Raw genomic sequence first — 144179 nt, 5'->3', positions numbered from 1 at the left:
ACTATAATGATTGACAGCTGTCATTATCACCAAACAATCAGAGACAAGGTGGACCTTTTATGACAATGCCCCACCTCCTAAACTGTCAATCAAATTGACCACATTATATTAGATGTTTGATATATATATAAGGATGATAGATTAATTTATTGCCTTTTACTTTTGATCTACAATTACATAAAGTGATTCTGTAAATTATGTCTGAAAGATAAATGATCAATGGATTAAAAAGATCTTTTATAAAGATGAAATAATTATGAATATATAAAAGCTATTCAAGAAAGGTCTATAATTTACTTGATACATTTCCAATAATCATCTGTAATTAATCTACAATTTAGATTAGTTCACTTATATTTTTTATCATCAGGAATTGGCCTGAAACAGTTTTAAAATTTTAAAACAAACAGTTTTAAAATTTTTAAACTTTTAATTAAAACAAACCATTGTTTATTCATTTATTCCCCATCAATCATTATGTCTATTTTAGTCATTTGAATTTTTATTAGAAGTGAATATATATTTTTTGCAATCAAGAAATAATCCAAATTTTAATAAAATGAGTTTTTTTTTTAATTTGTTTACGTTGAAAAAGAACATTTTCAATGCCATTTTTGAGAAATTGATCAAAAGGAACTCTACAACTTTTAATCTTAAATGTCATATAACCTCTTTTTCAACTGACAAAATGCCCGAAAACAACATATTTAGATTATTTTTGTTGACAGTTTAAAGTTCTTAGCTGTTGGTCTAAATTTATGTCTTACAATGATAGTTGGAAGCATTTAATATAAGAATTTTTGATTTGCAATTGTTTTGTTTTTTTAACATGTTCAGAATAGGCAACATTATTTGGATAAGGCATAAACTGCAGTCTAATAAAATTGTGCAAATTAAGAGACCAACATTATTTGTTTAAATGAACTCATTTTATTCTCATACTTGAAAAGCACTTTTCCTTCTAAAGACCTGCTATTAATGCAATTTTCAGCAATAGTGCTTTATTGATGATCATTTTTCCCCACCATACCTTAATATGAAATTTTTCAAAGTAGGTTTTTAATTTTTCGATGAGTGATTTCCATCATTTTGATTTTATTACTTGTTAATAGGTTTGAATTACAAAAATGCATCTGTTAGTAAGATGACCTATAGTTGTTAATTTCTTTCGCACTTTGTTCTCTTCTGGAGAGTTGTCTCATTGCTAATCATATCATATCTTCTTTTTTATATATGAAGGTAACTATGTTAATCAGAGCTGGCACAAACGCTTATTTTTTTCTATTTTGCCAATGACTGTGTTTATAAATGGTACTGCCTAAAAATATTGAAATTCCATTTTAATATATACCGATGCAAGCAAAACATAACTTGCTACTTGCCTAAGGTATTTTGACCACAGCAGAAACACTATGATATTTTCTGGTTTGCCAGCAACGGCAAAATACCTACTGCTTTATCAAATTTTCACAACATTTTTATTTTTACCATTTGTTAACAATGTATCTTCACCATCAAAAGCAAAGGTCAAAATCTAGAACGTTCAATTAACCTATGACCTTGAGCTCAATTTCAAAGTCATCAACCAAGGACCTTAAATCAAAAGACCCTAGGTCTTAATTATATATTTGGTTCATGAGTTATTTCACAATATGCATATTTTTAAACAAAAGAGGGGAGAAACTAATTTGATGTAAACGTACCATTTAAACAAATACGTATGTGTTTCGATATGTCGCAGCTAACAATTAAGTAAAAATATGTTGTCGATATCTGTTTGAAAAGAGGTGAAAATACGCCAAAATCCAATTTTAGAAATGGCCTTGACCTTTGACCTTGACGCTATTTTCCCTTTTTTGGACCAAGGACCTCAAATCAAAATTTAAATGCAGAAGGGGTAATAAGTCTCATATGGAGTGTCCAGACCGCTTCGGTCAAAATTATTTTTAAGAACCTGAGAATCTAACGAGCAAAGCAAAGGAGATTTGTACACAAAAAAATAGTGTTTGGGGAGATAACTGTTACAATAAAAAATGTTCGGCCTAACAGGGTCAGTTTCAAAATCGTAATAACTATTCGATATCATACGCAAAAAATATAAGCGATATCTTGCGATGACTTTCTTCTTCCGCTACTTCCGGTTTTCTCAAGGTCTCTTCCTGTTGTCATTTTCAAGGTCATATGTCACCCAACCTTTTGTAAAAGTCATATGGCTATATAATGAACCAAATTGAAGTAATAATCAATTAAACTTATAATTAAACTTTTCAGGGACAGTAACTCCAGGGTTATACGGTTAACGGTTTATGAGTTAATAACACATACCGATAAATCTAGTAAAAATGATAGGCAATAGCATAATATTATATCTTTCTCGTTTTATCTGGTATATGTTGAGTTCTTTACATCATCCACACCAAGTAGAATTACTTATTATGGCTATGATGATGAATGTATATGTCTAAGTTTTATAAATGAGAGACGTTTTCACCCTTCCGGAGCACCTGAGATCACCCCTAGTTTTTTGGTGGGGATCGTGTTGTTTATTCTTTAGTTTTCTATGTTGTGTCGTGTGTGCTGTTGTTTGTTTGTCCTTTTCATTTTTAGCCATGGCGTTGTCAGTTTGTTTTAGATTTATGAGTTTGACTGTCCCTTTGGTATTTTTCGTCCCTCTTTCAATGTATCTTTAGAAAAATTACATATTCTCTCGTAATGTTTTAATGATAATCAAAGGAAACAGAAGAACACTTTTAATTGATTTTTGTTCATCTTTATTATGCTCATCACGTTATTAAACAGAGACATTAAAAATAACACAGCTTGAGTGTAACATGTGTATATACATGTAAAATACACTGAATTCTGTAAATGACTAGATAGTAATTATCCATCAATTTTAATGTTGTGAGTCAAGATCATGTTGTTAACATTATAAGACCTTGATTTGAAACCATAATTACCCAGTGGACCATACCTTTTTTAGATAGAGGTATGTTTTTACTTTTATTGTTATTTTCCAAAAAAACGACAATTCTGAGGTTTCTATTCCAAGTGTCACAAAATCATAATTGTGTTGGCAATATATCACATAATTTTTTTTAACAAGATAAGCAAATAAATAAAAATACAGTCCTTGATTATAAAATAATCAAATAATCATTAAACATTTGGTCTGGTAATCATGAAATTAACCGCATAAAAAACAAATCACAGTCAAACACCTTATAAGGAGGCTCGTTTCTGTTTGCATCATGTGCTTTTTATTCACAAATCCGTCTTTTTTTTATGGTAGCACATTATTTTTATCGACTATTATAGTCAAAAATGATAATAGAACAATAACACAATGACGGTATGTATAAGCACAGTGCCACGTCAAATTGATACCACCAAAAGCAGAATAAACAGAAAGACAAATTAAAGAATATTATAACACGTTAGGAAGACGATACACAACGTCAGTACCCAACATCTAAACTTCAAGACCATTGTGTATTATTTGTGAAGTTAGTACGTAATATTTATCAACAAGGTATAGGTACCTTCTGGTGAACTTTTCTTTTTAGAAAAAGAATGAGATGTCATTTGACATCTTTTTGGTTAATAAATTTTCTGCTCAGACACTGGTGACGTTTTACAAAGTCTGAGTAGTTGCTGGTTGCTCGTGAATATCGAATAAATTGGGAAATGTATATCACATACGCAAGTGAAGATGGTATATTTTATCAATTAAAATCGTCTCGTTTTTCATAGATTCTAGTACTGAGATGACCGTGTCTGTCAAATTCGGCGGAGGAAGCCGTGTTTGATGTTTCTTTAATTTTTAGTTCTGTGTAATATATTAATGGAACCCAATAAGAAAAGTTCGGATTGGTAACGGGATGAACATCATCAATATATACAAATGTATCTAAATGTGAAACTAAATGTCCTGGCTCTTTTGATATTGTTGTTTTTGATAAATGGACGCAAAAACTCCGATTCATTTGAACATAAGAAGAGGTCATCAAGAGGAGGCGCACACTTTGTACCTCTGGAAATGTCGATAAAGTGTTGAATAAGTCCTCCTCAAAATTTTACAAATATGTTGTCAATAAGAAACGCCAGCATACGGATCACTTGTTTCTCTATGAAGCATGTTTTACCTTTTTGTTCACTATTAACAAAATATGACGTATGATATCCAAAAGTATTACATTTAAAGCGTATGCTACCATTTTTATGTTGAATTGCATTGTGGACTATTTCTTTTAGACGATTTTTCAATTTCACATGGGAAATAGTGGTATACAGGGTTAAAAAATCAAAAGTTTTGATAGAACTAATTGTAGAAAAAGATTAAAATTATCCAGAAGTATTGTAGAGGTTTTCAGAATCCACATATGGTTCTTACCGCTACGCGAGTAAACAGTTTCACAGTATTTCTGATGACACACTTTAACTGCAAATAGATTTTTTTGTCAATCTAATGGACAATTTTTAGTCGAACTTGCAGATGAGACTACAATGTACTGTTGTTTGTACGGAATTTAGTATAGCTTAGGTATCCAGTACATACAAGGTAAGTCCCCTGATTTGTTGTTCAATGTAATGTTCCATTGAAGCAATGAAGGACTTATGATTCGCCAAAATTTCATCCTCTGTCAAATGATATTGTTTTATAGTTGGATTATCCGGGTATTCGTGTATTCCTAATTTGTTTTTACAAGACACTCATAGTAAAACGATTTACATACAAAGACAATATTTTTTGAAGCATTGTCGAAAGAAACGACAACATACTTAAGGTGTATAGAATCTATCTTGTTTCTTTTTTTGTATGTATCGTTCTATTCATTTGCCCATCTGTTAATCTCAATTACTTTGTAATGAGCAATAATCCTCCTACATCGTATGGTAGATATAAATGAAGTTCAAAATGGTAGTAGTTACCAAAGGTACCAGGCTTATAAATCAAAGTGCACATATATGGAGGATGTACATTGACAGATTATATCCATGATGAACAAACTCAATTATGCATTAAAATAGATAGCACCTTAAATTTACTATACCATTTTCATTTATCTCATTTTTAACGGTTATTCATAACAATTATACATACCCTTCGGCATGAATTGTTTTGATCCACCTACGACAGTAGAGAGTCATTATGTTTTCTGGTCTATGTTTCCGTTCGTGCGTCGTACCGTCCCGCTTAAGGTTAAAGTTTTTTGTCGAGGTAGTTTTTGATGAGGTTGAAGTCCAATGAACATAGAAAATGATAGTGCGATTGGAGTATCCGTGTACTGGGGACACATTCTTGTTTCATGTTAACTTACGTCAGAAACTTAATGCAGTTATGACTATGAGATGTGATCACCACTAGAAAACCAAAAACAAATTTACTATAGCATGCTGGGCATTGGAAATAAACTGCGCTATCTATTTTTTTATAAAGTTTTTATAGAGGTTTCCTTTTGAATTTTATTTTTCGACAGACAATATACTTCAAAACAAAAATAGCCACGGAAGTTGGTTTGAATGACATGAAACTTATTTAAAAACTGAAATTTAACAACAATTTACATAAACCACAACTGTCATTGTGATCAAATATACATAAGTAAACATTTCCCACAACTTTCTATCTAAATGTTTTAGCTTTAGCATATTTCATTGTGATTAAATATACATGAATAAATATTTCCCACAACTTTCTATCTAAATGTTTAAGCTTTAGCATACTTCAATGCTATCAAATGTACATAAAAAAAAATTTCGCACAACTGTCTATCTAAATGTTTAAGCTTAAGCATACTTCATTGTGATCATCAAATATTTATTAATAAACATTTCGCACAACTGTCTATCTGAATGTTTTAACTTAAACATATTTCATTGTGGACAAATATACATAGAAAACATTTCCCACAACTTTATATCTAAGTGTTTTAGCTTTACCATACTTCATTGTGATAAATAATATAGAAAAATACATAGCTAAACATTTCACACAACTGTCTATCTGAATGTTTTAGCTTCAACATACTTCATTGTGATTAAATATACATAAATAAACATTTCCCACAACTTTCTATCTGAATGTTTTAGCTTGAGCATGCTTCATTGCGATCAAAGATACATAAATTAACATTTTCCACAACTTTCTATCTAAATGTTTTAGCTTTAGCATACTTCATTGTGATCAAATGAATTGCAAATACATAAATAAACATTTCGCACAACTGTCCATCTAAATGTTCTTAAAGCTTTAACATATTTCATTATGATCAAATACATTTTGATCTGAGCGCCACTGATGAGTCTTGTGTAGACGGAACGTGTGTCTGACGTAACAAAGTATATTTATAAAAAAATAAGATGTGGTATGATTGCCAATGAGACAACTCCCCACATGAGACCAAAATGACACAGACATTAACAACTATAGGTCACCGTTCAGCCTTCAACAATGAACAAAGCCCATATACATAGTCAGCTATAAAAGGCATCCAAATGACAATGTAAAACAATTCAAGGGAGAAAACTAACGGCCTAAATTATTATTGATGTACCAAAAATGAACAAAAAACAAATATGTTACACATAAGCAAACGACAACCACTGAATTACGGGCTCCTGACTTGGGACAGGCACATGCATACAGAATGTGGCGGGGTTAAACATATTAGCGGGATCCCAACCCTCCCCTAACCTGAGACAGTGGTATAACAGTACAACATAAGAACGCACTATAAAAATCAGTTGAAAAGGGCTTAATTCATTAGATGGACAACTAGATAAGCTTAGTACCTTTAATAACTATATACATATCTTCTATTTCTTGTATCAATTGATTTGTTAGTTTGTTTTGACATAGCTGAATATACCCGAAAGATTATTTTACAAAATTTGTGTTAATTTTTTCCAGTTACTCAGCGATGATGCTTACATTATTAGTTAGAAACAGTTTAGGTAAGTTGGTTAAATCCTTATTTTGAAACAGCTAGAAACGATAAGTTTGAATCAAAAACTAATTCCTTGCAGGTATGTTAATCCAAAAACACAAAATAAATGAAATTTCGCTCAAAATGAAATGTTCACAATATAAAATCTGCAACGGGTCCAACACGGGCTAATTAACCTGAATTTATTATCCCAGTTCATACTTGATGATAAATTATCTCTGTTTGAAATTTACTCCAATAAACAAAAATAGCATACAGAGTGGGGTGCTCATTTTCGCAACATCGTTCCATGTTTTCTACAGTTTCTGTTCAGGGCTAAATGTTTTTTTAAGCATACTGATGTTTCTTTATGAAGATAACTTCAATTGCAAAATACTCTTTAGCTTGAAATCGTGTTTGTTTGAAAATAATCATCTGACATCTTAGATAAAAGGCTGTTTGAAATTTCCTGGTGTTTTGTCAATGGGGGACACATATTCGCCGTTTTTACTCATCAATTTAATACCAAATAACCGCAGCTTTGAATGATATTTATCAACTCAATGTCATTATAGATGAATAGCAAACATTTCTAAAACTGAAATTAAGTGCATTTAGTCAAAGAATTACTAAGAAATGCTTCTTTGAAATCGTGTTTTTCATTCAGGAAATTGGCCGAAAATCATTGTCCGTTTTTCGGTCTTTTTTGGTAGGTGCCGCCATTTTGTCACAGTTTAAAAAATAGTCATATTTGTTATAAAAATATAATTAAACGGCATATTTCTTTCATTTCAGCCATCTTTTGAAGCTTTTACACCTCAAAATCATAAAACGGCGAAATTGAGTCCCTGGCGAATATGTGCGCCCCTCTCTATTAACAATTTTTTTGCATCACAGATGCATTATTTTAATGTCTTAAATTGTTTACCGCACTCCTGGCCACTTTGGGGGATTTTAATCACCATCAATTACTTTCCGTGCTTCAAATGACGTCACATTCTCAAGTTGCACTCAATTTTTCTCCCAAAATCCGACAGAAATGATAAAGGTTTCATCGTTTTTCAACATGCACATTTTCAACATAGATAAAAACGCTTATATAAATATCCCTGTTGCTGCCACTAAAAAATATGGGTTACATAGTTCGTGACTAAGTAAATATGGTAACTGGACATCTGTCAAGATATAATGTCAGTCGATTTATGACGACAAGTAATAGTAACGTCACATTGAAATCTTATACACGTCATATATGTCACTATAGCAACAACCTCTCATTAGCTTCACTTTGCGTTCACATTTAGAACTGAGGTAGTTATCCAAGATTCACCCCATATTAACTGCACATAACAATATATCAAATGACCCCGCCCATCAACCAAGAAGGCCGTCATGGCTAAAATAGGACCTGTGGTGACAGATTTTAGCGTATATCTCTAAATTTAAAGCAAATCTGACCAGGAAAGCATTATGTTCGCTTGTGATGTTTTGGATTTTTTGTCAGATTTCCGGAATCCTCTCGTTTTTATCACTTGAATGTTTTTATAAAAAAATCCACTAACCACTATATTTCTTTTTAAAAACTTTTACATTTATAATTATAAGATATCTTCAAAAGTCTAATAAAATCTTTGTTATTTTTTCATAGTTTTTAAGACCTTTTACCTTGTCAATGACAAAGCTACGAAAAATCAACAGAGAATAATTATCGCCAAAATTTCAATGGCTTAAATCTCGAAAACAAGCACATTGACTGTTTTTTTCTTCACTCTTTTGGTTACGTTATTAATCCCGAATCAATATAAACTAGTATTATGTAAAGCTGATTATTTCGAAACAGAGTAGCTAACTTCCTTAATTAAAGTTGGCCACAATTATCATTAAGGTTTCTAGTTAAAAAAATATGTCAGATAACCCTGCCTACTAACCAACAGGACTGACATCGCTAATAGTAGAACATACGGTACAATGCAAGTGCACGTAATCTATGATATTGTGAACCGTTATACAAAAGAAGATGAGGTATGATAACCAATGAGACAAGTCCCCACAAGAGACTAAAATGACACATAAATTAACTACAATAGGTTACCATACGGCCCTCAACAATGACAAACCCATACCGAATAGTCAGCTATTAAAGACGCCGAAATGACGATGTAAAACAATTCAAAAGAAAAACGTAACGGCTTAATTCTATATGTACAAAAACAAATATGTAACACATTAACAAACAGTCTCCTGACTTAGCACAGGCACATGCATACAGAATATGCAGGATTAAATATATTAGCGGGATCCCAACCCTCCCTCTATCCTGGGACAGTGGTGTAACTGTACAGCATAAGAACGAACTATCAAAATCAGTTGAGTTATTAACAACTTTTACATCACATGTCCATTACTAACTAGTAATTAATTTAGACTTAACCGTTCTTTGGTGGCTAAAGCACAATCATGTGGTTTTACTTTTCGAGAGCTGAAAGAAAGACCAGTATCCTACGATCGACAATTTTACTGTATAGATACAAAACAGTATACGCATACGTATCCTGTATCCTGCTTCTATCTGAAGAGAACGGATCAATTTGACTCATTTGTTTGTGTGGCAGTTTACTTGCGGTCACCGTTAAAAATGCTGTCGATTTAAATTAATGAAAAGTAACGTCAGTAAAATAAAGACACATGTTTTCACGCGTAGATTATAACTTGCCTGCCAAAACATTAGTTTGTCAGTAAAATAAAGACACATGTTTTCACGCGTAAATTATAACTTGCCAGCCAAAACATTAGTTTGTACATTTCAGAAAAATAAAACATGTAGTTGTACTCGCTACAAAAAAGGAGAAAGCTCGGTGAACATTGTCTTTCTCTCGCATTTAAATTAAAGCTTATACAAATAAATATTGCATATTCCAACAATGAACGCATTTTGTATTTGTAATTTTCAATGACGACTGTAAAGGAGGTTGTAACTTTTGTGTGAACGGCAATCTACACTAATGATTCAAATAATCAATAAGCTTCGAATTGTTTAAAATTCTTTTAACAGGAAATATAATATTTTGCGACAAATAAATTAACTTTCAGCAATTATTACGGATCATTACATGGTCTTTCTTCTAAATTTAGAATCAATAAATAACCGGTAAATTATAAAGCCTGTCACATATGATATTGCTTAGCATACTAGTTTTTATAAAAAGAACTACTTGTTTTAACTTCGATGTACTTGACGTTTTAATACACCGAATCTTACACTTTGGTTCCATTGCACTTTAGCGTGACATACCATCGTACTTGCACGTTAGCGTGAGACACCATCGTACTTTAGTGTAGACCATCGCACTTTAGAGTACCATCGCACTTTAGAGTCCTTTATTCTTAATACATAGTAATAATTACAATATCGTAATACTTGCATCATGATGGTACGATGATAAATAGGGTATGGAGAGTTGTCTCATTAGCACTCACAACACATCTTCCTATATCTATGAATTGAGGGGAGGCGTCCTTCGTTTCTTTCATTTTTCTCCTATAATCATTCTTAATCTGTTAACAACATAGCTATTTTGTAAGTATTTGATACCTGTATTCTGGAAACTGAACTTGTCTTTAATCTATCTATTTTTAACCAATACTTTATTTTAGTAGTTGTTATTTATTTTTAATCACCCAATTATACTTTTATTATCAATTTTCTTTTGCCCATTTTTCACATTTCTTTTATGCAGTTGCCAATTTTACGCTATTCAGGAAACCCCATCCACACCCTTGTATATGACCGTGTTAAGTTCTTTAATGGTATTCTTTTTATATTTTCAGACAACAATGTGTGCATAGGTGTTATAACATTTTTATTTGGAACATGGATACTATTTACCTTAGGACCAATCAGCTATTTTGGAGGACCATATTTTAATACTGTAAAGAAACAACTTCAACCTTTAAGGAAAAATGCTTCTGAAAAACAATTTACCATTTTATTTTATGCTGTTCCTAACTGGTTTGATCCTAACACGTTCGTTTTTGATGATTGTAGTTACAAAAACTGCAAATTAATAACAGACAAGAAGCAGCTTTCAATAAGTGAAGCTGTCATTTTTCATCATAGAAAATGCTCAACATTGCCTGATAAGCCAAGTGGTCAAATATGGATATTTTCTTCTCTAGAGAGTCCATATCATACTCAAAACACTAAAAAAGTGCAGATGAAATTTAATTGGACAATGACATACCGAAGAGATTCAGAAGGATTTGCACCGTATGGATTTCTGAGGAAACAACTCCACAAACCTGTGAAAAATTACAACGCTATATACATGAATAAAACAAAAAGTATTGCTTGGGTCGTGAGCAACTGTCGATCTCCTTCAAAGCGACATACCTATGTAAAAGAATTATCGAAATATATTGATGTTGATATTTACGGAGGATGTGGGAAACCTTGTTTATTCAAAAGAGAACACTGTAAAATGCATTTAAGTAAAAGTTACAGGTTCTATCTTTCTTTTGAAAATTCATTATGCAAGGACTATATGAGTGAAAAAATCTTTAGCATGTACAGTGATAGTATAGATTTTATTCCAATCGTTCGAGGTGCTCCTAATGCGAAAGACTATTTGCCACAAAAGACATATATTTCAACGTCTGATTTTCAGTCACCACAAAAACTGGCGGCATTTCTTGAAACTATTAGCAGAGATAAAACACGCTATATTTCATATTTAAAAGAAAAACACAAATATTTGTCAAATAAGAAGAAATCGTACTTTCACATGGGAATATGTGATATATGTTATCATTTAAATGTTAAAAAACAAAAGTCTAAAACCATCGATCTACATAAATGGCTATGGAAAAATCAGTGTCATATGCCAAATGACATACTAGTCCAGTCAATCTAACATAAATTTGACCCTAACCTTAAGGTAATTGCAACAGAGGATTTTTAAGTTTTAATCTTTAGCATTATACCCCAAATATACACAGAAAAAAGTCTCATTAAATCTTACTTGAGGAAGACTAAAAAAATCACGATTTAAAATTCCTATGGAGATTTCTATTGAAAAGGAAGATAACTCTTGCAAAAAAGGCAGAAATATCAATAAAAATTGATACACAATTATAACTTTACCGTTTCTATCCATTAGAATGTATTGATTCTTGATATTTAAGCCGTCTTTAGAGTATGACGAACAACTCTAAAGGTGTTTTTATATCTTTTATCAAACAACAATCTAGGTTTCGTAATTCATTAGTTGACCATTTATTGAATTTTGCAACATGTCAAGGTAAAGCATTTCAAATTTAATAAAAACTATTAAGCATATATTCTTCTTTTTGTGGTTTAAAGTCTCTTTAAACAAGGTAGTTGCTTAACAAATATAATATACAGATATAAACAATACCAAATTTTCACATTATTTTTTCAAAATGGTCACAAAGCCACAAATTTGCAATTTCTTTAATACAAAAGGCAACATTTTTTTACCAATAATAAGGTTTTGTACATTTCATGAACAGACGATTATATAATAAAGTCAAATACGAACTAATAACCCCAACAAAGTATCATACTTTACAAAAATTTTAAGAAAATCAACCAAAAATCGTCAAAAAAGAGTCATTTTGTAGAGTATTCTCCCCTTCCAATGTTAATTTCCATTGGAAATTAGAAATGATAATTTCTAGTTTTTCTGAAGTTAGATTTTATGGGACTTTTTTCTGTGTATATTTAGGGCTTAATGCTATAGATTAGAACTAAAACATTTTCTGTTGCAATTAGTTTGAGGTTAAAACTTTTGACTAGACTATACATGCAGAGATAGGTCTGATTACTTTCAATGTAATTAATTAAATTACAATTACTTTGTCCTTTGTATGATAAAATTAAATTAACGGTTTCATCTTTCCTGAAAGTATCTGATTAAATTGATGATTACATTAACAAAGTAATTATGATTACATTGGTAAAGTAATCATGATTACATCTGATTACAATGAATTTAAATAAAAAAACAAACATTTTAATGATGTGAATAAATAAATGATTTATATAGCTATAGCGTTTTTGAATAGGATTTTATTTGATATATTATAAAATACTAACTTCAAACTTCATCTTTTTAATAAACCACAAAAAATCACAACATATAAACATAACTTAAAACATTGTGTCACTGGCCTGTTACTCTTTATCAGAACTGACTTTTTTTTTTACTTCAATTGAATAAAGGTATATAAAGAGTTTGGTGGGTGTCTTCTGTCCTATTCAACACTAAAATGTCAAAAAATTTCAAGGTGCAGTTTCTGGAATTTAAAATATTAAATTCACAAGGTGAAGTTTCTGGAAAATAAAATATTAATGAATATGAGTTACAATTTTAAAACTAAGTATAATTTTAATAAAACTGTTTAATATAATTTTAAGCCAAATATAAGTTTATTTTTTTCACTAAAGTATACAAATTCAGGGCCGTAACTACATGGAGGCAAATGAGGCAAATGCCTCATGTTGGAAATTTCAAAAAAAAAGTTGTCTTCACATCAAATTGTTTTCTCGGCGAGTGTCTTGCAATAAGCAAGTTCTCTTTACTTTCTGATGTCGCCCCTGCATGTTTTTTTGTGATCCATGTTTCTAATTTACTTTAATTTTCAGTGTTGATGGTCTATTGTTTGTAGTTATAACTGTATAAATGTGTCTTATCTGTATCCGGGTTTGTCTTTTGTTCATTTATTGTCTTACTTTATGACTATAGGCTAAATGTTGATTTTCATTTGTAAATTAAGTAATTTTGTTTTAAACTTGAGTTTTCTTATACCGAAGGACCTTTTGTCTAATTTAAAAACTACATTAAATTGTAAGAATATTTGAAATTAGATCTACGATGACGGGTGAACGGTTGTGTGGTTTGGCAATGTTGCATGTCCACCGATGGCCAGACATTCTGCGAGAAAATATTTTAAGAACATGTTAGAAGATACGATGCTACTGGACACAGAAAAATTCATAGAGAATTGAACTTAATATAAAAGAATACAAAACTCTTCAACTGGCTCTCTTTTTTATAGATACAACTAGTTAGCTGACATGGGTTAAATTTTAGTGAGACCACCAATCTCCCGGTATCAAATCATTTGAAAAAAAAACAACAAATGTATTGCCATATGACCTTTTACATTGAAGGAGTAAACCTTGCATTAAGTCATTTTCAGACCCTTTAATAGAAAATAAAGGAATTATGGATTAAACATGCTCGGGACTAAATCGACCACAAAGTCAATACATAGAAAAAATACAAATTATCAATGGTCAGGGTTTTTATTCCTGTTCTTCATCTTGATAGTCGTTCGAGGGTCTACAACAATGAAAGAATCATTAATACCATAAACACGGTCAAGATGGTCCCTAGTGTCGACTTAAGCAGTACTTAAAGTATAATACTGCATTGTTATTATATTTAAATTCATTCATAAAAAAAATTCACTAAAGTCTAAACACAATACAAGACAAAAACAGACAGCTCCGATATTAATGATTATGAGAATTAAGATTTTTGCTTTATCCTACATATCGGTCTTTTGATGTTGTCACTTAAACCTTCAAAAAGTCTTAAATTACATTGAATCTATATATTTTGCTTTGAGACCAGAATATTGTCGAAAATAATGGTTCAAAATAAATTGCGTTTCAGATTAAGAAAGAGTCCGGGAAACGCTCAGAATGCACGATTTGCGTCATTCTTTTCAGAGCTTCTGGGGGCCCCCCTGACCCCTCGCTGAAATATTTTTGGTGAATATATTTTGCCTCACTTTTAAAAGAGGCTAGTTACGGCCCTGAAATTAATTAACATGCTTAAAGTAAACAAAAATATTTTAACATGCTAGATATTTATTAAATATGAATAACAAAAATGGTCATTTATTGACCATATTTCGGTTAAAAAATACGAACGTAAACATTAATGAAATGGTCAATAATGTCCTTAACTTGTCAATAAGAGTCAAAAACAATGTAAACATATCTAGAGTATTGTGTTTAAGATTAATGGTCTAATAAGACGAAATAAAAGCACAAGAGACACTATGGAGAGAAAAAATTATATCATTTAGATTATCTCTTTCTATGCTTAAAGAAAGAAAAAGAAAGAAAGAAATACATTAGTTAAAGGTACGACGAAATGCAAAAATGAAAAAATGGTGTCATCTTGTGTCTTAGAAATTAAAATTGACGTTATGTTAAGTTAATATTATACGGTGAAACATGGCTAAACCGAATCCTGCATAAACCAAAAACCTGTAAAAAAAAACCCAACATGTTCTTAAGCACCGTCATATCAAATTGTATGCTATGTGAACCTGATAAAACCGAACATCGGCCAAAACCGAACAAAATCTTAAGTGCCGAAGAGGTTCGGTTTAGCCAGGTTTCACTGTATATACCAACCGCCCAAAGACGTTATTTGTATCGTTGCATTTATCAAATTACATTATTTCTTCTGAATTGAACATAATCAAGTGGCAAGTTAAGATACTTCAACTTTACAATGGAAAAATAAATTAAAAGAAGTAAATAATTGGGCAAAAACTAAACAATAAAATAAAAAATAAACAAGAATGAGAAAGGTGAATGGTGTGTAACCACGGGTATGTATATGTGTGTATTTATCATAGCTTTATTGTGTGATGGAAGCAACGGATTTATATAGATCATAAGTCTGCTAACAAATAATCATGCTCACTTTTTAGAATTAAGGAAATTTCGTTTTTGTATCTTTCTGCATTGATTTGGCTCATATACTTAGTAAGAATATACAGTTAACCCTGGCTAACCCGAATCCTGCATAAACCGAAAACATGTATAAACCAAACATGTTCTTAAGCACAGTCATATCAAATTGTATGCGTTGTGAACCTGATAAAGCCGAACAAAATCTTAAGTCCCTAAAAGGTTCGGTTTAGCCAGGTTTCATTGTATTTGAAATTTGATAAATTTCTTGATTTTAGAAGTTTACCTTTAGAATGTTTTTACAAGCTTTCTGTATTTCTAATGAAATTTTTCTTAGAAATTTATTATTGAATATATGTAGTAGACCATCAAACTTCATATGTTTAATATTTTCACCTGACATCTAGAATCTGTATATTACGGAAGCGTATTAGGGACATAGAAAAATAAAATTAGCAATGAACTTTTTTTGTCAAGGTCGAAATTTTGACATTTCAAATCTTAAAATTTCGACTTTATCTCGAAATTTTAACTTTTCTTGTCTTGAAATTTTGACTTTCTAAAATCTTGAAATTTCGACTTTTCAAAAAGTCGAAATTTTGACTTTTTTAGAATTCGAAATTTTGCCTTTATAAAATGTCAAAATTTCGACTTTAAACTGAAAATTTCGACTTTTTTAAAACTCGAAATTTCGGCTTTTTCTAAACTCGAAATTTCGACTTCTTTTGAACACAAAATTTCGACTTTTTTTAAACTCAAAATTTCGACTTGTTAACTCCAAATTTCGACTTTTCCTAAGTATTTATACGTTTGCGATTACCACATTCACAGTCATTTATATCAGCAAGCGGAGAGCCATATACATCATAAACTTAATAAGCATATTTAAATAAACTAAACCATTTTAAAGAGGTTATTTTAGATAGAAAATCTAATTCTTGCCGAAGAATAAATAAAATATGTTTCACGTTCAAATACATATTTCAAGTCTGGAATTCAGATATGTGTATCAAGACAACCCCGTTATTCAGACACACCTATATTACGACATACTTTTATTCAACAGTCTAAGATATAAAGACAAGGGTTAATAGTTGTGTCATAAGAATGTCAACTTGTAGAGTTTAATCAATGTTCCAGAAAAAAGAACTATTATTTCAAAATTCCAAAACTAGAAACCCGAGCAGCTCATTTGTCGTCCTGAATATGCATGGCACTTTTGGCTACTTGATTTACCATTGTTTAAACAAGGCAAAGTCAATGACTTGCTATTGGGAAACCAAACAGGCATTTATAACTGCGATGCTAAATGTTCTCAGATCTGACAATTCTATGACAGTGTCGTGGGAACTAAAACATGTAATATGGGAAAACATATTTTTTTCTGTCAACATGCATGTCCTTTCCGAATTCAATATTAAATCTTAATTTAAGAACAAAACTAATTTTAATATATTAAATTAATAATATATAATTTTTATAAATAAATAAGATATATAATATATAAATAAAAATATATAAATATAAAAAATATAAAAATTAATATTATAAGTTCAATATATAAAATACATTATGTGTGGATGGCGCTTTAATAATTTGCGTCCAGGTCTACTCCTTCTAAAATTGTAATAACTGTGTTTGAATACTAACATCAAAGTTTTAAAAGTACTTACAAAAAGTCGAAATTTTGAGTTTAAAATAAGTTGAAATTTCGAGTTTGAAATAAGTCGAAATTTCGAGTTTAAAATAAGTTGAAATTTCGAGTTTAAAATAAGTCGAAATTTCGAGTTTTAAAAAAGTCGAAATTTTGAGTTTAAAAATAAGTTGAAATTTCGAGTTTAAAATAAGTCGAAATTTTGAGTTTAAAATAAGTTGAAATTTCGAGTTTTAAATAAGTCGAAATTTCGAGTTTTAAAAAAGTCAAAATTTCGAGTTTAAAGTGGATATTTCGACTTTTTATAAGTCGAAATTTCGAGTTTCAAATAAGTCAAAATTGCGACTTTGCCAATTTTATTTTTTCTATGTCCCTAATACGCTTCCGTAGTATATTGTAACGCCGTAGGGCTATGTTTAGTTCTTGTGTTCCTTTAACTGTGTTAAAATATTCGTATAATAATGGGACTTTGTGGTCAAGGTTACACCAATATACAAGAAAGGACTGTACTATCAAGAGAAGACTACTAAATACTTTTTTTTATTATAGCCACAACATTATGTTATTCATGAGGGATCGTTGAGTCTCTGGCTTTTGGTGAATATGAATGAGAAAGTTGGATATATACAATATATAATTTTTTAATTACGTATATGAAATATTTATAATATGTTACAAATAAAACTGTCTTATTATAGTCAATATATTTCGGGGTAGCTGCTTGATCCTCTTGCTCACTGTTTTTTTCTGCGGAAAAAATATAGGAAACTTTATATAGATACGGAAATAACGAACAGTCTTCTTTCTTTAACTGACGGTTGTTATGACGCGGTAATATTCTCTTTTATCATCTGTAATAATAATGCATCTGCTTTTAATATACTACACGAATAAGCGAAGTATCCTAGATTTCAGTTCTTCTGTGTGCTGTAACTGGCTGGTCAGTACAAGTATTTTATATAACTTGTTTGTTGTTTTTATCCGATAGTAAACTCTATATAATTTATAAGGTATCTAACCCGATACGTTCTTTATTTGTACGATAATTAATTCTAGTCATATTGCCTGTTTGTCAATCAACACTCTCACTAATAATAATATTCGTTTTTTGTAAATACACTACTAAGTCTATTCACTTATTCAAATTCTCCGTTAAAGTGTAGAGAACTTGACAATAATTTATAATATTGTCTTAATTCATACAAGCAAATAAATAGAACTTTTCACAAGGAATAAATGTACATATATTGTTTTGTTAAATATTACGTATTTGATTTAGCTGAATTTATATTTGAATTCAACTTTTGTCCTTAGAACCTTAATTGTTATGTATGAACACCGTTCACTATTAATTACGTAGTTACAAGGTGCAAGTTAAGGACACCCTCTTTGTATTATTAAATTAATTTCTCTTTCAGAAATATTGTGTTTCTAGAAACCTTTCCTTGTTTCTCCTTTAGATAAATAATTAAAATTGCTCTTGCCTTCAGCCTTTCAGTTTGCTTTATTTTTAGCTTCTCTTCAGCCTTGAGCCTTGTAGTTAGACTGCCCAACACAGCCTGTGCAGGATGTTTTATAATCAAATTAACGTGCTCTATTCCCGTGGTTCTCATGAGGTCCCCTATGGTTACCTCAATTACCAATCAGCCAATCAGAAACTGATTTCTACGGGAAACGTCATATTTCCGTTTCCTACCTGGACAGACTTTTGTAAATATATAAAAAAAGAAGATGTGGTATGATTTCCAATGAGAAAACTGTCCACAAGAGACCAATATGACACAGACATTAACAACTATAGGTCACCGTACGGTCTTTAACATGAGCAAAGCCCATACCGCATAGTCAAAGATAAAAGGCCCCGATAAGACAATGTAAAACCATTCAAAAAAGAAATTTTGTAAATATGTCTTTATTCCATATTTACGTCTTCGTAAAACCTGTATAATTATATTCTAGACATGGAGAGGAATTTAAGCATCTCTCGTTTATTATGATACGAGTTTTCTAAGTGATCAGCTATCACGAGATTTTTGTTTGAAGTAACGAATGTCATTCTTAAAAAAATAGTTTTCGCTTTTTATAAGTCGTCCTGATGCAAACGTAAAAGTTAAAATAAAAATTACACTCTGAGATTACACTAAAGATATTTCGCTAGCACACTAGCTAGGACTAGATTTATAAATAGTTCATTTGCAAGTCCAAAAAAAATAATAATGCAAAACAAATGATAAAACTTCCCAATTTAAAATTGAGAAAAATCCGACAGAAAACCAAAGTACAAAGGTAAGACATTTATTTAAAAACAATCTCCATCCAACTTCAAAGTATGAGGTAAATCGATTTCACGCTAGCCAAGCAACCAACAGACACAATAAATCTTGCCTCCCCGATTAAGACCATCTATAGACACGGAATATAAAATAAGAAAATAATAGCATGTTAGATTGGTTACAAACACATTCATGCAAACATGTAGCAGCGGTTTCTTTACTAAACTGGTCAGTGGTAATACAAAACCAGGGTTTCAAAAAGATGAAGAAAAAGAAGAAGACATTTAAAATTTATAAAAAAGCAAATCAGAAATAGTGTTTAACTGAAATTGAAAAACAAGAAATTATAAAAATTATAGTCTACAATATGTAAATATTTATTTCAGAAAGCTAACAATAAAATGAAAGAAAAATATGTGATGCTTAAGATATGCTTAAGAACATTGACCGTAACAGCCTCATGTTGGAATTTTTAAAACAAAGTTGAAACAAAGCTAGGCTTGTCTTCATATCAAATTGTTTTCACGGCGAATGTCTTGCAAGAAGCAAACTCCCATTACTCCTGTGTCGCCCCTGCATGTTTTTGTGTGATCCATGCATGTTTCTGATTTACTTGTCTTTTGTTCATTACTATGGATATAGTCTAAGTGTTTATTGTCATTAGTTAATGTCGGATTTCGCAATGATGCATGTCCACCGATATGCAGACATTGTGCGAAAAAATATTTTAAGAAGATATGATTCTATGCTGAATACAGAAAACATATAGTCGTTGCTTCATGAAGAATTGAACTCTTACATTAAAGAATACCAAACTGGCTCTCTTTTTTGAGTATTCCCATCTGGTGTTTTTATCTAAGGGTTTAACTTGTATAAAGTCGTGTCAACTTACTGTCAAGACAGACGCTTTTATAGAAAAAAAAGGAATATGGAGTAAACGTACACGGGACCTAATCGCACACAAAGTCAATGCTTAGACGTTACGCGCGATGTTCGTACATGAAAGCGTAACACAACGTCGCGAATATTTCGTAACGTTCAAACCAAAAATTGGACTGAAACGTTGTTTTTAAGCAAGTGCGACATTCTTGTAAGACTTCGTTTTTACGTCAAAAAATGGCAGTGCGACAACCTTGTAAGCCTTTGAAAAATCGCTCATAAATTACCATATATCTATATCATTTTTCAGGATATTTGTCCTTAAATTCATAAAATTAAGCAATTAAAATTGATGTAGTAAATACAAATACTAAACTTTTTTTCAATTTAGATAAATGTTTTTTGATTCTCAAATCTGGAATCCCATTTTTTCCACCGTGGGACAGATTTGCCCTTGTAGTATGGAACGCGTTTTTTTCTATGACGTCATCATAACGTCATAAAAAATGCATAAAAGACTGAATGAACCATTCTGTTTAATAATGGAAAAAAACGTTTTTCAAAATATTAACTAGTTTTGACAAAAATCATAGTTAAGTGGTTACAATAAATGAAATATGTTACGCGGGACAACCTAAAGATCGCCGGTTTTTTAAATGAATCTTGTCACATGCAGCATAAAACATAGTTTCCACAATTATTTTTTTCGTTTTCATTTTAAAAATCGTTATTTTTTAAAATACGTACAATAGCAATGAATATGATATCACCAAATTATATATTTTGGGCTTGCATCTTGCCAACTACACCGAATTTCCAATGAGGTACGAACATCGCGCGTAACGTCTTAACAAAAATACAAATTATCAATGGTCAGCGTTTTTATTCCTGTTCATCTTTATAGTCGCTAGAGGGTCTTCAACAATGAAACAATCACTTGTTTACCAGAACAACAAAAAGACACTAGCAAGAAAAGATCTGAGAGTACTTTAAGTTACTGACAGCTAGTCTCCCTGTCCGTCATCCCGCAATCGTTTATTTTTGAAGACCATAAGTCAATGAATAATTTGATTTTCTGTCTCAGGACCTGCGCATATATGAAATACTTGCCACTGAAAATTGAACCAAGTAAAATCAATACATACAGTTTCATATCTAAAAATCAATCTACAGATGATTAAGCATTTCTTAGTTGTTTAGACTCCCTTGTGTGATAGTTGACAGACAGAAAGATTTATTAAAATACAAAATGTTGAAATATTTCAATTGAAATAAAAAAAAATAACATCCTCTTAATCAACGAGTTTATTTCACTTGGAGGTAAAAAAAATCCGAAGCATTTTATGATCTTTTATAGTCTGAATATTTCACAAACAAATTTAAAAAGATGTATTGTATTGTTGGTGACAGTTTAAAAAAAAATTATAAAATGATATTCAAAATTTTGCATTGAAACACATATCCTTAAAATAACTTTAATTGATATGCATCTGAAAAAACAAAAGTAGCTTTGCTTTCGGATTTGAGTGTGGCGTTCAGGTCAAAGAATTAATATAATTTTACAGTATATGTCTTTATCCTGCTATTTGGTCAGATTGTTGTCTCGTCGGCAATTTCCTGTTTTCATTTTATTCGTTTTGGTAAAGTATGCTATTCTTCTTAATTGTTGTGTGCATACCTGTATCAATTTACCCGAATAGCTGCTGTGGCACATAATAAGGTTAACAAATTTTAAGAAATGTAATAATGTTTTGGTTAGAACTTCAAAATATACCTTAGAAGATATCTTTCTTTTTATTTTGTTAATGGTGACGACTCTTTGGAAATAGTCCGGAAGATATTCAGGGAAGTTAAGCTCTACCGTTTTCAGAAGAAGATACTAATATAATATTTTCTTAATATGACCCTATTAAATAAATGGTAATTCATAACATACAATGATATTGCTCATATTTTTAGTCCATATTTTGAAATGAATGCATAAGTGACTAAGCGGGATGTATGAATACGCAGTCATGTCCGGTTACAATAGGGACGAGTCAAAGAGTTTCATGCTTACTGCACGTCAAGAACTTTTGCAACAACTATTGTTAATTTGTGAACATGTGTGGACTGCATGTTGATGCAATGGAGAAAAATTATGTCCTTATTCCTTATACACACATTTTCAGCTGGTGGTTGTTGAAATTCCTCTACTTTCCCCCGATCAATCCCTATTAAAGGACCTACGTATAGCTCTTGGACGCTTTTCGGTACTGATCCATCTTCGGATTTCAAATGTTTGGCTATGAGCTTTCCTAATGAAGGTAAATCCAGGAAGGGGTTCGGATGCAATAAATTATTAAACGTGTTGTTTTCCATTTTTTAAATGTATTGATACCTTGTTCTCATCATGAATGTATTTGAAGTATTTGCCACTGTACATGAAACAAAATGCAATATATCTTCATCTTGACCCAATAATAAAAGTGTTTGTATAATGGAACATGACATCAACGTTACAACAAAAATAAGTTGAAATAAAAATTACAAAAACAAATTCAGGCAATCATCATATTTATGCACATAATTTTGTCATCATATTTACTGCAAATATTAACTTAAAAGCGCCCAAAAGAAAGGCACACAGCTTTGCTTCGAAATCTTGGAGTCATCATGGTCTATACAAAGGGTTCATATGGAAATATAGATTGAAACTAGTTTTCTTTGATTGTAACATTTAAAAAAGATTATAGACAAGGGGGAAGTCATGCAGTCCTTCCGTTCCTCCTTCCCCTTGACCCACAAACCGACCAATGTTAGCCTCACTAAATACTTGATGCACTTCTAAAAGAAGAAACTGGTATGTTTTTAAGTCACTTGGTCAAATACACAGGCAAATTTCACTCACATCAATTTCACGTGAATTTAAATTCATGTGAATCTCACGTGAAATTCACATCAATTTCACCTCAAACGAGCTTATACGTGAAACTCATGTGAAATCAGTTTTTGTGAGTTTCACGTGAATCTCATGTGAAACTCATGTGAATTTCACATGAAAATCACGTAAAAAAACTTCGTGTGAAATTCACATGAATTTCAAAAAAAGAGTATTTCAAATAACATTTAAATTTTCAAATTTAATTAAAATCATGAAAAATATCAATTTTTTTTTGTTGTAAATTTCACGTGACATTCATGTGAAAAATTTCACATCAAATTCATGTGAATCTCAATTCATGTGAAATTCACATGAAAATTTTCAAGTGAGTTTCATGTATAAGCTCGATTGAGGTGAAACTCACGTGAAATTTTTCATGTGAATTTCATGTGAGATTCATGTGAAATTCATGTGAGAAAATTTTGCCTGTGTAGTATATGTAAAAAAATAAAATAGAAAAATAAAAATTCCGTTTTTCATTGTTTCGTGCTAACTACATGTAGTTCAATTTCCCATATTTTCATGTGCGAACTAAGATTTTTATGTACAATGATCATACTCTACTACGGAAGCGTATTAGCGTCACACATTTTTTTTTTCTTCCTATGTTTGCGTTATAACGCAAACATAGGAAGAAAAATAAAAAAAAAATGTGTGGCGCTAATACGCTTCCGTAGTTATAACGCAAACATAGGAAGAAAAATAAAAAAAAAAAAAAAAATGTGTAGCGCTAATACGTTTCCGTAGTACTACTTTTGGGACAAATTATATCAAAATTATAGAAAACGTCATCGGCTCTAACTCAAAATATGGACAATTTTATGTTTGGGGCGTCTTGTAATCTTTTGACAGCTTCCGAAGTGCTAATTTTTAACCTTTTTCAGTTGGACCAAATTACTACTTTCCTTTAAAATTCTGGACCCAATTTGTTTTACAGTGTAATTTCACCCCCCCTTTTTCCCCCTACTTGCAATTTGAGGAATTAAGCATGGAGGAATATATTTGGAAGGAATATAAAAATTAATGGCAAGTAACCCACTGTCAACACTAGGGACTATTATTCGAAAATCAAGGGACGACAGTTGTGGTCTCGGACCAAATGCTTGGGGTCAAAGGTCAAACATATAAATGAAATCTTTGGTCCTATTATATTTTTACTACCTAAATATATTTTAGACAATACATGCTTTTCATGTATTTATTTCAGAGTTCAATAATATAATGTTTATTTTCATTTAATTTGTCAAAACGTATTTAGTTTAGTTTAAAAAAAAACAAAGAACTTGGAATTAAAACACGTTTGAAGAGAAAATACATATTCGTGTTAAATTCATCTCAGTTTGTTAATTCAAGTTTGACATCTAACATCTTAATCCGTAATCCACATTTACCTGACAACCTTGTTTATTGTGTTCTATCAATCGGATATCCTCACTCAGGAGATTGAGACAAATATCACGGGTGTCATTCGGTTTAATGAGAGAAATGATCGTGAAAGAATATCTAACGGCGGTCAAGTATTGAGAGACGATCGTGAAAGTTCTGGTAACGGATCGTGAAAGACATTTAATCGAGAAGACATATGAAAGGTCAATAAATATTCTAATTTAATTAATTACACAGACAAATTAACGACAAAATAAAACTGTCTGTCAAAATGGTTCAACATTATGATCAGTATGTAAGAATATCCAGTTTTAAAAGTACATAGTTATTACAAAACAACAAAAAGCAGATTGCTTCTCAACATTTCAATGACATAATAAATGTAAACAAACCGTGATGATTTTTCCACAAATTCGACTAGAAAAACTACTTTTATCCGAATAAGAGCATTCTGTTTGAATGAATCAAATAGTTCTCATAGTTATTTTGCATAAACATAATCTGAAACTTGGTAAATAAAGAACTATTTACACAAAAATTGATTTTTCGGATCGTGAAAGATCACGTACCGCATTTTTGAAGATCGCGAAAAGGACCGTGAAAGATCTGATGCTACGAAAACGTTCAAATTATTCTTCAATTATATCATAATTAATATTTGTTTTATGGTATTGAGAAAAGCTAGATAGATCAACATCCTCAATAGGTTTAAGCATTTCAAAGTATTAAAATTTTCAGAAAATGAAATGTAAAATAGTTGGATGATTGTAGGATGAAGCTTTTTATTGTCATGAGAAGTACTCACTTATCACGAGTTATAGGATACCCACATTTTGTATATTGGATCCTATAAACTACATATCCGTCAAACAGGATTCACCTGACCCCGAATTTGCCTCATTTCATGAATGAAGATCCATTGTTGTGGTCAAGTCCGTATCGCGGATTCGTTAAGTACTAGGATAACTGTCTGTTTTTATGATTGCAAGGTGTACATTTTCGACTTCTGCAAGGTTTCAACTAACATCGAACTCATTATCATGCATCATTCGGCAATGTTCGTTTTATGTTGTTTAGCCTTTTGGATATATACCTGTATGCTATAGTGGAAGATATTAGCAAGCAAAATCGAGGGAATTGTGCAAATGATGATACAAGCATGAAAATTACCACAAAGCATCATTATTATATACTTTGTAAGAAATAACTGCTGGCCATTAAAAAAAATATTTTTTTCAAGATGGCCACTGCCATTTTCTAAAATGGCTGTTTTCATTAGTTTGAAAACACTGATTTTTCTGGATAAAATTCTTTCAAAAACATTTGAACTATTTACTTTATATTTAGTGTTTTTAGATTTCTAATGATATTATGAATTGGTTTGATAACATTTTTCAAGGTTATGATACACATGTGTCACACTTTTGCGCATGTGCAAACTATTTATAGACATCAAGAGCGATTTGTATGCACTACCAGGCAATTCTCAGGTATTCGATGGTTAAGGCGAAAAAGTGGTTAATCCCGAAGAAACATCAATTGTAACTGCAAATTAGCCATTTTACGAAATGCCTAAGCAAATTCAGTGGGAATGGCCTGATTTGTAAGGAAAATATAAGTGTATCGTCATGTTTGGTGGATTGCACATTGAAATGACTTCTTATAAAACTCTGGGTGATATATTGCGTTATAGGGGATAGACATGTTGTCTTACTGAAGCCAATATTGCAACACCAAGAACGGCAGATTCTACTTATGCATGTTCAAATGTACTTTGGACTAGACAGACGCATCAGATAACTGCATGTATTTTGCTTAAAAATTGTTAATTTCAGATTATGAAAGCTAAACTCAGAATATATAATTATGTCATGACTCTGTGACGTTCAATGATTTCAAAGACTGGTGTAAGGGAATAGAGTCATCTCGACCACAGTTTAATTCCTGGTATTCAATTATAAATTAAGAACTTCTTCTGATATTGGTATTATGCTCATTTCATGAGTGAGATTTCGTACTTTTCTAACAGTCCATATAAATCATGATAGCCTATTGTTTTAGGTCTTGATCGTGTAAATTATGCTCGATCGTTACCGACGCATCTTCGAGATATGACTTCCCTTCCCGAACATCACCCACAGGTGGCAATGGAATTTGAAAATGATAATTTCACTGTACGTAAGACCAGCAAATTTCTCTTTTGTATCACAATATATCAGACACAAGAACAGAATAATGCAATTGTGAAAGGCGATGTTGGTGCCATAGGATTAACCGAAGATCCCTTTTAGACATTCAAATGGATGGTAGCTGGACCAGGAGTCAGTATACTAGAAGACTAAGTCATTGATAAGGTCTTTGCATCGGAACTAAACACATTTATTCTAAAAACAGTTGTTGGCATGACACGGGTTATGTTCTTCTCATATATGTTATGATGGTATGATACTAAACCCCTAACGGGAAGGATTGTGCCTGATGTTCATGTGATGAAATCATAATCTTTCAGTCAGTTTAGTTGAAGTCTGGAGCTGGCATGTCAGTTAACTGCTAGTAGTCTGTTGTTATTTATGTATTATTGTCATTTTGTTTATTTTCTTTGGTTACATCTTCTGACATCAGACTCGGATTTCTCTTGAACTGAATTTTAATGTGCGTATTGTTATGCGTTTACTTTACTACATTGGTTAGAGGTATAGGGGGAGGGTTGAGATCTCACAAACATGTTTAACCCCGCCGCATTTTTGCGCCTGTCCCAAGTCAGGAGCCTCTGGCCTTTGTTAGTCTTGTATTATTTTAATTTTAGTTTCTTGTGTACAATTTGGAAATTAGTATGGCGTTCATTATCACTGGACTAGTATATATTTGTTTAGGGGCCAGCTGAAGGACGCCTCCGGGTGCGGGAATTTCTCGCTACATTGAAGACCTGTTGGTGACCCTCTGCTGTTGTTTTTTATTTGGGCGGGTTGTTGTCTCTTTGACACATTCCCCATTTCCATTCTCAATTTTAATTTGAAAGATCTAGTGGTTTGGGTCATTCTAAAACAGACGAACGACATAATGAAGACTGTACGAAAACACAAAAAATATTTCTTTAAACAGCTTTAAAGGCTTTGCAAAGTGAGGAACGAGATTGGAAATTAATTTCTGGAAAAGTCTTCAGATCTGTAAAAAAAAAAAATACTCTATTTAAGAAATTGTTGATTCGGAAACAGGTAAGATATGTAAATAAACCCCAAGATATTGGTTCAAAGAATGCGAAGATCTTTTGAAGCAAATTCAAAACGAAGGAGAATCTGCTTTTTACAACCAAATAAAAAAGAGCAACTTCCTATTTTGGCCGCAACATGAAACTGGAAACGTCTTTGTCAGAAACAAAGCTTGAGAACCTTAAAAGTGATTGCGATATCTTTTCTAGACTTTTCATTTCTTGTCACAGTAGCCAGTTTTACTTGGAATATTTCTTTATCCATAGAAACCAAACTGCTCCTCCGTCTTTATCTCAGGATGTCACTTAAAATAGTGGTATTAAATCGCTGCAAATGGGTTTACTTGAAACATTCAGCGATTTGCTGATCTAAATTCGGACGCATTTATCGTTGGTGGGGCAGCAATGGTTAATTCCAGGTCACAAAGTTGGGCAAACATATTTGATGATTATGCTAATGATGGATGTCTTACTGCCGTATATAAAATCTTGCATCGATAAGTATTCGGATGTTTACTAAATGAATAATTTAAAGGCTGTGACAAAGGCAAGGTTCTTGTGCCAGGCGGAAAGGTGTTGGTTCTGGTAGAACACCAATGGTATGGAGTACTTTTCTCTGTGCAGATGACAATAAAACGAAATTGTTCAAGTTTCTTGCTGACAAAATTGCTTCTTCAGAGACTAATAAAAATGTGTATGTTACTCATGGTGAAAATATTCTTTGCAATTTCAATAAAGATACTTCCTGTCTATCCCGTGTAATCATGAAGAAGCAGATACACGAAAGTTTGTCCATGTTCGGCATGATTATGAAGAGTGTTGTAAAATATAATTTTAGGTTGTACTGACACAGATGTAATAGTATCAAGAATTGCAGCAATCGCAAAATTAGGGAGAACAAATTGTGGATAGGTTATGGAAGGACTAAAGACTTTTGATGGCTTCATGCACGTGACATATCAAATGCGTTTGGTCCTTGTGTGGCTGCTCTTCCTTTCGTCCATGCATTTAGTGGATGTGGCACTTTGTCGAATTGTCATGAGAATGGCAAAAGGTCAGGTTGGCTAAAAAAGGAAGGTTTTCCAGATGTAAAGGACGTTTTTTAGGCTTAAGTATGAAGCGAGGCACGATGTGAATTGTTTGGCAGGAAGCAGCGGCATTGTGATGCAATTCCGCCCACAAGAGGTTCTTTTCCAGAGCACATCAAAAGAGAAGTATATCAAGGAGGATTTGTTTGGGCTCAGCCTGATTCATGTATTCAACAGGTACGTGTTCCAAGTCATGAACACTAGGATTGGATGAAAGAAAGAATCAATGACAGTTGGAAACCAAAATGGACTTATTTGACTGCCAATGCATCCTCGTGTCAGAAAATTTTGAAATGCGGAGGCAAAAATTCAGCTGTGTTGGTAACTGAAGATGCTACCGTTCTGGCCTTCCTTGTACGGGTTATTGTATAGGCAACTATCAGATAATTATAAAATAAGCAACCTGTCTTTCTAACCAAACTAGGCATTTAAACTTAACAAAGAGTGAAAACACTTGTTAAGTTGAAGAAAATTATAAAAATATTTTCTACGTTTTTGTCGCCATTTTGGAACCGGAAGTCACTATTTTTCTTCATCTATGTGTTGTTTTGTCGTATTTAGGAACTTGTTTTAACGTTTGATTATAACTTACATTGGATTATACCTATAACACATCTTTCTAGGATTTACATCCCTTGTGAAGTTGTTGAAAGTATAAAAAATGAGATTTTTGACTTTTTTGCCGGCATTTTGAAACCGGAAGTCACTTTTAGTTTCATTAATGTATTGTCTAGTCGTAATTTAGGAACTGACATTTACTTTTTATCAAATCTAACATTGGATTTTACATTAAACACCTTTTAAAGGATTAACGAATTATTATCAATTTGTAATGACGCCATTTCCGAAATGTGTGATGGCCATCTTGAAATAATGATTTTTTTTTTCTGGCCAGCAGCGGATTTTTTTTAAGTATCATTTAGTCAACCTTTATACCAAATTTCATGCTTGTATCACGATTTGCACAATTATATCCATAATATCTCCCAGTGGAAGATATTAGCAAGCAAAATCGAGAGAATTGTGCAAATGATGATACAAGCATGAAAATTAGCACGAAGCATCATTTTTATATACTTTTTAAGAAACAACTGCTGGCCATTAAAAAAAATCTTTTTTTCAAGATGGCCACCACCTTTTCTAAAATAGCTGTTTTTTCCAGGTTTAAAATACCAAATTTTCTAAAAAAACGTTTTCTTTGGCCTTCTTTTAGAATAAAATGTTATCAGATTTGGTGGCTACCTTCTTTAAATGTGACATATATACTAAAAATGAATATTTGACATATTCAGGGTTTGAGCATGCGTGAGAATGTTACAAAAATAGCACAAAAACATTTAAACTTTGCATTATATACTTAGCGCTTTTGGATTTTTAATGACGTTATAAATTTGTTTAATACCATTTTTAAGGTTATGATACACATGTGTTTAACAATTTCACACATGCGCAGACTATTTATAGACACGAAGAGCGACTTGCACGCACTACAAGGGCGCAATGATGTAAATCGTTGTTCATCTTACAAATGAAGATTTGGATTTTGTAAACATATCTTTGTCATCATTTCATTCCTCTAAACATCTAGGCTCTTCTGTCCAAGTTCGTGTAACTTCTATGATGCCACTGTTTGAAAACACGTCCTTTCATGTGCAATGATCAAGCATTCATTTGACAAGGCGAAAAAGGTGGTTACCTTTCTAAATCCCGGGCAACCATAAATTATAGCTTCAAATCCACCACTTTGGTATTAGCTAAGCAATTTCAGTGAGGATGGCCAGATTTGTACAGAGAAGATAAGTTCATCGTCATGTTTGGTGGATTGTTCATTGCAATGCCTTGTTTTAAAAGTCTGAGTGAAATATTGCGCAATAGAGGATGGACATGCGCTCTCACTGAAGCCGATATTGCAACACCTAGAATGGCAGATTCTTTTCCTGTATGTTCAAATGTATTTAGGAATTAAACACGCAGATCGATGACAGCAAGTTTTTTGCTTGAATTGATAATGTCAGCTTATGAAAGCGTAAATACTCATGAATCTGTAACGTTTAAGTATTTGATCAACTGGTGTAAGGAAAGAGAGACAACTCGACCACAGTTTAATTTCTGACGTTCAATTATGAATTAAGAGATTTGTGTGCTTTTGGTAGTACGCCCACTTCACAAGTCATGCAGATAATGTACTTTACAAATAGTCCATACCAAGCATGATACCGTATTTTGTTTGTCTTGGTCATGTACCGGTATATTATCCTCGATGGTTACCGATCAATTTCCGAGATATGACATCCCTTCACGAACATCACCCAAAGGTAGCAATGGAATTTGCAAGTGGTAATTTTACTATGCGTAAGACTAGATAGTTGTTTTCTGAAATCACAATTGATCAGTCACAAAAACAAAATAATCCAATTGTGAAGGGCGATGTTGGTGCCTTACGTTTACCCGAAGATACTTTTGAGACGATGCATGGTAGCTGGATCAGAATTTAGTAGACTGGTAGATGAATTTTAAAGATCTAGTGGTTTGAGTCATTCTAAAATTAAAATTTACTTCATATATTTGACCACACAGTAAAACCAATTTTAACTTATGGAAGTGAAATTTGGGGGTGCTTTAGATTAAAAAAAGTTAACTGAAAAAGCAGATTGTTATTTTGAAAAATTATGTAAAGAACTGCAAACAGAATCAGTTCATTCAAAAATCTGTAAATTTTCACTGGGAGTAGGAAAGAGAAGCACAAATACGGTAGTGATAGGTGGGCTAGGGAGATATCCTTTATTTTTTGAAGTTTTCATGCTTATCACATTTAACAAGTATAGAGGACAAATTATTGTCTGAAGCTCTCCTTGTATCAAAATCCTTATCAAACCATAGTAAGAAAAGTTGGTTTAATTCTATGAGTTCATTAGCAAAGTACTTAGACATAGATTTATCGCAAGCTTTTAATATGAAATCAAACTTGGAAAGATTTATTTTTCAAACAAACTAAAATTAAAGTATAATAAGTTGTGGTATTCATCTTTAAACGATGACAGAAAAAATATGTCATTTGGAAATAAACTTAGAACTTACAGACTTTTTAAGAAAAATATATATTTTGAACCTTATTTGGCTATATGTAATAGGAATCTGAGAATTCAGATGACAACATTCAGAATTAGTAACCATGATCTAGAAATAGAGAGAGGTACATACAGGGGACTTCAGGCAATGGATAGAATTTGTAATCTTTGTAAAAAAAGAAGTGGAAGATGAACTCCATTTTTTACTTAAATGTTCATCTTTGGAAAGTGAGAGAGTTTCCATTATTTCCAACATTGTTAAAAGTTTCACAATTTAGATTATCAATCACAATTTATTTGGCTAATGGCCAATGAAGATAGTCACATTTTTAATCAAGTGAGCAATTTAATTAATAATTTAAATGTTGCTCGAAAAAAACTATTAGAAGCTAAGTAAATTTATATATTTTACTGTCAAAAAGACAGAGGCATAATTTAGATATTTGTAATTTTAGCTTCTTAATGTATGATCATAAAAGCACCTGGGGAAAACCAGAATATTTAAATTCAGTTTCCTATATATTTTAGGATCACTGTACTTGTCAGAGTTGAAACATGGTACATTGTTTTATAAATATACATTAGTGTGTCTTTCTTTTCTCTTCGTCATTTGTTCATTGTAATCATTGATTTAATTGTATTCAAATAACTGTAATCATTTTGTAATCATTTGTACCTTATTTAACTTGTGATTAGTCTGCCTGTAATGGGCGTCTTTAATTGACAATAAAATATGTTTGATTTGATTTTGATTTGATTTTCTACAACAGATGAACGACATATTGATGACTCTACGATACACAAATGTATTTCTTCAAAAAACTGCAAAGGCTTTCCAAAGTGATGAACGAGTTTGGAAATTGATTTCTAGAAGAGTCGTCAAATTTGTACACAATTGACTTCTTGAAGGAAGTTGTTGATTCGGAAGCAGGTAAAATATGTATATAAACTCCAAGATATTGGGTCTAAACAATAAGAAGATATTTTGAAGCAAATGCAAAACGAAAGAGAATCTGCTTTTTATTAACCAGATAAAAAAGGACAATTTCCTATAAAAGGCGTAAATTGAAACTCGAAACTTCTTTGTCAAAAACAAAGCTGGAGAACCTGGAAAGTGATTGCGATCTCTTTTCTTTACTTTAATTTCTTTTCCGAGTAGACAGTTTGACTTTAAAGGTGTCTTTAGCCATGAACACCAAAACGTCTTTGTCTCAGAATGACACTTTAACCAGTGGTATTAAATCACAGCAAGTGGGTATACTTGAAACATTTTGCGATTTCCCATCAACTGTTCCAAATTCTGACGCATTTGTCGTTTGTGGAGCACCCTGTGGGGCAAAATATTTGATTTGATTATGATATGATTATGCAGATGTTGTCATACTGCCTTATAGCCTAAAATCTTGCAGCGATAAGTATCCAAGAGTATAGACATTGTATTTGATGTTTATTAAATGAATGATTTAAAGGCTGGGACGACAACAAAAGCAAGTGACTAGTGCTAGACGGAAAGTTGTTGGTTCTGGTAACACGCCAAGGGTTTGGAGTAGTTTTCTCTGTAAAGATAACAACAAAACGGATTTGTTCAAATTTCTTGCCGACATAATTGCTTCTTTAGTGATTTATAATCTATCCCATCGAACTAGAGATAAAGGATACTACAGATACAGTTAAGTTGGCCTCATATCTTGACTTACATCTAGAAATTGACAATGAAGGTCGGTTCAAAAGAAAAACTTTACGACAAAAGAGATGATTTCAGCTTTCCAATTTTAACTTTCCATTTCTAAGTAGCAGCATTCCAGCAGCACCTGCATACGGGGTATTTATCTACAAATTGATACGATATTCTAGTGCTTGCATTTCCTATCATGATTTTCTTGATATATGGTTGCTGCTCACAAGGAAGCTATTAAACCAAGAGTTTCAAATGGTGAAGTTGAAATCATCCCTTCGTAAATTTCACGGACACCATCACGCGTTGGTTGACCGTTATGGAATAACCGTTTCAAAAATGATATCGGATATTTTCCTTTTGTCGTACCTACAATCCACCTCCCTTTCATGAATATGACCTACTGAATTATACTATATACCGGATTTGTTATCACATAAGCAACACGACGAGTGCCACATGTGGAGCAAGATCTGCTTACCCTTCCGGAGAACCTGAGATCACCCCTAGTTTTTGGTGGGGTTAGTGTTTCTTATTCTTTAGTTTTCTATGTTGTGTCATGTGTACTGTTGTTTGTCTGTTTGTCTTTTTCATTTTTTAGTCATGGCGTTGTCAGTTTATTTTCGATTTATGAGTTTGACTGTCCCTTTGGTATCTTTCGTCCCTCTTTTATAGCATGTTGCAGCATGTGCGGCTGTTAGAATATTACAGATGGCATATTTCGTGGACAGGTACATTGTATATAGCGGCGTAAATTTTCTTTGAAAGTTATAGTGCCTGTTTGAAACGATAGCTCATGCGTATGGTGCATAGAGTAATGAACGCATAAGATCGGAACAGTTGTATATTGTGACTTAATTATTATCCTACCCTTGATTCCTTTCACACTGAACACTTTGTCTACCGCATGAATACATGTAAAATCATGTGCGTATCTACTTCATCGGGCGTACAAAATAATTCTTAAAACCTCAATACCCCTTCTGAGCAGATTTAGGGTCCTTGATAGAATATAACTTCCTCATGTATCATAGTTACTGTTGATCTACCATATGTATGATGCTGAACAATCGATTCGCAAAGGAATCTGATTAAGGCCTGTTGGTTTTCACTGACTCAAAGAAACTTTTTCCAGTCAGGAATTTGACGACCTTTTATATATGAACTAAACACTTTAACAGACAACAACAAACTTGATTCAGCTTTAAAATAACTGCAGTTGTGTCTGCTAGTGTATAAGACTAATAGCAAGAATGATGGTACACCATTTTGTAATCATGCAGTACGGAGATGGTCTAGGTCTGAAGCATCATGCAATAAACTAAAATCTTTCCGTGATCTCATAACCTCGTTAAAGCTTTTGTTTGTGCTAATTCCTCGTATATTACTAAGCAATTTAGTCGAAGAATCCTGACATATAACACATTTATTTCATTGCATTTCGTTCTTACTTCGTTTCGGGCTTGATGGGCATAGTTTAACAGGACTGTGAATGTGTGCCATATTCCGGATCTGAAACGTGACCGAAGGATTTGCTTGTATATTACAATTATAACAAAACTATCAATTAAAAAAACAATTAAAGTTATAAAAACCAACAAAAAAATGTTTCCAAATACAAAACAACGATCTTCAAACTAACTGGATTATTCCAAATACACAAATCGACCATATAAAAAGAAAACAAAAAAGAAAAGAAGTTAGTGACAATTGTCCTATATAATGACCTATAGTGTAAACTACAAAACGATTAACGTCACGAGAAAAAGGCGTGTTTGAAACAAGGCAGAATTATTACTAAATTTGTGTTTTAAATTGCCATTTTCTTCTCACCGATTAACATTACACGAAAGATATTTGGCACAAAAAAGAACCATGTCTTATTGATGCAATCAGAGTAACACGCAATAAATTTTCTTTCGTTCAAAATGTGTTAAATTTCAGCTTAAAAATAGTCTTACTAAAATCATCATGAAATAATTATACTTAAATTATATAAATGTTTTCGGCTTTCGTTATATGATAAATTTAACTTTTAAGCTAAATGATAAGTATCATTTAAACAAATAACACAGAAAGCAATAATTTTATTTTTCGTGTTGAAGATGGCCTGTGTGATGAGGTAGTTTTGGGTACCCTGAGAAACCACAAAATTTTGAAAATCGTGACCAGGGGAGATTACGACGACATTCATGATTGGAAAATGTAATGATTTTGCAATAGTTTGCATACAAATATAGCCGTGTGTTATCCGTTAACTTAAACTCGTTAGATTTCAAAATTTGCACGAAATCTTTAGAAATTGCCTGTTTTATTTTTGAAAATTCGGAAATACAATTTCGCCGATCAATCAGCTTCCTATAAATTTCATTACAGCTAATGAAATCTGTAGTTTCTGAATTCCAAATGTCCTGGATAGTTGTGATACCGCTTTTTAAAAAAGAAGAGTAAAACAATGGTTTATTTTTGAAACGAATAGAAGAGTTTCCAAATATCCTCGTATTTAAAATGGCACTTTTCTATGGAGGTGAATCAACCTTTTGAATGAATCCTGACCACGTATCTATAATTTTCTGATAAAATTGTGGTAGTTGGTTCATATCTAAACCATTTAAACTTGAACATTTACATACAAAAAAGGCATCATTATATTTTTCGTCAAATTTCCGAAGCCATTGCCCAATACTTACCGATCGCATTCCAGCTTTCCAATGGCTCCTGAATTAAACGATATACAAGTTTTGTTTGTTTACTTTTTATAAACGTATCTATACTTACCATTCCCATCCCCCTTTTATTTCATCCAAACAGCAGACATTTCTATCTACCTGGTTCACTTTTCCGTCCCATATAAAGTTCCAAATCATATTATTTAGCTCTTTAGTGTATTTATCCGGAATTCCTCGTATTTCGATCTCGTAAGAACAAAGAGAAAGTATCATATTTTTTACTATAAGTGTTTTACCTTTAAATGTAAGCTTCCTACTTTTCCATACATGTATACAATTTTTAACTTTTTCTATAATTTTTCTCCAAATATCATCGTCATCTATTTCATAACCATGGCACACCCCTAATGTTTTAACATTGCCTGTGATCCATTTGATTTTATCAAATTTAAATCGTTTTCTTTTAGAAGCCCCTAAAAGTAAGCCTTTTGTTTTGTCATAGTTTATTTTAGAGCCCGAAGCTTTTTCGTATAAGGACAAAATTTTAAAAGTATTTTCTACAGATTTTTCATTTTTATTAAATACCTGGGTGTCATCTGCAAACATGCATAATTTGGTTTCTATAAAGTTCCCTCCCCTTCCTGGTAATTTTAATCCTTCTATTTTAATGTCACCCCTAATCGCACATGCCATGGGTTCAGCTTGTATGATATACAAGAGAGGCGCTAATGTACACCCTTGCCTAGCGGAGCGAGTAATCGAAAAGTATCTTGATACAAACCCATTAGTTTTGATACACGTAGTAGCATTGTATAATAGCATCTTTATCCATGCTCTAAATTTCCCACCAAATTCAAATTTCTCCAATACAAAATCTATCCATTCCCATTCAACCCTATCAAACGCTTTTTGTTGATCCAAAAATAATATAATTCCTTCTTCATCTTCGTTGTCAATATATTCTATAATGTCCTGAATCATTCGGTTAGCCTCGCTTATATTCCTACCTTTAACAAACCCCTTCTGATCGGTATGAATAATTTTAGGCAATACTATTTTAAGTCTTTCAGATAAAATCTTTGCAATAATTTTATAATCACAATTAAGTAAAGTTAGTGGTCTCCAATTTTTTATATTTTCCCTTTCCCCTCCTTTATGTAATAAGGTTAAGACCCCCTTATGTTGAGAGTTACTCAATATAGTAACATTAAATATTTCTCGTAGTAAACTAAAGAAATCGTCTTTAATTATATCCCAGTATAAAAAATAAAATTCTGATATTATACCATCTTCGCCAGGTGATTTGTTTGTTTAAGTATTTTAGTACCTTTTCTACTTCAGAGATATTTATATCTCTATCTAACATTTCTTGATCTTCCTTACTTACCTTGTCTACCATAAATTGACAAAGTTGTTCGCCCGCTGTTTTGTCCCAACCTTCCGTGGCAAAAAGTTTAGTATAAAATTTTACTTGTTCATTTAAGATTGAATCAATGTCACATTTATACTCACCGTTTTCTGTTTTTACACGTTGCCATAGTTTATTCTGCCCATTTTTCTTTTCTAAATTAAAAAAGTATTTTGTCGATTTCTCCCCGTCTTCGGCCCATTTAGTTCGTGATCTAATTTTTGCGGAGACTGTTTTTTTAGTTCAATATTCCTTAATTTTATTTTCTAATTCTAAAATTTTGTCACATGATTCATTTGATTCGTTTAATTGAAGTTTCAATTTTTCAAGCTGTTTTTCTAAAGCAATGATATTATTTTGTTTTGATAAACGGTTTAGTTTTTGACTAATTTCCATGGTCAAAAATTTAACTTTTGATTTTGTAACATCCCACCACTCTTGAATGCTATTGAATCGGTTTTTACTTTTAACCCAATTTTCCCAAAACGTTTTAAATGCATTCGAAAATTCATCAGTCTTAATTGTATTTAGATTCATGATCCACATTCCCGGTCCTCTTTCAATATCATCTAATTTTATTTTTGAAGTAACTATGTCATGATCACTAAATGGAAATGTGATTATACGTGTGTTTAAAATTTTGCAGCTTAGGGATTTCGTACAAAAAATATAATCTATTCGTGATTTTGAATTGCCTCTTTGAAAACTATACCGTCTATTTGTTGGAAATTTAGATCGCCATATATCATCTAAATCAAAATTCAATAGAAGACTTTTCAACTCGTTTAAGCCTGTATCATCCTTTCGGTGTGAAGGGGACCTATCTAGTTTTCTATCTATCGCACAATTAAAATCTCCTAAAAAAATATTATAATGATCTGTGCCATCATCTGAATACAATTCATTTTTAAAGTTTTTCAGGTTTTCAAAAAAACGTTTCCTTTCAGAACCCTTATTTGGGGTATACAAATTAAATATATGGTAAACCGCAGTGTTAGTTTTAAATTCACCGATTTGCATTCTACCTTTATCATCTATCATTGAGACATCAAAGCTAAGCGTAAAATCTTTATTTAATAAAATTTCCACACCTCTTGACTCGTTTGTACCACAATTCCAGAAACTTTCACCACCCCCGTATTCTTTCCATTCTTTGCTCCAAAGCCAAGTTTGGTCCTGTGTTTCTTGTAAACAGACAAGATCTATGTTTTGTGAAACAATCCAATTAAAAACTAATGTACGTTTATTAACATTTCTTAATCCATTTACGTTTATTGATGCTATTTTTATACTCATTGTAGAAATTTGAAAAGGCAATTTTGTTTACTTCTGATGTAACGTTTAATGACACGTGATGATCTTTAATTTTGTTTCCAAACAATAGACTTTTAACTTCATAAAGAGTAATTACCTTTACGTAAACTTTAACACATACATGTACAACTATATACATTACATATCACATATAATGCGTTTACACAACCGTATTTGGTTAAACATAACAATCTATCATAAATATTAAATAATTTGACTTTATACAGCCTACCTTTCCTGAAACAGTTATTTTTATGCATATGATATATGAAATAAAAACTACAGTCTACAATCAATAGAAACAATATACAAATATGATGTTTGAAAGTAGTGGACATATATACAAAATTTAAAAACTCAGGCATGCATTTTTTTTTCAGTTTTAGGTTTTTGATTTCTTATTAAAATAATACAGTTTGATTTGACAAATTTTGAGTTAAGCTTTTTTAGGTTCAGTATTGGACCGCTTGCTCATTCTATCCGCGGAGGTAGGTGTCGTTGTTCCGTCGCTTCTCTTACGTTTTGGGTCCATTGGTGTGTGTAGTTCCTGTACGCACGGTTTCGGAGAATGAAAGAAATCGTCAAGTTTTCGGTTTATATTTTGTGCACCTTCAGTGTTTATATGCACACCGCTGTTGTCGGCTTTGTCAAACATAGATCTGATGATTGTTCCATTTTTATAGAACAATTTCTCTAAATCAACATAATCTACATTGTCTTCGCGAGCGCACAATTTTCTTATAAATTTGTTAACGCTTGTTGCCGATAGGTTTAATCTGTTTATTTGCGCACTGTTACCTTTACGTGGTATGATGCTACAAAGACCGACATGCGACTCTGGATAGGCGGATTTCACTTGAGCCACTGCTTTTGTCACAAGTAAATTTATTTGGTCACTGTCATCCTTATGTTTACTTATATCATTTGTACCGAGACAAATAGCAACCTTATCCACTTTGAAACTACTTATCTGTTTTCTGAACAGCAATGTCCAAAATTTGTGTGAAATTTTCAAAATTTGCACCTGATTTTGAAGCATTCAATAAATTTTCATCGGTTTCGCCGAGTCTTGTACAATTGGACGCGCCTATAAGGACATTTAGCGTATCTGTAGTGTCATTTTCCCCACTTTCGGAAAAGGTGCATGTCGTTATCACAAACTGAATGTGTATCTGAGTGTGCATCTAATTTGGTTTCTTGTCTACCCTCAATTATTTCCGGACCATGCTTACTATAACCTTGATTTTCCTGGTCTTGCTTAAAACTTTCACAGTCTCGTCTAGAATGCCCATTTATGTTGCAGTAAGAGCAATACGCTTCATTCGGACAAGCATTAGCTAAATGACCAATAGCAGCACAGATATAGCACCTTCGCTCATTCATAATTTTTGGACGATCTTTACATTGATATGAGGAACAACCGATCAACTTACAATGAAAGCATGGTGTACGGTTATTGTCAGCAAATATGCGAACTTCAAAGCGGCCTAGGCTAGTTCTGAGAGGAAGAACAGGGTCGCAGTTCAATATATCAATATACCGTGCCCCATTTTCTATTTCGGTCCCTTTTATATAACCTCTTTTGACAGAGCCGGGAACAATTTGACCAAATCGAATCATTTGTGCAACAATATAACGATCGTCAAGCTCGTACGGAGCATCTTTTATGGTAACATGTGTTATTGACTTTTCTACATCTAAAAAGTTAACTGACCTGTTCCTTAATGTTATACCATTTACTACCAACGTATCTTTTGACTCTACGTCTTTAAGAGACACAATACATTTTTTTTCTGTAATTTGTATAGATCCAACATTGTTTATATGTATTTGTTTACTTATTTCCGTTAAAATTTCATCGTGTTTTATCCCTTTGAAACCTTTGGTGTAAAAATGTATGGATAATTGTCTGCTTACCCTCGACATTTTTCAGTGAGTTGAAATCAGGATGTCACAACAGGACACTTAAACAAAGTCAAATTATGCATATACTGTGCAAAATGTCATTATCTTTGTTTTCTAAATCCTTTTGAAGAACAAATATATGAAAATCTTGAAAAAATTGGCACCAGAAATATCCAATATAAGGAGTTTAAATTAATTTTCCGCTGCACAAAAACTCACACGTCCATTTACAGAAAACTTGCAGAAACCAGAATTTGCATTATAAAAGTAAATTAAAGATATCAAATGACCTTGAGATCATTAACTTAAACAACCAAAAAATCAAACCATCAAAGTTAAAACTCAATTATATTCGAACGGTTTTGAATAAAGATGTATCTCCAAAATGTCAAATTAAGTGGGAGGAAATATTTGGAACAAATATACCTTGGGAAAATATGTGGTTGGGATTGAAATATTTGAAAATTGAAAATAAAGTAAAAGAATTCCAATGGAGATCCTTGCACAATATTTTATATACTGAAGAAAGATTAAAAAGAATGAAGATATCAAATGGAAAATGCCACATTTGTCAAAATGACAATAATATAGAAACCCTGCAACACTTATTTTTTAGTTGTTGTACATCACAGTTAATTTTAAAAAACCTCCAAGAAATACTGATCAAATCAAACATAGGAATAAACAATACGTTTGGTGAAAAGGACGTGTTATTGGGTAAAAACACGGGAGAACTAAAATATGATAATTTTTTAAACATAATTATCTTATATTTTAAATGGACACTATGGAAAATTAGGAATTCAATAAAATTTAACAAAACGCCTAAAACACCACAAGATATTTATAAAATCTGGAAACAAAACTTGAAAATTAATCTTAAATTTGTTCTTCTTTTGAAAGGCGTTGATATCATTGATAAGACAAAATTGGAGTCTGTAATAAAGAAAATTTAGACATTTAATATAGTATAATATAGCTTGATTCAAAGTACATTTTTCATGGTTTATAGTATTAAAATATCGATTGTATCAATTTATATAAACATAAAAAAAAAGTGATAAAAAAAGTATTAGCTTATTATGTTTATTGTAGTAAATGCAAATCTTTTATGTGGGTATCTTATACTTATTTATTACTATTTTGTATTAAAATATAGAACTGTTAGATGCTTCTAACATTATATGGTTATATTTTTTACACTAAATGTAAATCCAAGGTTAAAAGTGGACTACTTTTTTTATTGCCTTCTATTTCCCCTGGATAGATGGTTTCAATTTGTAAACAGGGACCCTTAGCCTGATCCTGGACGACTAAGGTAATTGTACACAGGAAATATTTAGGAATAAAACGTTTATATGTCTTTAACAAAAAAAAACTTAAACTCGTTAACTAGACGTCTTTTTCGATACTGGGCACCCTACTATAAAACAGCTTTAAAAGGATTTACGAAATGTAGCCAATTGGATATGACGCCATATCCAAATAAGCGGTGGCCATTTTGGAAAAAATGAAAAAATTGTATGGCCGGCGGCTGAATTTTTCAATTATCATTTAGTGAACCTACATTCCAAATTTCATGCTGGTATCACGATTTGCACTATTATGTCCATAATATCTCTCACTAATTGTTGTATACAACATTGTGTACTACACTATTTTTTATGACTAAAACTTTTGAATACTCTTCCTGAACAACTGCGACCACCGCTAGTTAAAGGTTAACAAATACGTGTTGGTAGATTTCGACGTTGTGTTTCGAGTAATAAAGGCAACAGTAGTATACCACTGTTCAAAATTCATAAATCGATAGTGAAAAAACAGATCCTGGTTACAAACTAAAACTGAGAGAAACGTATCAAACATAAGAGAACTACGACACAACAGAGACACAACAGCGAAATGTAACACACACAGAAACGAATTATAATGTAACAATGCCCATTTTCTGACTTGGTACAGGGCATTTTATGAAAAAATGGTGGGTTGAACCTGGTTTTGTCGTATGCCAAACCTCTCACTGTAATGGCAGTGTTAACTATGACATTAACATGACAACATTACACGACAGGGTTACAATAAATAAACAGATAAATGGGAGAAAATATAGGACAGAGAAACAAACGAATGATAGCCGTCAAAAAGTAGCAGGTTAAATATGTTTATACCCCAGACGCGCGCTACGTCCACACAAAACCATGCTAAGATGTAAAAAGTTTGAAAGCCACAACAACTACAAAGTTGAAGATCGAGGACGGTTGTTTGTTTGTGCTACTTTTTCGCTTTGGTCATGGTGTTATCTGTGTTATTTCGGCTATTATATATTTTGTTATAACCATTGAATGAGAAACTGTTTTGTTATAATAAAATAAGCAATTAAAAGTAAATACTCAACTGTTGTAACGCTTAATATATGCTTATGAAAAATACTCTTCCAAGTACAGATAATTGAAATCAGATTTATTAATTAGTAAAAGTAATTTCTTTCTTCTGATGTTAATTAACAAATAAATGAGGAAATCACAACAATAAATAATACTGAACATGTTATCGGTCTTGACCAATGGAAGTTTAAGGAACGTCTGCAACTGAGGCCCATGGTCTTGGTATGAAGAACCTATCCACTTCCAATTCGTGAATCGGTTCCCTACGACAAAGCCTAATTTAACACCGGAAACAAATGTGAGACTTTGGATAAAGGCCTTTGAATTAATCCCCAAATGATGCCAACTGAGGTTCATTGTCTGGGTATGGAGTACCTATCCACTTCCAATTCGTGAATCGGTTCTCTACTACAAAGCCTAATTTAACACCGGAAACAAATGTGAGACTTTGGATTAAAAGGCCCATGTGTGTTAATTACGGAACGCTGCCAACCGAAGTTCAACGTCTGGGTATGGAGTCCTTATCCACTTCCAATTCGTTAATCGGTTCCCTACGACAAAGTCAAACTCAAGAGTGGAAAAATATGTGAGACTGGATGAAAAGACCCATGTATGTTAATCACGGAACGCTGCCAACCGAAGTTCAAAGTGGGGAATGTCGATCCTATCCAATCTAAACTTTTTGAAAGCTTTTGTCCACACTATTAAACATGATAGGCAATATCATTAAGTTATATCTTTCTCGTTTTATCTGCTATAGGTTGAGTTCTTTACATCTACCAAATCAAGAAGAATTACTTATTATGGCTATTATTATGAATGTATATTTTTAAGCTTTGAAAATGAGAGACATTTTCCATGTATTTTTAAGAAAAAATACATGGAAAATGTCTCTCATTTTCAAAACAAAATACATATTCTTTCTTAATCTGTAAATAAGAATCAAAGGAAACAGAAGAAAAACTTGTTATTGATTTTTGTTAATTGACTTTATGTTTATCAAGTCATAAAACAGAAACATTAAAAATAAAACAGCTTGAGTGAAACATATGTTAACACATATAAAATACATATAAAATACACTGAATTTTGTTAATGACTAATGTTGTGAGTCAAGATCATGTTTCACTTGATTTGAAACCAAAGTTACATGAGTTGACCAATAACGTTTTATTTAGAGGTGTGTATTTACTTTGATTGTTGAACACATCTACTCTGTTTTTATGATTCATTAGATAGGTATATCACATGACCCATATATTTCATCTTTTAGTACTGTGATGTTTTTATGTTATAAAGTCAACCTGTAGCTTTGATATATAAAAATGATAGAATCTGAAGCGAGATGATGTGTCAAATATTCTTTCAAGACAAAATATTCAACTCAAACACGCCCTAACATAAAAAAAAGTGCACTCAATTTTCTCTTTTCGTTACAATTGTTACCGATTTTTTTGAATTTTTTCTTGAGTCACATAATGGAAGGGCAGACACGAAAATTACTGAACTAATAGATTGATATGTTCTCCGTCCGTGGTAATTTTTTCCAAAAATCGGAGGTTATGCATTTTCTACATTCAACTTGATAGATACCCATGTCGTCGACTTGATATCTAATTATTCTGCTTAACTATGTAATAGATAAATTGAAACCTTATGCAAATGGTGTTTTTAAAATAGAACACTTCGTAATTGAGAAGAAAATTGTAATTTTATTTGTTTCTATTAACTTTTAAAGTTTTTGTTACTATAGTAAACATTACAGTAAGCATTTATCGCCTTCTCTAACAAAGAGCTTCGATTCTTTTGTTCTATTTCAACCGGGTTTCCGCCTGCATTGAAATATATATAAATAAACATTTCGCACAACTGTCTATCGAAATGTTTTAAGCTTTAATATATTTCATTGTGATCAAATACATTGAAATATATATAAATAACATTTCGCACAACTGCCTATTTAGATGTTTTTAGCTTTAGCATATATCATTTTGATCAACTATACATATAAATAAACATTTCCCACAACTATCTGTCTGAAAGTTGCAGCTTTAGAATATTTCATTGTAATCAAATATACCCTAATTTTAAATGTATTCGATGAAGCTTTAAATATGTCAATTTCTACCCATTGCTTGACAATACATCTTTTTAAATAATTTTTTTTCTGAATGGAATGTGAATGGAAATTGGGAATATGTGAAAGAGACAACAACCCGAACAATGAGCAGAAAGTGCCGAAGGCCACTAATGGGTCTTCAACGCAGCGAGAAAATTCCGCATCCAGAATCAGGGCTTAGCTGACCTGTAAATAAAAATGTGTACTAGTTCAGTAAAAATTAACGTCATATAAAATTCAAAACATATAAATGAACTACAATAAAAAAAAAGTACAAAACTAACAAAAAGGTCAGAGGCTCTCTTTAATGAGAATATAAGGTGGGACATTCACCATAAAATGTTAAAGCAAAATCATGACAAAACACATATGTTCCAAATTTGTCCAACTTTGAATTTGTGTTCCATCAAGCTAGTATGTAGTATTGACAACATACATGGATTAAAGTGAAACAGACGAAAAACATTTTATTTTTGGCAGATTGTGGTATTTTTGGAAAATATGTTTCTGATTGACTTAATGATTCGCAAGAAACGTGATTGCAATAATTTCAGAAGTTAGCAATTATTTTTTTTATCTTTCAGACACCCTTACTTTAGATATTTTAATATTTATGCTTACTTGCTTGGAAATATTTGTGTTACATGATAAATTAAGACGGTGTGTGTGAATGAATAAATATTCAAATTTATAATATATAACAGATATACAACTTTTTGGATTTTGGTGTCCTCAATGCTCTTTAACTTTATACTGTTTGGCTTGCTAACTATTTTGATCTGAGCGTCACTGATGAGTCTTGTGTAGACGAAACGTGCGTCTGACGTATCAAAGTATAAATATAGAAAAAGAAGATGTGATATGATTGCCAATGAGACAACTCTCCACATGAGACCAAATGACACAGACATTAACAACTATAGGTCACAGTACGGCCTTCAACAATGAGCTAAGCCCATACCGCATGTAAAACAATTCAAGCGATGAAAAAATGACGGCCTTATTTATGTACAAAAAAGGAACGAAAAACAAACTGAATTACAGGCACATGTATACAGAATGTGGCGGTGTTAAACATGTTAGCGGGATCCTAACCCCCCCCTAACCTGGGACAGTGGTATAACAGTAAAACATAAGAATGAAGTATAAAAATTAGTTGAAAAAGGCTTAACTCATCAGATGGACAAAAAGATAAGCCTAGTACCTTTAATAACTATATACATATATTCTATTTCTTGAGTCAATTGATTTGTTTGTTTGTTGTGACAAAGCGGAATATACCCGAAAGATAATTTTACAAAATTTGTCTTTTTTTTTTTAGTTAGTCAGCGATGATGCTTACATTAGTAATTAGAAACAGTTTAGGTAAGTTTGTAAAATCCTTATTTTGCATATCGCTATTTTGTGCATATTTCCTTCGATCTTTTTTTTTTGTGATAATTTTTCATATCATGCTACTCGCTTGAAATGGTAATTATCACAAGAAACTAAGGAGCCACGTGGCGTTGCTAATGAAATTGACATGAAATTGACAACGTCGTCATAGGTAAAATAGCGATAAACAGATTATCCTTGGTCATCTCAACTCGATTGCATTTCTCGCTTTCGTCCTGGCCGGCTCAAGCGAGAAAATCAATCTCGTTGAGATAACCAACGATAATCTATAAATAGCTACAAACGATTTTTTTTAATAAAAAAAACTAATTCCTTGTCGGTATGTTTAATCCAAAAAACAAAATAAATGAAATCTCGCTCAAAATGAAAAAAAAAATCAAAGTATTTTTTGGATGTCCAATTTGTATAATTTTGTATGTAAAATTACGTAAAATAGATATATGTTTTAACTGCAACTAACCTAGTTACACTTACTCTGTGTTCACACTATAAAATCTGCACCGAGTCCAACCCGGGTTGATTAACCTGAATTTATTATCCCAGTTCACACTTGATAATAAATTAATTTTGGGATTTTCCCTCACAACAAAAATAGAAATGTTAGCGCCAAAATTGAAAGTCACATTTGTCTACTGTACATATTTACATATTTTTTGCATCACAGATGCATTATTTTAAAGTCTTAAATTGTTTACCGTACTCCGGGCCGCTTTTGACGATTTTGATCACCATCAAATAACGTCACAGTCACAAATTGCACCCTTTAGGACGTTTGATCCTTCATAGTATTTTTTTTATAGTAAAAACTAACCAACAGGGCTGAAATCGCTAAAAGTAGAACATAGGGGTACAAAGCAAGTTGTGTCTATGATATTTTGAACCGTTATAAAAAAGAAGATGTGGTATGATTACCAATGAGATAACTCTCCACAACAGACTAAAATGACACAGAAATTCACAACTTTAGGTCAATATACAGCCTTTAACAATGAGCAAAGCTCAAACCGAATAGTAAGCTATTAAAGGCCCCGAAATGACGATGTAAAACAATTCAAACGAAAAAAGTAACGGCTTAATGTATGTACAAAAAATCAACGAAAAGCAAATATATAACACATAAACAAACGACTTGGGACAGGCACATGCATAAAGAATATGGCGGGGTTAAACATATTAGCGGGATCCCAACCCTCTCTCTAACCTGGAAGGTGGTGTTACAGTACAACATAAGAACGAACTATAAAAATCAGTTGAAAAAGGCTTTACTCATCAGAAGTCTTGTTTATTGCTTATTGAATTTAGAGTAATATACTTTAAATTCAAACGAACAGGGCGAGGGATAGTTTAACTTTACAGTTGTTCTTAACGAGTTTTAATATATTATATAGTAATTATTACGATATCGTAATACTTGCATCATGATGGTACGATGATAAATAGGGTATGGAGAGTTGTCTCATTTTCACTCACACCACATCTTCCTATATCTATGGATTGAGGGGAGGCGTCTTTCAATTCTTTAATTTTCTCTCATTATTATTTTTAATCTGTAAAGAAAACAGCTATTTTGTAAGTATTTGATACCTGTATTTTGGAAACTAAGTCTTGTCTTTAATCTGTCTATGTTTAACCAATACTTTAGCAGTTGTTATTTATATTTAAGCACCCAAATATTCTCTATTCTTTATTTTATTTTGCCCATTTTTCTCTTTTCTCTTATGTCGTTGCCCATTTTACTCTATTCAGTAAACCCCATCCACACCCTTTTATATGACCGTGTTAAGTTCTTTAATGGTATCCTTTTTTATATTTTCAGCCAAGAATGTGTGCATAGTTGTTATAGCATTTTTATTTGGGACATGGATACTATTGACCTTAGGACCAATCAGCTATTTTGGAGGACCAGATCTCAATAATATAAAGATACAACCACAACCTTTAAGGACAAATGCATCTGAAAAATATTTTACTATTCTATTTTATGCTATTCCTAACTGGTTTGGTCCTAAAACGTTCGATTTTGATGATTGTAGTTACAAAAATTGCCAATTAATAACAGACAAGAAGCTACTTTCAACAAGTGAAGCTGTCATCTTTCATCATAATTCATTCTCAACATTGCCTGATAAGCCAAATGGTAAAATATGGATATTTGCTACTCTCGAGAGTCCATATCATACTCGTAACACTGAAAAATTGCAGATGAAATTTAATTGGACAATGACATACCGAAGAGATTCAGAAGGATTTTCACCGTATGGATTTCTGAGGAAACAACTCCACAAACCTGTAAAAAATTACAACGCTATATACATGAATAAAACAAAAAGTATTGCTTGGGTCGTGAGCAACTGTCGATCTCCTTCAAAGCGACAAGCTTATGTGAAAGAATTATCGAAATATATTGATGTTGATATTTACGGAAGATGTGGGAAACCTTGCTTATTCGGAGGAGAACATTGTATAATGCATTTGAGTAAAAATTACAGGTTCTATCTTTCTTTTGAAAATTCATTATGCAAGGACTATATGAGTGAAAAAATCTTTAGCATGTACAGTGATAGTATAGACTTTATTCCAATTGTTCGAGGTGCTCCTAATGCGAAAGACTATTTGCCACAAAAGACATATATTTCAACGTCCGATTTTCAGTCACCACAAAAACTGGCGGCATTTCTTAAAATTATTAGCAGAGATAAAACACGCTATATTTCATATATAAAAGAAAAACACAAATATTTGGCAGATAAGAAATCGTACTTTCACTTGGGAATATGTGATATATGTTATCATTTAAATGTTAAAAAACAAAAGTCTAAAATCATCGATCTACATAAATGGCTATGGAAAAATCAGTGCCTTATGCCAAATGACATATATGCAGAGATGGGTCTGATTACTTTCAATGTAATTGATTAAATTATAATTACTTTGTCCTTTGTACGATTAAATTAAATCAATGATTACATCATTCCTGAAAGTATCACATGGCAAAGTAATCATGATTACGTCTAATAACAATGAATTTAAAAAAAAAACCAGCAACATTTGAATGATATGAATAAATAAATGTTTAATATAACTATATCACTTTTGAAATAGGATTTTATTTGATATATTATAAAATATCTAACTTCAAACTTCATCTTTTTAATAAACCACAAAAATTCACAACATATAAACATGAACATTGTGTCACTGTCACTCTTTATCAGAATTGAATTATTTTTACTTCAATTGAATAAAGGTATATAAAAGAGTTTGGTGGGTGTCTTCTGTCCTATTCAACACTAAAAATGTATTTAAAGGTGCAGTTTCTGAAAGTTAAAATATTAATGAATATAAGTTACCATTTTAAAACTAAGTATAATTTTGATAGAATTGTTTGATATAATTTGTAAGCAGAAAAATGAGTTTATTTTTTCACTGAAGTATACAAATCAATTAACATGCTTAAAGTAAACAAAAATATTTTAACATGCTAAATATTCATCAAATATGAATAACAAAAAGGTTCATTTATTGACCATAAACACAGTTTGGGATATTTCTTATTGTAATCAGAATGTAATCAAAAAGTACTGAGGATTACAGTCAGGGTATATTGAAAAGTAATTAATTAAATTAAATTACATGTAATCAGATTGATGGATGATTACTGATTACAATGATTACTTGAAAAATTGTACTCAATTTGTAATTCGATTTACAGCTGATTAACGATTACAATTACAAGTCTGCATACATGTACCCACTTAAATCGATATGGTCCAATCCATTCAAGAAGGTATATAAAGTGCTTTTTGATAAAATATGTTAAAGTTTGTTTGAATATTTTTGAAAAACGAATTTTTCGGTTAAAAAATACGAACGTAAACATTAATGAAATGATCAATAATTTCCTTAGTTTGTCAATAAGAGTCTAAAACAATGTAAACATATCTGGAGTATTGTGTTTAAGATTAATGGTATAATAAGACGAAATATAAACACAAGCGACACTATGGAGAGAGAAAAATTATATCGTTTTAATTATCATTTTCTATACATAAAGAAAGAAAAAGAAAGAAAGAAAGAAATACATTAGTTAAAGGTACTACAAAATGAAAAAATGAAAAAATGCTTTCATTATGTGCCTTGGAAATTGAAATTGACGTTATGTTAAGTTAATATTATACAGTGAATTATGACTAAACCGAATCCTGCATATACCAAAAACCTGTAAAAAAACCAAACATGTTCTTATGCACCGTCATATCAAATTGTATGCATTGTGAACCTGATAAAACATAACATCGGCCAAAAACCAAACAAAATCTTAAATCCCGAAGGCTTTAGCCAGGTTTCACTGTATATACCAACTTTATCAAATTACATTGTTTTCTACTGAATTGAACACAATCAAGTGGCAAGTTAAGACACTTCAACTTTACAATGGAAAAATAAATTAAAAGAAGTAAATAATTGGGCAAAAACTAAACAATAAAATAAGAAATAAAGAAGGATGAGAAAGGTGGATGGTGTGTAACCACGGGTATGTGTATGTGTGTATTTATCATAGCTTAATTGTGTGAGGGTAAAAAAGGTTGAGAAAGGTGGGTGGTGTGTAACAACGGGTATGCATATGTGTGTTTTTGTCATAGCTTAATTGTGGGAGGGAAGCAACGGATTTATATAGATCATAAGTCTGCTAACAATAATCATGCTCACTTTATAGAATTTAGGTAATTTGGTTTTTGTACCTTTCTGCATGGATTGGCTCATATACTTTTGTAAGAATAGTTATCAAAGGTACCAGGATTATAATTTAGTACGCCAGACGCGCGTTTCGTCTACATAAGACCCATCAGTGACGCTCTACAGTTAAACATGGCTAACCCGAATCCTGCATAAACCGAAAACCTGTATAAACCAAATATGTTCTTAAGCACCGTCATATCAAATTGTATGCGTTGTGAACCTGACAAAACCGAACAAAATCTTAAGTCCCCAAAAGGTTCGGTTTAGCCAGGTTTCATTGTATTTGAAATTTGTTAAATTTCATGATTTTAGAAGTTTACCTTTAAAATGTTTATAAATCTTTCTGTATTGGTAATGATAAATTATTTTTAGAAAGTAATTATTGAATATATAGTAGAACATCAAACTTCATATGTTTGATATTTTCATCTGAAATCTAGGATCTGTATATGATCCATAAATGCACCAGACTGATCATGTCTGAAAACTGAATACTTGCAATAACAAAATATGACGTTTTGAAATCTAATGACAATCATTTCATGTTAAAAGAGAAAATACAAAGCATGTTGATAAAATCTATTAGTTATTTGTGTATTTAATACAACATAATCTTTTTTGATAACGGCATTTTTCATAGGATTAATAGTCACTTTTCTCTCTTTTTTTATAACCCTTGAATTAGTAAATGTTTTGTAATACTGTAATAAGTATATAAAAAAGTGCAAACTTAACTTTTGTAAAGATATCATCAAATTAACAAGCTTAATATACACACGCTGAAATGTATCGCCTTGTTTACTTATCATTGATATTATGTTGATAGTCCTAAATAAAAAGCTTTATTACAACTGTCACATAAACTTAACATTAACCAATAAAACTGAACATTGACCAATGAACCATGAAAATGAGGTTAAGGTCAGATGAACCTTGCAATTCTTCCATACAACAAATATAGCTGACCAATTGCTTATAGTTAATGCCCGCGTCACACTGTCCCGATTTTTATATACGATGGACACCCGAATGCGAAAATTGTAATTTCGTACGAAGTTGGTCCCGATCTCGTTAAAATACCAAAAAGTGACCGAAGCAAGTACGATGAATAACAAAGTCTGTACGATGGTGCCGAAATTATATACGATAGCAAAAGATGGACATACGAAAGTTAACCGAAGACGGGTATTTAAGCTTCATATCTCAGCCGAAGCCTACACGATGGATCACGAAGGCTACACGATGGATTACGAAGGCTACACGATGGATTACGATGATGGCGCGATGGCCATACGATGTCTAAAAGACGTAGTGTACAGCTTAGTTTATGTATCAAATATGCATATTCAATTTACCATTTTATGCATGTGTCATATACAAATATAGTGTCCATATTTGTCCCCAATATGTTACATACGAGGGGATGCCACGCTCGGCATTGCCTTGTTTGAACTGTAAAATGTGTGCACTAGTCTGAATAATCACCCATAATTATGCCCATGTTTACTGATCTATCTTAAAGGTAAGGTAATGGGTTCGTTGATCCCTTTTATTCAAAAAGAGCTCTTTCCAGGAGAATATCATAATAAGATAGACAAAAGGAAGGATGTGGGAAAAGCAACAAATGCGGCAAAATATGACATATAGAAAACAAAATGGTTATGGAGTAAACATTCGTATGACAACAACTCAGACGATACATAAAAAATCAGAATAATGAAGAAAAAGTTGGTTTCCCTATATACGTGTACCTGCAGTGTTAGTGTATGAGGTGCGTTTATGATTTTCATTATGTTACTTGATATGAAAAATTGACGAAAAATAATATTTTACTTGTAAAAGTAAATCCTGACCTGAGCCTGTAATTGCTGCTCTTCTTGTTCCATTTGAAGTAATAGAAACAACACTGTCGCCTTTCTTGTTCTTAAAGAATCATATGATATGACCTCTGTGTTTTGAGAAGTCTTTCTTAACTGTCGTATTAGACTGACCAGTGCATATCGCGCATGGCACTTTAAATGTATTTTAGCGCGAAGATTAACTTACATTTAGTTGGATTTATTGCCGTCGTAGTTCCATCTTGTCGCCTTCGTACTTTTATTCGACGACAACACGACGGGATTACGAGGTCTTCACGAAGTCGTGTTGCCATCGTAAGACCTTCGGGTAGCTTCGTGATTCATTCGTGTAGACATCGTAATGTCAAAACTGCCCGATGGAAACGATGGAAACATGAATGCAATACGCAGTTCAAAGATGCATTCCCGGTGACATTACGATGGTGAGGATGGTGATACGAACCCAATACGAACCCTCAACATCGGACGCACCTTCGGGGATTTTTTAACATGTTAAAAAATTTAGAACCCTTCCCGGAGTTGTCTACGAAGGCTAGAAAAAGTGGCCGATGGTTAAAGATGGTTAAAGATGGCACTACGAATAGCCCGATCTGGATACGATCAGTCCCGATTTTGAAAATTTCCATAATCGTGTTGCCATCGGCGTAAAAATCGGGACAGTGTGACGCGGGCATTAAGAAAAACAGACAAAAAACACAAAAACTAAACATTGAGCAATGAACCGTGAAAGTAAGGTAATGTCAAGGTCAAATGAAAACCGGCGCGACTGACAAATAGATTATAAAATATTTCCATACACCAAGTATAGTTGACCTATTGCATATAGTATTAGAAAAAGACCAAAAACTCAAAACTGACCACTGAACCATGAAAATGAGGTCAAGGTCAGATTACACCTGCAGCTAGACATGTAAACCTTACAATCATTCCATACACAAAATATAGTAGAACTATTGCATACAGTACAAGAAAAAAAGACCAAACCACAAAACCTTAACTATAGCTATAACTACTGAACCATGAAAATGAGGCCAGGTCAGATGACACCTGCCAGCTGGACATGTACACCTTATAGTCTTTCCATACACCGAGTATACTAGACTTATTGCTTATAGTATTTGAGATATGGACCTGACCACTAAAATTTAGCCTTGTTCGCTGATCCATGAAATGAGATCGAGGTAAATTGAAAACTGTCTGACGAGCGTGAAGACCTTGCAAGGTACGCACATCCCAAATATAATTATCCTATTACTTGAATTTAACATTACAAAGAATCTTAACTTTTTTTTTCAAGTAGTCACTGAACCATGAAAATAAGTCAAAGATATTGGATATGTGACTGACAGAAACTTCGTAACATGAGGCATCCATGAAAAGCATCCAGGTCTTCCACCTTCTAAAATATAAAGCTTTTAAGTAGTTAGCTAACACCGCCGCCGCTGCCGGATCACTATCCCTATATCGAGTTTTCTGCGACAAAAGTTGCAGGCTCGAAAAAAAAAATGTTACAGATAATTGTCATCATATTTATTAAGTTGATTAAAAGCTCAATATTGTCTACAGGTTTCCTTTATAAAGAAGTATTTTTAGATAAAGAGTATTTTCTTTCTCCTGATTTCAATAAAAAGATAAAGGGTGAAATCACAACAATTGAAATATGATCCCCTTAGGAATGCCGGTTTTCTGTTGAAAAACATATCCTGTAAACGTTAAAAAATATGTTAAAAAACTATTGTTGTCGACTTTTTTTTACAAGGTATGAGTTATCCTTTCTTTTAAATTATTTGCAATTGGAGATACAGACTTGACCACCTTACCTTACCCTTAATTTCTCATCCATAAAAACCTCGATCACTCATCCACGAAATGAGGACAAGGTCAGGTAAATCCTGTTTGGTTGACATATAGAACTTGAAAAGATCTTATATACCAGATATAGTTACAGTGAAACCTGACTTAAACGAATCCTGCATAAACCGAAAACCTGTACAAACAAAACCAAACATTTTTCTTTAGCACTGTCCTATCAAATTGTATGCGTTGTGAGCCTGATAAAACCGAACATCGATCAAAAACGAACAAAATCTTAAGTCCCAAAGAGGTTCGGTTTAGCCAGGTTTCGCTTTATTCTATTACAAGTACTCATAATAAATGAGTACTGTGGATTCATTATTATTCGTTGGATACCAATGTTCGTGGATTTCGTGGGCACAGTCAAACCACGAAATTAAATATTCAACGAATGATAATTTTTCTATAGGTTTGTATGCAGACTTCAGCAAAACAACGAAATTAAATATCCACGAATATGCAAGTTTTTCTTAATCCACGAAAATTGGTACCCACGAAAATAAATGAATCCATAGTATTTCACAGGACCAAAAAAACATCTTTTTTTTTCAAACAGACATTAACTCATGGAAATGAGGTCTAAGAAAATGGACCAAAAAAAAAACCAAACAGAACTTCGTTACATAGGGCATCTGCATACAAGATATGAAACATCATGGTTTTCAACCTTTTCAAATTGAAAGCTATTAGTACTGTGAAACCTGGCTAAACCGAATCCTGCATAAACCGAAAACCAGTAAAAAACAAACATGTTCTTGAGCACCGTCATATCAAATTGTATGCGTTGTGAACTCGATAAAACCAAACATTGGCCAAAACCGAATAAAATCTTAAGTTCCAAAGAGGTTCGGTTTAGCCAGGTTTCACTGTATATATAAATAGTAGATTCAGTTGATGCATGATTGTTTTCCCTTTGTGTTGCACTCGTAAACATTCATCACAGAAGAGACAACAAAAACTTCAAGTCATTGTAGCAAAACTTAAGGGTACATGAAACTCAAATGCATGGTTGCTAATGCAAGTTATATCAATGATATAAGGAAATAAAGTCTGATTGATAAACATAACTTATCAGAAAATGAACATTTGAACACTGGATAAAATACGTCAAAGTCGCTGATGCAAGAAGAAAAGGCAAGCTTCGTTTTCTTAAAATGAAAGGATTCAAAAGAATATCAAAAACCCAAAGGTTTGTTTCGGGGTTTTTTTTCCCGTTTTTCTTTTTTTTCTGTTACTTCTTCTTCATTGTTCAACTCCTATCTGTTGACTATTATTATTATCTTTTTACTTATTTTTCATTTTTCATTTTTTTTTTAACTTTTTTCTCTTGACCTATCTAATAGAAAATGTGAAATATTCTTAATTATGATGTATTAATAACAAGAACTATCTTTAAAAAAGATATGCGACGTATTTAAATTTGAGTATATGTTTAAAACTATCATTTCGATAACCTTCAGTAGCACAAAGATACCGTTAAATAATGTTTTCTCTGTTTGTGTTCAGTATTCTCGGTCCTCGTATCTTTCTGTTTACACTCACCAAAACCCCGCGGAAATCTCACATGCGTAGGTGCGTTCTAAAAGTCATGTACGTTCGTACAACAAAGTTTACATTAAATATTATATAATTGTCCCGAATAAACAGCTGTCACGGATGCAAAGAGCTATTGGAGAAACAATTATTTTAATAAAAATATAAATCTTTGTAAGATCTAGTTCAAATATTTATAGTTTTTCACTTGCTATCCATCACGATATAATTAACGAGACGTTTTTTCAAACACAACCAAATCACCCACCATGACAGCATTTTGTCCAATCACAGAAAGGATTTTCGAGCATGCGTATTCTGTTGCCATTATTATACCGTCAAGGATCATTAAGCTGAACGGCCCCAAACTAAAGGTCTCAGCCGAAACCAAAATTTTGCTAAACATCAGTAAACAAAAACATAGGATATGGGATATTGGCGGTCGAAAAAGAGGCTTAGATGACTCCTTTACACAACTTAAGGAAGCTAAATATAATGCCAGGAAAATGATCCGTAAGGAAAGAGCTATGGAAAGGGAAAATTTTTATAGTCAATTAGAACAGAAACCCTCATCAAAATTTTTTTTCCAACTTATAAAAAGAAATTTAGGCAACAACAAAAATTCTGTAACTCAAGTCATTCGTCATGAAGATAAAGACATCACTTGCCCAGATGAACAAAGATAAGTCCTGGCTAAGTATTATAAAAATCTAGCCACGCCAAAAGATGATACAAATTTTAATGAGGAATATCTCCATATGTGCCAGCTCCGCTGTAATATAATTAAGGAACTCTCAGAAAATAATATCGAAACTAAAATTAATTTTACAGAGGAAGAAATTATTCAATCTATTAAAAATCTTAATTCAGGAAAAGCTGGAAATGAATATGGTCTTTTTGCAGAACATTTAAAATTGGCTGATAAAGTAATCATCCCATATATACAAAATCTTTTCAATCAAATATTAGCTGACAGAAAAACCCCAGAACATTTTAAATCTGGCATAATAACACCAGTTTGTAAAAAAGGAAAAGACGGCAAAATAATGGATAGCTATCGTGGTATAACGGTTTCCTCTGTTCTAGGAAAACTATTTGAACATTTAAAAAATTATAGATCCAATCTCGAATGTATCTTCTCAACAATTTGGTTTTACCTCTGGTCTCTCCCCCAACATGGCTGCTCTGTTGATATCTGAGGCACATATGAATGCAAAAAAGATGAAGGAAATTCTCTTCTTGACAGCATTGGATACCCAAAAAGCTTTCGACGTAGTCAACCACAGCATCCTTCTTGATAAACTCTTTCAAAAAGACATTCCTCCTGAAATTTGGGAAACTATATACGAAATGTACAATGACCTTACTTCAAGGGTTAATTGGAAAGGCCAACATAGCAATAGCTTTCCAGTCCAACAGGGAGTCCGTCAAGGTGGTATCCTGTCCACCCATCTCTATAAAATTTATATTGAAGACCTTTTAAGACAGTTGGAAGATTCAAATATTGGTTTATATCTAGGCACAAATTATGCAGGATGTCCTACGTGCGCAGACGATATCCTACTCTTATCTAACTCGGATGAAGAAATGCAAATCATGCTCAATGTAGTAGACTCATATTCGAAAGAACATCAATATAATATCCACCCTAAAAAGAGCGTTCTTATTAAACAAAATGAAAATTCCACAAACTCTAGGAAATCATCCATATGCTCCTGGTCTCTTGGTGATAAGTCCGTCTCAGAGACAGATAAGGCCTCACATCTAGGTATTATAAGATCATCAAATCAAAGCCTTAAAGGCTGTAAAAGCAATTGCTGCCATGTTAATGTTTGGGGACTTTTATTTTTCATCCACATATATACAAGAATTAAACCTGACATGAGTGTTGTCTAGTTAAAAGTAAGAAGGTTTTAACTTTATATAAATAAAAGACTTTAGCAGAAAGTCATTTTTAATATGTTTTATATTTCACAAGGAGACAACACGTTTACCAGGCTAAAGTTGGGGTCAAATATACATGTGCTGAAACATATAACTCAAAAAGAAATCATCATGGATTATCCCCTGGTAGTGTTTGTAACTTCCTTGGCAATAATTTCCTTTATTGATTTAATTTTAACAATTTTCATTATTAATTTATATTTAACCATTAACACAAATGATTAAGTTAAAACATTTCAACTTTCCAGACGCAAATGTTAAAAAACGGGAAAGAAATAAAATATCTTACAAGACATAAACATGTAAAGAATAAATGTATATTTCAGCTTAATAAAAATATTTTCATAATGTTACTTTGTTATGATTTTTAAAACTAAGTTCCAAACATTATTGCTCAGTTGATATGTGTCCTTCTGATGCGGTACGAGCAGAGGCACTTGTTTCTATCCATAGGAAGGTCGATTATCCATATAAATAGTTTTATATGGATAGTCGACCTTCCTATGGATAGAAACAAGTGCATGTGGGTACGAGATAACTACAATTCTCATGCAATCCCGAAAAGGGGGGTCATCACAAACATGACATTAAATCGTTATCACTGAACTAGTATATATATTGTATAGGGGCCAGCTGAAGGACGCCTCCGGGTGCGGGAATTTTTCGCTGCATTGAAGACCTGTTGGTGACCTTAATTCTGCTGTTGTATGTTTTTCTATGGTCGGGTTGTTGTCTCTTTGACAAATTCCCCATTTCCATTCTCAATTTTATTATACGAACAAGAACAAACAGGTCTACGTTATTTTGATATTTATCAATTTTCAGGAAACATTGCGAAACATGATCTTCAATATTTCGAAAACATGTGAAATAAATTTGCTAACACGGTGACGGTGGACCGTCGAGTGTCAACAAACGTAGTAGACTTGTTCACTGAAAAGACGAGGATAATGGTTTCATCTGACATTTGTTATGCAAACCCAGTTTTGATCATGATATTTAAAAAGACGTACTTTTTTTCAATCTGTGTATTAATAAACTAGAAAATATCTCTTCATCTGGACCGACTTGGCATCTACTACGTTTGGACGGGTCCATTTCATTAGTAAGGTGATCGATAAATATTACGGAGTTTTGACAGAAAAGGAAAACGAACTTATTGTTATGTGTTTTCAACAAGGGTTTCGTTTTGCTAAATTATTTGCGCAAATAAAGTTTGTCTATTTTTAGATTACAGGTAGTAATTTGACACTACGCATTAACCTGTGTAGTGATTTTGATTTTACGATAAATGTATGAATGAACGATAAATTTATGAATGAACAAGAGCACCTGACCTCTTAAAGAAACACAAATTAAACATAAAAAACCGTATTTATTAGGAGATAATTCAGTTAAATTTTCAATACTAAATCAACAACTGAAATGAATCCATATTTTGTTGAAACATCGTACGAACGGCGGAAAACGGAATCGCATTTATAAAAATGTACTTTTTTTCACTCGGACTTCTATGTTATTTGATAGTCAAACGGTTGACCCTTTAAATACAAAAATACATCTACAAGAACATATTCTGAAACTTCTTAAATCCCTCAACTTTTTTTTAAAGTTTCAAGCTATGTATTGCATTAGAAAACATACATAGGTGTTAAAGAATGACTGACCAGGAGCCTGTTTAACAAAATACTATGGCTTGATCTGGGCGGAGTCTCTGATCTGGGTCACAAAGATGGCCATACGCGACGGCATAAAAGCAATTGCTTTAAAAATGAAAATATAATAAATGTGAAAGATCGCATTAGTTTAGCCCGAAGAACATCTTATTCACTTATGTCAACAGGTGTACATGGCACAAATGGCCTGAATCCAAGGATTTCCTATAGTATTTATAGAATCTACATATTACCCCGTCTGCTCTACAGTCTAGAAGTCTTGCCTCTTACGATCAGCCAAATCAACGACTTGGGTGACTTCCATTTATCATTCTTAAAAAATATTCAGGCTCTACCAACAAGAACAGCTTCGGCTTCAGTATTCTCACTACTGGGTGCCCTCCCTATAGAGGCCGAGCTTCACAAAAGACAATTAAGCCTTCTGCATTCAATCCTAGCATCTGAAAATCAAAATCTTAGGGATATCTTGTTGCGTCAGTACCGACTAGAAATTTGCAATGGAACTTTTCTACACAGAACAGAAAATGTCCTGCTTCAATATAGCCTACCAAGCATTGATGAGCTTCTAATATTTCTTCCAACAAAAATTAAATGGAAACAATCCGTTAGACATGCTATTAATACATTTTGGAGTAATAAATTTAGATCTTTAAGTAGAGAAAAATCAACCCTGACTAGGCTATGTACGGACATTATCAATATAGGAGAAATACATCCAGTTTGGAAAACAGCAACAGAAATTCCGGGGGATACAAAGAAAGCCATTACAAAAGCTAGAATACTAACTGGGACCTATCTTTTACAAGCAACCAAAGCTAAATTTAATATAGGAAGTACAGACCCAATTTGTCCGCTTTGCAAACTCGAGGAAGAAAACCTTCTACATTTCCTAACTAGATGTCCATCTCTGGAAGGGGTTCGTAGGACTTTTTATGCCCCATTAAAACAGGCTGTTATAAATAAAATTGGGATTGATCAGTGGAAAACAAATTTTCAAAATAGGGAAACATTAAGCCAATTAATTGTTGACTGCAGAAAACTAGTGGGTTCTTTACTTCCAAACGACAACATTTTTTTTAAATATGGTTGAATCAATTTCTAGGAATCTGTGTGATAAATTACATCAACAGAGGCTGGCTCAGATAAATTCTCTATCATAATATAAACATCCATTAACCATCATATGGAATTGAGCTTTATTTCAATCCTTTTCAGAGCACAAAATAGTGGCGTACATAAATAACAGTTAGAAGTGAGAAGTACATGGAGGACAGTTGTGATATAGATGTACTTAGGAATACGTTGTTGGTTACAATAATAGACGTAATATACAGACGAAATATAGACAATTGCTGTATCAAAGTGGTAGCTGATGTTCTAAATATAGAGACATGCAGATATTTAATAGTGTCAGACCACGGTTTTACTAATTTCATAAAGTGAATCAGTGTCATTTTAGATTTTAGACTATTTTTTAACGAAGTATCAAAGTGAATAACTTTTAATACCGTCTGTGTAATATAAGCCCATCGTCTTTTTAATATATGCAATTGCGTTTTTTTTACTGTGATTTAAAAAAGTGATTTTAGCGTCCGTGTAACATAAGCCCACTGTGATAATCAAAAACATTTGATGTGCTCCTAACCACAGGAGGAAGTTACTGAAAGAAGAAGAAGAAGTTAAGCGTCCTTAAGTTCAAAGAGCACAAACCGAAACTATACCGACTACGTCGGAAAAATGGCATTGTATACATCTTACATGCATTATATTGTATGTATGTATGTCAAGTATATGTTTTAAATGTTGGAAATAAAATAAATCAAAATTAAAAAAAAAAAAAAAACGTAAGTCCAGATTAAGTTCTTCTCTATCAATAAATAATTTAATTGTGGATGTAACAGGTCTTCTAATTGGCTGACAGTGTTTTGTTTATCATCTCATAGACATAATTATGTCATGTGACTGTGAAGTCATTAATGTTTTTCCATGATTTACGCCAGTTTAAAATGGAATTTAGAATTAAATTATAAGAAATGACTAATATTTTTTTGTTAATGAAGAAATTACATAAATAAACTGTTATCACAGAAATATGTCTCGCTTTTTTTGTAATTTCAATAATGCAAATGTTGAAATTAAAATAGCAACACTTTTAACAGGTAAGATTTGCAAACAATCAAAGTCAATGAACCATGACTGAAGGTACAATGCTAAACAATTTCCATGGAAATGAGATGTGCCAATACTAATACAACTGCATACCAAATACCATTGACTTATTATAAGTAGTTCCCTGTAAACAAGCCTTGACACAAACTAATACATGTAAACTTAGCATAATTTCAAAGTCAATAAACCATTACTGAGGGAGTGGGGTCAAACAATCTCCATGATAATAAAATTGTGCCAATGCTAATACAACTGCATACTAAATATCATTAACCTACAACTAATGGTTCCCCATAACCGACCTAATCACAAACTAATACATGAAAACTAAGCGAAAGTTTCAAAGTCAATAGACTATGACTGAGAAGGCGGGGCCAAATAGTCTCCATAGAAATTAAATATCCCAATGCTTATAGAACTGCATACCAATTATCATTAACTTATCACTAGTTTCCCATAAACTCACCTAATCACAAACTAATACATGAAAACTAAGCAAAAGTTTCAAAGTCAATAGACCATAACTAAGGGGGTGGGGCAAAATAATCTCCATGTTAATGAGATGTGCTAATATTAATACAACTGCATACCAAATATCATTGACTTACCACTAGTGGTTCCCCATAAACTAGACCTTATCACATACTAATACATTGTGTATCCCTCCGTCGCCCAACGGCTGGAAACAGCATACCTATATGTCTCGCTTTTGACTCTGTCAAGGATAAAACTTAATGCCCACTCTACAATGGCATAGGCAAAACAAAGCAACATCTAAAGGGACATACATGTAAAGCAGTACATACAATGGCACATGTTTAATAATTATAAATAAATAAGACAATACGCGTTATAAATACTGACTTTATTTTATGTGAAATGTTATGTTTTATACCATGGAGATATGTCAATGTACAAACTAAATATAACTTGGATTCAAATGAAAAAGAGAAAATATAAAATAAAACTTTGAAAAAATCAACAAGTCTACATAATTAAACTGTTAAATCTGTCACATTCATTGACATTTAACCTTTGACATTTAACCTTCATAGTTCCCCTCCTACTTGTAGGGTAGTAGACTACTGTACTGTCTTACAATAGTGTACATGGTATTTGCTATACTGTAAATTCAGAAATTACAGCGAGGTTTTTATTATTGAGAAAAATGTGGCAGAGTTGAAAACATAATAATTTAAACTTGCATTTTGAAATATTTTATATGAATTAAACAGTTTTGTTCTCAAAATTGTAAAAATTAAAATCGCATTTAAATCTAAAATGACAAAATCGCAATTATAAATGCATGCAATAATTTCTGAATTTACTGTATTCAATATCATACCATGATTCTTTTGAGTCTACACTAGTTTGGTTATAAATGATGATAAAATAGAAGACTTATTAAATGAATTTTTCTGTAGATTTCTGATTTCATTCCTACTCTAACTTGTTAAAAAAAAAACTATGAAAGAGTTTGTAGATTCATTTTATATGAGGCTATCTGAAGCTTGTTTGGCTTTGTTTTCAATGGGGAAATCATGAACTTATGTAGTCAAAGGAATGAGAATATCCAATTCACCATTTCAGAATCTAATGCATCCTGGGTAATATTTCCAAAAACATTGTGATTGGTTTAAAACGTTCTCAACAATGGAAATTCAACCAATGATTCATTTTGATATACAAACAATGAAATTACCCATAGTCCTTTAGATTCTGAACCAGCCAATAGCATTGATAGAGGGAAATATAAAACATCAGGTAACTTACACAAGCAAAAATTCCTGAAACCATGAACGTTAGTATCAAAGATAAAAATATCAGCCTTCTGTTACATAAGGGTACCAGTAGTGTTAAGGGTTATTGAATCCCTTCCCTTATCTCAACAAGGTACCAGTATTGTTAAGGGTTACTTCCCTTATCTCAACAAAATATAAATTATCTCAGAACACAAAAAAAATATGAACTCAGAAATTAACAAAATATGGAAATTTTGAATTTTGTTCTTCAAAATTGAGTCTACAACCTTTACTAATTGAAACAACTGCTTGACCATACAAAAACATACTGCATGTATATCTGTCATGATAGTTATATGAAAGTTAATTATAAATTCTTATACATATGCACTCTTCACATGCTTTGTAAATGCTATGCATTGTTTGTTGTCCTTATTTCCATTACACTCCCCCCCTTTTAAGTACAACATATACATATAATACATGTAAAAGCAAATATATATATATATATATGGACACAACCTTTAAAATCTACAACATATAAATAAAACACAACATATGTTCTTACTGTTTACATATAAATTCACATTTATAATAAGTTATAATCTTACATATAGCAAAAACCTGTCTTGAGAGACCAAACCCCTCTTTTCAAAAACCTTTACTTTTCAAAAAAATAAGTTTTGTATATTCATGAAATCAAGATCTCTGAAGGTAGATCTAAAAGTTACTGTTAAGTATTCAGTGACTCTATCAGACAAAAAATCTCACAAAAAAAAGATAATTGTAGGTTACATCAATATGTAATATTTTTTGTGTAAAGAGTTGCCATCACTTATATAAATAAGATCCCAGTTAATTTATTAATAAAGACCAAGTTCAAAAGAAATATAAGTTTCTTTATACTGCAACTATTATATATATATATAATATATATATCCATAAAGGGATGAAAATAAGTTTGAAATTTGTGTTAATTCAAATAGCTATGAATTTATTTATTAAAGCTGCAGTATAAAATCAATATTAGGTCAATGTCAGAAAAATATCAACTTTTGTGTACTCTGCGCAAAATTGAGGAAGGGATCGGTAGAACCTCACCCTTCCCTAGTTTCTCAGCCTCATACAAAAAAGTTGATATTTTCTGACATTGACCTAATATTGTATATTTATTTACATGTGATCTAGTACAAAGACAACAGGCTTATTCAACATGAAACTTGAGCTGCATACACTATCTTAGTTTTGTTACTACAGTTTATCATCTCTTAAAGTTCAGAAATATATTTTTGATATGTTAATGATGTAGTATTTGCCATTTTTTAGAACTGGACATATTAACAGAGGAAATGTTTGTCACAAGATAGCTTCTACAACATCAAAACATCCATACTTTCACAAACATCTGAATTCTGAAATTAGATGGAAACAAATAAAAAATTGAGAAAAAGGGTTGCCATTGGCAAATATTTCACCCATACTTAAGTTTGAAAGTAATAGAGGGAAAGGACTGGATTTTTTTTAACAGGATCAATAAGATGAGGTAAAAAAAGAAATCTTCAATAAAAGCCTCACCATACACAATGTTCATCTTGGTATTTTTTCGGCTAATGATGAATATTTTTATTTTTTATTTTTTTCCTCTGAACCAAACATTTGTCTAGACTTATTTATTTATTTATTTTAAATTTTTGATAAAACAAGTGAAGATCATAAAAAAATTTGATAACTGGAATACATTACTTTTAAGTGGAATATCGATTTAAGAAATCATTTGATGTGAAAGAGGTTGAGTATAGCAGATTAACTTGGTATGAGAGTAAGATTTATATATTAATGAATATTCATGTTTTATTTTGTCAAGAGGTCCAGCTCTGTTTCAATTAAAGTAAAATCAAAAGTATAAATGATATGCAGATATAAAAATAATAAATAAATCAGTAAGCAAGATTATCATCAAAATTATATACTAATCAAAGCAGCTTTATAAAGAAAAAATAAATTAAAAAGTTAACAAATATAATTACAACGATAGTTTGTTTTCATGTCAAATCACATTCATCTTCAACTCTTTTACACAAATTATTGAGAAATATCTTAAATTTGTTTGCCTCTGGTGCTTCATAGGAAAAAGATTAGAAACCAGTATAGAGTTTATTGTTATAAAAGTTTGAATGATATGAGATACGAACACTGGCCATTTGATCAACTGTTGTCTGATATGAACAGAAATATGAATTGAAAGAAAATATACCCATTTGCCACCCCTTACCTTTGGGGGATTTTATCATTTGAATTGAATCTCTTCTAGTAATCATACCTCTTTCAAAGAGGTCAAAATAAATTTTCATGAACAAAATCTTCCCAGTAGTCTAACAAATAATGCTTGAATAGGTCACAGTGCAAAGTCTCCATCAATGAGTTTTTAACATTCTTTATACAAGATTTTAAGATAAATATTTGTTTTCTAATTTCAAACATAATCTAAAATATAAAAAAAATATATTTAACTACCAGTATTCTCAGTTTAGAAATGTACAGACTGAAAACAGTGAATTTAGGAAATCTACATTTCCTTTTCGCTACTTGCTGAAAGAAAAGTTCCTTGTTCATGGACCATTAGATAACGAAAGTAGAAATAAACCAGGAACTAAAATACAAGTTTACAACAAAGGAAAAAATATATGATTTTTTTATAAGCAGAAGTAAAAAGTCTAAAAAATTAAAGAGTATTTAAATAATAAACAAATATCAAAAAGCTGTGATTAGAAGCCAAAAAAAGACAAAAGCATATTTTTGTTTTGGAAAAATTACTTGAAAATAAATGAAAGTGCAGATTTATTTTTATCATAAATGGGTATGGAATTGTTTTTTCTTTATTATGTTACTTGATCAAAAATAAATTATAAGCTTATAAAATGAAAATGAGTTTGAAAATTTAATTTACATTCAGTAAATTTTATGTTTATCTGTAAATTAAGATGTGTGTTATCAAAGTTCTGTATCACACATCATATTTAAGAAAAATATCAACATACTAGTTTTGTTCAAATATAATTTTTTTTCAATAATTGACAAATTTAAGTAAACTATATTAAATTTGTCCATAAACTCTTATTCTGTTGCTGGTGAATTGTGATAGATAAAACAACGAAAAAAACGTCTAATGGTCCTGAAAGGAACTTCTTCCTATAATCACTATCTACATGATATATATATATTTATATATTGATCTATTTTCCCCAATACTAAATCTTAAAATTCCAATTTGGAAAATTCCAAAATGAGGCTTTCCCCTAAAGTGAAGTGACATACACTTTTAATAATTATTCTGCAATTATCATATTTATATAGAATGATAAAGGAATCTCTGTTGATAGTAAATTGTTTCTATAGTTATCCAGAAATAGAGTAAAGTGTTCTAATTTGATAGGAAATTATCCCAACTGATGTGAAAAAAGACTGTTTGCATTTGAATGGACGATATATGCAGTCTGCACTGTAAGCCACTAGTCAGATTTACTATGATAGGTATGTAATATTGCAATTTAACCTTGGAAAATATGACAGTATTGTAGATTAAGAAATTAGTGTGAGAATTTACCCTTTATGCATATTGAAAAATCATAAAATGTCAAGATTAATTATTGCAATTTTCTGGCACAATTTTTTCAATCCAAAATCTAATCTCATATTTGTTATATCTCTGTTCCTGTTTAAAAAGGGAACTGAATGAGTTATCAATAGAAGACAGATAATTGCTTTTTTTTAAACAAACTAAAAAAACAAATACAAACTGACTTGAAAAAAATAGTAACATTTTTTGTTTAATGGGAAAAAATCCATGTAACAAAACAATGCTATAAAGAAAATGAAAGACAAAAAAAATATATTTGTGAAAAAATTATGGTTATGAATATGATAATGACTGATAGGATGTTTGAGTAATATATACATGTAGACAAATACTTATTAACAAAAAGTATACATCTTTACAACACGTGCAATAATATACATATATAATGTGTGACCTCTCTATATCAAAATATCTCCTATTCTATATTAAGCACCAACATTTGCATGAAAGCTTTAAAAATGAGACATTTGTATTTTTTCAACATGATCATTAAAATTGTCAAAAACAATTTGTTCAGTTGACGAAAAGAATTAAATATTTTACCATCTAATAGTATATAACTTTGTTCTCTTTTTTCTCTTCTTAAAAAAACCCCTTGTCATAACATTGATAAATTAACAGTCCTTGCGAACATTTCCATAAAAAGTCTTATAAAAAGAATCATGACAATGCCATGTCTGCGACTTTCAATATCTTTCATTCTGAACCATTAAAATTACTATGGTCAAGTCATTATCCTCAAATGGCAAGTTTTTACACTAGGCACCATAATTTTTGTGTCAACTTGTTTAGCACTTGAAAAAAAAAATATACAGATTCATTTTTATATTTACATACAGTTATAAAATTATACCAACAACCTTTTACAAATCATAATGGTCACATATAAAAGATCATACAATAAATATAAAATTAAAAAAAAACAATATTTAATATTTTATACCATAATATTTCCTTCTTTCGTTTATTTCAATTTTGTGACATATATCATCAATATTTTCTGTTTCAGTATCTATTTACCTAGATACTATCAAAAAAGAATGCACCAAAATATTTTGCATATTGGTTTGGACTATTCCATTTAAAAGGATAGGGGAGGGTAGGAAGTGACTTTTTAAAAAACCCTCTACAACATGTCTTGAGTCACTTAAGCACACATTAAATGGGCATTCAAATCCAATGTAAAAAATAAAACTTTTGGTAAGAATTTTCCCGAAAAAAAGATAAACAGGAAGTTACTAATATTTTCTCAGATTAGAAAAAAAAAGTTTTGTTTGAAAAGGAATGTTTTCTTATTGATTTAAATTCTGATCTTTTATTTGTGACCAAAACCACAATCAATGCTGTCTTGTAAGTAAATCAGAAAATAACAACCTATTTAAAAAATAATGTCAAGAATCCTGCAGAAAAGTTCTGCAAATGCCTTCAATGAACAAATTACAGATTAAGAATTATTCTGTCCATGGAAAGAAAAAAAACCATATCTAATAAAAAGATAGTTTTAATCAATTAGTCTGCAATAAATTTAATATTTTTTAAAGTTAAATTTTAGGAAGAAATATTATGTTTGTTTAGTTTACAAAAACAAGACTTTAACCAATAGTTGAACAAAAATAATTGTTAAACATGATATTGCAATGTGTATTTTTCTTTCCATAGTCAGTAAACTCTTGAACACAACTTAAATTCACAAAATATAGTTCTATAACATTAATCAGCACTTGAATACATCATTTACAATTAAAATGGTGGTCATAAATATTGACATTATCCAATGAAATATGACCTTACATTCTAGCCTAGCCAATTAAAAATGTTCTTACATTTCAAAAAATGCTTTTTATTAATCCATATAATGATGGTGAAATTGGTCCCAATCTAAAAAGCCACAATTAACAACAAAAATGACCAAACTATACAGATACATGATTTTTGTTTAAATGAATATATATAATGACTTATTTATCTGAAATTTCTTTCCCTTCAAGTTTAGCATTATTGACTTTGACAAGTGATTATAATAGTATACCCTTTACAAACTCTGAAAAAATTATTGGACTAGATGACAATTAATTTTTCAGCACTTTTGAATAATTGTTAAGCATATGGAAGTGTATTTTCAAATACGAGATAAAATGAGAATGTTGTAAGAAAAAAAATAATTTCTATATTCTATCTGATTTCTTAAATTGTGTCAACTGGCGTTTTGATTTTCATAATTTTTTGTATAAAACGACAGAAATTTTAATATGTAAAATTACCGATTTCTTCATTTACGTTACATTTGGTGGCAGAAGTCAAAACATGTGAGAATATTCTATTTTTTTCAGTCCTATGCTTTGATTTTATCTTGCTATAAAAACAACTATCACAGTTTAACATATATAATTTATTGCTCCATTTTATAATGAAAACTTATGCATTTGTTATTTTATTATGTAAATTGAAAGTTTAGATTCTTGGAATCAAAGCTGTATAAATTATACAATATATAAAATATTTGCATACATAACTTCTTCATTTAGTAATTTTAAATATAAAATTTCCTTATTCTAATGTCTAGTCAATAACAGTAGTTACAAAGTACTTCAAATGAATTGAACCTATTAAAAAGTGTTTTACATCTGAATATAAAATCTTGATGGCCAGCCAATCATAAATAATGTAACATCACAGCATTGACTGACTTCTAGTGAAATATGACCTCTATTTACAAAATGTTGGTTAAGATCTGTGTTATACTATTAATTATCATTAAACCAGATTGATCTTCACATAGAAATCAATTCTGGAAAAGTCATTCCTATTATTTGTTTTTTTAATCAAATATATAATCTATGTTATGTTTAAAATGCAAAACAATTGTTCTTTCACTAATGTATAATTATCATTATTTCTTCCTTTGTTTCTTTTGTTCTTTTTCTTTTATCTTTCTTTCTTTCTCTAGTTGTTTCTTCTCTCTATCTAATGCTATTTTAAGTTCTTTGATTTTCTTCTTAAACAATTCTCTGTCTTTACTCACTGTGATGCCCATAGTCTAAAAAGAATTAGAAGTGACAAGTTTTAAAAAATGTGATCTAAAACATCTTTATTTTTATTCATAGAAGCACATCTGTTGGTCATTTTTTTTGTATCTTCTCATGATTTCAGGTTTCATATAATCTTTCCTTCCAAAATTTGTAGTTTTTGAGCCTCTTGATAATGAAGGTAAATCCAGATAAGTGCCTTGGATGCTCAAACTAAAACTATAACTTTCATTTCTTTGCCTGCATTTATCATACATTACAAATCTTACAGGTTCAATCCACTATTTTCTACATAGGAAAATGCCTGTAAATTCAAACCAGGTTTAATCCATCATTGTTTATATAAGAAAATGCCTGTACCAAAGCAGAAATTTGACAATTTGTTTGATGTGTTTGAGCTTTTGATTTTGCCATTTTCTTAAGGAATTTTCTTCAGCATTCAGTCTTTTTGCTATTTAATTTTTTAATCAATGTTTATGTTTTATAAATACACCACATAGTTTCTCTTGCATGTCAATAACATTTCAAACCCCACCAACAGAAACCCAAATTATCTCCTGTTGCAGAATTTGTGAAGAAAATGAACATAAGGGTAAAAAATATTTTATACAACTTTATGAACAGAGACTCTACATATCTACATAGAAAAGAAAGCCACAGCTATCATCAGAAAGGCTCTCCAATATAAATTATTCATATCTAATGACCTTCATATCAAATGACCTTCAAATCAAATCATAGTCAATAGATCTACTTAAAATGTTACCTTTAGCTTGGTCCCATCTAATAATACAAGTTGAGGTCCAGTTATATTTTTCTCAGAAAAGAGAGGAATATATTTCTCCTGTTCCAGGGCCACTAACCAGTGCCTGACATGTTCCATCCTCCACTCAGAGATTGGACAAGATTCTATTTGATTGATATTCCGCCGACTTGGGGTTGTAGATTTATCCTGAAAATTAAGTTTAGATAAAGTACTCAGTAATCAACTTACTTTCACATATATTTTTCTCAGTTTTAACCATAGCTGGGGGAGGGGTCCTTATTCCCGAGTTTAACACCCGATCCCAGAGTCCCGATAAAATTTTAATTGGTTTGCATTATTTCTATATCTACCTAATTTGAATATGTAAATTTGTACAGAGAAAATAAAAATGGAAATGTGCCCTTGCTTGCATATAACATTATAAAGGGACATAACTCAAGTTGCTAAAAGTGATGCCACCCAAATTCAAACTTGATCTGAGTTTTGTGTTAATAAGACATTTGGTTCAGGAATCTACATGGAATTTTGCTATTTTGTATTTTAGCCGGAAAAATTGCACGGTTGGGTGACCCTATCTTTTCTTTTGATATTCTCAAAGCATTCTTTAAAAGCTATCTTCTCGTATTTTATTTTACAATTCTATCATTAGTTTAGCTTCTAATCACATAATGATGTTTTTTCCTGTATAATCCGTACAAAATGTGTCATTTTGTCACAACCTGTAGTTTGAGAAAATGCCCAGTGACCTATAAGTTTATTATATTTTTGAATGTATATCAAGTTATACTACATTTTGGCAAAGTATGAACAAATTCTATCATTTTTAATTTAGACTCCCATACCACCTTCATTAATACAACAAATGAAGCTGGAAATACTAAGTGACATATCCTTTATACATTACATTGAGATTTGGGAAGATTTTTCCCTCTAAGTATTCATCCCTGACCTTCAGGGGTTAATAACATATCTAAAGAATGTATCTACCTCTGCAGCAGGAGTTCCTGAGATATTCAAAGAAAATATCGTCTTTTTCCCATCCTCATCGTCAATTTCTTGTACCATGTACGCTGACGATATATCTTCATTATCATCTAAACCTGATGAGAAAAAATGTTTGAAAAGTGAATTCGAAACTTCTCAATCAATTCTTAACTCAGGCCAATGGGTTTTGTTATTTAATACTCCGATAATATATTGAAACATTGTAAACTACAAAATTAACATTCCTTAGGAACTATCTATGTTAAATCAAACTTTTAATACATATATCAAAAACATAATTTTATTAAGTTGCATACAACATACATATATATTTTACAACACAACACATGCTGATCATTAGTACTAAATATTTGACATAACAATATAAATCTTCAAAATGCTTTCAATTTTCAATAGAGAAATATATCTTTCTAAAATCTATTTAAAGAAGTTTCAGACATTCATTCATATCAAATCTAATAGAAATTTCACAGGACTACAAGATGTTTTACCGTTCACAACTATTTGTATTATTAAAGCTTTACACAAAAGTTGCCAGAAAAAAGTCTGACTAGGAAAAATTGGTATCTTTTTATATTTTAATATTAAAATGTTAAGTTGTTTAAGAAATGTTCAGGTAGGGTGAAAATGCATTCATTCTTCCACAATCAATCAACTAGGTAAAATGCAAGAGATTTGTTTTTAATTAATCTCATCAAACCATATTTTTCTTGCTGATCTTTGAATATAAATGCCAACATTATATAGTGTTAAGATACATGTATACATTCAGCTGAAAATATGTTATACAGTAAAACCTGTTCATAAAGGTGAACATGTAAAATCCAAGCTTATGAGACAGAACTCTTTCAAACGATGTTCAAAATGGATAGTTATTACTGCAATGATATCAGAGTTCCTTGTTGGAGGGACTTGACCACCAAAATTTGCAAAGGACTGACACAATTTTGGTATTTTCTTTGTAATAGAAATAGTAGTGAGGACCAGCAGTTTTTCTTCAGGGAACAACAGATATGAAAAGATTTTGAGAACTCTGTGAGACTAAGAAGAGGGTGACCTAACAAGACTCATTTTTTTCCTAATAGAAGTGCCTTTATGGCTGGTTTGACTGTATTCTGGAATAGACTTAAAAGTTTACAGAAAGGTCAAGGTTAAACATGACCCTTTTCTTTATACAATTTCTGTTACCCATATTGAAGGATTCATAAATGCTTGAGAAATGTCTTATCTTACAATCCAGTGTGGGAAGACAGGACTAGTCAGTATCTTTTTCTAGTTACAGCAAGATGATAGTGGATATGTTCCTAATGTTACTGAAATCCTGTCCCCTTTCTACTCACATGACTTACCAAATTAGACTTATTGCAAGGCTTGAACTAACATGAGCAACATGACAGGTGCTACATGTGTAGCAGGATCTGCTTACCCTTCCAAAACACCTGAAATCATCCTTAGTTTTTGATGGGGTTAGTGTTGCTAAGTCTTTAGTTTTTTATGTTATGTTTAATTTGTGTACTATTGATCATCTGCTTGACATTTTCTTTTTCAGTCATGGAGTTGTCAGTTTATTTAGGAGTTAAGAGTTTGAATGACCTTTTGAATGACCTTTTGGTATTCTTAACCTCTTATTTTATAATTTCATAATAATGAGAAATTTTTAATTAGTTATCAAAAGTACCAGGATTCTAATTTAATATGCCAGACGCGTGTTTCGTCTACATAAGACTTGAGTAATTCATAAACGCTTCTTACCATCCAACGAGTCTGATGAGTATGTAGCCTCTAATGGACGTTTGGAAATAAGTTTAATTCCAGAGCCACCGCCATCTCCATTTAGGTTTTTATTTGATAACAAAACAATTCCACCTCCGCTGTTGTCTGATGAGCTGCTTTTGCCAAATTTAAGAAACTTTGGCAATCCAATTCCTATTTAAAACATGCAATTTGAATATGTATGTGTGTTAGTTTCACAATTGTTAGGTTCAATTGTTAGAACAAAAATAATGCACCATGCTGTTTACTCTACTATCTACTCTTATGACATATAATTTCAAAAAGATATTATTATTGTAGGTCTCATTTTTAAGGACAAGAAAGGGATTTCAAATCCCCCTCCCCTTTTGTGACATTTTCACCACATTTTTTGCAATATTTTGTGTCAAATTAATACAGATTCATGTTGTCATGGTTACACCATAAAAGAGATTTTATTTCACCATTATAACTATTGGATATCAGATCTACAGAAGATGCTCTTTCCATAAATATACACATGCATAACACAAATACAATGTGTAAAGCCTTATTAGTTAGAAAGTAAGGGAAAGAGGGTTGTTGTTAAAAATTATGGGTGTCAATTTTAAGTTTTTTTCCTAACTGTGAATTGCTACCTAAAGTAAGGTACAGTGTCTTAAATCTAAATGGTCACAGATGGAAGGCAGACAAGTGAGTTCTCATTAATTAGTAGAATATCAATGGATAACATTATGCATATCTGCAACTCAAGTTATCCTTCAACTTGACTTTGGGGCCCTTTATAGCTTTCTGTTTGGTGTAAGCCAAGGCTCTGTGTTAAAGACCGTACTTTGATCTATAATGTTTTACTTTTACAAAATTGTGACTTGGATTGTACATTGTCTCATTGTTACTCATACCACATCTTCTTATATCTATTTGGTTGAGATAATAAGAGTAGACTAAATATTTGTAAAGATAATATTTCACTATCTGTTTATATATTAAAATGCATATACAAACTATACAGAAATATACACTTAATATACTTTAAAAAATTATTCCCCTGTTTTTTTTAATATTTATAAATGATTATGAATATAGTCTGTTTTTAATAGTAATTTCAACAAGAATGTGTCCCCAGTACATGGATGCCCCATTTGCACTTTAATTTTTTATGTTCAGTGGACCGTAAAAATGGGGGAAAATCTCTGCTTTGGCATTACAATTAGAAAGATCATATCATAGGGAACATGTATACTAAGTTTCAAGTTGATTGGACTTCAACTTCATCAAAAAACAACCTCGACCAAAAACTTTAACCTGAAGAGGGACAGACGGATGCACAGACCAGAAAGCATAATGCCCATAAATGGGGCATAATAAAATTATTCTGAATTTCAATAATAAAATAATACCAAGTGTATCTTTATGCAACTGGACATAATTATTACAAGTTTAATATAACATATACTGTGGATTCATTATTATTCGTTGGGATACCAATTTTTGTGGGTTTTGTGGGTACAGGTTAACCACGAATTCAAATGTTCAACAAATAATATATCTTCATAGGCTTTGTATACAGAGACTGGCAAAACCACGAAATCAAATATCCACGAGTATACAATTTTTCAGCAATCCACAAAAATTGATACCCGCGAAAATAAATAGATCCACAGTAAATACTATTAGCAAATACTACATGTAAAGCATCACAAATTTTTAGGGTTAACTCACAAACAAATATCCAACTTATCACATATATCACTCGTCACATGGCAAGGTATTTTCAAATTGGCAATTTTTACATGTGAGCTAGATCAGACAGAAATTGACCTTATGCAAGTGCACGTATATATGTACATGTATAAGACTGATAAATTTTCGAAATATTCAAATACGATATAAAAGATGAATATTGGTTTGTTTATTAAGGTTTTTATATCAACTCATTTTCCAAACAATTATCAGACATAGTACAGGATTTTTTTTTATAAACTCCTTTAATGTTGAGAAGATCTGAAGACAGTTTCTGTTCTGGAATATCAGATAAACTGAGATTAAAATAGACATTTCAGTTAAAATTCAATTGAAATGTAATTGATTGATTGTTGCATACTTAAGAAAATGAAGAGTTCAGATGAAATGATCAAAATCAGATAACAGTCTTACTGTCTAGAACAAGAATGTGTCCATAGTACACAGATGCCCCCACTGGCACTATCAATTTCTTTGTTCATTTGACCTTGAAATTGGGGTCAAAAACCAATTTTCACTAAGTTTAAAGTAGATTGGACTTCAACTTCATCAAAATCTACCTTGACTAAAAACAATAAAACCTGCAGTGGGACAGAAGGACAAAAAAACGGACGCATAGACCTAAAAACATAATGCCCAAATATAGGGCATAATAAAATAAAATTAGATCAAAATCAGTCTAGAAAAAGTTCTGGTTTGAATTTAGAATATGCTGTTTACCTTTACCCGATGAAGACTTTGATTTAGAACTACTACTAGCGCCATCTGAGGATCCAGTGGTATCTATTGAGACAGTGTCGGGTATTTCTGATTCCATGTTTCTAAAGTTAGGATTTGTGGGATCGTACGAGGTCTGTGATACTGTAGAGGCTGTTTCTGATTGTTCTGATGTGCTGTCCCTCCTAAAATAAACAAGTATATTAACTAATTATTTTAAATATTTTATCCTAGTAGTCGCTTGATTTGTACCCATTCTGTAGGTCGTTTCTTCAAAATATTAGTAATACTTTTAACATTTAGCTTCCCTGCTGATTCATATCAAAATCTGTTCACAATTAAAATTGATGATGATGATGATGATGATGGATGGTTAACATTCAGCCGCAAATTAATTTTTATTCAGGACGAGAACATGTTAATGTAATATAAACATTAACGCTGCATTGTACTAGACCGACATGTTGAGCCAGAATTAAACATGTTAGTTCACAAGGTAACAGTTCGCAGAAAGACAAGTTACCTTACATTGACACATTATTATGACTACAAGCCGACCAGTCTTTGCTCTTATTCCTTAATGTTGTGTGCTTAGCAGAGAAGCAGCAAATACCAATTTCTTTGGTTTGACCCAGCCAATAATTGAAACCACTACCTCCTACACTTGAGGTAGACATACTACCACAAGACTACTGAGGCAGTACAATTAAAATGAACAACTGTACCCAACGCTTAACTAATAACCCTTTTAAAAGGATAACTTTGTCCAGTCCATGGCTGAACTGTACACGTACAGATGCAAGTTAAAAATAGAAATGTACCCTTTTTGGTCCTGTGTGTGTGAGTGAGTATCAATGTTGTATGAATATTCATATAAGATACCTTGCAAACCAAAAAAAGAAACAATGAACAACATACATCTTGCAATGCAAAAAATAGCAAATAGTCCATTATTTATATCAAAAGGATAAAATGTCAACTACTGTGAAAGTACTTTTATTCATGGGGTACCAATTTTCGTGGATGACTAAATCCATGAATTTTAGATCTAGAGAATATATTGAATAACGCCAAATGTGAGAGAATACTTTCATAACAATCACAGAACTACAACCACATGCAGGATAATACTGTAAATTCAGAAATTATTGTGTGCATTTATTATTGGGATTTTGTCATTTTAGACTTAAATGCGATTTTAATTTTTACAATTTTGAGAACGGACCTGTTAAATTCATATAAAATATTTCAAAATGCGAGTTTAAATTATTGCGTTTCATCTCAGTCGCATTTTTCGCAATAATAAAAACCTTGCATTAATTTCTGAATTTACACTACCCATTTAATCTTTAATAACCCAAACTGTACTTTTGATCTTTTAATTCTCACAAAAAGTTTTTTGATCGATATTTTCAGGTATTGGTATGCTATTTTGATAAAGTGTTCATTTTATATTCTGATAGTTCTCGTACATATGGGAAATAATAATTTCATTCTGGGCTTGATTTTAATAAGAATTATTTGACAATTCAAGATACGTTTATAGCATTTGTTTATGTTACTGTTCTCTTTATGTGACATGTGTATGGCCTAATTAACACCTTTGATGGTCTTTAATCTGTTGATCATGGATTAATTACGTAGTGTTATCACTACGATTTACACGGGTAAATGTTTACTTTGCAATTTCCTTCAATCCAGACTATTTGTAACCTTCGTTTCTAAAGGCTTTAGTTTTTCATTTTTTTTTTTTTAAACTAAAAGCCATGAATTTCAAAACCCATGAACATGTAAATATTGCTCAAACCACGAAAGTTGATACCCCAGAATTAAAGTACTTTCACAGATTATAATATCCTACAATCAAACTGACATATTTCAAAATAACTTAGAATGGAAATGGGGAATGTGTCAAAGAGACAACAACCTGACCAAAGGGCAGAAAACAGCCAAGGTCACCAAAGTATATTCAATAGAGTGAGAAAATCTAGCAACTGCAGGCAAGTTTCAGCTGGCCCCTTAATAAAATGGGTACATTTATATCAGGTTTTTGTTTATAAAACATTTACAGTAATGTCTAAAATATTACTGCAGCTTTCCAAACATGCCAAGCTATCAATTTTTCATTTAAAACTTATCAATGCTAATTTACCTGGAACTTGATTGTGAATCTGTGTCTGCCCCGAGGGGTGGGGGAGGTGGTGGAGGGATAGAAGGAGGTCCCTCCACAGGTTCTGTGATCATTCTCTCCTGCAGCTGAGCTTTTCTTTTCTTTGCATCACTTTTCTTAACAGTACTGTCTCTGAAAAAAAAAATTGCATGATTATATTATAGACTCAACTTAAGCTTTAATAGATATATCTGTCATCACTAAATTGAATATTATATATTTTTTTAGTAGCACATCTTATTCATCATCAACAATTAATTTATAATAGATCCAAACAAATTCACAGCATAAAATTAAGCCTACTTTATTTATTTTTCAGAATTATCTCCCTTTGACCAGTAGAGATAACTTGAAAAATAATTTTAGCCAACCTTGCAGTCATTTTGAAATTTTGTGTTAGAGATCTTTTTTACTTGCTTTATTCTTTAACTTTATTTTTTCTTTTATTAAATCTGATGATCCTAATATACTCATCCTTACCCTTCATGTTTCATCCATGATTCCAAACCACTCTGTGTTTCTGACTTTATCTCACCTGCCTTTTCTTCATCTAGTGACTGGAAAAGAAAATAGAAAGTATAATCATGAATAATATTTTAGCAAGTTTCTGAAGGACATTTTTACTTAAAGAAAATGAACCAATAAGAGTCTAGGATGGCATGATTTTATATTAGCAGGTAAAGCATTTTGAGCTTGCTTTCAGTAACTAAATGCATTCTTTGACAGAGCGTTTGATTGTTGATTGCTTAACACCCATTGATATTGGCATGGTATTGTATATTATCTATAATTTGTACTTGTGGGTTTTTTTTTTTATTTTGTTGGAAGGCAGTTTTTGTCAGCACCCCCACCCAGACAATTGTAATTGAGAATTATAGTGCATTATAGTGTGAAAAGTTGCTCTGATACCCATCACCCATGTATTATTAATATAATGTGCCTTTCTACCCCCCTACATTTTTTTCTGGATTAGCCCTAACACTAACTTGATGTATGAAGAACAATAAACAAAATTTTTACATACCTTATTTCTTTTTGAAGGTGGGCGTCGGCTGGCCATGGCACCAGAACTAGCCAGTTGACCTTTAGATTTACTGACTGATGTGTCTAGTAGTCGTGCATCAGAGAGCACCTCATTAAATGATTCTGACAGTTGGTTGTCAATATCAGATATGGTACTGGTGTTCAAACCTGTCAAAATATCAATATATTTGAATGATTTTTTTTATACTATGGATCCATGACTTTCGTGGTACCAATTTTTGTTGAATTGGAGGAACATTGTACTTTTGTGTATTGGAGGAACATTGTACTTTTGTGTATTGGAGGAACATTGTACTTTTGTGTATTGGAAGAACATTGTATTTTTGTGTATTGGAGGAACATTGTACTTTTGTGTATTGGAGGAACATTGTACTTTTGTGTATTGGAGGAACAATGTACTTTTGTGACTTTTGTGTATTGGAGGAACATTGTACTTTTGTGTATTGGAGGAACATTGTACTTTTGTGTATTGGAAGAACATTGTATTTTTGTGTATTGGAGGAACATTGTACTTTTGTGTATTGGAGGAACATTGTACTTTTGTGTATTGGAGGAACAATGTACTTTTGTGACTTTTGTGTATTGGAGGAACATTGTACTTTTGTGTATTGGAGGAACATTGTACTTTTGTGTATTGGAAGAACATTGTATTTTTGTGTATTGGAGGAACATTGTACTTTTGTGTATATTTAATTTCTTTTTTTTTGTATAACTCTGTATACAAGTTATAGAAATTTTCCGTGTTGAATATCTAATTTGGTGGATCGCCTTTGACCTCCCAACCAACAAAAATTGATTTACAATGAATAATTATGAGTTCACAATAGTCAATTTTATTGATAGACAAAAGCAAAAGTTTATTTTCAAACTACGACTTAATCATTTCCATGTAACTGTGGATTCATTTATTTTCGTGGATATCAATTTTTGTTGAATGAGAAAACATTTTCGTGGATATTTGATTTCATGTTTTTTTTAAATTGTTGAACATTTGAATTTGTGGTTTAATACCTGCACCCAAGAATCCTAAGAAAATTAATAATTAAATAATGAATTCACAGCAGTAATTTTGCAATACTGTGGATATGTTTACTTTTGTGGTAACAATTTTTCGTGAATTGCAGGAACATTGTATTGTCAAGGATATCTAATTTCATGGTTTTGTTACTGCAACTAAATTCAGTTCTATGAATACATAAGAAAATCTTCATTTCTTTGTTAGCTTTTTCTTTAACAAAGGCTTAAGGATGTTCGCTACTCAGTTTAAAAATAACAAGAAAGACTGTTATGAATATACTGTATATAAATAAACTAAAAAACAGAAAAAAATGAAGGGTTCGTGTGCTCGTTTTCAACATATATGCCATTGAAAATTTGGCGGGAAATAATTCTTTCTATATTTTCCATAAATTTAACATTGGCACCTTTTTAGTTTCATAAACTATGAAAAAATAACAAGGATTTTAACAGATTTTGAAATATGGCTTTTTTAACTTTATGTAATAAAATTATGAAAAGAAAAGAAGGGGTTAGTGGGCAATTTTTTTTAATGGCAAGACATCGATAAAACCAGAGGATTCCGAACATCTGGCACAAATTCAAAAAATAGAGGAGCAAACTGTGACTTTCAGATGATGAACAGCAATAACAGTGGTGAACCTTTACTTTGGGTATTGTGAAGTTCATGTTGGTATGTTGTGTCAATAATAAATTCAAATATATCTTCTTTTCTTATTTCTATACTCACTCTGACTAACTACAGTATCCCCTGGAGAGTCATCAGAACCAGACGATATGGAAACAGCATCAGATATCTGACTTTGTGTTAGCACTTTGTCTAAAATATTAAAATAAATATAAAATTAAAATGATTTTGTATTTTTGTACATAACATATTAAGCTTTCCAATTCATGCACCAGCTATTATAAATAGCAAATTTATGCCCACAGCAAATACAGGAATTTTTTTTAACAATGTAATTTTTTTTAATATTTGAAACAAAATTTTGCTGTTTTTGCCTTCTGGAACATTACCATTGTCCAAAATAAAGTTAACTTTTTAAAACCAGGTTTAATGCACCATCTTCTATGTAAGGTAATGCTTGTACCAAGTCAGGAATATGACAGTTGTTTTCCATTCGTTAGATGTGTTGGAGCTTTTGATTATAAAAAGGAATTTCTGTTTAAATTATACTTTCCTTTAGAGTACTTTTGTTGTTTCACTTTTTCTTTCAGTTTGATTTCACATTTAACTTTTTTTTATATCAAACCATTATTTGAATTGCTCAAGCACAGATTAAATTTCTTTACTGAAGTTCATAAGAAAGAAAATAATACCAAAGTATCACTGCTACAAAAATATGGAATACAACATGCCAGCTGGGGTTGAAAATTGTATTATGATTTTCAGGAAATGAAAGTCTTAAAGCTCACCTAAGGAAGACTGTACTTTAACACTGGTCTCCTTTGATATGACATCTGGTACCCTTTGTGAGGCATCAGGAATTAAGACAGGTAACCCTGCTGCTTTCTGTGCTTCACCTAATTCACTCTCCAACTGGAAGATCTATCATAAAAAACAAAAGACATTTATTGTTTATCAAACATTTCGTTTTATTAAGTACCAAAAAACAAACATTGAGAATGCAAACAATTTAATGAAATATTGTTCCAATACTAGGATTAAACTTGATGAACAGAGATGTGTGCGAAATCACTTTCAACAGAATATTGTGTAATTCAAATGAATGTATAGGCCTTTGTTAGTTTTCTACGATTTTTAAATTTTTATTTATTTTAGTATATTTATATGTTTTTGAGTTTAGTATGATGTCCATTATCACTGAACTAGTACACATTTTTGTTTAGGGGCCAGCTGAAGCACGCCTCCCAGTGCGCGAGTGATGATGAACCATTAGTGGACTGCAGCTGTTTTCTGAACTTTTGGTCGAGTTTTTGTCTCTTTGACACATTACCTATTTCCATTCTTAATTTTATAGGAATGTAATTCAATGTTTACTGATTTTTATAAATAATTACTATAGCAACTAGCTTTCAGTAGTAGGGAGCACATTTTGATCCTGCTTTCCAAATTCTGTGTGTTTTTTTACTTGCATGGTTGAGTGATCATACTGTTAATAGATGGATTGCGTATGTTTTTTGGTGTGTATTCCTAAAATGACTTGTGATATTGATGTGTTTAGGGCTATTCCATTTAAATGTATGTGGGAGGGTAGGAAGGGATTTTCAAAATATATATTATTGTTGATGATCTGTTTTGTGGTGACCAACACAACTTAATCATATTATTTTTGAATAATTTACCTATCATCTTTATATATATATACTGTGGATTCATTTATTTTTGTGGGTACCAATTTTCATGAATTGAAGAAAATTTGAATTTTCGTGGATATTTAATTTCATGGTTTTTGCAAAATTCTTCATGAAAGTCATTGTAAAATTTGTAATTCTTTAAGAGGCTATTCAAGTAAATATCAGGCAAATCCTATGATATGGGTGGCACAACATAATTTTTTTCTCACTGAATTTTTGGTTCCAATGCAATGTTTATATCATACAAAGGATATATATGTCAAAGATATTTTTGAATCAACAGTGGATGGCTCAGAAAATGATTTGAAAGTTCACTAACAACGCAACAAAATTTTGTACAAAATGAAGAGTTATCTCCCCTTTTCAACGAATTTTCAGTGCTTTCTATGTATTTTTGTCTCTTTATTTGTTGCAGCTAATAAAAAAACAAAATTTAACTTTAAGAAAGAATGAATTTGTGATTTGAAATAGATGAAAAAATTTTGAAAACAAAATATATCATGTGCCATCCACTGCCTGGTTTTTCCATGGACACCCTCTTAAGCATCTAAATTCGTGGATCAACTGTACCCATGAAATCCATGAAAATTTGCATGCAATGAATAATAATGATTCCACACTACCTGGTATTTTAATGACAACCTACCCTATCTTTGAGTGACTTGACTAGAGAATTATATTGCTGATCTTTTTCAGCCTGTTGCTGAAGTAAAGATTCTCTTTCCTGCAGGAAATCTTTCTCTCTGTAAAAAAATATAAGTAAAATATAATTGCGTATGGGAAAGGAGCTCACTTCTCAACTCAATCTAGGTTACAGTCTATGAGGGTGAAATTTTAAAAAATAAACCAAGTTTATTTGTTTTTAATTGTTTTTTTTTATATATATAATTTGTATGCTAAAAAACTCTTTACTATTCAGAACAGATTTGGTGTGAAAACACAACACAATAAGAATTTTACAAAAAATAGCCCAATTGCATGAAAAAGTAGAAAAAAATATAAATCTCTGAATCCTTTTTTAAGTTGTAAGTGTTTGTTAAGATTTTACCTGGATTGATATTCTTTTATCAACTTCTTAGCTTTATGATATTTCTTTTCTAGGGCTGTAAAGTCACCCTTCATTTTCTTCTCTAATGCAATATACTGGCCTTGTGATCCCTCTAATAAATCCTGAAGAAATAAATACAGAGATTGTAAAATGCTATGACAAAAAAATAAGTAAAACACTAACACTATTCTTTTTCTAATGTTATATTGACAAAATTTCATAAGCATTCAATATTACACAATACAAGAATAAAGATATGTGGTATGATTGCCAATGATACAACTGACCACCAGAGTTCAAAAGAAGTGAATATGAACAACCATAGACCACTGTACAGCCTTTCAACAATGAGAAAAACCAAAATTGTAAAGTTGGCTTCAAAAAGACCCTCACAAGTATACATCTGCATGCAAGTTGATATGACATAGACTTCTATTGCTATTACGTCCCAGTTTTAGCATTATAAATTATTTGATACAGTTTCTTCTTTCAATCTAAAAATTATAACAATTCTTATTTACCAATGAAATCTTTTCAAATAGTTTTATGCATTTTCAATTTATTGTTAACAATTTTAAAAACTCATTCATTTTCAAAATATACATCATCTATACCTGATACTGATTTATCTCTTTTCTATTGGCCAACATCTTTTTCTCTAGTTCCCGTAATCTGTAAGCCATGTCTTCTGATTTCTTCTGGTACTCCTTTTTCTCATTCTGTACACTCTCCATCTGTATTAACTGTAAAACAACACCCATTTAAAATACACTTTATCACTTTTTTTTCTGCTATTACTGTACAAAACAAAGGTTGTTGTAAAATTTTGATGTCACAAAAGAACATGTCTAACACCACAAATAAAAAGTGGTTGTTCTGTGACGTCAATAGTTAAAGTGGTGCAGATTCTTGGTTAAATGTCACAGACTTCCAAATAGTGGCAAATCTATTCTTTTCTGTACCCTTTCCATCATACTTTTAAATGATTCATTATTTGAAAAAAAAACATTTGAGTACGATTTCCAATTTTATTCCATCAGCATTTTACATTTTTCTGTGTACAACTTCTAATCATATTTTTCCAGCATTTGCCTTTTTCATTTTAACTCTTTCAAGTCATTCAGCTTCTTGTTTGTTTGTTCAGTTTGCATTTTGTTTGCTTGGTTATTTAAATATAAGTATAGTTTTACTTACCTTGGCCTTTAATTTGGCTATTTCTGCTTCATTTACAGCATTCTTATACTGGGCCTGAAAGGAAAGAATGTATGCTTGTAAAAACTAATAACTACTATTTTATTATGACCAATAAAACAAGTAAGGTACAATACAGTTTTTAACAGATGTCATCCAAAACAGATCACCACAATTTTTTGAACATAATAGGCAAATAAAATTGAGAATGGAAATGGGGAATGTGCCAAAGAGACAACAACCCTACCATAGAGCACACAACAGAAGAAGGTCACCAACAGGTCTTCAATGCAACGAGAAATTCTCGCACCCGGAGGCGTCCTTCAGCTGGCCCCTAAACAAATATATACTAGTTCAGTGATAATGAACACCATACTAAACTCCAAATTGTACACAAGAAACTAAAAGTTAAAATAATACAAGACTAACAAAGGCCAGAAGCTCCTGACTTGGGACAGGCGCAAATAATAATATGAATTGTAAATTTGTTGTATATAAATAGATTTTTTGTAATGTAATTATGACCTCTGACAGGAAATTCTAGTTTTGATTGAATTGATACAATTAGTATGCTAACAATAGCAACTGTCAATACATTTTAGTATATCAAATTTATGTGCTTATAATTATATATGGTAATCTAAATTTCCTCCTTTGTGTTTTGTATGGAAAGGCAGTTGTACAATCTATAGTTTTGTGCAAGCGCAATGGAAATTTATTTAGGGCTATTACATTTAAATGGATGTGGGAGGGAAGAAAGGGACTTTCAAAATATAACTACAACGAAGAAGCATTTTTTAGATAATTTTGCATAATGGTAATAATCACATGCTAAAAAAGACCAATGGATCACATTAAATATTTAACCATCCCTTCCTACCCTCCCACATACGTTTTAATGGAATAGCCCTTATGTTTTTCTGTTATTCCAGATGATTCCTCCATCTAGTTTTTCACATGTGTAAATTTTCCCTTTTCGTACCTCTTTTAATTTAATGAACATAGCCTGAGATTCCATATCAGGTGATACATCTTCACTGCTGCTTTCTGGGAGGTCAAATACTTCTATCACTGGTTTCCTGTCCTCATCTGGTGACCCTACACTGTTATCATTACTGGAAGGTATTGACATTGGAGTTGCCTCCCCTGCAGCTATTTCCTCTGTGGTTTCCATGGTGCTGGAAACATCCTCCTCTTGCTGTACCATTTCCTCTTCTTCATCCTCGTCATCATATTCTTCATTGTGATTGGTGATTTCTAGTTGGTAATCCCCAGAACATTCATCCTGAAATAATTAAAAGGCTATGATCTTTAATTTTTTTTATGTTATAAACCCCCTGAAATAACTAATTCTGAATCCGGACTGGTTACTGTTAACTATACTGATGCATATACAAACATGGCTGATGTTTTATATTTTTTTAAGTCAATGAGTTGCAACTTTACCACAAATTTGTTCTTTTTGTAACAACATTTGTATACAACATTTGTCCCCACATCTAATATAAGCAAATATTTTAAATCAATCAATATATTAACCCCTTTTTTCTTGAAATCTAAAAGAATACCAAATACTTCATTTTTCATAAAAATTCATATTTTGTATACTTCCACATTCCCAAGCTAAACCTTTTTTTAATTTTCAAAATCCCTCATGTGAGCCTCAGAGTGATTGTCTTATGTAATATCTTAATGTTTTTGTTATATTGCAAATTTGACAGATCTTTTATAGTTCCTTTTTAATACATCCACACATTTTCTTTAAATCGGGGCACCTGTCCATTGTGGAAAATTGTATTTTGACCTTGAGCTGTGTATGACTATTTGTGTTACTTAGTTCGCATCTCATGACATGTACTTCACAAATTTATACTCATATTTGTTTCTTACCGAATCGTCTTCTACCTCCTCTTCATCTTCATCATCATCGTCCAACTCTCTACCCGACTCAGACATGTGACGTTGATGGTCCCGTTCCATGACAGCATCTCTAGGTGTTATACTATCTTGTAGCTGCACTAATCGGTCATGTTCAAGCCTCTTCATTTCTTCTCTACGGCGATCCTGTTCTAGAGACTGTTGTATGAGACGAGCTACTTCACTTTTACTTGGATCTTTATCTCGACCAATCATAAACCTTAATTAGGGAAAAGACAAATTCATTTCAAGAAATTACATTGCAATATGGAACAAACCTTTACTTGGTATGTTCCATGAAAAGCAAACATCATGACTACAGCTGATACGCAAAAATTTCAGAAACATATATCTATTGAATTTCAACAAGACTGCCATGTACTTTTATAAATCATTATTCCATAAGGGTTTTGCTTATTGTTGAAGGCTATGTGTGACCTATACAGTGTTTACATCCTTATCCATTTGTCATCAAATATACAATATCACATACATTTTTATATTTACTGTTTTTTCCTATTATATTTTCTTTGAAGGTTTGTGTGTTACAAGTAGCAGAGTTGTAGACATCAATACAATGGTATCAAATAGCCTAGAAATTCCAGTTCTTGTTCTCTCATTGGAAGCAGGATTAGTTTTAACTGTTTATGTATGTGTGACACCCATCAAACTTCATCATTAAATCATAAGGGGTTGGGGAGAAATACACTTACTTAACAGTCCCTGTTGTATTCCCGAGTACAGAAGCAGCATAGGCCTGTGTGACACCCACCAAACTTTATCACTATAGACAAGGGGAGGGGGGGGGGGGGGGGGTATAAACTTACTTGACAGTCCCTGTTGTATTTCTGAGTACAGAAGCAGCATAGGCCTGTGTGACACCCACCAAACTTTATCACTATAGACAAGGGGAGGGGGGGGGGTATAAACTTACTTGACAGTTCCTGTTGTATTTCTGAGTACAGAAGCAGCATAGGCCTGTGTGACACCCACCAAACTTTATCTCTATAGACAAGGGGGGTATAAACTTACTTAACAGTCCCTGTTGTATTTCTGAGTACAGAAGCAGAATAGGCCTGTGTGACACCCACCAAACTTTATCACTATAGACAAGGGGGGTATAAACTTACTTGACAGTCCCTGTTGTATTTCTGAGTACAGAAGCAGAATAGGCCTGTGTGACACCCACCAAACTTTATCACTATAGACAAGGGGAGGGGGGTATAAACTTACTTAACAGTCCCTGTTGTATTTCTGAGTACAGAAGCAGCATAGGCCTGTGTGACACCCACCAAACTTTATCACTATAGACAAGGGGGTATAAACTTACTTGACAGTCCCTGTTGTATTTCTGAGTACAGAAGCAGCATAGGCCTGTGTGACACCCACCAAACTTTTACCATCCACTTCTATTATCTGATCATTAACCTGGATCCTGAAAAAAAAATGATTATACAATAAATTATGGTATATTTTTGATTGTGTTTAAATATTAGCTATATATAATTGAGGTAAGAGTTGGAAGAAAGAACCACCAACCTTCACCAAATAAATGGCAATCCTTGACAAATGATATCAGAATTGAATAAATCCTGAAAGGAACATGGTGCAAATTTCACAACCTCAGGGTTGACAGGCTAGCCTACAGATCAATGGAATTAAAATAATTGAACTTAAAACTCATTCATCATGCCCACATATGCCAATAATAAACTCATCATAGATACCAGGACTAAATTAAGTATAGACGTGTGTTTCGTCTACAAAAGACTCATCAGTGATGATCGAATCCAAAAAAGTTCAAAAGGTCAAATCAATTCCGAAGTTGAAGAGCATTGAGAACTAAAATTCCTAAAAGTTTTGCCAAATACAGCTAAGGTAATCTATGTCTGAGGTAAAAAAGCTTTACTATTTCAAAAAATTCAAAAATAAATGATATACCTGTTTATGCAGTCTTCTCATGAAAAAAATTAAAAGATAATTTCAAGTAGATGCACATCTCACAATGCATAAAGAATAAAGAAAACATTTGGAGAGTATTTGTGGACAGATACATCATTTATACTGGTTTCCTGTCTTACTGGATTTATCAATCATCTACATATCATCTCTTCAACACTGGTTTTATTGGTATCTTTTCACTTTCCTCCTTGAAGTGAGACATGGTATGTTTAAAGAGGTGTTAATTTAGAGAGGAAGATTTTATCAAGTTTATGAGTTTAACAAGTAAAAGCTGGCAGAAGAATCCATCTTTCACCTGTCTTTAAAGTTTTAAATTACTGTAAGTCTATTAATCCCCTAAACAGTTTCATATTTCTGATGACCATGTCCTAGGTTACACTTTAAAATATTTTGGTTTGCCTTCTTTTCTTCTTTCGGCCAAGAGAAATTGAAGTGTCAGATTTTTTTAGTCTTCATGCCTATCTGATTAAGAAAAAACTTATCACATGTTTTGAGTAGGCAGCTATTTTCTGGGTAGGTAGTGTTAGGGCAAACAAGCGTGTTCTTTTTTATGACCCTATCCTCATCTCTAGTAATTATCTTCATTGCCTACCAAAGAGATTTTGCACTTTCTCTGTTATTATTTTTACCTGCTCTATATAAAAGTCGTTATTTACAAAGAAATGATATATTTTGTCTAACTGCCAGATTATTTCCACAACACAAGGGATTGTTGATTGCTTCAATCAGTGAATGAAATTAAAGAAATTGTACAAATCATCTATAGATGGAATCTGCATTTAATGAGTAAACCTTCCCGGTCTCTCACAGCTGGTGGATAATAACCAATTCATTAATCTAAATTCTCAACTGACAAACTATATTGCTATCTATACTATGTTGTCAGATGAAGGTGCAACAAAAGCAAAACTCTACTTGATGAACACATGAAATGTTCCTCACTTTCAAATTAAAGATATTTAATTAAAATTTATGACATTTAATGCATAATTTGTTGTGGTTTGTTTTATTGTGTTTCAGGTTGTGAGCTGCCTGGATATACAGTGGTGGATCCAGAACTTTTTTTATAAAAAAAGGGGGGGTCCGACTGACTGCCATAAGAGGGGGACCCTAGCAATGCTTCGGTGATTCCCTATATAATCAGACAAAAATTCCCAACAAAAGGAGTGAGCATGCCTCCAGAAATCCACCTTTGATATATATTACTTCTGAGTTTCATGTGCAGGTTTTTTTCTATTGTCTTTACTCATATCTAGGATTCTTAGTCTATGTGTACATCAAATTTTTAATTTATTTTAGAGATATCCCAACATATTATACTTTTGTAAGACTAAATTTTCCAGACCCTACTAACTATTCTCTGATTATCTTTGCAAAGGTAGATCTAGGTAAGGGAGGGCTGTATTCCGCCCCCTCCCCCCCCCCCCCCCCCTTGTTAAAAATATGTTTGATTAGATAGGGAATCACTGAAGCATAACTTAGCGGGCCACCTCTTATAAAAAATTCTGGATCTGCACTGCTAATGACCAGTTGAAATTATTTGTGACATGATACATGTATTTTATTAATATTCTCTTTCTTTCTTAGGCTAAAAAAAGTATTAAACTTGTTTAATCAATTAAATAATTAAGGTTAACAAGTAATTTGGAAGAAAATAGTAATTCTTTTGTACCCTTCTAACAACAGTTTACTGTGAAAACATTGTGTACTTACATATATTTGATTATTTTAGCACTAAAGAACATGAATAAAGGAGTGATAGCTAAAACAAAAGTTATATTTCAAAGATATGTACATCTTTCATCATGCTGAAACAGACATTCAAAAACCATTTAGCTTATGTAATGCTTCATGTGAAATATGCACTGAACAATTTACTTAATTATCACACCTTAGAGGTGCCTTTGGGAAAAAACAATTTATTTAAGTTTGATGTCCCTGAATTAATCTTACTTAATATCTGATAATTTTATTGACCTTTATTTACTTAAGGGAACATTACAATTTACAGTAGGAATGTGAATCAGGGTAAGGTAAGGATTAGTTTTGAGTCTACACAGGTGAGCTCGAGGGTAAGGTTTAGGGCAAGGGGTTAGGTACATTTTTTGTAAGTATAGCAATTTAGTTTAGTAAATGAAGGCCATCATCTGTTCAATGACAGTTTCAAAATTTTGGTTAAGAGAACAATGGAATAGTTCAAAATGAAATGCCTTTTTAAAACTAAAGGAAAAGTTATAGGTACTAGTTCTAGAATTTTTTGTTCATTTTATTTATGAAAGTCATAAGTTCTTGATCTCTATTAAGTTTATACTTTATATCAAACTGATTCTTATTATATGTTATAACTTTAATCTGATAACTGACAAGGGAACTTAATATTATCAAGTCTTTCACTTATAATCATACACTTCTAACACATCTGTCCCCTAGCTAGAGATGGGACAGAAAAAATTAATCAGCCAATAAAAATAAAGAACTTACCTTAGAAATAATTACATAAAAGTCTGTATTTTATACATTTGTTCCAACTTGCAGTTTTTTTTTTTATCCAACTTGGCAAACTCAAAAGTTATAATCTCTCAAACAACAGATATATAAACTACAATCCCTTAGAATGCAATGCAATCGTATGCTGCTGCAAGTAAGGGGAGCTAAATCAACAAACACATAATCTGCCTTCCAAAAGATATTAATTATGTATCAAACCTAAGGAAATGTTAGTACAGCTACTACTATAATAAACATGTCTTTTTTTTATATAAGAACACAATATACAACTTTGTTTACATAGCACATCCATTTACAGGTTACATGCACCATGCATGCAGGCTCATAAAGGGGAAATCTAGTGCCAAATTTTCATTGTACAAATGGTCATATCAAACCTGCCCTTCAAATCAAAATCATTTTTTTTCCAAAACACAAACTTGACAGGTTTGTATAAAATATATTATATTGGCTATTTTAAGCATGGTAAAATGAGGGATTGATACATCATTTGTCTTGAAACCTTTCAGAAGTTACACTCAGAACACTTATCTGTAATATAATTCTCAGTCACTACATATTTTCCATACTATCTGTCAAGATGTCTGATTTGACCATGTCCTCTTACTACATGCTTCTTGATTTATTCTTCTTACAGAACAGCAATTATTTGTTTAAAATTTTTCAGCAAGTCTTTAGGTCAGACAATACATTGTTGCCTTAGAAATTTGTTAGAGAGGATAGGATTTATGAATTTGATAGACACTTTCTTTACATAGCAATAGGGACTTTAAATTGGATTCCACTGATGTAAATGGGGCACCACCAAGCACAAAACATCACGAGAAGCAACATAACAACTTACTAGACTGGCTATGGAGGTCTTACTCATTGACACCTCACAAAAGTGATAAGGTCACCTTTTTACAAAGTACTTAATCCTTTCAGTGCCTAAATAACATCTATTTAATCTAGCAGCAACAGATAATTTGAGGTTCAAACCAGGTCAAAGACATTTTCAACCAATCCTAACCTCTTATCATAACAACAGGTGATTTCTGTTTCATTAGAGATGATCAACCAGGTCCTCTACATGTTAGCAACTTTATAGAGTTTAATTTCTATTTGTAAAATTTTGATAGAGATCCAATTTTCTGCTTGAAATTGTACAATTAAGAAGGATGTCTAAAATTGCATTGAAAAAACAAGAATGTGTCCATAGTACACAGATGCCCAACTTGCACTATCATTTTCTATGTTCAGTGGACCGTGAAATTTGGATAATAACTCTTTCTTGGCATTAAAATTAAAAAGATCATATCACAGGAAACAAGTGCTCTAAGTTTCAAGTTGTTGGACTTCAACTTCATCAAACACTACCTTGACCAAAAACTTTAACCTGAAGCGGGACAGACAGACAAACAGACATACGAACGGACACAGACCAGAAAATATAATGCCCCTCTACTATCGTAGGTGGGGTATAAAAATGATAAAGCAAAAATGCATTTTGGCTAACACAACTTGTTTTTTTTTTATACACAACCCATCATTGACAGTCAAGATCTATTAAAATGCAAAAAAAAAATCACTAGCAAAACCCCAAACTGTGTTTTTAATGTCCATGATTGAGTTGTCAGGACCATTCTTATTCTCAAGTGTCACATTCATGTACATCAAAACAGTGGATATTAATTTAAAATTTGTAACTTTACAAAGTAAAAAAATATATAAAAATATTAAAAAACACAAAATGTCATTAAAACTGCTACAGGCAGATATATGTATATGCACACAAAAATGTCAACATTCCAAAAATGTTTTTATCACATTTATTAAAATTAAATATAACTTATTATCACTTATCTTTATAAATGCTTATATTATATCTTTTGTACATAAGTTGTGAATTTACATACTATATCTACACTTCCTTAAGTGTAAAACTATGTCCTAAGAGAATACCTGAGATATTTACACCTGTCGTAGTATCAAACACATCAATTTTACACATGTCTTAGATGTAACTCGATGACCTTAATCTCGACCTCAACAAAGCTTTGTAAAACTATGTCCTAAGAGAATACCCAAGATATTTACACCTGTCCTACTATCAAACTCATCAATTTTACACATGTCTTAGGTGTAACTCAATGACCTAAATCTTAACCTCAACTAAGCTCCAAAGAGAATACCCAAGATATTTACACCTGTCATAGTATCAAGCACATCAATTTTACACATGTCTAAGGTGAAACTCAATGACCTAGATCATGACCTCAACAAAGCTTTGTAAAACTATGTCCTAAGAGAATACCTTAGATATTTACAACTGTCGTAGTATCAAACACATCAATTTTACACATGTCTTAGGTGTAACTCAATGACCTAAATTCTTACCTCAACAAAGCTTTGAATTACAGAACCCAACTCCCATCTGGCTTATTTGAGTCAATAAAACTTTTGAAGTTAAGAACTATAAATTAGTTGCAACGTATATCAAATACACTTATCAAGATTATTTGATGATAAAAAGACTTAAGAGAGGATAAATAATGTAGAGAATTTAATTTATATGTTACAGACTGAAACATATTTCAATAAAGTTTATTTAATGGTTTTTCACATAAAAAACATAAAACAGCTGATAAATGAATGTGCACTAGACAATAAATCTCATAAAATAAGGAAAATAAATAAATTTAAATGCATAGTTGAAACAGTTCATTTATAACTGCTTTTGGTTTTCAATTTGCTAAAAAGTGTTTACATTGTGTAGTTTTAGTGGTACACATTATGAGCTGCATTGGATTTTCAATTTACTGAGAAGTGTTGATGCGTACATTGTGTAGGTTTAGTGGTATACATGATACCCGTAGCCAGGGGGGTCGGACGAACCCCCCCCCCCCCCCCCCCTTGAAAACAAATTAGCACTGTTAAAGTTAACGTTCTGTTCGAATAGTGACTGTTAAAGTAGAGTTCGTGAGTCCAAATAACTCCCCCTTGAAAATTCCTGGCTACGGGCCTGTACATTAATATATTAGCTGCGTTAGATAAAAATCAACCTTCTGCAAGTGCACGTTTACATGTATGTGTATTACACTTGAATTGGTTTTGAAACAATCAAATACCAAAAAAGAAGAATTTAGGTCTGTTTTGTATTGTTTTTGATAACAACTCAATTTTAAAATAGGTTTTCATAGACATTTTTCCATATACGGGGTTGGATAAAAACAACATCAGCGGTTATCTTAACTAACCTTCCATCCTTTTGTGCTGCCCCTCCTTCTGTTAATGTTTTAATGAAAATCCCTAATTTTTCTACCCCAGAATCTGCTCCAACTCCCATTCCAATAATACTAAGGCCAAGGCCTTCTGGACCTGAAAAATCAAATAAATAGTAACTCTGAAATCTGAATATTGATTCTTAATTTCATAATCAACAAAAACTCTTCATGTAGCATTATTAAATTGATTTACTTTGACTAGTTTAAATATTATTGTCTTCAACATGGTTTATATTAATTTTATGTATTTTAGTTTTTCTATTAATTTCTAAGAAAAAATTCAAAAATGGTGTTGCATTATGGGAACATCACTTTTTTTAGAGATCTGAATGAATCCTATCATTACAAGGACATAGAGACAGAATATAATTCACAAGGAAGTAAAAATTTATTTATTATTTAGGTCTCAGACATTAAATGTGATGTCTAAGTTAATCAATCATTGGAATAATGTGACAATTTTCAAATACAGGTAGAGCAGATATGTTATACCTTTGACAATGCTTCACAATTTTCAAATGTATACTTTCTTTTGAAGAATTCAATTCAATTCAATTAACAACTTCTAATATATATGAAATACATATTGGCTTGGCTAAAATCAAAACAAATGTTTTGTAAAAATTTCAGCAAAAAGAGTTTCATCTATTTGCCAAATATACAAACTTTTGCATTTTTTACATTTTAAAAGAGTTTGAAACCATAGCAAAAGAAATACTGACCTTTCATAAGGTCAACAGGGAATACATCCATCTTTTCCACCCTCTTTTCAAGTTCATATTCCGCAGAAGCTGCCACTGGATCTACATCTTCGTTTCTCCTGTCGTATTCCTCTGTGGAAAATGTCGGAAATACCTGGAAATTAGGGGTAAATAATTGTACAGACATTTCTATAGTCATTTCAACATATCTTTGAAACTGATAAAAATATCTAAAAACATTCAATTAGGTTAATTTTATTTTCAGCTTCCTTGATATAAACAATATAATATAAGTATTACTTCCTCTACATATCAGATAAATTCCAAAGTAACCAATTAAAAAAAACCTTTGATTTATCTCCCTTTGATTGACAAATGACAAACAGTTGACATAAAAAGTAAGTACTGTATATTTGATGAAAATCTTAGGGTCTATTGACCTTTAGAATTTATTTTATTATAGGTCCCATCACCAAAACATGATCAGATCCATATATACATTTGTATAGTAAAATCATGTTTGTGGTTTTAAGATTTAAAATAAGATTTATTTGCATTTCTTTTTTAACTTTATTCTGAGATTTTGATTAGTAAAAGTATCCTAGAAATTAGTTACCTAACACCTCAAACATAATAATTATAATTCAGTGGTACCTTTTACTCATGGATTTATTAAGTAATGATTAACCATGAATAATATTCCACAAAGTACAATATTGTCGGTGTTTTTACACAACTTTTAAGCTCTGCTTTTAGGCTAATTTGTGGCAGCCAGTTTTTATTGGTGGAGAAAGCCTGTGGAAAACCATCAACCTTCAATAGGAAAACTGACAATCCTATTCAATAAAGAGTCGAGTGCACCTGAACGAACTGGGTTTGAACTAACAACTAATTGGCTATAGCTAGTGATTACAGTAGTAGAACTACTTCGACTTTAGCACTTACCCTAATCGGTTGTTTACTAAATTTGATTCTAGTGGCTGGATGGAAGAAGCAATCATCCACGTCTGAATCATCACTGCTACTTATACCAGATATTTCTAAATAATCTATTATTTCATCTTTATCATAATCTGAAAGGAAAAAAAATGAAATATTAAATAGATAAATATATAAGTATCATGATCTTCTGTCCAGTAAAATTGGAGCATAAGAGTGGATTTATTTATTTTTATGATTTAGGGGGGGGGGGGGGATATGTGACTTTTATGATGTTTTTTCTATGTCTGCATCTAAACTTTGAAAAGATGTTTATTACACAGAACATCTAAATAAATGTTCTATATCCACCAAATTTCCATCCCTAGAATAATACTGAATTCACAGTGTACCCTTATATAGTGTTAAATGAATATTGTTATTAATTTTAATAAATCATAATTATAATATGAAATTCCAAAAAAATCAATCATTTTGTTAATCCACACATTTTTCCAAAGCATTGTGTTTTTTTCTTTTTTATCAAGGTTGGTAAAATAAGTGTCATTATATGATAAAAAGATCGATATCCAGTTTCAGAGATGCAACTAATCGTCGGACCCGTCGGACCTAAGGGGCAGAATTTATGCAGGTCCGGCAAAACTCGTAGCTGTGCAGGACCTGATGGCCGGCAATATTTAAGTCCGCTTGGGTCCGCCAAAACTGAAATCCCTGTCGGCCACGGCAGAGTATTTTGTTTATAAAATTGCGATCATCTTTAATAAAAGTAAATGTCCTGTTCCCCCGCATTTTCTAACTCTGGGAACCAGTATTTCCGCCCAGTAATAGTCTTTCGTACCTTGTTCATCTCGCCCCGAACAATTTTCCGTATTTCCGTCATGTTTTTTGTTTTACAAATTCGCTCTCTAGGAAGGAGGTCTATTAAGCATAGTTGATAAGTTCAGGAAATATGTCATGGCCGATAAAATTTGTAAGTGGGTCGAAACCCGGTAAAAGACCAAACCAGTCACCTATTCAAGTTGATAAAGCTGTAAAGCGGTCTTTGTACGAAAAGGAGAAACGACCTGAAAGGTCATTCAACCCAAAATGGCAAGAGGGGAGATCATATTTCATTTGATTTTTGAGTGAAAATATGGGTCTGGCAGAAATTTGATGGGTCTGGCAAAACTTGGTACCCTGTAGGCCCCATTGTCTGACAGGAAAAAAAAACTGTTTGCATCTCTGCAGTTTTCATTTTTGCCTTTCACTACCTTGCCAAAATGGTAGTCAAAATTGACAAATTGAACAGATGTTTTTCTAAGTCAAAGTATCTTGTTATTTTTTGTGTTGATATGTTCATGTCTCATTTTTGTACATATCTCCTCCATCTAATTCATCCTGTAGCTATCTATCTGTCAAAGGATGTCAATAAGAACAGCAATTTGGCACTTACAATTGTTTCATGCTTAATTACTGTTATATGACATACAATGATACAGATCCAAAAAGATTTCGAGAGATGTTTAGATAACCCATTCTTTACAATACCAGAAGAGGGAACTTATGTTGACAGCTTATACATACAATAATACCAGAAGTAGAAACTTATGTTGACAGTTTATACATACAATAATACCAGAAGTAGAAACATTTGTTGACAGTTTAGAGATCTATCTATACAATAACACATCTGCAGTTACTTTCATAATCAAAGTAAACATTATGTTTATGTATGTTACTCAATCAGAACAAAATCAGCTGTTTTCTTTATCTTTTCTCTGTAATTGTTTCTTATTTCAAAGAGTGCAAGTCAATATGTATAAAAAGAGAACCCTTCAAGCATGCACACATTTCTGACATTAACATAAGCATGATAAGTCTTCAACAATAGATAAATGTCTAAATACAATATGTAAAATTCTAAAGCACTGGGTATTACTCTGGAAAAGGTGCAAATACATTAGACACAGACTTGATCTATTCCTTACAGCATCTAGAGAAACAACACTAAAAAGTTCTGCTTACACTTTGTTTTCCTCTCTCACATGACAGATTTTGTTTTTATCATTTATTCAGGACAATATTGTTTTTTTAAAATTAAGTTTATATATCAGTTTACTCCCCAGGGCCTTTTAGCATCATGGTAATGTGATGCTATCTGAATTGATTGTCTTATAGATTATGTTATGGATGTGATGCTATAATCTTACAGAAACAAGATGGTATTTCAAATTTCCCTGTTTTACCTGAATGCCAAGTAAAATATCTTGGGAGAACACTGTATATATCAGCTGCATAGAAATTAGTTTGTTGTCCCCAGGGAATGACGGATATAAAACCCCTCGTGGAGAGTTCCAATTTTTATATTTACTGCACGATTTGTTACTCATGCTGTGTGGATACAGTAGAATGTGTCCCTGTGCTTGTAGTGACTACATAATGCCCCACTATCTTACAGTTAAGGTTTTTCATGTACGTATCAAATAATCTCTTGTGTAGAGTTGTCTCATTGGCAATCATACCACATCTTCTAATTTTTATATGAAAAATGTACCACAGGCCCAATGACTAGCTAGGTTATACAGGGGCAGATCCAGCCATTTTCAGAAAGGGGGTTCCCAACCCAGGATAAAGGAAGGGGGTCCAATCATAGAACCACAGAACACACACACCCCTGGATCCGCCCCTGTAATAATTTAACAGGAATGACAATGACTGAATCATATAAAATGATATTACCTGCTATATCTGTTGTATCATTGAGTACAGTGTCTGGTTCCTCATGCCCATCTCCTGCTTCTCTTGGTGGGATCTCTTCTGTCAGAACAGGACTGGTTTCCTCCTTAACTTTATCTTCTACATAAACAGCAGCTCGACTTCTACAGATAAAAAGTTTAACAGCTGTCAAATATCATATCTATAATTTATTCTTAGGGAATATCAAATATCAATACACAACTGTTATGTTTCATATCATATCTATAATGAATTCCACAGGAATATGTTTAAGTACTGACTGTATGAGTTATCAGTTGACTTTCTCAAGCTTTCTGAAAAGAACATTATGTTGCTTAAATCCAGCAACTCACTTCACGAGAAAAAAATTGCTAGCAATCATTTTAGTATAACTTATTTATTTCATGATCATTTTGAGTGAGAATTTCGAAGTGCCCAGGTCATTTAGTGGACAGTTTTCTCATACTGAAATCATACTACATTTCCCTAGATTATTATACATATTATATAATCATGACCTACAAAATGTAGGTAGAACAAAATTGGTGGAGATAAAATCATAGAATCATAAAAGTCTGAAATGCATGGAATATTTATGATTTTGCAAACAACTACATGTATAAGCTTATTACAATGTACTATGACTTACAAAACATGTACAATTCATATGCTTGGAGATGAAATTTAAAATTCCTAAAAATATGAAATGCATGGTATACCTATGGTTTTGCCCATAAATATCATATCATAAAACTGATGTAGAAGCTGTATAGACCTACATCACTGATTAAATACTTTTTAATCTAACTCAGTTAATCTACATCCTGCTGAAATAAACATCTAGAAATTTATTTCAACGTCTTTTTCTTAAGTATGAGTTTATTTAATTCTCTAACCTTTATTAGATGTAAAATTAATGGTAGTCACTCATTGCCTGGGGCAAGTAAGTTACCATCTGGCAATTGTAGAGAAAAAACAAGTTTAAACTGCCTCACTTATTTTACATCTGTGATATGATGCACATCTTCATGAAATTGATGTACGTTATTTTAATTATCTGCATGTGAATATGCATCTGCTGCACCTTATTTTCAACAATTTTAAAATGCTATACATACAATCATAGATGAAATGGGTTTTACATCTATGATACAATGTATTATCAATTTGAAGAATACCAAAACATTTCACTTAAGATTTTTCAAAGTTTTGAAAGGTTTCATTAAGAATTCCAAATAAAATGTTAAGTAAACAAAATCATCTTTTTTTTTAACATTTTCCAAAATTCCTTCTGCTAATGGAAGGCTATTTTCTAGACAGACTTTGCAAATTACTGATATCCAATACCCTCTTTTCCCTTTTGTTTTGCAAATGAAAGCAATTTATTTCAAACTTATTAAAATTTTCTTCTGTTTGGAGTACTATTTATTACCTAAAAGAATTAAGGATATCAAATATTTTTATCTAATTTTAACCCCCCTCCCCTTTATCCCTCCTTACCCTCACCTAATTTCCACAATCATTACAAGCACATAACTATACATGTGTATTCAGGTTACTATGACCCACCAATGACTTCAACAACAGATGTTGCATTGCAGTTGAATTATCTTTATTGGTTTTCAGATGCATCTTTTTAATCTTAAAAGCAATTTAAGGAGATATTAATATATGTGTGGCTGGCATATGTTTCACTAGTATACAATCATATTAATGTATGATTGAATGAATGAATCATAGAATGACTTATGGTTTGACTAATTGACTGGATGATTTTGTAATTGATTAATAATTAATATCAGTCATCAATTATTTAAAGATGATTAGTGGATCCAGTTTGCCAAGCATATCTAGTTCCTCCCAACAGTAGCCTGGTCTCTTTAGTCATACATTTCGTTCTCTGCCTCTTATGTATGGATTTAACATGATTTCATAAAGTGCAAATTGGATTTTATACATAAATGTGTTGACAGTAAATATTCAATAGCAAATACCTGTTGTTAAAATGAAAACTTTTGATTGTTATTGCTTCATGTTCAGTGACAAATATCTCATACATATATTCCAAATGAGAACCAATTTATAATGAATCCAAAAGAAAGTTTCCTTTATAGAGTTAACTGATCAAAAAGGCAGGAAGTTTAGACTGGAATGACACATCTATACTCTTTTTAATTAAAACAAAATAATCTTTTCTTAACTCAGGTACATACAACAAAGTGCAAAAGTTATAAAATTCCAGACAATTAAAGTAACGATCATATCATCATGATCATAGTGTATACATGTAACATGGAAGTTTTTGAAGTTTTGCACATTTATATCCTCTAGTAAAATTGCGAATGGAAATGGGGAATGTGCAAAGAGACAACAACCCGACCATAGTGCAGGCAACAGCAGAAGGTCACCAACAGGTCAGTATACATTTGACCAAGTCTCCCGCTTATCCTGAAAATACTGCGAAAATCAGCTAGAAGACACCAGGATCAAGTACATTAATTTACCTAGAAGACCAATTCCAATTTTAAGTACAAATTCCAAAGCAGACAAAATCAATTTCATGTACAATTTAATAAGAACTGGCCAAAGACGATTCAAATTTCCTTACAATAATGTACAATTTACCTGTAAAGTTTTAAAGAATTCATTCACAAAAGTCACCTACCTGACAATTCCAAAGACATCTTGAAAACTATCCAAACTATATAACCAACTTTATTGTTTAGAATGATATGATGTGATAGCCTGTAGAAGTTCAAAAATAAAGCAATAGCAGTATGTAAAACCAACAAAAAACTTCTATTCCAACACTTCATGTACTATAATTTTAAAGTCTTCACAAAGTTGTTCAGATTCCTTTTCCCATCCAAATTAAGACTGTTATTATTACGCAGATAGTACATGTATATACATGTACAGTGAGTAGTGCAAGTATTGTACATTCTAATGATGGGAACTCGAAACACTTAGTGTACAAGAGGACAATTTCGTACATGTACAATTTACCTAGAAGAGCACAATTTACCTAGAAGACAATTCCACATTTAGTATACAATTTACCTATAAAGTTTTAACGAATCCATTCACATAATTCCAAAGTCACCTACCTGACAACTTCTATAAAATCCTTTCTCAGTAAAAAAACCATACTGTCAAGTTTCTCATAAATAGTGAGAAGGAACTGACATCCGAAACAAACATCCTACACCACTTAATAACATAGGCAAAATTCTCCTGTGCCAATTAGTTCTCTATTTATTATATATATATAGAAATATATATGAGGTGAAAGTCAGGTACAATTCCAAAGAAGTCTTGAAAATTATCCAAACTATTTATTTATATATAACCAAATTTATCGTTTAGAATGATGTGATGAGATGGCCTGTATAATTCCGTAGAAGTCTTGAAAATTATCCAGAATAGTTCCAAAATAAAGTGGTATGTAAAAAACAACAAAAAACAAAATTCCAAAACTACATGTACTATTTAAGTCTTCACAAAGTTGTTCACAATATACTAAGATTCTTTTTCAGATCCAAATTAGACTGTCAATTACGCAGATAGTATAAAGAGTGAGTAGTGCAAGTACTGTACATTCTAATGATGGGAACACGAAACTACAATGTATGTATATATCATTACAAACATCCTCAAGTTTTTACATGGTAAATCGGTGATCTGCACAATATAGATACAGATAATTAGCTTAAAACAAACAGAGTAATACCACAATTAACTAACTCAATACACACAGGCACATCAATGTTCCAATACACTGAGACAAAACAATTGAATAATTAATCCCTTTATCAAACTTCAAAGCAAGTCGAAATTGAAATAAATCTTTCAATTAGACTTTGATGTTATCTAACAAACAAATAAATTGTTTCTCTTGTTCATGTTGTTTTGTAAATAGAATGACCACGATATATAAACAGTCCAAGTTTAATAATGAGGTTATTCACATCCAGTTTTTGCCTCAGCCAAAATTTTAATTGGCCTCCTCAAGGTGCAAATTCTTAGGAAAAACAAATGTAATTTTCACAATGACTCACTAAAAATGCCATTTTAGGGTGACTGGGTGATATGGCCTCCCTTATCTTTAAAAGTAATGACTTTTTGCAAACTTTATCAGCATATCACTTTCTATAGCTACCAGAACAGTTAATGAAAATTAAATCTGTTTCTGCATTCACATGCTAAATAATGTTTGCATGAATTCAATACCAAGATCAGTAATCCAGTGAAGTGTTTTTACATCTACTTTAATTATGAATCTTGGTTTTAGATTAGATTTATATTTCAGCTTCAAGAGTCTATTGCAAATCTGATATACATATATATGTCTGCATATGGAAAGTTTTACTGCATAGTGCAGTCTTTCAAAAATCTTAGTTAAGATTTTATTGGCCTGTAGATATAACTTTTACAGGCCTTCTACAGGCCTTGGCTCAGGTGTGCCTGCAGTTGAGCATGAAGACTGTTTCTGAAACTGACAATCAGCTTATTTTTCCTTTGTCAAAAGTCACAGAATAAAAACATAAAATAGAATGTAAAGCCAAAAATTAACCAGAAGTTTCTTCAGTGGTTTATTGGTCCAGTAATGGTATTTGTTCAAGCATTTCTGGTCCCGTCATTGTTTTGACAGTCTTTTACATCATAATTATTACAAAATTCAGATTCTTACATTTTCACTGGTCATTCCCCTAGTAATTGATGGCATACCAATTATCACTGGACATTGCCATTGCCACATGTCATGCATGTCTATGAAATCTTAGGAATTATAGCTATATATAGGTTAGCTCACCCATAGATGTATTACATCTATGGCTCACCTTACCAGAGATTAGATTGTACTCACAGACTGATAACAATCAGGCAAATAACATCTTAAGTTTAAACCAGCCAGGATTAAACCAAGTGCCCTTTGAGTTCAATGTAAGCATGCTAACAAGGACCACCCAGGTGGTAAAAAAATATACATTACAATCTTTAGAAATTGTAAGTGATTTTTTTATCACATGTTACTTTTACGAAGCTCAGAGAATAAGTAATGCAAATCATTGTCAACAGGTACACCTTGTTTCTCTCACATCTTGTTCAAAACATAAGGTACTGGAAAATGTTACTTCATTCATTACAGTGAAAAATTCTAAGATAAATCGCTTCCTGTTTATAGCACTTAAAATATAAATTATCAAAAATTGATGTTCATTATTTGGTAATTTTATCTTAAAATTGTGAAGTTTAACGAAGTATGCAATTCAAATGGTCCTGTGTTTCAAGTTTCAAACACAAAAAGTGTTTGCTTAGCCTTAAACCAATCATAATAATTATATATATGCTTTCTCCTTGTCTTGGCAATTTCCTCTGACTTTTACATGAACCAGCTAATTATGTACTTCCTCCTAACAGAGCCTCTTTCCTGCTCTAATTAGGGAGGTAACATTGAAAATGTTATTGTAAAATACTTTTCATTTGGGGTAATGCAAAGGGTTTTTCCCCAGTGCCCCCCCTCTCCCCCCCAAAAAAATTAAATTAAAAGATCAGGACGTTTTTTCATTTGAAATTTTTTAAAATTTACTTATTTAAAATTGTACATGATTTTTTCCTTCGATTTATAAAATTCAATTCACCCTTAAGCTTAATATCCTTTTTTACGCTAGTATTAAGATTCAATTTTCTCAATTTCTTATAGTTTGTATGTGCACAAATCTTAACCATGTACGATAAAGATAAAATGAAAAATCAAATTATTTTAAGAACACAACAGCAAAAAAATCTTTTTTAATCATGTTAATAGCAAACAGAACCTGGATGGAAGGGGAACAACTCATATTTATTTGAAGAATTTGCTGAAAACTTTTTTAATGTGCCAGACATGCACATTTGCATTATTTTTGTATTTTATTAACATGCTAGAAAATAAAACTATCTCCTTTCCACTAATACAGGTAGTAGCATCACACGCCACAATTTTAATCCTTTACATATACATTTATAAACCTATATATGCAAATCTTTTGTACATAAACATAACCTATATTGTATATTGGGTTAAAGTCTGTTCAAACAGATTATATCTGAAGAACCACTATAAAAATGTAATTAAATTTGACCATAAAAAGTTCTAACTATCATACATTGTATACAAGTAATTAAACTAAAGGTTTAAAATCTACTTTGACAATGAGGCTTTATAGCTGTGTGGGCACTATGTCTATATCATCTACATGTTGGGTAAAACGTACAGTTATATTTGTACATACAAGGTGCCAATTATTCTCTCTTCTTTAAATCCCACCTAGACCATCTTTAACACTTATATATAATTAAAGGACATAAAAAGGTGTCAAAATGCCCAATATACATATACATGTATTTATACCTTAATTAATAATTTTGTAAAATAAGATGTTGACTTAGAAAGACTAATATATTATTCATATGCATAGAGTGAATATCAAAATTTGTTCTAAATCCCATATTTGCCTGCTTGGCATAATTTTACTTATTATTCTATTCAATAAAATAAATTGATATTGAAATTTTCATCATATCTTAAATCTATTGACTCTATCCATTTACTTCGAATTCTGATTTGAATAAATTTCATCTCCTTATTTTTATCATGCATATGAAACATTCCAATGTGCAAATTATAATAAATATCTATGGCCTATAGGCAAAAGCATGTATGTCATGATTTTTAAATAAGTTATGGTGATGCTTGAAAAATGAAACCTAAACAGACATGATAGATGTATTGTGCTAAGGCACAGAACTTGACAAACTTTATTATTACTTTTTCTAAGTCAGGTTAACATGATAATGGTAGTTCTCTTTGAATGTAAAACATTATGTTATGAGGGTCTGGAATTGGGGGGGGGGGGGGGGGGGGGTTCTGTTATTCTGTAAACATTTATTTTTCACCTTTTTTTCTCTAATCTTCATATTTTTTGCCCTTTTTTCTCTAATCTTCATTTTTTTGCCCTTTTTTTCTCTAATCTTCATTTTTTAAGGGCATTATTCTTCAATCATTTAACCCTATCTAAACTCTCTGTTATCAGTGCAGCAAAGAGACTTCATGTTAAGAAGTGAGAAACCTTGTATGAACAAATGTACTATACTACTAGTACTGATGTCTACTTAATACCTAACGATAGATGTGTCTATTTTACCTGTATAAATCTCTTGGCTTGCTGTGAAGATAAAAGAACCTATTCTTTATTTAGTCTTTATACAATTCTGCTTTTCATTTTTAAAATACAATGACAGCAAACATGGCAAATCTCGGCTCAGGCTGTAGTTTTGCTTGTTTCAAAAGTATTTGAGATTTTAATTTTAAAAGGGGGGATTGAGAGAGTGATGCTTTCTGTTCTAACACGGTACTGGAAATTCAGAAATTATTGTGATGTTTTTATTATTGCGAAAAATGCTACAGGGTTATCATGGTTATAATCGCATTAATTAAAACTCACATTTTGATTTTTTTTAATACCAATCAAACAAGCATGCCATGACAGGATTTTTATTATTTTATCACAAATTAAAATTGCACTTTAGTCTAAAATGAAAGAATTGCAATAATAAATGCACACAATAATTTCTGAATTTGCAGTAAATAAATTGATTCAAAGTAAGATCAAATCGCCATAGGCTTTTTAAAATGAGAAAAAAGTTTTCAAATAAATATTTTCAAATAAAATTGTTCCAGAGGTCATTGACAGAAAATCTTGACTTGACTCTCAGAAATTTGTGATTTTTTAATCTTAATCACTTGTCAGTATGATTTGGCACTTTGGATCAGAAAATACCAATCTATCATGGAAACACCTTCAGGGAAAGCCTTGCTACACATTTATATTTAACATCCTCAGGAATACAATCCTACATGTATAACATTACTTCCTATTACATTTATAAGGTGACAAGATAAAAACTTCATTTTAAACTTCATATTGACACAGGTGATTATTACCTGTGGAGGTGATTATACAGGTAGACATCAAAAGAAGTTATATAACCCTATATGGTTATCATTTCAATACACAAAAGAACAACTTAACAATTTGATAAAAAATAACCACAACATTGTCCGACATCTGATTCTTATGTATATGTCATTTAACTACACGTTTTATTTTGTGTTTCGGTTTGAAAAGAAAAGTGTAAAAACAAAAAAATAAATGGTCTGACGACTAGTTCAAGACAATTGCAAGAGATCATGGGCTACAATAATGTAAATATTAATTATTATCTGAACTGTTATCAGACAGATTAAAATGACCTCTACAAATATTTACAAAACTTATTATATATATCTCAAATGCAATTTCCTATTTTCAATTTACATGTACTATAACAACTAGGTGAAATATTAGACTAAGTCTAATATTCATATATATGTATACATACTTGTAGATTTACTACAAATGTTCTCTGTTGCGAGTGAAAATAAAATACATTTCTCCTCTATACACGTTATAAATACAAATGAAATATGACAAAGATAGTAAAATCTTAGATTTTTAAAAAGCAGGATTTTAAGGCTAAATCTTGAATTAACTGTCCAAAGTAGAAACATTTTTTAAAAAGGCATAAAATAGAATATTGTTTGTTTCCCCAATTCTCAGATCTGCAGTGACATCACAACATGTAACTGACCAATCAATGATTAGAATTTGTGTAATGTAAACAATGTTGAGAGGTGATGCGAATAAGAATCCTCTAGACTTTCCATAGACTTCAATGCAAATTAATTTAATTGATATATATTGTTACCAGTTGAATATAGTAATTTTACTCTTTTAATATTGTTAAAGACACTATATAATATCTCCATTTTGATTTTTAACATACTACATGAATAACCTCTGGTTAAAAAATAATTGGCAATATAAATAATCAGTAATGACCTTCAAATAGATGAAAAATCTAGAGGATTCCTGTTCACTTCACCCCCTGAAAAATGTAAATGCCAGGATGTCCGGATCTGAGAATCCCTACTGACCCAGCAAAAATGGTGCGACTCATAAAAGCTTATAATTGTCAAAACTAACCAATATTGTTCCAGTACTTTGCGATAAAATAAAATAATTTCCCTACCTACCCTGGCTTGGCAGGGTCGGGATTTGGGAAACAAACAATATATAAATTTAGTCCTGACCAAACAGACATGGCAGAGGACGCATTAGTTCCCCATACATTTGTAGGTTGTCAGTCTTTCTTTTCCAAAACTCTCATGATTGAATAGGACAACAATCGTGCAGTGATAAAAAAAAACTCCCCATAATGGCCTGTATTAATAAAATAGCTACAAGTACATGTACATGTACCGATATAAGCATTCTAATTCATTCAAAGTTTTTAAATGAAGTTTCTTAAAGGTTACAATTAATGAATTAAACCTACATGTGTTTTAGACTTTATCATGTATATTGAAGATTAGAGACCATCTGGCTGAGTTCTGTATCAGAGCCCAAAATTAGCAGTAACAGAATTAGTTGATTAGGAAAATATATTGCAAATCTAAATGTATTAATTCACTCATGTCATGAAATATCTCTGTGTCCATGGGTAAATGAGAATCTTTTTGAAATGGTACAAAGTACATACATATATATATATATAAGTACGTCTAGCGGTACGTCTAGCGGAACGGCTGCAGTGCAGGCGATTTGGTGTCACGATATCACAGTAGCATGGGTTCGAATCCCGGCGAGGGAAGAACCAAAAATTTGCGAAAGCAAATTTACAGATCTAACATTGTTGGGTTGATGTTTAGACGAGTTGTATATATATACATTGTACATTTGATTAGCATGAATAAAGCCTTTTAGGAAGATTTTACTTTAAAGTGAGGGAAACAATTTTGGAAATCTCGCCTTGTATTGAAAAATTACCATCAACATGTACATGATCAAGCATTGTCAATAACGATTATAAACTAAATTTACAACATGTCTGTACTACACCTTGGGCAATAATTTATTTATCAGTCATGAAATTTACTGGTCAGTTATAACTTACCAACGTGTAAACTATATTTAGCAAGGTATACATTTTCAATAAGTAAAATTTGGCAAAACATGAAGAACTAGAACATGTAGAATATCCACAAAAAAATTTAAAAAATCCTCAACCCACCCAAAAAATCCAAATGAAACCACAATAAATGAAATGATGCGGTAACTACTGCATTAGCATTATTTACTTACCGTACTGAACCCTGCTGTTCTGCTGACATCTGGTTAACTAACTGGGCTGTTGGTGATGGGGGGACCGGGTCACAGTCCTCGGTGGATTGGGAAATGTCAGCACCAAACTTTGTTCTCATCTGTACCCCATATGTATTGCTGTCATATGATCGGTGAGTGATCTCTTCCACACCAGGCTGAGGAGCAGGGGATGGAGGTTCATCCACTCGTTGGTGGCCGGCTACACAATATGGCGGAGGAGGCTCTCGATCCTCTTCTGGATAGGGTGGAGGTGGTGGTCTGTCTTCTGACACATTATGAGGAGAGGTCATCACTGAAGACACATGGTCCTTGTCAAATTCATTAATCGGCTGTGATGTTTGCGGTAGCGGGGGTGGTGGTGATAATGGCGGCGGAGGAGGACTGTCTCTCGGTGATGATGTCATGCTTGATGTTGATTGTGGTGTGTCTGGTCTAAGATCCTCAGTCAGAAGTGAACTAACCACTTCAATCTGAACACTGCTAGGTGTGGTCGGCTTTTGAATGACAGATTCAGCATCCGGAGTTGAAAACACAGGAGTCTCAAATTGAGGTTCTATAACCGATACCGTGGGTACACCAGAATTTAATACAGAATCAGCACTTTTACTAAAGTTTTCTTCAATTTCATTTCTGTTTGACAGTTCATCATGATCATTTTGTGGAATAGCTGGACTCGGTCTCCTTGGAGATGGAACGGGTCGTGATGTTTTAGCTGGGCGTGTTGGTGTTGTTGGTTTTGAAGGGACAGGGGGTTTTAATGGCACATTTGATTTAGACACAGGCACTTCTGGCTTTTCAATAGTCCGTGGTTTTGAAATAACATCACTCACTTTAGAACTTGAATGTTCTGATTTTTTGTCAATCGTATTAGAGGAAGTAGTGTCTGAATCATTATCATAACTCCTCCTACCAGCTCTGATTCTATATTTATCACTATAATAAGTACGACTTTTGTTTGGTTCAACAGCTTCATCATTATCAAGGGTGTCAGCCGAACGTGAGCGATTACGTTGACTTAACTGTGTAAGCCCACTATGTCTAGAATCAGTAGACTCAGACATTTGTTCCCTTATTTCCCATGATCGCCTTTTTGACTGAAAGTCAGATCCAACATTTACATGAGACAGGTAATTATCAGCCTTGACCAAAGCTGCCTGAATTTCCTGTTTAGTCAGACGGCCCCCAGTCTCACCATCCCTATTGCGACGCATTACTACTCCGGAAGTGTCTTCTGTCGTGGACGAGTGAGATGATTTCAGGTTCTGAGAATGAGATACACTCTGACCTTTGTCACTTGACACTGAACGTATTCTATCGCACTGAAATGCTCTTTTGTTGCTATCAGCTGACCTTGACCTATAACCTGATGTCACACTAAGGTCATATTTGTTATTTTCTGTTTGAACATCACTTGTAGCTTCATCAACATCCATGTTTTCCTCCGCATCTTTTTTATTTCCAGATGATGAATTACTGCCTAATCTACCGTCAGTTTGTCGCCGTTTCCATAACAACCCACTGTAAGAAGAATTTACATTTGATCTGGCACCAATGTTTAGACTGGAAGGTCTTAGATCAGAAATGGTCCCTTTTGGCACATGTGACATATCGTTATTCCCCTCATGTCTACTACGTGTTGAATCAATGTTTTGCCTATGAGTAAAGTGATCATCTGAATGTTTACCGGCAGTTGGACTTGTAGGTGTACTAGAGTTTGGTGATAAAACAGGTGAAGGAGTTGCCTCCCCTTTCTCTGATAAATGAGTTTGGTCAGTTGAATGAGGGTGATTTGAAGTTCCCTCAAGTCTTGCAAATAATGCTCGAGTATGTAAAAACCTTTGAACATGATTAGTAGCATCTAAGAGACCATGATCAGATTGAGGTACTGGAGTGTTTTTGGTCCTTGTAACGGCTTCAGTTTTCTTACGTTTTATTTCTGGAGATTTCTCTACTTCTTGTGCTCGATGATGTATTTCTTGTTTATCATGTGGCTTATTTACTTGGAACAGTTCTTTCATTTTACTTACATTAGACCCAAATAATCCAAGGTGTGAATTTGACGTTTTTGATGTGTTCTCAGCTGGTTGTCTATGCCTCGGAGGCGAATCGTTATCTCTGTTTCTAGGTTTGAGTGATGGCGGCATTTCCTCTGATGATTTTTGTCGCTGCAAGCTTCCACTACGAAACCTACTTGCGGTTAGGACGTCCTTTCTAGGGTCAGCCACAGTACCCATATTGATAATCTTAATTAATTGTTATGATTTATAATACTTAATTTTCCATTAGGTATCCATTGACCTTTTTATTTTTATCTTCTAATATCCTTGATTCTTATGCGTAGATTATCAAATGTAATTTCCAGTTTAATCCAAATATAAGTTTTTATATATATAATGTGTCTTCACTCTTGTGTTATTAAATCAATGAACCTTAGCTTGAACCAACAAAGTTTGTATCACCATGTGTTCTCAAGTACATCTGAACTGCCCTAACCATTCCTGTATGAACCCATCTAAAATGAAAATAATTTGAAAATTAATTTCTGGTATTTTTAGTTTTCAAATACATGTATTTAATTTACAAAACAAATTAAGTATACAGCAATAAATGAACTAGACAAAATTATTGAATTACTATTGTAATATAAAAAAAAAATATTGTCTCTTTGACACATTCCACATTCCCATTCACAATTTAATCTATGACTGCACATGTTTGCTGTGTTAAGCATAAAACAGTCTATAGAGAAATAAAGTAAGAACTGGCCATGGTTGATAAAAAATCTTTTCTAATTTTATAGGTTTTCTTAACACTAAAGGCGTTAAAAGTTTTAAGTACACATGAATGTGACAAGATACAAACAAACATGACAAATAAACAATTTGAGTACTAAATATTGTTATAAAAAAAAATCTTTAAAAATACAACTATTTAAAATATTCTTACTTTCTTATTAGAATTCTCAGTAAAATTATAAATACCAATGACATACATTGTAAATTATTTATACATTTTGTACATGTACACAATCAATTATGTTGTTTTTATCAATACAGATATTTTATGCAATCAGTAATAACTGTTGTACATGTGTTGACCTATATATACAATCAAGATAATGTTTTTACATAGAAGAGATATTTATAGTACTTGAACAAATTTATAATGTAATTTTTTGTTTTTAATTCTTATGGAAATAAAATTAAAAGAGTATGTAAATACAGTGGTGTGTTTTTCTTCTAAATTGTACATCAAAATCCTGGTTTATATATTTGTATATATATATATACTTTTCTATCAATTATAAAAATTTCCAAACAATGGCAGAACCTGTCTTCCACTTTTTTTAGATTGAAAAAGGCAAGTTGAATTAAAAGTTTATATTGAACCCTGATCATGCTGAAGTAAGAATTTTGCAGGGATGAATGTAATAACTTTAAAATCAGGAAATCAATGTTTGCTTTGTTAGTACAAAGTATATATGTAATAGCATACATGTATGAATAATGTACAATTTGAAGGAAATCAATGCTTTTGCTTTGTAAGTACATAGTATATAATTTAGTGTATGTAGAATGTACAATTACCATATAGTTGATAAACCTGTACCGTCTTCTTTATAACCAAGGCTTACATCTGGAAAGAAAGAAACAAATTTTAATTTAGAATTTTAATAATTGGTACATCTGTATAAATCTACCATGTGCATACAAATACAAACCATTTTTTTACTAATCACAGTACCCAATAAATTCAGGGGCTGTGATGATGAAAAAAAGAACTGCCCTCAAAATGCATGTTTATAATATCTTATTAAAATTTTGACTAATCATTTGCTATAAAAAATACAATGATTACATGTACTATTGTCAATGTATGCAGCTTTTATTTTAGAAATCAATTCTAAAGTAGCTGAATGAGTTTCTTACATTCAGTTAAGCAGGAGCCAGATGGTATTCAAGACTAAATCAGTAAATCTTTCACAAGACAATATTCAAGACTACATCAAGTTCATGAAGTTTTGTTTCTTTAAATTCAAATCCTGCTTTGAAACTTAGCCAGACTTTGTTATGTTCTAAACACACTTGTTGGAATGTGGTCTTAGCAAATGACATAAAAACGTGAAAGTGTCCTAATAAACAGGTTCTGTTTAACTATGTATGCACAGTTAATTCATTATCATTTATGCATGTAGCTTGACACAATTAATACATGTAATAAATTATTTCCCTTTCCTTTTTCGAAACATGAAGTTTTTGTTTCTTGCTTATTTCAAAGTGCAACCTAAGACATTGCATTTTACCAGAAAATTATTTCAACACTAGTACTAGTACTACAGGGCTTTCCCTTGAAATTGAAGAAGAAGGCTCAATCAAAATTATCGGCATCTGTAACATGCGTTCGACGAAGCCAGACGCCCACCAAGCTTACAGCTTGGTGCCTTACGGCAGGGGGTCTGGGGGCCACTAAAGGCCCCCAGAAGCTCTGGCATAAATAGAGCAAAATCCTGCATTCTCGCAATCTCCTGGCACCTAATTTCATCTTTCAAATGACCATTTTTTATGTATGAAATAAAAGAAAGAAAAATAAATCTCAAAGAAATTTCATATTTTTTTACGTTATAGTTTTTTATTTTTATTACCTTATGGTTAAAATTCATTTACTTTTAAAGGAGTTTTATTTATATAACAATTAACATGTATAATAATCCGGTTTGTTAGAAATCTTGATCGATTTATTTTGCATAACTATGTGCATTTGTAAACAAATGACCCTCCTTTTCTCTCTAAAGACTGTACATGTTACGCGTATTTAAATCATACAATTATTTCTCAAGCATTGACAGAAAATTGATATATCCTCTGATTTTCTCTTCTTTTTTTTTTGTAAACTGTTCAATAAGTCGGATACATAAATCATTTGGAAATTTGGTTATTTATTTGAGGTCGAGTCGACAATATTCTACTTTCGTTTTTGACCTTGATTCTCTGAACACCATGTGGGCTTTGAAAAATGAACTTCAAAAGATACTGTTTTCCATATTCTGAACAATATGATCTACTACACTTTCTTTAATTTGACTGATATTATTACATAACATAAGATTGTCATCCTATCTGATTGTCTTTACGTCTTAAAAGCCAAAAAAAAAGCCAACGAGGTAATGACGATCGAAACGTCTCTATTGTTATTGTTCAATGACCACCGGAACGTCTCTCTTGTTATCTTTGAAAAGAAACGATGCATTATGACTTTAAATAGACAACCAATCAGTGACCTGAATTCATGTGAACTATATTTAGCCCAAGGTAAACACTGACTTTTCATCCCTTGTTTATCGTGACCGCGACTTTGCGACAATACGTCTTTCGGCTGCCTGTAAACATTTGAAAAAGATATTTTTTTCTTTTTGAATTTATATTTTTGTCAGTGAAGTAGCCGGCACTTGAAGCCACCGTAAACGGGGGATTTCCGCCGGTTACCGGCTTCAATGGAAAGCCCTGGTATTAGAGAGTAGAATTTTTGCACAGATTTTTTAAAATTGTCTTCTTTTAATTGTGCATTCTCATTTCTAATTTTATCATGATTTCTTTTCAATGGACTGTACAGTACTAAATTTGTGTGCTCCTAATTTGCAATGTAATTATGTATTTTTCAGCTTATGCATCATAAATTAAAAAATATTAGTTTCACGAAATCTGCAAATTACCAATACTTTCCATTTGATGACATATTATTATAAAATGCCTAAATGGTTTAAACCATATGCAGGTTTTAGGATGCAAAGCCTACAAAGATCAATTTGGCAACCCTGTCCCCTCATGCCTTTCAAAAAGGGGGGGGACTAGGAAATGCTGAACATGTAAAAATTATATGCATTAAATATACTTGTAGTGCAATAGTGCCCCTTCATCTTCCTCTACTATAGAACTGATGTTGAATTGTATTAGTGAATGATAAAATAGAATACAATTTTTGTTCTACAAATCATGGCAAGGTAAATAATATTTTTTTTTAAATAAGTACACAAGCACTAGATATAAACTCCTTCAATGCAAACCCTTATTTATATTTTTACCACCAATAAGGAAATTCCTCCTTAGAGTCTACTTGCTTCATTTCAATCATGTTCAATGGGAAGCACTTGTCAAACGAGCTTCTGTACAGGTTGTATTGTCATTTACTTCCGGTTTTTTGGTTTACAGTACTTACTATTTACATTTTTTTGTGTTACATATCGTGACAAAATATCCACAAATTTAACTGTATGTTAATAATTTATCTATTTTATGTTCATCTGTTAGCCTTTTTCCTCTCTGAACACACCCAATCAGGATTATCTCATCTGATTATTACCCCGGTGTCACCGCTACCGATTTGTCACCAAACGGGTCACATAATAATTTTCCAAAAGTCTCTGACATTTAAATAAAAAAAAAAACGTTTTCTGGGAGGAAATTCATTGACTATTGAAAATATGAAGTGTTATCGCTGCATTATAATGCCATTAAAGTAATATTTGGATAAAAAACAAACCTTTCTTCGCTTCGGCAGCGCCATTTTGTTTTGTAACCTATGACCTCAGTATTACAAAGCCCCCGGATGTCCAGAAATTTCCAATGGAGGTGTGTTTGAATTATTTTTTTTTTTGGAGGTGTAAATAAAATACTTTTCATAATTTTCATATGTTCAAATTCGTTTATTGCAGGGTATTGTATATCTATACAGTAATTTAAGCTTAAAATGAGACCACTATAACACAGTAACTCAAGTTTAACCAAATTTGACATCTATTTCTTTTTTTACTTGTGTGTGTGACTGTCTCCGTATAAAACTTTGTGCTTTATTAGACAGACTATTTTTTATATTTGTGGTAGAGCTAAATATTTGTCTTTTTTGCCAAACATTTTTGGAAATATCTTATAAAAAAAATAATAAGTATCAATGATTGCATTCAGGAAACTTCTGAGGAAAATAATGGGGCGGTGAAATATAAAAAATAAAAAATATTGAACAAAATTAATTAATACTTTGAAAAATAGAAAATGATGGCCCAAAAACTAAGTACTTAGTTTAAACAATATTTATTCTAAAAGTGCATGAAATATAAATATACAATATAAATACAGGGATTCGGAAACAAGAAAAACTTATATAAATCCGTCTCCCTTAAGAAAAAATGACAAAATTAGGAACATAGTATATAAGAAACTCGTATAATCTAATTTTCAATTCACATTTAACATGTTTATTCTGTGGTTTGCCAGTTACTCAGAAGTCAGTTTGATCGAAAAATGCGATCAACTCTTTTTATTATAATTATGGTTCATGTATCTGAGAAATGTGTAAATGTTCCGAAAAAAAGGTAACATTAAATCAAAGTTTCAACATCTAAATCGACATCGACATAAAGATAATTGTTATGGACCAAATCTCCCTGTTTCTAAAATAAATCTTTGTACAACTTTAAAAATATTTTCGTTTTCCTCATCACTGATGAGTTCACTACCTGATACTAATGTTTGTACATTATATATTGGTAGTGTAGAAATGGTGTGTGCCCTGATGAGTCTATAATTATGACATTCTAGCAAATAATGTTTGCTGCTCTCAACTTGCCCACATTTACACAGGCTTGAAAGAACAATATTTTTCTGGAAAAGGTGTTCATTTAAGCCACTGCAGTTCAACCGGAGTCTGGCGTGAAGTATTTGGCCTTTTCTACAACCAGTATTATAATATGTAGGGACTTTCTTAGTATCTCGATTTATGTAATTTTTAAGTGTAAATTTTGATGGATTACATCTAACGTCTTGTGGAAGCCTGTTCCATTCACGAATAACAGATGGTAGGAAAGAGTTTTGATAAAAGGTAGTTCTACAGTTCATATTTTGGACATTAAATGCACTTCTAGTATTATAGTTATAGACTTGATATAGTTGTTGAGGTACGAGACTACAGAGATAATTAGGAGCTTGATCATGAAACATTTCGTGAAATTTAATAATTTTATGTCTGGATCTTCTTTCACTCAGAGATACCCAACCAGTATCATTATAAAGATTAGATTTAGAGCAAAGCTTAGCGGCACCTGTGACTATACGAGCCGCTTCTATTTGAATGCTCTCTAGTTTGTCCTTTAAATAAATTGGTATATTATCCCACACAGTATCTGCATATTCAAGAATAGGCCTGATAAAACTGATATATATAACTTGTAGATTATTACGCGATAGCTTAAACTTTAAACTCCTCATAAGTACTTAAGAAAGGAAGGCCAATCCAAATCCTATGTAAAAAATTCTGAGACGGAAGAACGTCTTCTTTTTTAACTTTAAAAAGAATAAGAACATTATATTAACCCCAGTAACGGTTACCGCAAGTCGACGAAAACAAACACATTGCAAAAGACAAAATAGACAAATCGACGAATCACAGTCGACCATCAGAAAACTACACAGAAATCTAAGGATTGAGCAACACTTATCCAACAAACACCGAGGTTGATCTCACATGCTCGATGATGGTTAGCAATGAACTCTTGTTCCACTAGTAAATAGGGAATTTCTATTACTCTTTAGTTAAAACTTTCCACTTGTTTCAGTCATAGGTTAAGCTTTCGGGCTTTCGTGTTTTTTTGTTTCAAACTTCACTGGAGATGCATTATTTGCCTAAATATTCATATCATAGTACTTAATCCATGGATTTATGGCGGAAGCTGGCTGCTAGCCTACCAGTCTAAACTCTTAAAGTTTTGTCTACAAAAACCTCACAAGTGACACTAGAATAAAAACGGTTCAAATGGCAAAATTAAGTACGTAGTTGACGGTGCATTGAGAATCCATGATTTCGAAGGTATATATATTGCAAATCCTAACATTGAATTTCGTGATTTCGACAAAAAAAAATTAAGATACATCTTATTTATTTTGTCTGAAACCATTAATTAACCAGCATCGTTTTAAAATTAAAAAAAATAACCCCAAAAATCTTGAAAAACAAAAAATATTTTGATAAATTAAAAGTTTTTGTTGTGAGATTCGTACGTCAGTCTTGTGTACACATGTTTTCGCCATTCACATACGGTATGTCTCAATCTCAAGATATCACGCGTACATCATGAAAGTGTCATGGTCATGCGAACCAAATAAATAATCTAGATAATCTGTGCACGAGTGAACAGAGCAGAAAAAGTAGAGTGATACGAAAAACTGTCTGTCTTGACCCAAGAAACATGCAAGACGCAGCGGCATATGCATGCACATCGGGTTTCATGGCTTTCTTGAGTGTTTTGCATTTGACTTTTAATGTTTCTTTAATTATTATTTATAATATTACATATCAATATAGTTATTATTTTACAACACTTATTATGTATGATCAATTATGTCATTAATATGCCAATCATTCATTGTTAATGAGTTTGTGCTAATAAAATATTTGTATTGAAGTGGGGGGGGGGGGGGGGGGGGTATATTTTTTGTAACTTTTTAGACAATTGTTTTGTGTGGCATCTTGCTGTATGTTGTTTATATTTTAGCACCTATAGCACTTTTATGCCAGTTATTTATGGTTCCATAATAATGCACATTTAAAAAAGCACCAGACTCTGTTTAAGTACATTCAAATAAAAAATACCTTTCATCGTATACAGATATTAAATCATATACTATTTTGTTTCAATTGGTATTGTTGAGCCGCCAGTTAAATCTCGAACGTGTCCAATCAGACTTTTGCTGCTACTTTATTGACAAGCAAACAAGATTTAGAAGACATAGCAAACAGTACCGACTATATATATAGGAGGTGGATTAAGATCGTTGGGTTAACTTTAATTACTTCATCTAAGCTCTGGTGTATAGTTCTCTCATGGCATATGACAATCATACCACGTCTCCATATTTTCATAAAGGCTGGTCAGTTCGAGCTCAAAATAATGTGCATAATTAATGTGATATTCCTTCCTACTGTAATGCTATAGCATCGTGAGCTTGCATCTAATATTTACCTTCATCAGGTGTGCTTTGGAATAAAATCATACCACACATACCCCTTTTTCAAACTTTATATTAATAGCTTTCAAAACAAAAATTGCAAAACACACTTAATAACATAGGAAAATATATGTTTAAAAATTTGGTACGCTGCCAACCCCTTTCTTGATTTTCGTTCATCAAGAATGCTCCAAACCAACTATCTATAGAAAAAGGATCTTTAAATACTTGTTATACATACAAATTTAAGGGACCATACGGAACAACCAAACCCATTGGAGATCAAATTTGCTTAAGGGAGAAGGAACCTTTTTTCCTTAATCATTTTGAATTTTGACTTTTAGATATAAGTCACTTCTTTTGGGGAGGATGCCTTCCTTTCCCTTGTTTACATATTTCATTAACCAAACCAATAGCCAAGGGAGTAATCGGCTTGAAGAAACTCACAGTAGCTTGTACAATGATTTTAGAAACTTGCATACGAACACACTGCACTATTGATACTTCAAACAGCAAGGAGCAAAACATGCAACCTTAAATAGTAATACTACTATGTAGAATTAAATCATGCACAGACACTTTTAATTCGAATATGGTTATTTGGTTTTCAATAAATATACACAAATGACGGAAATAAAAGTATAAGTAACGATACAATAATCTTATTTCGACAGAAATGTATTGCTTCACTAGTGTGCTTGTTTATAGATGTTTCAAATAATGTGCTGCTATTACATATCGATTGTTGGTTACTTAACGTTCAGTGGCAAATATTTAATGCATGTTCATATCAATCCTGTTTAAAGTATCATTTTGACTTATTTTGAAATTTGCGTTGACTATGTGATCATTGAAGTCCTCGGAGCAGGCGCAGTATAAGTTTATCTCGTTAGGTTATACATAAATAGAAATAAATTTTTGATAAGACCTTCAGTGTCCTGAAATAACATTTGGCAGACGAGTTTATTTAGACTGCTTAAAATGGTAAGATTATTGTATATAGAAAATATGAAATGAAGACAATCTTTATGTTTTGTTTGGTTTATATATTGTGTTTGACTGATGCTAATTGTATGCCACTAGCAGCGAGACATGCACATTTTCCTGTACGTAGATTTTTGGTTAAATGTAAATGGAATTTGATGCTAATTTTAAATTTTAAAAGCGCTTCGGACGCACGAAATATTCAAGTGTTGTTTTTGATTTCAAGCCAATAGAAACGAGAAATATACACATATGTTTAAACATGCAGTCACGTTCAGTTTGAAAAATAGCCACTGCATGTATGCCATATAATTCTTAAAATACTAGAATGACTTAAAATGACAGGATTATCTCCTTGTAAGCACCCATAGAAAACATAAAAATGTTTGAAATGTGGGAATTTTAAAATAAATAGTCAAGACGACCTTGTATCCAATTTATTAGACAAACTTGTATATAAAATGAGTTTATAGGAAAGATGTTTCAAATAATGTGCTGCTATTACATATCAATGATACCTTCATTTTCTGAAGAAAAAAATACTGTTTAAACCCTATCAAATGGTTTTTATTCTACTCATGCAAGCTATAAATAGCTATTGGCACAATTTTTTGAAAAGTTCGTTTTTCAGTGCTTCCCAGTCTCAGCTATACAATTCCCTTTTAACAATGTAACATTTATTTCAGAATATCATCGCATTATCTGTATTAAGTCTGTTCGTAACCCTTTCAAAAGCATACGACTGTGTTTGTCCTACTGAAGGACCGTTGCATGTGTATACTATACATTATACCAAAGACATGACCCAGATTGTAACAACAACAAAAGACTGTTTGAGGATTGAAGCCTCTTATACAGGGGGCTATAGTGTCGTTATTAAAGGAGAGGTAAGCTATATTAGATGTTGTATGGAACCTGCAAGGCAATAAATATAGAAACAAGGAGATGTGGTTTGATTATAGGCAACCGTATGGCCTTCAACAATGAAAAAAAAAATCATACTAATGGTTGGCTATAAAAGACCCAAAAATATATTTAATTACAATTGTAACTCGATTTAACGCCAGATACAAAATATATATTTATCCTTTTTAATTTGTTTTTATACGAAAATGAAAAGCCACTGACAATCACATTTGCATGAAGCGCGGAAGTGAATCCTGTTAAAAATGGGATCATTACTTGCTTTCATTTTGTATGAATTTTCAAAAAGACTGCATTCAATTTTGAAATTTGATATAGAACAATATATTTTGTTTCAATTTATTTCAAATCTGAAATAAAGTTTTAAACTTTAGCACAAAAACTTCAGAAGAATTTTTCTAGTGAGAAGAACAAAGACGAAAGCAGTATAATTCCACGGTCTGTCAATTATACGTCAAATAGCTAAGTTTACTAATGCTGGTAGAGTAAGACTTTGTTTGGTTTGCTTTTTTTGTTTGTATAAACGTTTGCTCAATAAACTTATCATAGATACCAGGACTTAATTTAGTATATACGCCAGACGCGCGTTTCGTCTACGAAAGACTCATCAGTGACGCTCGAATCCAAAAAAGTTAAAAAGGCCAAATAAAGTACGAAGTTGAAGAGCATTGAGAACCAAAATTCCTAAAAGTTTTGCCAAATACAGCTAAGGTGATCTATGCCTGAGGTAGCATTGTAATTAAGATTGACTTCTGCAAGCAATATATAAGCAGAGTTCAACCTGTTTATACATATGATATTAAGATTTGATTGGACGTCATCCCAAATACAAAGTTCTGTACAATATCAAGTTAACCAAAGTCTTACTCTACATGCAATATGAAATTATCTCTATCTGTATAAAAGGGATCACATAGGTATGTTTGAAGTTGTGAATATATTGTTAAAAAAATGTGCAAACAATATTATTTTTGATTGTAGATAGGCTTCGTGCTCCGTGGTGGTAATCAAATTAATAAAGACTGTACGTCAGAAACCATGAAAGGTGATCTATGCCATCAGCTTCTTTTTCCAGAAAATATTCAAAATGTAGAGATATAAGAAGTATGAGTATACCAATGAGACAACTCCATCCAAGTCACAATTTGTTAAAAGTAAACCATTATAGGCCAACGCTCGGCCTTAAACACGGAGCCTTGGATCCCTCCATTAAATTGAATTCCCCTATTCCTTTATTCACACAATATTGTTTTGTATACTACTCAAGAATCTTTCACGTGTTTTTAATTACTCTATTTTTTTCTTCAGAGTAGAATATAGTAAATTTCACTTTCCATCCGCCGTGGAAAACTGTTTAGATCATATCAAAATCATTTGTTGCGCATCTTGTACTGAATGAATTTTGCCTTCTTCGGAAATAAGAATGATTGAAATACAAAATTAAGCGTCCGCAAATCCGCGTAGTTAAAGAAGCAGATACATATGAAATTTAGAAGTTCCAAGTTTAAATGTATGGAATTGTATTGTACAAAGTGAGGTTATAGGCGTTCTTATTTTGCCTCTACGGAGGAGACTCTTTTACCATTTTCCTTGTTTTCTTTCAAAACCGGTTAATCTTTTTTATACAAACACTTTGCTTAGCTATTCGTTTTAGGTAACTTTTTGTCATATAGCTCAGGAACTTTCAACGTGTTTTTATATATATCCATGGCTTTCTGTTTCAAATAAAATTGAGAATGGTAATGGGGAATATGCCAAAGAGACAACAACCCGAACAAAGAATGTATAGATTTAAGCTTGCCTGGTAAAGCTAGGTTCACACTGCCGATCAGATCAACTCGATCAAGCCCGATCAAGACAAATTACGTGATCGGAAGACTGGTCTGACTCAATTGACAAGGATGTTCGGGATAGTCTACCCTACTCGTCATCGATCTGACCATCTACCCGAGAGATTATCTTAGTCGAGCAAAGGTCGAAATGATCGAGTACTGATCGGAAATTATGTTGTATTCCGACCAATCTCGATCTCTGCATGATCCTTTCCCTATCCATTCGACCGCTACTCGACGAATTCCCGATCTCTTCTCGAGTGACTTGCTTCTCGGTCCTTACTCAATTGTTTTTGACATGTCAAAAACTCTCGGGTAGATGGTCAGATCGATGACGAGTAGGGTAGACTATCCCAAACATCCTTGTCGATTGAGTTAGACCAGTCTCCCGATCACGTAATTTGTCTTGATCGGGCTTGATCGAGTTGATCTGATCGGCAGTGTGAACCTAGCTTTAAGGTAATTACATAAAAAAGCGATTGGTTCTAACCAAATTTATAAGGTGTTATTTTCATTTACAGACCACCAAAGCATTTCCAAAAGATTTTTCTTCACCGATATGATGAAAGGAATGATGGAAGGGATGAAATCGTCAATGGGAGGAATGATGACAGGCGCTGAGAAGATGGCATGCTATTCTACATGTGGAGTATGCGATTGTGGAGGTATATTGTTATGAAAACGTATAAAATCTTCATTAAAATGCATGATAATACACAGGCTAATTTTGGGAGTTTGAATTGTCTATGCTTTATATGACGGACACAACTTCTGCAGTCCCAAACTTTTTAGCAAATGTTTTTCTATTCTTGAATTGTTTGCATTTTATCTTGTTAATTTTGTTCCCCTTAAAAAAAACAACGATTCAAAAGGCAGTTTAAATTGACCACTATTTTGGTTCAAAAGGGTTTATAAAAAGTCAACTTAGTTAGATCAAAGAAGAACTTTCATTTATATGAAATGTATCCAAATAAAAAAAAAAGTTAAGACTTTTGGATTAAATTGATACTCAAAATATTAGAGTTTGTTCCAAAATTTACACCTTTTGGAAACAAAGTATTGATAAAATAAGATCAAAAGGAAAACATGGTAGGAAAGATTTCCATATGCATGACACCTCTTTTGTTGAAGAAATATGCAAACAGAAACTAAAGTTTGGATATCAATGCACATTAAAAGTAACTCTTGACAAACGGTTACACAATGTAGACGGTTATACAATAACAACAGTTGTTTTTCCTCCTATACAATTTAACATAAACACAACTGTTGTTACGGTGTCTATCGCAGGAACATCCATTCGACCATTTCTCGATTTTCCATATATTTAGATTAAGAAAGATTAGCATGTAAGAAGTTCATTTGTATAACAATATGCTAACAGTGTATTGACGTGACTGTTATATATACAGACTAGCAACCAGTAATCCACCATTTCAGGTAATTGCTTCGATCGACAGCCATGCAAACTTTGTAAGGATTTACTCTGCTCCAATAACCAAATTAGTATGTATGATTCTTCTTATATATCTGAATATATCCTAATGTTTGTTATGGAAAACAAGTCTGCTTTTACATAAAAAGCATACTAGAAAATGAAGTGATTAAAAACTTTATTACTTATGGAAATTCAGGTGACAACTTTTGCACTCAGTGGAATTCCAAACTTGTCCCTGAGACGGTTCAATCCTCGGTCACAGTTGATCGAGAATCATTCGTCTCAACTCGACCGATTCCGTACCCTCATCTACCGAGAATTGCCGAATGGATCGCGAATATGTTCAAAGAACTACTTTTCAATATAGTCAGATGAGGCTTTACTTTTTTTTATAAATTAAATCATGAATGTGTCCAAATCTATTTTCTGCTTCACTTTACCTAAATAATCATTTCTGCAATGTTATTACATGGTGCAATTTGTTTCATTGAGGTACATGTTTCTATATTATATAGATTCATAGCGTTAATTATGAACACGAATTACGTACAGTTTTGATCAAACTTAAGTTTTAAAATGAATGATATTTCTTTGAGATACCCAACATCAAAGCCAGACAACAATACCAAACGCTTCTACTCAATCTGCGAACAAACAAACAACAAACATTTTGAAACAAACACCAAGTATACATATATCATATAAAAAACAAATACACCCTTTTTCGCGTCTTCTGACGAAAACTTTGATTAAAAAAAAGTAAACTACCACAACCTTACATGTAGATAAACTTTTACAACTTTGAATTGTGTTACTATTTAACGAGCAAAACATTTACAAGAAACTATAACTATCATGAGCTGAATGGATTACTCGAATTATAAACAAACTTTCAAATTCTTTTCTAATGAGTTAATTTATCAAAATGAAATAATCTGCCTGAAATTTTTGGCACTTTCATACAAAAACATATGACCTAACATGTAAATTTAGAGGTGACCAAAACAAATGCATACGTCTTTTTTGTTTAATTCACTGGGGTAAAGCTGATGACCGTAACTGCATTCACGGTCATCCCAAGATGTCGGATGAAAAATTAGGTCAGTTTCTATATTGTCTGTTAAAGTGTTTCTATATCATTTTCTTTACAAATCATACATTGAAACGATGTAAATTTATAAAAGAATCACTCGGAAATCACTAATTACTTCCGAGAAATGTGCATGAAATGGGAAATTCGATTTGAAAAAATCGCTCAGATGACCGTAAATCACAATCGAGATGACCGTAACAGAATCAGTGATTCATAACAAGGGTGACCGTAATTGCTTTTAAGATGACCGTAATTTGTAAATGATGACCGTAACTTTTAAAGGATGACCCTCAATTCTAAGAAATATCCGTGTTTATATAACTACCTTTGTGTATCAAATGATTAATCGTGTTGGTATAAACATATTAATATGAGAGTATTATCCTATAGGTAGAAGAAAATAAGACATGCTTCAAATGCAAAGATTACCATATGTATCTTTTTTACAGTAGAGGGTTTATTTTTTTTTTAATGAATTTTCAAAAAGACATGCAAATGAACAGGTAGGGAAAACATGCTTACAAAAGCGCGATAAAATGACACTTTACAAGTATAATGAAAAAATGCGGTGCACAGCCTCCATGCAACTGCTCGACAAAAGATTTTTTTTCTTCTGGGATTCCTGTTAATGACATATAATAAATACACATTTTTAAAAATGCCAATGCATGTACATCAATTGATATTATATCGTCTTCCATTTTGTCGTGCAAATAAAATAACAGAAATATTTTGAAAATATCATACGACTAAACTAGTGAAGGTGAGCTCCAGCAAAGGAGATCCTTAGGCAGCAACCATTTGATTTTCTAGGGGGGGCTATGGTTTTTTTTTCTGTACAAACTTTTTTTTTCGCCTGCGGCGAAAAACAATCTATTTTTTTCGCGACAAGTCGAAAACAATTTTTTTCTTTCAATTTTAGGGTTACATATAGTGGCAGCTGGGGGTGAAACAAACAATTTTTTTTTCTCAGAATCAAAAACAAATATTTTTTTTCTCCAAAAACTGGAAACAAACTTTTTTTTCCAAAAAAAACCATAGCCCCCCCCAGAAAATCAAATGGTTGCTGCCTTAAAATAGTCTTGTACGAATAGCGTATCACAAGGGGGAACGTTGTTGGTTATTTGTATATATACAGAAATGTTATTCATATAGTCAGGATTCTACTTCTTCAAAATTATCTCCCTATTACGCCAGTTCATGCTCACAATCGTAAAAATGGAAGCCACTGTAGGGATGACTCTCTGCCAATTTTGCTCTTGAAAACTGATAAATTTACCCACATAGCACCATTACGATCGATCGTTATATGTCAGTTATATTTTAAAAGACAAATGTATCTACTAGCTAATGAGCATCAGTTAATAATCTTGTCTGCATTGATTAAACTTAAAAAATATTGTCTGTTTGGATGTCAGGTGGAATTTTCGAAAATTCTTAAGCATTTAAAAAAATTCTAATTAAATATTTCGTGGAAGGGCAGACATTTTCAGTGGCTGAAGATTATAAACCCTAGTTATCACACACAAGAAAATCATATTTTTTCGAAGATATCCATTTTCATCATCCAAATTAAAAGACTGTCGTCAAGTACTTTTAGAAAAAAATAGCAATTCGAACACACCTATTCTGTTTTTGTGATTCATTAGACAGGTATTTCACTTGACCCATATATTTCATCTTTTCGTACTGTCATTTTTTTTACGTTATAAAAGTCAACCTGTAGCTTTGATATATAAAAATGATAGAATCTGAAGCGAGATGCTATATCAAATACTCTTGCTTTGTACGTTTTAAAGACAAAATATACACCCCAAACATGCCCTAACATAAAAAGGTGCACTCGATTTTCTCTTTTCGATACAATCGTTACCTATTTTTGGGAATTTTTCTTGATTCACATAATGAAAGGGCAGACACGAATATTTCTGAACTAAAAGATTGATATGTTCTCCGTCCGTGGTAAAAAAAAATCGGAGATTATGCATTTTCTACATCCAACTTATAGATACCCATGTCGTCGACTAGATATCTTATTGTTTTGCATTATTATGTAATAGATACATTGAAAACTTATGCAAATGGTGTTTTTAAAGTAAAACACTTCGTAATTGAGAAGAAAATTGTCGTTTTATTTGTTTCTATTAACTTTTTAAAATTTTGATACTATACCAAACATTACAGTAAACATTTATCGCTTTCTCGATAAACAAAGAGCTTCGATTCTTTTGTTCTATTTCAAAAGTGTTTCCGCCTGCATATTTCAAGACAAATTAAGATTTTAATCTGCCCTCTGGAACCATACACAGACTCGATTACCAAATATTCGTATGTATTATTAATGTTTTTAATGCTCCATTTATTGGCATTATGTTTTTCTGGTCTGTGCGTACGTTCGACTGTTCGTCTGTTTGTTTGTCCGTTTGTCCAGCTTCAAGTTAAATAAAATTGAAACTTAGTACACATTTTCCCTATGGTATGATCTTTTTAATTCTAATGCCAAATTACAGTTTTATCCCATTTTCACTGTCCAATAAACATAGAAAATGATAGTGTAGATGAGGCATTCGTGTACTAGGGACACATTCATGTTTCTTTAAATTTTCGTCGTATCGCTGTCAATTTGTGTTAAAATTTTAACGTCGTTATCAATAAATATTTCATTATTTACGAGAAATATGCAATTTACTATCATTGTTATAAATCCAAAATACGGCCAATTATATTATAGTTTAAAAAAAAATTATGAAACATATTTATATCCGCTAACCGAGCACCTCTTGATATCGACAAGCTCAACAAAAAAGCTTTCAATACAATACGGATATTTCTTAGAATTGATGGTCAACCTATAAAAGTTACGGTCGTCCTATATAAATTACAGTCAGTCTTCACAAATTACGGTCATCCTTTACAAGTTACGGTCATCTTTTTACCAATCACGGTCATCCTTGTTTTATGTTACGGTCATCTTGAAAATATTTTGATTATGATTTACGGTCATCTGAACGATTTTTTCAAATCGAATTTCCCGTTTCATGCACATTTCTCGGAAGTAATTAGTGATTTCCGAGTGATTCTTTTATAAATTTACATCGTTTCAATGTATGATTTGTAAAGAAAATGATATAGAAACACTTTAACAGACAATACAGAAACTGACCTAATTTTTCATCCGACATCTTGGGATGACCGTGAATGCAGTTACGGTCATCAGCTTTACCCCGGTGTTAATTGTTAAATTATGCTAATACTTAAATATCCTTTAATCACCAAGGCTTACAATTTCATGTTTTATTGTTTATATTACAAAGATTACCAGATAACTGACAAGACAACGACAAAAGCAACAATAGCACCGACCACCATGTTTACTAGCCCGTCTACAGCAGACACTCAATTGCCTATAACTGTGACACAAAAAGGTAACATACAATAAGAAAGAATATCACTGATATATAAATAAACTCATCATAGAAACCAGGACTAAATTTTATGTATACGCAAGACGCGCGTTTCGTCTACAAAAGACTCATCAGTGACGCTCGAATCCAAAAAAGCTAAGGTAATCTATGCCTGAGGTAGAAAAGCCTTAGTATTTAAAAAAAATCAAAATTTTGTAAACAGTTAGTTTATAAATATAACAATATCAATGATAATTCATGTCAGCACAAAAAAGTGCTGACTACTGAGCTTGTGATACCCTCGGGGAAATAAATCTCCACCAGCAGTGGCATCGACCCAGTGGTTTTAAATAAACTCATCATAGATACCAGGACTAATTTTATTTATATACACCAGACGCGCGTTTCGTCTACAAAAGACTCATCAGTGACGCTCGAATCCAAAAACGTTAAAATAAAAAGCCAAAATAAAGTACAAAGTTGAAGAGCATTGAGATCCAAAATTCCTAAAAGTGTTGCCAAATACAGCTAAGGTAATAAAACACTGGAACGTACATGTAGTAAATTAAAACGAAAGTAGTCAATCGATGATCAAATATCGTATATCAACAAAGGAGAGACAAATAAAGATAAAAAAAATCAAACAAAAAAAAAAAAAACAGATTAGGAGAGGATTGAGCATTTTAACGCCAAATCGTTGTGAGCTTTTTCAAAGTCAGGAGCCTGTAGTTCAGTGGTTGTCATTTGTCCCTGTCTGGGATATGTACCATTTCGTAAATTGTTCTATTATAGATTAGGCCGTTAGAATTTTCATTTGAATTGTTTCACATTTATTATGTCGGGGCCATTTGGTTTTTCTCTTTGTCGAAGGTCATAAGATTATCTATAAGAGCTTAGATTTATATCATTTGAACTCTGATGGAATGTTGTCTCCTTGTCAGTCATACTACGTTTCCTTTTATTTTTGTTTAACCTTCGGCAATTATTTCATTATATGCTGATATATAAAATAAACTTTAGGCTATTCTATTACATCAGCAACATTACTTCGTATTCTGTAAGTGCAGAATTGATAATTCATTCTCAAACGATAGATCTTATATTTTCTTAATGAATACCTGAATATTAAAAAAAATAGATAAACGTATTACCACCAGCTAAAACAGTAAACTAACACAAGTACCGAACTCCAAGGAAATTTTAAACAGAAAGTGCCAAACCAAATTGCAAAATCAAAATCTCAAAAACACAAAACGAATAGATAACAACTGAGATATTATTGACTTGGTTCATGCATTTATCTAGAAAATGGTGAATTTAACCTGGTTGTAAAGCTTGCAAAACTTCCCACTTGTATGACAGTCGCATAAAAATAATTAAAACGATGAATTAATTTTTGATTTCTAAGCTTCGACCAACAGCCCATGCCAAAGCTCGCCTTGTTTGAATGGCGGCTTATGTGTGGACAAAGACCAGAGTTATTTATGTTACTGTCAAAGTTCTCCACTTGGTTCTATAATAAATACTGGGAAGAGATGTGAATTGAATTTAAATTTACCTAAGACATTAAGTAAGTATTTTAATTTCATCTATACAATGTTTTCACGAATTGATAAACTGATATTGCCTTAAATTTATGAAAGTAGGTTTATATTCTAGTGGTAATGGTCTTGGCCGATTTAAGTTTAAAATTTTATTTCTGCACACGATCTTATCTCCTCCGAAAAAGACATCTCCGTACAACGAAAAAGAAAACCATCAAAAATTAATAGACACGAGTTTTAGATGTCAGACCACCAATTCACCAACTAAATTTTAGAACATAAAAGTAACCCCTCCCTGACAAAACAGCGTGCTTTTAGTTTCATTGTTTACTTCAACTAACTAAAACAGTTGTAAAACATTTGGTGGAATTGAAATACATCTAGACCAATTTGAGTCAAACTCTACTTATTTCAGAGTTTGCATTAAAATGTAAAATTCATGATTTACCTAGTATCTTAAAAGTTTAATTTAAGGTAAAATATTTAGAAAACTGTAAAAAAAAAATGAAACAAAATAGTTGAACAGTTAGGGATTTCAAATTCGATGATCTGACACCTGAAGCTAGAAACCAAGTGCTCTATCAGACGATCTCGATACAAAACATTTGAAAACTTTTATATTTCAAAGTGCATTTAATTTTGAATTGCATTTGCACCCATCTGTTTATGATCTGTCTACAAGATAGGATTTGAACATTCAATGCCACTAAACCATCAGTCATACTGAGTAAAAAACAAGAAAAATAAAAGAGGTTTAAAAAAAATACTTAAATAATTAAGTACTATATGATCAATAAATAACAAAGACAGAAAGGTCCACTCAACATAACTGATAGTTAAAAGTATCCTTTGTAGAATAAACAAATGTTTTATTTCTTATATTCCAGCAACACCATGGCTCCACATATTCGGAAAGTAGCAGCAGCATTTCAGAAATGTTTTATTTCTTATAACAAACAATTTGATGAGCCTGTCCAATAACTTTTGTTTATACGAAAGAATAAAAAGGTGAAAACAGCATAATTCATATTCAATATACCATACAGTCTATAGAAAAAAATGATGGTTTTCATACTAGTAGCTGTTGTTTTGCATGAATGCATTTCAAGAGCATAGTGGATGATACATGAATGGCAGGAGACGTTTACTCACGCTTCTTTTTTGAGTTTATACGATTCCATCAGATTTTGTTTGTTACATTAACTTAATCATTTGGCTGCTGGAAGTGTTTTAAAAAACCCAATTGACTTTGTATTTTTTTTAGATTCCAATGATTTATTTTGAGTCACACGCATATCGTGTCTTTTAACATTGTACATACCACCATAAGCAACAGAAAAGTTGACTGATCAAAATTTGCCTAATTATGATTCATCGCAGAGTGAACTTGAACGTAACAATTAAATCTGCATGCAATTTACAGTTATATTTCTCATTTATCTTCCCGCCACTTGATCAAGCCAAATACCTCTTTCCTGTTGACGTTGACGTTGACAAAACATACACGATTTTCAATCACTTATAAACACGAACGTTTTAAAATGATTGCCCATTGTTAGTTGATTAACATTGACAGACACTTACATTACACTACGGCGCACATAGCTTTATTAATTGCATATTTGGCTCTTGAATTAACTGTTAGAAAATTTAAATATATATTTTACTTTAGATCGATATAAGAAGATGTGATATGAATGCCAATGAGACAACTCTGCATCCAAGGCACAATTTGTAAAAGTAAACCATTATAGGTCAAAGTAGGGTCTTTAACACAGAGCCTTGGCTCCTGCCGAACAGTAAGCTATAAAGATCTATAAAGGGCACAAAATGGCAAGTGTAAAACCATTCAAACGGGAACACCACTTTCATGTCAAATTTATAGTTAATTTGCTTTTAAAATTTCAATAATGCTTTCTCATTTTTTGTCAGTGCAAATACCACATGTTACCGTGTAAAAACATTGTTTGATCAACAGAAATACAAACTCATTAATATACAAGGATTATAATTTTTTTCGCACCACGTCCGCTTCTTCGACATAAGACTCAAATCAATTTGGGGTTTTATAAATTTTTGGCTTTCAAAAATTTGACATTGATAGTTCATTATGATGGCAAATCCATAACATCGAAAAATTATTTTCAAAAAGACTTCAAATCTGTATAAAACCTTGCAGTGCCTAAAGTTAAAGTTTTTAAATATTTGACAGGGGACAATATTTCTCTGAAGGATGTACTCTGGTCGGGTGGAGGATTTTTCCCGCTCAAGATATAGTGTAAAATATTTTGCACCATAACACCCATTTTATTAAAGACTTCAATAGCTTATAAAAGGTGTGTGTGGTTTGATTTAGTCAGTTAACACGAAAGTCTTCCTTTTTGAATTTACCCTGGAGTTCGGAATTTTTTATCTTTTGTGTTTGGGGAGTCTACAAAAAGACGTATAGATGAATTATGGTTAAAATGTTATGATGGTTTCCCACATGTCCCAAACCATATCAATCATTACATTCAAATTGTATGCTGTGAACTTAAGGTCATTGTAATATTCACAATGAGACCTGGTAACACCAGCAGAAGTGATCAGATTAATCAAGACAAGACAAGACAAGTTTATTATACACTCAGGCACATTGTGTGCAACAAGAGCAACAAAATGTAGTATACAAAATAATACGTTGGTCAATAAATGTTACAAATAAAAAATAACGCAACCCTTTTATCGAAAAAGAGGCTTTCAGTTTTTGTGAAGTAATTTCAGGATAGTACTAGCGTAGAGCTAAATTTTTAAGATAGATTATTAATAGAGTTCATGCACTTCGGATTGATTTAATATTGGCCAGGCTTTACGAATAAGGTTCGTCAGAATCAATTCTGTTCCGCTTCTGATTTTTCCGTTGTTGTAGTATCGGACGATTCCATGGGTAGAAATCATTAGGTTGCGTTGAATTAATGAATGGACTTTTATCTGCATCGATATTTTGAGTGTTTCTGTTCTTCATTTCTTTGTTATCCGTGTGTATTGGTTCACTGTCATCGCTTGGTTCGTATAATTCCCCTTCTATGAACAGCTTATCTCTTATAGCTTTCTTTCGGTCTTTCTTTGCCTGCTTTAATATAGGATATAGTTTTTTCCTCTTCTTTTCGATTTTTACCGGAAATTGTTCTCTGACAGAAATATGTGTCCCCTTTAATCAGAATAGTGATTTATATCCCATCATGATTTTCTCGGTAGAGGGTTACTGCCTACAAGGAATCTATTTAAACAAGGAGTTATACACATAATTGAAATTGTCATATAAAAGTTTTAAGGTGGTATGGGTGTCTTCCTCCATCTTGGATTGTAAAAAACAGAGAATCAAAGGTCCAGATTTTCCATCAAGTTAGCAAAATTTGATGCAGGAATGCAGATGTTTAATGTACATTTTCATTTAAAAGTACCAATTTATAAGAATATAACTTCTAAATATTGATATTTTTGCAAATATTAATTATTTTTGGTTGTTTTTATGTTTTTTTTTAAATTGGCATTTTAAGGGGAGGTAACTCTAAAAAAGTGCATTTTCTGAAGGATTCTGTATGGAATTTTCCTATTTTGTATTTTAGCCGGAAAAAACGTACGGTGACCCTATCTTTTCTTTTGATATTCTCAAAGCAGTGTCTGAATGCTATCTTTTCCTGAAGTATTTAACAATTCTATCATTTTGTTTAGTTTCTAATCACAAAATGGTGTTTTTTCCTGTATAATCCATACAAAATGTGTCATTTTGTTCCGTCCTGTAGCTTGAGAAAATGCGCGGTGACCTATCATTTTTATTATATTTTTCAACATGTATCAATAGATACAACGTTTTGGCAAAGTATGAACAAATTCTATCATTTTTATTTTAGACTCCCATACCACCTTAAGTAAACTATCAAAATTGTGCTGATTTAATGGCGTAAAATGTGGTGAGAAGGGAATATGGTCATTCTGAATATGATAATGAAACACATTAATGATCATTTTAGCAGCTGCTTTTCTGAATTCTTTGTTTGTTTTAGGCCGATTCCTCTATTCTTTTTCTTTTGTCCATTAACCATTACTAGTATTCTTCACATTGTAGCCCCTTTTTATTTTGTATTCTTATTTTGTGGTCAAATTTTCTCTCAAGTGTTATGTATTCTTTATTCTCTATTCACTTTTTTCTATCCAAATCGAACTAGACCTAAATAAATATTCCATGACTGTCATTAAAGTGAAACCAGATAATTACAGAAATACAGATAAACAAAAATTAAACGGACGAACGCTAAATCATGCAGTACTTTAAATATACATAAACATTAAGAACAAATGTGATCAGTAAATAGTTATCAAAAGTACCAGGATTATAATTTTATACGCCAGACGCGCGTTTCGTCTTCATAAGACTCATCAGTGACGCTCAGATCAAAATATATAGTATACATCTTTACCAAATTCCCCGTTTGTTCTACCTTATTATCTGGTATGGCCTAGTGGACATTAGATTGGACAAACACTGATAAGCTATTCACCTTTATAGAATAACTTTGGAAGAACAGAATGGTAGGTATTGTAATGTCAATACAAACTTTAATTCGATTAGTAACTTCCAAGATATACCAGCATAGATGGATTAGAAGAGATACGAATTTCCGTGATCGATTATACATTGTTCTTTGACTTAGGATTCCTCCTCATATATTCATCCGTAGAAAAATGCTTAGTCAAATAGTATTCAAAACTGTACTACGCGCATGTTAATTAAAGTCGCTCTAAGTTCAGTCCATATATTCGTTGATATATTGTTATCTATTGGAAGAACATAATTTTGTTTATCTCTCCTTCATACTTTGCAGAAATGGCCTAGTCAGTTTTCAAACAAATGTGGATGTTAATTAAAATTGTTTTCGCACTTAGAGGAAGATTGGTCAACCGATGTAACAGATATAATATATTTTAACGATAACAATATTAATAATTACTGCACCAAATAAATAAAGAATATTTTCATTTGAAGTAATCATATTCTTATTATGCTACGAATTTTGAAATACCATTGAATTGAATTCAAAATCCTCATCGGAACCACATAGTCTTCCAGATTTTCAAGTTAAAAGTTTCAAAAAATTGTTTTCACAAAAAAATATTTCATTTCCCTCAATGTTTTTTTTTTTTTCATTCATTCGTCGAACAAAGGCAAAGTTTGTGATAAAATCAAATATATTGTGAGCATTTTCTCTTGATACCTTGTTCGTTTGAGGAATTGATCTTCATCAATTTGTAAGTGCAGTTTTAAAAATGAGGCGAAATATATGACATTTCATCAAGTTGGTTTCTATCTGATATGTTTGAACTTCAAAGTGATGGAATCTTTTTGCATGCCGGGGAAAAATGAAAATCTACATTGTACCTAAAAAGGACAACATTCATAGTGTCGACCTAATAAGCTTTCCAAACAATCCAAAATGTATCCTCATAAATAAAAAAAAAAAGATTATTTATAATGTTTCAGAGCTTAAATTGATTAGAACATTTCGTGTAAGAAAACTTACTTCGTTTACGATGATTTCATGTCTTGGTATAATAAACATGGAACGATGTATTAAGATGTTTAACTTTTTTGGGGGGCATATAGCATTCCCTTTTTAATTTCAGAACTTAGTTGTTACTATTGCATTGTTTTTGTATGTATCGTTGACGCAAGCGCAGAATTGTTTGTGTCCAACTGATCAACCTTTAGTTATATACGACTCACCGTACACAAGAGACGAGAAACATGCAATCAAGACAACAAGAGACTGTCTCGTAATCACAAGTCACTATAAGGGTGGTTACAGTGTAGACATCGAAGGACTGGTAAGTTATACGTATCTAGCAGGTACTAACTAACAATTTAAACGAGGAACATTCGTGTCCCTTTTTGACGAACCAGAAAATCGTCTACAAACTAAAAGGAAGTATAAGCTTGGCCCGAAATACTTAAACTTTTTTTTGTCAGATATGAACTATATCCAGTACTTTCACGTACTTTGTTTAGAGATAAAAGCCGCTCTGATTCACTGCTTGCGAATCTAAATGACTATGACACATTTCATTATTCGAACCTCAATCTATTTATCACTCAAATTCAAATCTATTTAAAAACAATCTAAATAAACCTATAATCTAAAAAAAACCCCAGATCATTCATTTTTCTTATTTCATTAATGAAGACAGGTTATGCTACCATAGATACTGGTCGTATAGAGACAAACTGTGAACACAAAACGAAAGATGTTAACACAAGTAAGCAAACTTGATAGCATATAAGAATTCATTATATTTTATAAATCAAATTTTTTTCCTTACAAAGAATCACACATCATCATCATTTGAAATATTAGAGAAATCTTGCCGTAAATATTCTTATGATTATTTTTGCTTCATTGTTTGTACTTTGTAATTGTTTAGGTCAGATGCATATATAACAATTGATGCCTATAGCTCGTTCACGCCATCTGTGACGATCGTGTGGAAGTTTTTGTTATTTTCTCAGTTTATTTTACCTTATTTTGTATGTTCTTTATGGATGTATTTACTAAAATAAATAAACATACATTAATCGAGTACATCTGAGCTATTATGACACAATATAAATAAAATAGAGAAGATGTAAACAGGTCAAACTAACATGAAAGTACGATTTCAGAGTAATCGCACTTACTGAAAGCTAGTTAAAAACCAAAATCAATTGATACTAAAAAAAAACATGCATCAGATACTAAAATCAATTTAAGCACATCCCAGGGATGTAGTGTTTTAACGTTATGGACAGTCACAGACTTGTACAATTTCCAAATTAAATGTATCAACTTGAAGACAGAAGGAAATTTAGGATTAAACTTTATAGGACATATGTATCTTGATATTATTCCACAAAACTGGGTGAAGGAAAAAGATTGTAACGCAACAATAAATACAGGGGAAACTTCTTACAATGTTTTCAATTCAATATTTCAGGAAGATTCATTTTAGGTGATTTAGGTCTAGGTGTGCTAACCATGGCCTCTGCGGCGTCATGCTATATATCATGTTCCTCATGTAGTTGTGAAATAGTCGGTATGTTTTTGTATACGTATTATGTGCACCAACGAAACCTGCAGTATTTAGAGATGTAGATGTGATATTACTACCACCAGAGTATTTAGCTTATATTTTTTTGTTTATTGCATAACACTAAATGCTCTTTCGTAATTCTGGAAATACTAACGACACGGACAGCTTAACAAGACAGCACTCACAATAAGATTAATGGGATATGTTCTGTCCAATACGAACATCGAAAATTTTGGGAGTGATTTCAGTTGCTACGTAGCTGATAAGTCTTATTAGATACTTTTATGTTGTACTGATAAATTAATAGGGTTACTTCGTTATTTGAACACTGGAAGCATTCTCTTGTCAATAAATTTGCTGGTGTAATATCTTCCTTTATTCATTTACTTTATGCTTGGATTTGCATTGGACACTCTCAAGTACCATAACAAATACAGAAAATTTTACTGTACGATAAAATATAAACGACGATAACCTCAAGCATCTAGTCTAATATTATATATTTTTTCAAAGTTAATATCTTAATTTTTGCAGGTACAACGCAACAGCACTGTTGGGATGTGTTACCATGTAAACCCTGTAAAGAGCTTGTGTGCTACAAAAACAAAACTGGTATGCACGCACTAAATAGAATTACAGCAAAGAGAGTTGAAATCTTGCAAATTTGCTTTAATCTTGGTTTACATTTATTCAAGTCTTCGATGCAGCAGAATAATTTATATAGATATAGGAAGATGTGGTGTGAGTGCCAATGAGACAACTCTCCATACAAATAACAATTTAAAAAGTAAACCATTATAGGTTAAAGTACGGCCTTCAACACGGAGCCTTGGCTCACACCGAACAACAAGCTATAAAGGGCCCCAAAATTACTAGTGTAAAACCATTCAAACGGAAAAACCAACGGTCTAATCTATATAAACAAAACGAGAAACGAAAAACACGTATATATTACATAAACAAACGACAACTACTGTACATCAGATTCCTGACTTAGGACAGGTGCAAACATTTGCAGCGGGATTAAACGTTTTAATGGATCCAAACCTTCTCCCTTTTTCTGAAACAATAGCATAACATCACAACAAAGAAAAACATACGATAAAATATCAATTGGCAGACTTAACTCAATCAAAAAACGTATGATTAAACAATGAACGAATAAATTTGATCTGCGATATCTGAATACAAATGCACAGTTAATTAAATATTAGAGACAAACATTCATGACCAAAAAGCTAATTTAAAAATCAATATTTTTAATTGTTATGTTTCATCTTAAAAAAATAGAAAAACATTAATTTTATCTTGCATTACATTAAGTTTGATCTGTTCCAAACAAAGTAATGTATGTTTGCAGAATTGACCGAAGAATAAAACACAGTGTGCTACTTCTTGAATATAAATTGCTCAGTTTCAGCGTCCGAAGAATTTCATCTTAACCGCACAGTAACGAATCACCGATCGATCTTTTCTGTATAGTAACTGAATGCAACACTATCTAATACTAATTTAAGATACCGGCATGTATAAGTCAAAAGTGATTGCATGTGATAACGCATGTATTTATGAAAGTATAATATTCTGGTGTCAGCCTGAAGCTAAGTTGTTTGCTAGATTAATTAAAATGAAATCTATGTCCTTCTGTAACTCACAAAAGATTACAGGATTTTGTCAACAAAGGCTCTTTAGTGACTCTCAAACAAAACAAAATTACATATCATTAAAAGTTTTGCCAAATACATCGGACAAAGATAATTAATTCAAGCACAAGTCAAAGAAATACGAAACTTCGCTGTAATACGAAAGTTTAACATGTTTTATATACTTGAATACAGAAATCAGTACATCACCACCAACAACCACAGTTAAAGATCATTGTAACAGTTCACCTTGTCAGAACGGAGGAGAATGTCGGAACAAAGCCGACTCCTACAAATGTTTCTGTAAAACTAAGTATACTCCAACTCACTATGAGATATATATCGGACTCAACTGTGACGTTGGTTTCAAATATAACTTCTGTAAGTATGAAAGCTGAAGAGGAGTAAATGACAGTGAACTGTACTTTTTTCTATGAAACAGGTCCATTATTTTGACTATTGCTTGTATGAGAGGGATAAAAGAAAGGCGAAATATACTAAAGGGATATTCAAAATCACCGAAAAAAAATCTACGAAAAGACAAACAATAGTTCACTAACACAACACAGAAAACAAAAGATTGAACAACACAAATCCTTCCAAAATCACATAGATGATCACCTGTGCTCTGGAAGCAGATCCTTCTCCACATTAATAACATTTAATATATGAATAATAAAGGCAAATAAAGTAGTACGAAAGCTAAACATAACTACTAAGAGAATATAGAGTTTTGCGCAGCAGGAATCATATATTTGTAACTAATTATCCAAATATCCAGCGGATTTCAGCCATTTCAATTTTTTCTTATGTTTAAAAGTTATTGGAAAACGTAAGATGTTGATTCTATTTCATTTTTCATAAGTGATACGGATTACATTTATTTACCAAAGGCGTAGGTGAGAAATGGGCCAACTGCATCTTACTTGTACGAATGCTTCATGTTTAAGTCAATAAGTTTCTGTGTACATTACGTACCTATATGTTATGTCAACTCTTAATTACAAACATTTAATAACATTAATAATGGTAACAACTGTTGAATCCAGCATATCTACTTCTGCATTTTGTTTGAATACATTCCATGTGTGTTCACTGCCAATAAGGGCTTTTTCTTTTGATATCTTTCCTGCTAAACGGGAGAAAAATATTTATCATGATTTAAAGTAGATTCATAGTATACCGCCATCTTGGATGGTACAATCACAGTACAAAATCGGTCTAGTTATTTGCCCAAATCAGCAAATTTGGAAACAGATTTGCAATTTAATGGTTAGACTGTTTATTTATATAAAGAAAACTTGTTAATTTATTGTATTTGTCAAAATATTTTAGCAAATATCAACCTTTTTGGTTTTTAAAATAATTTTTTTTCAAATGAGCCATTTGAGGGGAGATAACTGTTTAAGTATAAAATTTATACTGGACTAATAGGACATTTCTTTTATTCTTACTTGTGGCAAGAAAACAAGTTCGGTGACACCATGTTTTCTTTTTATTTTCTTAACTCATATAATGAAATATATCTTCACACAATTTATTTCAAAATTCTATCTCACAGATTTTTTTATGCACTCTTATGTATTTTTTCATGAACAAACTAACCAAATGTAGGCAATTTTCAACGACTCATAGTTTGAAAAATAGCACGGTGACCCATACTTTTTATTATATTTTTGAAAAAGCATAGTAAAATCTTCGTTTGTCAAATTATAAGAAAATTCTGTCTCAAAAGACATATACTTATGATCTACCTTAAGATGTGCTTTTAAATTTATTAATACACATGTATGATTATGAAACAATTTAAGTAGCGATGGATCAAATATATATCCAACCAACTCAGTTATGATAATAAATTAAAAGTGAACATTGTTTAAATTTACTTTTAAAGCACACCAAACGACTCATCTACCACAAACAGCAGTAAATACTGACGCTCGAACTACAAATGGACCATCATCGACAACATTGAAACAGACATTGGGTATGTTTAAAATAACAACGAAAACAGCCTCTGGAACAACCTTTCGAACTCTAATTCTGTGTAAGGTAACATTTATCAATTTTTCAAAACGACTTTGTTTTTTTTCATCTCCTTGTGAGGTATAACCTCCTTTAGTTGTTCAACAGTTGACAACTCCGGTTAGCAGCAAAATAGAACTCTACTTTTAATTCAAAAGCCACAAGACGTCAAGTATCGCATTGCATATAATACATAGCAGGAAAAACTGCACCACTGTTTTGAATTTCGTCAAAGCTTGGCTCTGTGTGTCTATGAATGTTTACGTTAATAATTCAATTTTCAAGAAAGTGTGATAAAGCGTTAGTGATTGTCCAATTACGAATAATGATAATTTGTGATCTGAAACACAGCATTATTCCTACGTACCGAACGAAAGTTATGACACGTTTCACAAATTGATATAATCGTATCCCATAACATTTCACAAGTTATATTTTAATTAACAGGGTTTTACTCATATTATCAAGCATCTGTATAATTACACGGCGGCAGTTTTAATCTAAGCGATTTTTTTTAACTAAGTTTAGCGCATATTAATAAGAACTTGACATATATAACTTGCAAATAATAAACTTATTCACATAATATAATGTCCCCTCCCCCAAAACACCCCCCCAAAACGAAAAGTAACTGACAGCTAGTACAAAGCCAATAACAAATAATAAAAATAATCATGTACCTAAGACTAAACTATCAATTAGTACACATCCAACATCCAATAGATTTAGTGTAAAGACGTCACTAACAGATCGAGAAAAACATGACCTTGTGCAATGCCAATATATATTTTCACAGGAACAAACAACACTGATCCATGTCAAAGCTCCCCTTGTTTGAACGGTGGTTTATGTGTAAATAAAGGTCATACATACTCATGTTATTGCCAGAGTTCTCCACATGGATCTATTATAACTACTGGGAACAGATGTGAACTCCAGATAGATTTGTCCCGAACACATAGTAAGTTGATGTTTGAGAACCTATTTTTAAAATCTTCATATATCATACATTGTCATAGTTGATATTAAGACTCAATAATATATCACATTACAGAACTCTTGTCATTACAGAACTCTTGTAATACTAATGTGTGTCGTTTTTGTTTTTTTTTCACTGAAAATTTATTTTATCTATAAAACAGTTCAATTCCTTTTCAGTCATATTTGAAACAAAAAAGTTACATTTACCTAAACTTGGATTTTTATTTTGCTTTTGTATGTGTTGATTAATTCATATATCGAGGAAATTTCAAATATTTTTGATGTCCGAATGTCTGCAATTATTGAATTTCTACATAAATAAACGTCAGTGATAGTTTGTACACAAACCTTAATAAATTTGAAGTTACGATTTCAATAACAAAACATTACGTATAGAAGTTATTGATTCTTACCGAGGTAAACCAACCAAGTCAAATCGTATTGCTTGTGATAAAAATGATCGAAGAAAGGAGGTCAGATTTGTGATCACAAGAAATAAAATATACAGTACTTGTTAACTAAGACACATATATTCAATATTGGTCAACCAAATAATAATGACGTCCATTAAACCTTTGACGAGGACCGTTATATTTAAAACTTTTTACAGAAATTAACCCCGACCGAAATATACATTATAACTGATGACAAACACTTAGTGAACCGTCTTCTGTACCCCCGTTTTTTTTGCAAGAAATTGCCAATAGAATGAGTCGACAATAATTATTTTTTTTTAAAAATATTAATCACATTATCAAAGACCTTTAAACAATATATTATTTCAATAAGAATATTCTTCATTTTTCTTACAGCTCCCGGCCCAACATCATGGCTTGTTATAAAGGGAAAATAAAACTCAATGGCGATGAACAATTGTGAAAGAATGAAAAACGAGTTCATTCTTAAGAAAGCTTTATATTAGATTAAAAGTATAATTATAATGAAAAGGCCAAAAGTAGACTTTACTTCATTGAGTGGTAAAATGAAATGACAT

The 144179-nt window shown here is 31.8% G+C and overlaps 3 protein-coding genes across 7 annotated transcripts; 2 read left to right on the top strand and 1 right to left on the bottom strand.

Annotated features, from left to right (window-relative positions):
- Positions 1 to 63632: 63632 nt before the first annotated feature.
- Positions 63633 to 116827, bottom strand: LOC143058226 (neurabin-1-like). Of its 5 annotated transcripts, none has more exons than XM_076231699.1 (25): positions 116756 to 116827; positions 113806 to 113854; positions 110198 to 112730; positions 107159 to 107179; positions 99975 to 100114; positions 97263 to 97390; positions 96339 to 96471; positions 95590 to 95710; positions 89211 to 89315; positions 87854 to 88100; positions 86946 to 87248; positions 85967 to 86020; positions 85387 to 85515; positions 84773 to 84894; positions 84371 to 84467; positions 82822 to 82954; positions 82136 to 82225; positions 80369 to 80535; positions 79825 to 79901; positions 79327 to 79476; positions 77178 to 77359; positions 74715 to 74888; positions 72945 to 73057; positions 71958 to 72143; positions 63633 to 71202 (listed from the first exon to the last, which is right to left on the bottom strand). In XM_076231699.1, the coding sequence occupies exons 3-25, from the start codon at positions 112450 to 112452 to the stop codon at positions 71056 to 71058; spliced, it is 5274 nt and encodes a 1757-aa protein (XP_076087814.1). In that variant the 5' UTR covers positions 112453 to 112730; positions 113806 to 113854; positions 116756 to 116827; the 3' UTR covers positions 63633 to 71055. The 5 variants fall into 5 exon arrangements, with proteins under 5 accessions (XP_076087814.1, XP_076087815.1, XP_076087818.1 ...); XM_076231700.1 differs by lacking the exon at positions 116756 to 116827 and adding an exon at positions 116432 to 116611; XM_076231703.1 differs by lacking the exon at positions 74715 to 74888.
- Positions 116828 to 121086: 4259 nt separating this feature from the next.
- On the top strand, positions 121087 to 132449 carry LOC143059668 (uncharacterized). Its single transcript, XM_076233207.1, has 8 exons — positions 121087 to 121197; positions 121884 to 122084; positions 123103 to 123166; positions 124475 to 124618; positions 125394 to 125459; positions 129799 to 129909; positions 131297 to 131458; positions 132320 to 132449. Exons 1-8 carry the CDS (start codon positions 121195 to 121197, stop codon positions 132349 to 132351), a joined length of 783 nt encoding a protein of 260 aa, XP_076089322.1. The 5' UTR covers positions 121087 to 121194; the 3' UTR covers positions 132352 to 132449.
- Positions 132450 to 138443: 5994 nt separating this feature from the next.
- LOC143059425 (uncharacterized) lies at positions 138444 to 142683 on the top strand. Its single transcript, XM_076232916.1, has 5 exons — positions 138444 to 138539; positions 139071 to 139148; positions 140375 to 140560; positions 142074 to 142166; positions 142652 to 142683. Exons 1-5 carry the CDS (start codon positions 138482 to 138484, stop codon positions 142681 to 142683), a joined length of 447 nt encoding a protein of 148 aa, XP_076089031.1. The 5' UTR covers positions 138444 to 138481.
- Positions 142684 to 144179: the final 1496 nt, after the last annotated feature.

The sequence above is a fragment of the Mytilus galloprovincialis genome, chromosome 14 (genome assembly GCF_965363235.1).
Source record: "Mytilus galloprovincialis chromosome 14, xbMytGall1.hap1.1, whole genome shotgun sequence".
NCBI lineage: Eukaryota > Metazoa > Mollusca > Bivalvia > Mytilida > Mytilidae > Mytilus > Mytilus galloprovincialis.
This window is presented reverse-complemented; position numbering and strand designations above follow the sequence as displayed.

What these genes read in the sequence shown, in the direction of transcription:
- LOC143058226 (XM_076231699.1), bottom strand. Translation starts at nt 112,452, where the DNA reads ATGGGTACTGTGGCTGACCCTAGAAAGGACGTCCTAACCGCAAGTAGG. An exon ending in CCCTGTTGACCTTATGAAAG is followed by an intron (nt 95,711 to 96,338) that starts GTCAGTATTTCT and finishes TTGATTTTTCAG; the next exon opens with GTCCAGAAGGCCTTGGCCTT. An exon ending in TAGCCAAATTAAAGGCCAAG is followed by an intron (nt 85,516 to 85,966) that starts GTAAGTAAAACT and finishes GTTGTTTTACAG; the next exon opens with TTAATACAGATGGAGAGTGT.
- LOC143059668 (XM_076233207.1), top strand. An exon ending in TACGTCAGAAACCATGAAAG is followed by an intron (nt 123,167 to 124,474) that starts GTGATCTATGCC and finishes TTTCATTTACAG; the next exon opens with ACCACCAAAGCATTTCCAAA. An exon ending in CTGCTCCAATAACCAAATTA is followed by an intron (nt 125,460 to 129,798) that starts GTATGTATGATT and finishes TATATTACAAAG; the next exon opens with ATTACCAGATAACTGACAAG.
- LOC143059425 (XM_076232916.1), top strand. Translation starts at nt 138,482, where the DNA reads ATGGCCTCTGCGGCGTCATGCTATATATCATGTTCCTCATGTAGTTGT. An exon ending in ATGTAGTTGTGAAATAGTCG is followed by an intron (nt 138,540 to 139,070) that starts GTATGTTTTTGT and finishes TAATTTTTGCAG; the next exon opens with GTACAACGCAACAGCACTGT. An exon ending in TGGTTTCAAATATAACTTCT is followed by an intron (nt 140,561 to 142,073) that starts GTAAGTATGAAA and finishes TTACTTTTAAAG; the next exon opens with CACACCAAACGACTCATCTA.